The 144,179-nt window shown below is 43.6% G+C and overlaps 2 protein-coding genes across 2 annotated transcripts in view; one reads left to right on the plus strand and one right to left on the minus strand.

Annotated features, from left to right (window-relative positions):
- Window positions 1–4,938: 4,938 nt before the first annotated feature.
- Window positions 4,939–105,201, plus strand: CHGB (chromogranin B). The gene is made up of 5 exons (XM_089665305.1): window positions 4,939–5,325; window positions 50,652–50,695; window positions 67,079–67,172; window positions 86,548–88,232; window positions 104,776–105,201. Exons 1-5 carry the CDS (start codon window positions 4,968–4,970, stop codon window positions 104,857–104,859), a joined length of 2,265 nt encoding a protein of 754 aa, XP_089521431.1. The 5' UTR covers window positions 4,939–4,967; the 3' UTR covers window positions 104,860–105,201.
- Window positions 105,202–116,891: 11,690 nt separating this feature from the next.
- Window positions 116,892–144,179, minus strand: part of TRMT6 (tRNA methyltransferase 6 non-catalytic subunit) — a 52,572-nt gene continuing 25,284 nt past the window's right edge. The window contains exons 4-8 of the mRNA XM_089665306.1: window positions 140,282–140,658; window positions 129,991–130,076; window positions 127,462–127,564; window positions 120,106–120,192; window positions 116,892–117,247 (exon numbers count right to left, since the gene is read on the minus strand). Coding sequence (XP_089521432.1) covers window positions 117,080–117,247; window positions 120,106–120,192; window positions 127,462–127,564; window positions 129,991–130,076; window positions 140,282–140,658 — 821 coding nt within the window. The 3' untranslated portion in view covers window positions 116,892–117,079. The remainder of the gene's footprint in view (window positions 117,248–120,105; window positions 120,193–127,461; window positions 127,565–129,990; window positions 130,077–140,281; window positions 140,659–144,179) is intronic.

The raw sequence follows: 144,179 nt of genomic DNA on the forward strand, positions 1-144,179 counted from the left end.
AAATCAAATTCAGTCATAAATTTCTGCCAAAATGCATTCTGCGACATGTCTTTGCTAAAAAAAAAAAACCCAATACGTGTAAATTAATTGGTTTACATGAAAGTTATAGCGTTTACAAATGGCGGGAAAGATACTGGGATTTTTAGGGTTTTTTTATACTAATAATGGCGGCGATCAGCGAATTATGGCGGCGATCAGAGACTTATGGCAGCGACCAGCGACTTATGGCGGGACTGCGGGACTGCGGCGGACATTTTGACATTGGGGGGTACTGACTTGGGGTCACTGACATCCCCAAAAACACTAATACAGTGATCAGTGCACAAAAAAAAAACCTGACACTGTACTAATGGCACTGGGGAGGAAGGGGTTAACTTTATTTAGCAGGGAAGGGTTATAGGAGTGAGGGGAGTGTTTTACTAGGGGGCGGGGGTGTGTACTGGGCGGGACAAGGCTGATCGAGAAAGAGAAACTGTTCTTTCTCGATCAGCTCATCCTCGAGCTGAGAAGGAAGTGACAGACAGCACAGCTACTGCAGCTGTGCTCTCTGTCACTGTTTGCCTCCGATCGCCGGGACATAGCCGCTAAGGAGCGGCTGTGACCCGGCGACTGACATCTGCGGCAGAGAACTGCGGGACAAATAGGACGGCGTTGCGCCTCCTATTCGTTTACAAAACACACGTCTTAAAACGTGGTTTTGCCTGTGAGTGCTGCCCTGCCACCGTATATGTACAGTGACTGGGCGGCATGCGGTTAATTAAACTCACCTGTATCAGTTAACAGTTCTGAATGTTCCTGTGTCCACTGTGTGCACCATTGCCAAGAGGTTTAGAGCCCATGGCACTGTAGCTGATCTCCCTGGACGTGAGCGAAAGAGAAAAATTGATCAAAGATTGCAGGAAAAGATTGGTGGAATGGTGGATAAGGAACCTCTATCAACTTCCAGGCAAATTCAAGCTGACCTTCAGGCACAGGGTACAACTGCGTCAGCTCACACTATACGCCGCCATCTGAATGAAAATGGACGCTATGGTAGGAGACCCAGGAGGACCCCACTGCTGACACAGAAACATAAAAAAAGCCAGACTGGAGTTTGCCTAAACATACCTGAGGAAACCAAAATCCTTTTGGGAGAATGAAATGAAATGAGACTTTTAACCACTTCCTGTCCGGACACTTTCACCCCCTTCCTGTCCAGGCCAATTTTCAGCTTTTAGTGCTGTCACACTTTGAATGACAATTGCGCGGTCATGCAACACTGTACCCATATGAATTTTTTAGCATTTTTTTGAGACAGATGAAGCTTTATTTTGGTGGTATTTATTCACCACTGGGATTTTTTTTTTTTTTTGCTATATAAATGAAAATGTCCCAAAAGTTTGAAAAAAGGTGTTTTTCTTATAATATTTTGCAAATAAATAATATTTCATCATAAATCTTGGCCAACATTTATTCTGTTATCTTTTAATAAAAAAAAATAACCCAAATTAGTTTATAACCAAAAATTATAATTTGTAAACATTTTTTTACATTTATATTTTATTTTTTTATATTATTATTTATGGTTTTTTTTTTTACATACTGTCACCCTAGCAGTACAATGTCACCATGGTGACACTGTACTACTTGTTGGGGGTGATGAAGTTTTTTTTTACACTGATTGCTTTTACACCCATAAAGGCTGTAAAAGCAATAATTTCTCCTTCTCTCTGGCTGCATTCTTGCAGCCATTGAGAACTACTGTGTGAGCTGTGATTGGTCACAGCTTGTCACATGGTACAAGGCTGTTGTGAATAGCCTTGTACCATGTGACCTTTGTGATCATTCACAGATTTCACACGTAGTAAGCAATGATGTCAGAAGTGACATCTTGCTTACTACTCTTCATGTGATCACTGATTGGCCAACATAACAATTATCCAACACACACATCTAAGGCCACTGTTGCATTTCTGAAGAAGAACAGGGTGACAGTGATTCAGTGGAAAAGTATGTCTCCTGATCTGAACCCAATCCAACACCTATGGGGAATTCTTAAGAGACGAGTTAAGCATCACTCTCCATCCAACACCCAGGCTCTAACAGAGGTCGTTCTTGAAGAATGAAAAAAGATCGATGTTGCAATATGTTGCCAACTTGTTCATTCCATGCCTAGAAAACTTGGTGCCGTCCTTACAAATCATGGAGGTCATACAAAATGCTAGATAGAGGAGTTTGTGTTGTGGAGGGGGGGGATTCATTGCTGTATCAACTAATTTGAGTAAAACTGAAGATTTTCTAATCCAAGTTCTATTAATTTTTTACCCAATCATTATTACTTCCCCAAGGTTTAAAATGAAGACATGTCCACATGCTCTCCCCATCTCTGCTCCATAGACAACAGAGGAATTTATACGATGTTATGATCCAGCAGCTGGGTCATGTCAGATCTGGTGGACAAACAATCATTCCAATGGATAAGCACTGTAGAAATGGATTTGGGTTTCTATGCCAGAGATGAAGCTCTCTCGATGGTCCCAGCACTGGCATTTCTTGGGATCCAGTAGTCTTTAGTAAATGCCCATTATGTAGTACATAATTCTATTTGTAAAAGTGTAAAATCTAAAAATAAAATGTATGATTTCAATGACTTATAAACTACTTTAGCTCCCAGATAGAAGAAAAACTTTTTTAATCCGACTGGAACTGTGGTCTACGCGGGGACGTCTTACACATTTGGTGGTCGTGCCTGCAATGGACAGGCTTCTGGTCTAGGGTTTTTGGTCTGCTACAAACGCTATTTCACATTACGGTCCGTAGGGATGCAAGGGTGGCCCTTCTGCACTGCCCGATTTTGGGTCTGTCTAGATCTCAGCAGAAATTGGCATCCTATTTTTTTTGGCCAAACGTGCCATAGCTCAAGCTTGGAGAACCCCTTCGGTTGTCTTCCAAGGGGTGAAGACCCGGATGAATGATATGTTGATCAATGAACAGATGTCTAGCATTCTTCATGATTCTCATCCGAGATTCCTTAAGGTTTGGGAACCTTGGATCAAGGGGGGAATGACAACTCATGGGGCACCTCGGGCAATAGGGGGTCTTGGGGCCCCTGTGTCCTTGCCCAAACTCAAAAAAGCCTATGAAAAAGGTACCAGGGGCATCTCATGGGGCCCCCTACTGACCCCGGGCCCTTAGGCAGGGCCCGAGTTTCCAAATGGTCAGTCCGCCCCTGCCTTGGATAAGATATTCCTTGCCATCCCTGCCCCATACTAGTTATGGCCTCTTGTAGTTGCTGCCTGTGCTAGCCCTGGATCTGTGATTCTCCTAGTCTCCCTTTCCTCTGTTTTCTTTCTGATTCCTTTTTTTTTTTTTCCCCTTTCTTCTAACCTTTTATTTTTCCTCTTCTCTTTACGGTATTATGTTGGACTACTGCTGATCATATTTGGTTCGGCTTTTCGCCGTCCTTCCTTGCTGTCATTGGACATTTTGTTATTTGGCTAATACAAGTCAGCAGGATGTATCTGTTCTGTGTTATTGTTATGCTCGGCCCCTGCGTGGGCGTATATTGAGCTTGTTATGTTCCTAAAACTTTCTTAATAAAAATATTGAAACAGAAGAAACACTTTTTGTTACGATAAATATGTTTTAATTAGCGGATACTGACTAAATCACACTGGTTTAAATACATCAGAAGCACCCCCTTCCCTTTCTTTGCCTTTGAACCAAAAGATGGTAACCCCAGGCCTTTGGACAGTGGCTCTCCTTTTTGTATTTAGCACTCACCTGGACAATGTGTGTGCAGATGAGCAAGTTCTGTCTCAGTTTGGAAGGGTAAGTGTATACTTTGGCATTTTTGCCTTGGGTGGCATAGGACCTTGGCCATGCATCAAGTCCATCAGTGGGATTAACATACCATGATACCCAACTCTAACTGTTCACCTGGAAATATTTGGTGTTTCCATCCACCTATGTGTGCTCCAGGCCATTCTGTTGCATTCTCTATGTATAAAAAAAAAATACAATAAGGAGTTCAGGACCACCACATAATGAGCACCGGAAAAATGCATGGTGCCTACTGTGAAACATGGTGGTGGCAGTGTCCTTCTGTGGGGCTTGATAAATGCTGCTGGTGTCAGGAAGCTGCATTTCATTGATGTCATGAATTCACAGATGTACTGCTCTATATTGAAAGAGAAGATGCTCCCATCACTCTGTTCCTTCGGTCATTGTGCACTTTTCCAACATGACAATCATCCAAACAGGGGCGGACTGACAACTCATGGGGCTTCCGGGCAATAGGGGATCATGGGCCCCCTGTGTCCTTGCCCAAACTCAAAAAAGCCTATGAAAAAGGTACCAGGGGCATCTCATGGGGCCCCCTACTGATCCCGGGCCCTCGGGCAGAGCTCGAGTTTCCAAATGGTCAGTCCGCCCCTGGATCCAAAACATATATCTAAGGCCACTGTTGCATTTCTGAAGAAGAACCGGGTGACAGTGATTCAGTGGCCAAGTATCTCTCCCAGGGACGAACTGATAACTCATGGGGCCCCCGGGCAATAGGGGATCATGGGGCCCCTGTGTCTTTGCCCAAACTCAAAAAAGCCTATGAAAAAGGTACCAGGGGAATCTCATGGGGCCCCCTACTGACCCCAGGCCCTCAGGCAGTGCCCAAGTTTCCAAATGGTCAGTCCACCCCTGCTAAGTTCGATTAATAACCTTCCTTTCATGTAATGAGCCAAACAAGTTTTGTCCAGATTTGGGAGATTCTTCTCGTGTTCACTGAGATATGGAATAAAATCACTTTTCCGAAGGGGCGGACTCCTTTATGCTGAGCTCTGTGTTTTTTATGCATGTATTTAGTAACAAGTGTATAAACTATACATCGGATGTCAGTGCTTGTGGCGGCACTGAGTGGCGGCACTGAGTGGAGGCACTGCCTGTTTGTGTCCTATGAATAGGTTTGTCAGACATCCCCGGATCAATAATTCATGGCAGTGGAGATGGGAGAGAAGTGGGCTCTTTGGGGGGATCTGGTGACGCAGGTTCCTGGAAGGAGAGAGGGGATCCAGCGACTAGCCCGGCCTCCCACGCCCGCACCTCGCCCCTATATAGAGCCGGGCGCAGCAGCCGCTGTACACAGAGCGCCGACGATCTCCAGCCGTCAGCAGCACCGACAGGGCGGATCTGTACACACCGGGAGCCGGGGAGGGGGGGGAACACTCGCCGGGGGTTGTGGGACTGAAAACCTCATTGTTGCTGCTGAACACAGACGAGGAGTGCCGGGAATTGTCGGGAAGATGCTGCCGGTGCTGCTGCTGATGAGCCTGTTGCTGGGCTCTGTGGAAGGTAAGTGACAGCGGAGGGTGGGTCGGGGATCGCACAGAGCGGACACATTCAGTACCATGGACGGAGCTGTCAGTGCTACATATACATTCACTTCCATGGACAGAGCTGTCAGTGCTACATATACATTCACTTCCATGGATGGAGCTGTCAGTGCTACATATACATTCAGTACCATGGACGGAGCTGTCAGTGCTGCATATACATTCACTTCATGGACGGAGCTGTCAGTGCTACATATACATTCACTTCCATGGACGGAGCTGTCAGTGCTACATATACATTCACTTCCATGGACGGAGCTGTCAGTGCTACATATACATTCACTTCCATGGACGGAGCTGTCAGTGCTACATATACATTCACTTCCATGGACGGAGCTGTCAGTGCTACATATACATTCAGTATCATGGACGGAGCTGTCAGTGTTACATATACATTCAGTATCATGGACGGAGCTGTCAGTGCTACATATACATTCACTTCCATGGACGGAGCTGTCAGTGCTACATATACATTCAGTACCATGGACGGAGCTGTCAGTGCTACATATACATTCAGTATCATGGACGGAGCTGTCAGTGTTACATATACATTCACTTCCATGGACGGAGCTGTCAGTGCTGCATATACATTCACTTCCATGGACGGAGCTGTCAGTGCTACATACACATTCACTTCCATGGACGGAGCTGTCAGTGTTACATATACATTCACTTCCATGGACGGAGCTGTCAGTGCTACATATACATTCACTTCATGGACGGAGCTGTCAGTGCTACATATACATTCAGTACCATGGACGGAGCTGTCAGTGCTACATATACATTCACTTCCATGGACGGAGCTGTCAGTGCTACATATACATTCACTTCATGGACGGAGCTGTCAGTGCTGCATATGCATTCAGTACCATGGACGGAGCTGTCAGTGCTGCATATACATTCACTTCCATGGACGGAGCTGTCAGTGCTGCATATACTTTCAGTACCATGGACGGAGCTGTCAGTGCTGCATATACATTCACTTCCATGGACGGAGCTGTCAGTGCTACATATACATTCACTTCATGGACAGAGCTGTCAGTGCTACATATACATTCAGTACCATGGACGGAGCTGTCAGTGCTTCCTATACATTCACTTCCATGGACGGAGCTGTCAGTGCTGCATATACATTTACTTCCATGGACGGAGCTGTCAGTTCTACATGTACATTCAGCACCATGGACAGAGCTGTCAGTGTTACATATACATTCAGCACCATGGACAGAGCGGTCAGTGCTACAGAACATTCATTTCCATGGACGGAGCTGTCAGTGCTTCATATACATTCACTTCCATGGACGGAGCTGTCAGTGCTACATATGCATTCACTTCCATGGACGGAGCTGTCAGTGCTACGTATACATTCACTTCCATGGACAGAGCTGTCAGTGCTTCATATAAATTCAGCACCATGGACAGAGCTGTCAGTGCTACATATACATTCAGTACCATGAACAGTGTTGTCAGTGCTACAGAACATTCAGCACCATGGACAGGCTGTCAGTGCTACACATACATTCAGCACCATGGACAGAGCTGTCAGTGCTACAAATACATTCAGTACCATGGACAGAGCTGTCAGTGCAAGAGTTGCATTCAGCACCATGGTCAGAGATGTCAGTGCTGCAGCTGTATTCAGCACCATGGTCAGAGATGTCAGTGTTGCAGCTACATTCAGCACCATGGTCAGAGATGTCAGTGTTGCAGCTGTATTCAGCACCATGGTCAGAGATGTCAGTGTTGCAGCTGTATTCAGCACCATGGTCAGAGATGTCAGTGTTGCAGCTACATTCAGCACCATGATCAGAGATGTCAGTGTTGCAGCTACATTCAGCACCATGGTCAGAGATGTCAGTGTTGCAGCTACATTCAGCACCATGGTCAGAGCTGTCAGTGTTGCAGCTACATTCAGCACCATGGTCAGAGCTGTCAGTGTTGCAGCTACATTCAGCACCATGGTCAGAGCTGTCAGTGTTGCAGCTACATTCAGCACCATGGTCAGAGCTGTCAGTGTTGCAGCTATATTCAGCACCGTGGACTGTCACTGCTCTATGGAATTATCTTCTGCTCTCATCTGGGACAGTTTCCCTTCGCCGGTCTGTCAGGAGATACACTGGGCTGATTTCTATCAGTGTATACACAGAAGGAAGTGGGAGTGATATCAGAACTGATGACAGGTGTCACCTTTACATACAAACCATCACATGTGAGACATGTGTGACACCTGCCATAGCCCACCCTTCTGTTCCAGGATACATCAGCTGGTAACCAGTGACACCTCAGCCTCCAGTCAGTGCTGTGATGTGATGATATGGATCTCATAGGGATGAAGCGGGGAGAGGTCAGTCAGTGGTGTCACTTGTGTAAACCATAATGGTATCTGGGTTGTCAGCTTACAGTCATACAATTAGTGCCGATGTCAGTGATGCTGCAAAATAAACAGCACCTCTCAGTATCAGTGACTTGAAGTACAGTGATGTATTCCTATTAGCTGCTGTGAAGCATTGAAGGATGTATTCCTATTAGCTGCTGTGAAGCATTGAAGGATGTATTCCTATTAGCTGCTATGAAGCAGTGAATGATGTATTCCTATTAGCGGCAATGAAGCAGTGAAGGATGTATTCCTATTAGCTGCTATGAAGCAGTGAAGGATGTATTCCTATTAGCTGCTATGAAGCATTGAAGGATATATTCCTATTAGCGGCAATTAAGCATTGAAGGATGTATTCCTATTAGCTGCTATGAAGCATTGAAGGATGTATTCCTATTAGCTGCAATGAAGCATTGAAGGATGTATTCCTATTAGCTGCAATGAAGCATTGAATGATGTATTCCTATGAGCTGCTATGAAGCATTGAAGGATGTATTCCTATTAGCTGCATTGAAGCAGTGAAGGATGTATTCCTATTAGCTGCTATGAAGCAGTGAAGGATGTATTCCAATTAGCTGCTATGAAACAGTGAAGGATGTATTCCTATTAGCTGCTATGAAGCAGTGAAGGATGTATTCCTATTAGCTGCTATGAAACAGTGAAGGATGTATTCCTATGAGCTGCTAAGAAGCAGTGAAGGATGTATTCCTATTAGCTGCTATGAAGCAGTGAAGGATGTATTCCAATTAGCTGCTATGAAACAGTGAAGGATGCATTCCTATTAGCTGCTGTGAAGCAGAGAAGGATGCATTCCTATTAGCTGCTATGAAGCATTGAAGGATGCATTCCTATTAGCTGCTATGAAGCAGTGAATGATGTATTCCTATTAGCGGCAATGAAGCAGTGAAGGATATATTCCTATTAGCTGCTATGAAGCAGTGAAGGATGTATTCCTATTAGCTGCTATGAAGCATTGAAGGATATATTCCTATTAGCTGCAATTAAGCATTGAAGGATGTATTCCTATTAGCTGCTATGAAGCATTGAAGGATGTATTCCTATTAGCTGCAATGAAGCATTGAAGGATGTATTCCTATTAGCGGCAATGAAGCAGTGAAGGATGTATTCCTATTAGCTGCTATGAAGCAGTGAAGGATGTATTCCTATTAGCGGCAATGAAGCAGTGAAGGATGTATTCCTATTAGCTGCTATGAAGCAGTGAAGGATGTATTCCTATTAGCTGCTATGAAGCATTGAAGGATATATTCCTATTAGCTGCAATTAAGCATTGAAGGATGTATTCCTATTAGCTGCTATGAAGCATTGAAGGATGTATTCCTATTAGCTGCAATGAAGCATTGAAGGATGTATTCCTATTAGCTGCAATGAAGCATTGAATGATATATTCCTATGAGCTGCTATGAAGCATCGAAGGATGTATTCCTATTAGCTGCATTGAAGCAGTGAAGGATGTATTCCTATTAGCTGCTATGAAGCAGTGAAGGATGTATTCCAATTAGCTGCTATGAAACAGTGAAGGATGTATTCCTATTAGCTGCTATGAATCAGTGAAGGATGTATTCCTATTAGCTGCTATGAAGCAGTGAAGGATGTATATTTTCTTATTAGCTGCTATGAAACAGTGAAGGATGTATTCCTATGAGCTGCTATGAAACAGTGAAGGATGCATTCCTATTAGCTGCTGTGAAGCAGAGAAGGATGCATTCCTATTAGCTGCTATGGCTTGCTTTTTGTTTCCCTGAACTGGTCTGTAAGGAGATACACTATGCTGAGTTATTTCAATACAGATAAGGGAAGCGGAGGAATATTGGAGCGGTTCTGTCTATAAGAAGCAGAGCATTTGTTCCATATGTAAGGGTGACAGCGGGTTCCTATGGGCCACCACTTCTCCTGCTCTGCTGTACATCATCTGGTAACAAAGGTCTGATATCCAACCATTGACTCCTGAGCCAGCAATTAGTGCCGTGACTTGTGGCTTTATAATGATAGAGATCTCATGGGCAATAAATCGAAGAGCGGCCCGTATGTGTATGTCCATTACATGGAAGCTCGATAGTATCTGGGGGGGGGGGCTACTTACATTCATTAAATCAATGCAAATGTCCATGATGTTGCAAAACAGAAGCCAATAGCAACTCTCATGTGTTCCTTAATTATTATTATTATAATAATTATTATTATTATTATTATTATTATACAGGATTTATATATTATTATTATTATTATTATTATTTTTTTTTATTATACAGGATTTATATATTATTATTATTATTATACAGGATTTATATATTATTATTATACAGGATTTATATATTATTATTATTACTATTATTATACAGGATTTATATATTATTATTATTATTATTATTATTATTATTATTATTATTATTAAACAGGATTTATATAGTATTATTATTAGTATTACAATTATTACTATTATTATTATTATGCCGGATTTATATATTATTAATATTATTATAATACAGGATTTATTTATTATTATTATTATTATTATTATTACTATTATTATTATAATACAGGATTTATATATTATTATTATTATTATTATTACTATAATTATTATTATACATTATTTATATATTATTATTATTATTATTATTATTATTAATAATAATAATCAAGATTTATATATTATTATTATACAGGATTTATATATTATTATTATTATTATACAGGATTTATATATTATTATTATATAGGATATATATATTATTATTATAATACAGGATTTATATATTATTATACAGGATTTATATATTATTATTATTATTATTATACAGGATTTATATAGCGCCAACAGTTTCTGCAGCGCTCTGCAATATAAAGGGAGACAATACAACTACAATACAGTTCCAATTAGCTGCCATGGCTCACTGTTTGTGCTGTGAAAGTACCCTGTAGTGGGCACCACTGCTGAGCTCTCCTTCTGTAACATGCTGAGCCGTTAGCTTTAGCCCTTTACCCAAAGCAAGAATTTTTTTCTTTTACTGTATTATAGCTATTTATATATCACTGACAATTCACATTCACATCAGCTCCCCCCCCCGGGTCCTCAAGGAGCTTACAATCTAATGTCCCTATCTCACATGCTGGGCCAATTTATACAAGAACCAATGAACCCACCAGTATGGAATGGGGGTGGCATCCCCCACAAGTACAGCGAGAACATACAAACTCCATCCAGATAGTGTGACTTGGATTCAAACTTAAGGCGGAGCTCCACCCAAAAGGGGAAGTTCCGCTTTAAGGCTTTGTCCCCTGCTCCCCCTTAAGGATTGGCACCTTTAGGGAGCAGGTACCCGAATTGGACAGGTACTTGCTCCCACTTCCACTGTAATCACCTAGGCGATCAGAAGTGGAAGTTGTCCTTCCCCTCCCTCCCCGTAGTCTTCTTGGACACGTGACAGGTCCCAGAAGACGACGGGGCCATTCACACAGCGCAGCACTTCTCACACATGCGCAGTGGGCACCCAAGCCGTCACAGCCGGGTGACCACACTGAAGATGCCGGTGCCAGGGCAGCCGGTGACACCAGCGGTGGTGAGGACACCGCTGGACCGAGGGACAGGTGAGTGTCTGTATTTTAAAAGTCAGCAGCTACAGGTTTTGTAGCTAGTGACTTTTATTTTTTAGGTGGAACTCCGCTTTAAGTGTTGCAGAGCAGAAGTGCTAACCATTGAGCCACTGTGCTGCTCTGTCTGCCCTATTGGCTACTATGGCTTACTTTTTTTGTGCTTTAAGGGCTGGTTCACACTATAGAAATGCAGTCCAGATGCGTTCTGGATGCGTTTCCGCATGCACGTTTTTGACGTGTTCTGGTGCATTTTTGCTGCATTTTGGACATGTTCCAGTGTGTATTTGACGCTTTCTGGATCATTTTTTCCCCTCTCTTTTTCTTCAATATAAATAGGGACATGTGCATTTCAGTGTATTTTTTTGTGAATTCCGGTGCATTTTGTATGCCTTTTACCGCGCTCCAGTACAGTTCTGTGCAGGAAAAATGCAGCTTGTTCTACTTTTTTTTTTCCTGCATCCGAAACGCACTGGAACTGCAAGCACTGATGTGAACTATGACATTGACAACCATATCACCTACTTTCTGCACGTTTTGGATGCAGAAAAAAAGCAACTGAAATGCATGGAGTGTGAACCGGCCCTAAAGGTATCCTGTACTGGGCTGCCACTGCTGAGCTCTGTTTCTGCTGATCCATTCACTGTAAGTCCCTCACCCAAAACAAGGATTAGTTATTACAGATATTTATATCACATCAGCAATTTACATTCCAGTCCCTGTCCTCGAGGAGCTTGCAATCTAAAGGTCCCTATCTCACATACATGGGCCAATGTGAGTGGAAGCACAGGGAGAATATACAAACTCCAAGCAGACAGAGTGACTGGGATTCAAACTTAAGAGCACAGTATTGCAAGGCAGAAGTGCTAACCACTGAGCCACTGTGCTGCTCTGTCTGCCCTATTGGCTGCTATGGCTTACTTTTTTGTGCTTTAAGGGACGGTTCACACTATGGAAATGCAGTCCAGATCAGGGGCGGACTGACAACTCATGGGGCCCCCGGGCAATAGGGGATGATGGGGCCCCTCTGTCCTTGTTCAAACTAAAAAAAGCCTATGAAAAAGGTACCAGGGGCATCTCATGGGGCCCCCTACTGACCCCGGGCCCTCGGGCGGTGCCCGAGTTTCCAAATGGTCAGTCCACCCCTGGTCCAGATGCATTTCCGCATCTATATTTTTGACGCGCTCTTGTGCGTTATTATGCGTTTTTGACACATTCCAGTGCGTTTTTGATGCTTCTGGTTCATTTTGTTCCCTCTCTTTTTCTTCAATTTAAATAGGGACATGTGCGTTTTAGTGAGTTTTTGGTGCGTTTTGGTGCGTTCTGGTGCATTTTTTAAACTGAGGACCCCAGTGCTGCAAGGCATAAGTGCTAACCACTGAGTCACTGTGCTGCCCTATTGGCTGCTATGGCTTACTTTTTTGTACTTTAAGGGGCAGTTCACACTATAGAAATGCAGTTCAGATGCATGTTTTTGACGCGTTACGGTGCGTTTTTGATGCATTCTAGTGCGTTTTTGATGCTTCCTGGTACTTTTGTTTCCCTCTCTTCAATTGAAATAGGGACATGTGTGTTTCAGTGAGTTTTTGGTGCGTTTTGGTGCGTTTTTGATGCATTTTACCGCGTTCCGGTGCAGTTCTATGCAGGAAAAATGCAGCCTGCTCTACTTCTACAGAGGGCGCAGGGAGAATATACAAACTCCAAGCAGATAGCGATAGTAAACTGAGGATCCCAGTGCTGCAAGGCATAGGTGCTAACCACTGAGTCACTGTGCTGCCCTATTGGCTGCTATGGCTTACTTTTTTGTGCTTTAAGGGACAGTTCACACTATAGATATGCAGTCCAGAACAGGGGCGGACTGACCATTTAGAAACTCGGGCACTGCCCGAGGGCCCAGGGTCAGTAGGGGGCCCCATGAGATGTCCCTGGTACCTTTTTCATAGGCTTTTTTGAGTTTGGGCAAGGACACAGGGGCCCCATGATCCCCTATTGCCCGGGGGGCCCCATGAGTTGTCAGTCCGCCCCTGGTCCAGATGCATTCCAGATGCATGTTTTTGACATGTTACGGTGCATTTTTGACACATTCCAGTGCATTTTTGATGCTTTTTAGTACATTTTTTCCCCTCTCTTTTTCTTCAATTGACATAGGGCATGTGCATTTCAGTGAGCTTTTGGTGCGTTTTGGTGCGTTCTGGTGCGTTTTTGATGCATTTTACCGTGTTCCGGTACAGTTCTGTGCAGGAAAAGTGCAGCCTGCTCTACTTCTACAGAGGGCTCAGGGAGAATATACAAACTGAGGACCCCAGTGCTGCAAGGCAGAAGTGCTGACCACTGAGCCACCAGGCAGACCTGTATGCTTTGTAAGTATGCTGCATGCTTTTTCAAGGTCAAAAAAAGCACTGAAGCCAGGAAAAAAAAGCCATGCAAAGCACATCTTCCAAAGCATGTCAGCAATAGCAGCTTACACCATTCTGCCAGCACAGGCTTCCTTTCATCTTGGCTGGAAGTGTGACTCACCAATGTGTTAAATCGCACCTCTGCATGGTGAGAACTGGAAGTCCCATAGTTCAGGGACAGATATCATAGGCATGGCACCGCCTGTACAGCGCTTTAAGTGCCGCTCCTGACAGCCCTGCTAGTTGTTGTCTTCCAGTCTCAGGGTTTCCACATTCCTGCTGCTGCAAAAAAACAAGTCATAAAATATTCAACAGGAGGCAATTTTCTGACACTTTTGCGGAGTGTTTTGTGCGTAGATGAGAAGGGAGAAAACTGTTGCTCATCTCAGGACATGGAAATTACTGGCTGTCCTAGTTGCAGATCATAAAAGCTGACATATTGGCTTTGACTTGCATTAGATTTATTATTAAATTGCATGAGCTCGGGACCGCTGATGATGAGCAGCCGGGGTTGTGCAGGGCAGGAGATCCGAGTGACAACTGGAACATTTCATGCATGCAGGGTGCTGTTTGTGCCTGTTTGTGGTTCTTAGATTGTAAGCTCCCAGGATCAGGCCCTCCTACCCCTCTTGTATTGAATAATATTGTTGCTGTATTGTCTCCCGTTATATTGTAACGCGCTGAGCAAACTGTTTGCGCTATATAAATCCTGTATAATATAATAATAATATATAAATCCTGTATAATATAATAATAATATATAAATCCTGTATAATATAATAATAATATATACATCCTGTATTATAATAATAATATATACATCCTGTATAATAATAATAATAATAATATATAAATCCTGTATTATAATAATAATATATAAATCCTGTATTATAATAATAATATATACATCCTGTATAATAATAATAATAATAATAATATATAAATCCTGTATTATAATAATAATATATAAATCCTGTATTATAATAATAATATATACATCCTGTATAATAATAATAATAATAATATATAAATCCTGTATTATAATAATAATATATACATCCTGTATAATAATAATAATATATAAATCCTGTATTATAATAATAATAATAATAATATAAATCCTGTATTATAATAATAATATATAAATCCTGTATTATAATAATAATATATACATCCTGTATAATAATAATAATAATAATATATAAATCCTGTATAATAATAATAATATATAAATCCTGTATTATAATAATAATAATAATCATAATAATATATAAATCCTGTATAATAATAATTATAGTATAGTGCCAACAGTTTGCGCAGCGCTTTACAATATAAGGGAGACAGTACAATTACAATACATACACTGACCCGAACAACCTCAGACCCATCTCCCTGCTGTTGTTTACATCCAAACTCCTTGAGTGCTTAGTCTATAATCGCCTAAGCTCCCACCTCAATGACAACAACCTCCTCGATCCCCTACAGTCTGGCTTCTGTCCCCTACACTCCACCGAAACTGCCTTACTTAAACTCTCCAACGACCTGCTAACCGCCAAAGCTAATGGCCACTATTCAGTGCTCCTACTCCTTGACCTCTCTGCGGCTTTTGACACAGTCGACCACCCCCTCCTCTTCAAAAAACTACACTCCCTCGGCCTCAGAGATTCTGCTCTCTCCTGGCTCTCGCCCTACCTATCACAACGCTCTTTCAGCGTTACCTATAACGCTACCACCTCCCCCTCACTCCCCCTCTCTGTTGGGGTTTCTCAAGGCTCTGTCCTCGGGCCCCTTCTCATCTCCATCTACACCTCCTCCCTTGGCCAACTGATACACTCTCACGGCTTCAACTACCACCTCTATGCCGACGACACGTAAATCTATCTCTCGACCCCTTGCCTCACTCCCTCAGTCTCAGCCCGAATCACACACCTACTGAACGACATATCAGATTGGATGTCACTCCACTTCCTTAAACTGAACCTCTCCAAAACTGAGCTCCTGGTTTTCCCCCCAGCCCGCGCCCCCCCACTGACTTCTCCATCACGTCCAACAATGCCACCATCAGGCCCGCCCCACAGGTCAGAGTACTTGGGGTCATTCTTGACTCCAATCTATCCTTCCAGCCCCAAGTCCAATCATTAACAAACTCGTGCAGACTCCACCTCCGCAACATCGCCAAAATCTGCACGTTCCTAACCCCAGAAACCACTAAGCAGCTCATCCACTCCCTCATCATATCACACCTGGACTACTGCAACTCCCTCCTCACTGGCCTGCCTCGCCACAGGCTATCCCCGCATCAATCCATCCTGAATACGGCCGCCAGACTCATTCACCTTTCCAACCACTCCGTTTCCGCCACCCCCCTCTGCCAATCCCTCCACTGGCTTCCGATTGGCCAACGGATGAAAATCCAAACTGCTAACACTGACAAACAAAGCCGTCCACCATACTGCCCCGAACTACATCACTGACCTAATATCCAAGTACCACCCAAAACGCACTCTCCGCTCCTCACAAGACCTCCTTCTCTCTTGTTCCCTGGTCTCCTCCTCCCATGCCCGTCTCCAGGACTTCTCCAGGGTGTCACCCATCCTCTGGAACTCCCTACCCCAATCCATCAGACTATCACCTACTCTCCTCTCCTTTAGGCGCACCCTGAAAACCCACCTCTTCAGGGAAGCCTACCCCGCCCCCTGCTAATTGCCGATCTCCTCCACTCTTCCTACCACTGCATCCCCCACAGCTTTTCCTCCCCGACCCCTATAATCCTCCCTCCTAGATTGTAAGCTCCAAGGAGCAGGGCCCTCGTACCCCTCGTGTATCGCACTGTATTGTTATTGTACTATCTCCCATTGTAATGTACAGCGCTGAACTATTGGCGCTATATAAATACTGTATAATAATAATTTCAGTGCAGAAGGAATAGGAGGGCCCGGGTCATGGAGCTTACAATCTAAAGGAAGGGGGAGGTGATACAAAAGGTGATAGCTGCAGGGGATGATCTGGCAGAGATGATTCAAGTACAGTTCTTAGGTGGAGGTGGGGTAGGCTTCCCTGAAGAAGTGAGTTTTCAAAGGTCGCCTAAAGGCAGACAGGGTGGGGGCTGACCGGACATGCTGTGGTAGGGATTTCCAGAGGATGGGAGTGGCTCTAGAGAAGTCCTGGAGGCGAGCGTGGGAGGAAGTGATGAGGGAGCTAGAGAGGAGGATATCATGGGAGAAGCGGAGCGGGCGATTTGGGTGGTATCTGTGGATGAGGTTGGTGATGTAGCTAGGGGCAGTGTTGTGGATGGCTTTGTAAGCTGTGGTTTGTATTTTGAATTTTATAATATTCCCTAAGCTGACCCCGTCTTCATAACATGCACTGGGGGGGGATTTACTAAAGCTGGAGCACTCAGAATCTGGGGCACCTGCGCACGGGAGCCAATCAGCTTTAAACTTCAGCTTGATCAGTTAAGCTTTGGCAATAAAACCTGGAAGCTGATTGGCAGAGCTGAACCAGATTTCGCACTCTCCAGTTGTAGTAAAGACGTCACTACTAAAACGCTATAAAAAAAAGAACCGACAATTTTGAGAAAAAAAAAACTATATTTTTAACTTTTTGCTATTAAACACATCCAGTAAAAAAATGTTAAAAAATCTAATTTTATTATAAATTTAGGTCAAAATGTATTCTGCTGCATGAATTTGCTAAATAAAATCCCAATATGTGTAAATTAACTGGTTTACGTGAAAGTTATAGTGTTTTTTAAAAATAAAATTTCATCATAAATTTAGGCCTAAATGTATTCTGCTCCGTGTCTTTGCTAAAAACAAATTACGTGAAAGTTATAGCGTTTACAAATGGCGGTATACAGAGATTCTTTTTTTATTTTTTACCAGTAATGGCGGCGATCGGCGACTTATAGCGGGACTGCGGCGGACATTCTGACAATGGGGGGAAGTGACTTGGTGTCACAGACATCCCCAGTGACACCAATACAGTGATCAGTGCTAAAAACAAAAACAAAGCACTGACACTGTACTAGTGGCACTAGGCAGGAAGGGGCGATCAAAGGGTTAACTGTGTGCAGGGAGCAGGGGCGGACTGTCCATTTGGAAACTTGGGCACTGCCTGAGGGCCCGGGGTCAGTAGGGGGCCCCATGAGATGCCCCTGGTACCTTTTTCATAGGCTTTTTTGAGTTTGTGCAAGGACACAGAGGCCCCATGATCCCCTATTGAGGGCCTGGGGTCAGTAGGGGGCCCCATGAGATGCCCCCGGTACCTTTTTCATAGGCTTTTTTGAGTTTGGGCAAGGACACAGGGGCCCCATGATCCCCTATTGAGGGCCTGGGGTCAGTAGGGGGCCCCATGAGATGCCCCTGGTACCTTTTTCATAGGCTTTTTTGAGGTTGGGCAAGGACACAGGGGCCCCATGATCCGCTATTGCCCGGGGGCCCCATGAGTTGTCAGTTTGCCCCTGGCAGGGAGTGTTTTACTAGGGGGCGGGGGACATGTGCTTCACTGTAATCACACTGCTCTGGATGGCTGTGCTGCGCCTCCACATCTAAATACTGATATGTCACAATATATGACATTTTTGTTTTTGGGAGTTGAATGCTTTAACTATAGGATAAGTTTACTCGCCTTTTAGTTGTTTCTTCTACACAGAAATGTCAGGTCGCTGAATGAGCGAATGAAGCAAATACATTCAGTCACTATCTAGTCATCTGGATTGGCTGATAATATAGCAATCATCTCAATGCCCAAATTAATCACATTATTTACTTTAATTGTATTGTTAGGGCAATATTAAAGCATATCTAAACCAGAGGCTTTCAGTAAAGAGACCCCCATCCATCTGTTTTCAGCGTACAGGATGGGATCAGATGCCGGTGGGTGTCAGCGGACTATCGTCCACTGACACCCTCCGGTCCGTTGAAGTCTATGGATGGACCAATCGGGTCTGCCTGAAAAACTGACAGGCGGATCCCATCTGTCTGCTTGTGTGAAAAGGGGCCTTAGGGCTACCCTGGCAAACAGGTGATTTTTGTTTCCAAACTATTTCACATGAAATGCAACTTTTTTTTTTTTTCTTTTTCACTTTTTACTTTTTGCTTTTCTTATAACAGGCCAGTGTCTGTTGGTGTTCATCTCAAATGTGACTGCAAAAGAGGAAACATGCTTTAAGGAAAGGGAGCATAAAGAGCCAGATACAGGCGCACCTCGGTTTACGAATGAAAATCCATTGAACATAATGCCTCAGTTTACGAATTTTTTTCGCAATACGAACGGATTAATTGGATTAATTGCATTTACGATTTTTTTTTAATCATGTCCCTGTTCAGTATTTATGCCTTTAACCTCCCTGGCGGTATGATTATGTCAGGAATTTTGTACCAAAAGCGGTACCATTTTTTTGCATGGAAATTTGGTGTTATGTATTGTAGGCCTGCAATTCTTAGTAATTACTTACTTAATAAATACTCATAAAAAATAATAATATAATAATAATAAATTTAATTCAATAATATAATCAAACCAAAAACAGTGAAATGTGAAATATAGCGCCAAGTTCGCACATCACTGAGCTCAGTCGCAGAATCGTTTTCAGTGTCTGATGAGGAATTTCCCCCACGAATCATTATCACTCAATTCTGCAAGTGGTTCTGATTTCCTATCGCTGTTCTCTAGCCGGTCTAAAACCGCTTTTGACCTAAAGGGACGCTTTTTGGACGCCATGGACGTTTCTCAGTTTCCAGGCAGAAAGAACAGTAAAAATGCAGGCAGGGCGCCGGACAAAGCACTCGGGACAAAATGTATGTGAAATGGTTTGATACAGGAATGTTTTGCTATGAAATAATTGTTTAAAAAAAAAATTAATTTTTTTTAAATATTCAAATTTGCCGCTGGTTCCGGCGCCCGTACGTCCCGACGTCACAGGGACCGGAACACGGAAGCCAGATTCCGGCATCGGCCGGAAGAGATGGCCGGGGACGCTGCAGGGGACGCATCGCGGGAGCGAAGGACAAGGTAAGTGCTGCAGGGAATCCCTATGCAACGCTGCATGGTAAGCCCGAGTGTAGCTCGGGGTTACCGCTTTTGGTACATAAACTTTACCCCGAGCTACACTCGGGAATACCGCCAGGGAGGTTAAAATGCACTTTATAAAGAGTTTTGAACAGATAAGACTTGTTTTGACTTTTTCCTGACCTCTGGAACGGATTAATTGGTTTTCAGTGCATTTACAATTTCTTTTTTTTAATCATGTCCCTCTATGCCTTTAAAGTGCACTTTATAAAGAGTTTTGAATAGATAAAAAACTCATTTTGACTTTTTTCTGACCTCCGGAACGGACTAATTGGTTTTCAGTGCATTTACGAATTAATTGTTAATCATGTCCTTGTACAGTATTTATGCCTTTAAAGCTCACTTTATAAAGAGTCTTGAACGCATAAAATATTTTGTTTTTACTTTTTTCTGACCTCCAGAACGGATTAATTGGTTTTCAATGCATTCCTATGGGAAACCGCCTTTCAGTTTACAAATTTTTCGCAATACGAAACGACCCGCAGAACACATTAAATTCATAAACCGAAGTACGCCTGTATTGTAGAAAGGTTAAAGTTACCATGAGTGACATCTAGTGGCTGTTGTCATTTACTACACTCCTATATAAAGCATCATCCACACCCCAAAACAAACAAACAAACAAAAAAAGAAAAGAAATGCAGCTACCACATCTAAATACTGATATGTCACAATATATAACTTTTTGGGTTTTGGGCATTCAATGCTTTAACTATAGGATAAGTTTCATTTTAGTTTTTTCTTCTACACAGAAATGTCAGGTCGCTGAATGAGCGAATAATGCAAATACATTCAGTCAATATCTAGTCATCTGGATTGGCTGATATAGCAATCATCTGAATGCCCAAATTAATGACATCATTATTTTCTTTAATTGTGTTGTTAGGGCAATATTAAAGCATATCTAAGCCAGGGGCTTCCAAACTTTATAAATGTCCTTCAGACTTTAGAAGGGCCGGACTGTGGCCAGTGGAAGAAGAAAATGTCCTAGCGTCAGCGGGAGCAAACAATGCCTCATCATTGGTATTAACCGGAGATATAGCGCCCCACCACTGGCATCAATGGGAGGAATACTTTCCCATTGTTGGTATCATTGGGAGGAATAGTGCCCTATCATTGGTGTCAGTGGGAGGAAAAGTGCCCCATCATTGGTGTCAGTAGGAGAAATAGTGCCCCATCATTGGTATCAGTGGGAGGAATAGTGTCCCATCATTGGTATCAGTGGGAGGAATAGTACCCCATCATTGGTATCAGTGGGAGGAATGGTGCCCCATCATTGGTATCAGTGGGAGGAATAGTACCCCATCATTGGTATCAGTGGGAGGAATAGTACCCCATCATTGGTATCAGTGGGAGGAATAGTACCCCATCATTGGTATCAGTGGGAGGAATGGTGCCCCATCATTGGTATCAGTGGGAGGAATAGTGCCCCATCATTGGTGTCAGTAGGAGGAATAGTGCCCCATCATTGGTATCAGTGGGAGGAATAGTACCCCATCATTGGTATCAGTGGGAGGAATAGTACCCCATCATTGGTATCAGTGGGAGGAATGGTGCCCCATCATTGGTATCAGTGGGAGGAATAGTACCCCATCATTGGTATCAGTGGGAGGAATAGTGCTCCATCATTGGTATCAGTGGGAGGAATAGTACCCCATCATTGGTATCAGTGGAAGGAATAGTGCCCCATCATTGGTATCAGTGGGAGGAAAAGTACCCCATCATTGGTATCAGTGGGAGGAATAGTGCCCCATCATTGGTGTAAGTGAAAGGAATAGTGCCCCATCATTGGTATCAGTGGGAGGAATAGTACCCCATCATTGGTATCAGTGGGAGGAATAGTGCCCCATCATTGGTATCAGTGGGAGGAATAGTGTCCCATCATTGGTATCAGTGGGAGGAATAGTGTCCCATCATTGGTATCAGTGGGAGGAATAGTGCCCCATCATTGGTATCAGTGGGAGGAATAGTGCCCCATCATTGGTATCAGTGGAAGGAATAGTGTCCCATCATTGGTATCAGTGGAAGGAATAGTGCCCCATCATTGGTATCAGTGGGAGGAATAGTGCCCCATCATTGGTATCAGTGGGAGGAATAGTGCCCCATCATTGGTATCAGTGGGAGGAATAGTGCCCCATCATTGGTATCAGTGGGAGGAATAGTGCCCCATCATTGGTATCAGTGGGAGGAATAGTGCCCCATCATTGGTATCCGTGGGGGGAATAGTGTCCCATCATTGGTATCAGTGGGAGGAATAGTGTCCCATCATTGGTATCAGTGGGAGGAATAGTGCCTATCATTGGTATCAGTGGGAGGAATAGTGTCCCATCATTGGTATCAGTGGGAGGAATAGTGTCCCATCATTGGTATCAGTGGGAGGAATAGTGTCCCATCATTGGTATCAGTGGGAGGAATAGTGCCCCATCATTGGTATCAGTGGGAGGAATAGTGCCCCATCATTGGTGTCAGTGGGAGGAATAGTGCCCCATCATTGGTATCAGTGGGAGGAATAGTGCCCCATCATTGGTGTCAGTGGGAGGAATAGTGCCCCATCATTGGTATCAGTGGGGGGAATAGTGCCCCATCATTGGTATCAGTGGGAGGAATAGTGCCCCATCATTGGTATCAGGGAAAGTAACGCAACGCCGTAACGCAAAAAATTGCCTGGTCAGGAAAGGGGGGGGGGGAATTCTCAGGAGGGCAAGTGGAAGATAACATTGTTTTATGCATATAGGGGAGCTCACATGACAAGGACACTGCATTGTGGAAAGATCTACAGGTATTTCCCGTCCTTCTTGAATATGTGTTTATTGAGATAGAAAAGCTTTATACTCAGCAAGCGAATAAATCACAACTGAGAGTTTAATATCACTTTAGGTGCAGCAAATCCACTCCAGACGAGCAACACAGCGAGTGCACACAGAATGCAGGCTACACACTCTTATGCCAGCCATGCAAATGACAATATGATTGTTTAAAATACCAGTAAAAAACAAAAAACAAAGATAAAAACAACACATAAAACAATCTCATAAACCGATTGTACTAAGACGGGGTGTGAAAAGAAAACAGTATGTCATCATTTTCTTCCACAAGAAAGAAGTGGAGCTGATAGAAAATTCAACCAATACAACCAAATTGATCTTTTTCTTTGTTGTATTGAACATTTGCTTTGAGCAAAAGACCGCTTGAAACGATCAAATTTGGGATTGATTGTTAATTTATCAATGCGTATATGGCCAGCATTAGAGGGGTTCGATCTGAGGGTGGAGAGAAAGGCAGATGGAAAGAGAGAGAGAAAAAAAATGGAGAGGTAGAGGGAGAATAATGCTCAACAATACAAGGTGGTATTTAAAAGTTTCAAGATTAGGTTTGTAACACACCAACAGATGGCAGCACAAGGCTGCATGCACAGTCACAGGGAGCACTGACCTTCATAAGTCAGCATGCCAAAAGATGTCTTCCTGTGTACATCGGGAGCTGTGCAACTGGTGCTATTCTGACCACGTGCGTTACCGCGTCTGCTGTTTCATCATGGACCGCAAGTTAGAACAAAGAGCAAATGTGAAATTCTGCATGAAACCTGGCAAATCTGCCACAGTGACGTTTGACATGATTCGGCAAGTTTACGGCAATTCTGCAATGAGTCCTTCGAGATGTTTTGAGGGGCACACACACTTCAGAAGTGGAAGAAGATCACTGGAAGATGAGAGATCAGGAAGACCCCCAATGGGCTCAACCACCGAAAAATGTCGAAACCATTTGGCAACTTGTGCATAATGATTGTTGGGGAACAATCCACAACATTGCTGCCAGTGTCGGTGTGCCATATGGAACAGTCCAGGCGATCCTCACGTGTGATTTGAACATGAGCCATGTTGCTGCCAAGTTTGTCTCCAGACTACTAACCCAGGAGCAGAAGGAACACCACATCAAAGTCTGCCAGGAACTCCATCAGTGTGCCAAAGATGACGAGGATCCTTCATGTCGAGGATCATTACTGGTGATGAAATTTGAGTGTACAGGTTTTACGCAGAATTTCATGTTTGCTCTTTATTCTAACTTACTGTCCTTGATGAATTAGCAGCTGTGATAACACACGTGCAGGGGCGGACTGACCATTCAAGCACTCGGGCACTGCCCGAGGGCCCAGGGTCAGTAGGGGGCCACATGAAGTGCCTCTTGTACCTTTTATAGGCTTTTGAGTGTGGGCAAGGCCCCATGAGTTGTCAGTCCGCCCCTGCGCACGTGGTCAGAATAGCACCAGTTGCACAGCTCCTGATGTACACAGGACAATGTCTTTTGGCCCACTGACTTGTGAAGGTTGGTGCTCCCTGTGACTGTGCATGCAGCCTTGTGGTTGGCGTGTTACAAAACTAGTCTTGCAACCTTTTGATACCACCTTGTACACAAAGTAATGTAAAGCTGAACTCCAGGTATGGATGCTTTTTTTATGGTACTGTTGACAAGCACCATCCACTTTCCACCCGGGACAACCTCTCTACAGGTGGAGAGTGGATGGTGTTTGTCAACAGCACCATAAGCGTATTCTGACTTGCCTGTAGTGGGTGGTCAGACATATCTGGTGAGTTCTCTATGTTGGTGGTGGAGGAGCACTGGACTACATTATCAAGAGCACACTGGTTTTGTTGAATGAAAGAGCACAAAATTCTTTGTATGAAAACAATTGCATGGACACTGTATTCAAGCACTTTATTGCTGCACAAGATGTGGACATTTTAATATATGGACATTGGAAACACATTTTATTTGGATTTTTGATGTATATTTTTTTCTAAGGGTGTTGTAATGCAATGCTGCATACAATAACTAAAAGCAAGTCATATACACACACAATAGACAGGTAGTCACACAGGTACTTATAACCAGCATTTACACCATTAATTATTCTAAGCATGTGAAAGACCCTCTACCAAATGAGCACACTTGCCCTGGCTCATCATCGCATTCACCCGGCACTCCATGAACAGAATCCAACTGCAATATTCTTGCACTGTGAAAACCTCCACTTTTATTATCACATGACACACAGGAGGATATATCTTATAGTCATCACAATCTGCATAATAACACACACCAATAATAATGTGAGCATTACAGCATGAAATAAACACATCATTTGACAGCGTCACAGTATAGAATTAATACATTACCAAAGCAATGGGAAGACGGGAAGAAAAAGACCCCATTAGACCCATACTGAACAGGGGGTCATGGGGAAACTGTAAACATGACCAATCGAAGAGCCCATATAGCCTTGGCAAGAGTCCCAGTATCAGAGCGTCCCCTGCTGCTAGGAAGGCTCCCATCGATCCCGGTTTTTAACCCCTTTTTCCTGGCTGCTTTTCCGAAGTAGCGGGCACCACACCCACTCTAGGAGGAGCTAGCAGAAAGATTCTGTGAGGATAACTGAGTCATGCCCAGCCACTATTTTGAATAAACAACGACATACAAAATATATTTTTAAAAATACATTTTCAAATATACTGTATGTCTTTAAAAATACATTTTTGGAATGCATTTACAAATATATGTAAAAATATATGTTAAAATAACTTTTCTATATCTTAAAAAGAATCTGAAGAATATTTAAAAAAATATATATTTAAAAAATATTTTCATATAATATATACAAAAATGCATTTCAACATACAATATATATATATATATATATATATATATATTAAAATATATTGACTACGGCCAAAGTTGTAGTATTTCAAATATATGTCAATATATGTGGGAAGAATATTTTTAAAACATATTTAAAATATATTTTTCTTCCATATGGGCAGTGTCAGCCAATACAAGTGAAGGGATGGACGCTGCTCAACCAACCCCAAGAGTCCAATGTTAAGTAATGGCCTCAGTCGCCGTTCTTGCCATGTCCACTGATGTGTTTTGCCCCGCCCGAGATCTCTGTGGCCAAGCCCGGTGGGCGAGGTGAAAGGTGTCAGAGGGCATAGCCAGAATTCCGGCTGAGGCCCAGGGTCGGATCTAGGGGGGTTCTGGGGTGGGCTGTGCCCCCCTAGATTTTGGTTTTGCCCTCCCAAGACCAATGGCCTCAGCAGGGCGGTCCCTATAATGAGGCACTGAAGCCCAGCCCAACCATTACAGTGCTGTTAGCCAGAAGTTTAAAATAAAAGTGTTTTCACCCCCAGATCAGACAGGCTGGATCCGGCCCTGCTGAGGCCATTCCTCAACATTGGACTCCTATAAACGGTTGAGCAGCGTCCATCCCTTTACATAGGAAGTTGGCCACTGTGCACAGGCGTCATTCACAGAACATTTCGCATTTTTTTTAATGTTTGCAAAATGTTCTCTGACTGGATGAGGTGGAGATCATGATGTTACCACCTTGCCTCTCCACCTCGTCCAATGTCACCACCTTGCGTCTCCACCTCGTGCAATCAGATAACTTTTTGCATCCACTGAGAAAACACAAAGTGTTCTGTAAATGGTGTCCGTGCTGATTGAGCAAGCTCCTGTGTTCACAATGCAGCAGGCCGGCTGCTCGGCACAGGACCCAGAAGCCAGTGACCATTACAGTAATTTCCAGCTTCCACAGGGATCTCCCAGTATATGCATAGTTATATTGATCCAAGGTGGACCAATGTAATATATGTATGTAAAAATATCAATACCTGGAATTCTTCTTTAGATACATTACAGTTTTTTTTGTCTGTTGCTGCGTCTTGATAGCCCATTCTACCTCAACACATATGACCAGACGAACATGTGGCTGTAAAGGGGCCCTTAGTCTTCATGGAAAACTTGAGAGCCTAACCCTTGTCTACATAGATGTGCATGTTGTATTAAAAAGCTCATCTTTATGACCAAATTTAGGGTGTAACATGAAAAATGGTCACAGTCTGCAGTCCCGCATCCCCAAATCACTGCCCTTCCCTACCCACAGAATCTGGGGGTCTTTTCCCTGCTGGCTCCCATCATTATTTGAATGTAGCATGACCAGGGGTGGACTGACAACTCATGGGGCCCCGGGCAATAGGGGATCATGGGGCCCCTGTGTCCTTGCCCAAACTCAAAAAAGACTATGAAAAAGGTACCAGGGGCATCTCATGGGGCCCCCTACTGACCCCGAGCCCTCGGGCAGTGCCCGAGTTTCCAAATGGTCAGTCCGCCCCTGAGCATGGCCCATCTTCCCATCTGCCATTGTGTCATGGGGAACATCCCTGCACTTGTAGTCCATTGGTACTTCCTCCAGCTGTGTAACTGAAGGTCTGTGCTGCAGTACAGACCTGCAGCTGGAGGAACAGTCTACAGGAGCCTGAACATTGCACCCGCCATCCACTGATCACAATTGCAATGCTTTGCAGGTTTAAAGTGCTATAAAACCCAAATGCAAACATTTATTGTATTATAGTTTAGCAATACTTAGATGTGATGGCTGCATTAGTTTACTTTTTCACATCTGTACATCCGTGTGGGCCATGTTTTGCACGGGCACGAGAGCCCATTCATTTGAATGGACTCCCGTGCCCGTGACACACAGAGAAGTCCCTGCACTTCTTAGGAAAACGCAGCCCTCACGGGAACCTCGGTTCCCAGTACGGTTGCATTTTCCAGTGCTGGCGGCGTGCCATTAGAACTAATGGTCTCCACCCAAGGATCCGCATTTCTCTGTGCGGGTGGTGCGGCTGCACAGATTTTCGTGCGGATCCGCAGCAGCACCACCCGCACAGATGTGAACCAAGGGTGAGGCTTTCCTTCTTCTATTTTCATCTGGTGATCAAGCCAGTATGTCTGTTGTTTTTCAACCGAAAAGCTCTCTTGCAGGTACATGGATGAGACAAACCAAAAAAAAAGGGAATAAAAACTGCTGTAACTGATTATAAAGTATGGCTTCACTTCTCCGCATTTTCACCCGGTTAGAAAGGGTCAGGGACTTTTTTGAACGCAAAAAGTTGCATTTTTGTTTCTACAGACTTCAATGGAAATGCTGAAGAAAAACATGTATTGCATTTTTGCTGCATTTTTTCTGCGTTTTAAATCTGCCTAGCAACAAGAAAAAAAAAGAAAAGGCAGGAAAAATGCAAGTGCAAAAACGCAATTCAGAAACATCTCAAATGCAACCTGCATAGGTGTGAACCTAGCCTTAATCCAGAGTGGGGGCGCTTTAATACAGGAGGTGTGCTACTGGCCAGGTTACCAGGTGAAAACAGAGGGAAAAAAGCCTAAAATAAGAAAACGAATACAGCCCCCACATCTAACGATTGGTAAGCTGCAATATATAAAATTTTTGGTTTTGGGTTCACTATCGTTTTAAATGAAAAAAAAAAAATCAATGCCTAATATTATATTAATTATTATGTTTTTTGGAAAAAGTGGAGTTAGCTTTTTGTTAGTAATAGTTTCCATTTTCTACATACCGACGGTGCTGCTGCATGCACTCGAAGACTGCTGCCATGTGTATTTTAGTATAATTATATGAACAATCTGCTGTGACATTATGAATCTATTCTATTCTTTTATAACATACAATGTGTATATAATACAGCTTGATACAATGTCATTATTATGTAAGCAGCCCCCGAATCTGTAATTGCACTCTGCAACATTCTTACATCAAAGCTGAAAGCCAGCGAATGATTCAATGCAACGCCGCTAAACCCCAGACCGCTCATTAATTGCGTGTGTTGGTCGGAAACAGAAGTCATTATTACCAGAGTATTCAAAGTCACAATGGAATTCTCATTTATTTTTAATCCGACTGAACTGAAATAGGCGCATTATCGTCTTTTGGAGTGTGTTGGCTATATCGTAATTTGTGAATCAGGACTGCGGAAATGTTGGTGTAGCCGAGATACCATTAGCTAAGCTATCTTTTTACAAATGTTATAAAATTGTCACTAAAGGCGTAATATAATGTGTATCTTCATACGCTTCAACCTCGGTGCTAGCATTTATTTATGTTTTTACGAAAAAGGAAAAAAAAAAGGTCATCTTAATTTCAACATATCCTATACATTTTTATTTCATTTCACTGTATTGTAGTTTAATGATACAGCAAAAAAAAAATCACCTTCCTGCAGCTTGGATGCCCATCCATGGCCTGGTCTTTGTTAGTGAGCTTTCTAGACTGCGTGGATGGGGCTGTGTAGAGGTTCCCTAGGCAGGGGCGTATCTACCGCGAGGCAAACAAGGCGTTTTCCTAGGGCGGCAATTTTTAGAGGGATGGAAGAAGGGACCTTTTGAGCAGCAGCGAACAGCAGGAAGATCGATGTGGTGGGGTATGGGGGAAGGCAGTTGCAGAGCGATGGTCGTGTATCTCTCCCTCCAGCAGCTGACGAGCCAGGACCAGGGGACAGCATGGAGCAGGGAGAGGAGAAGTGTCGGAGATGAAAGAGCCCGGAGGAGGTGAGCTGTGTTGTGTTCTGTGGGCTTTCCCTCCTGTCATCCATCCAGTACATTGCACACTGACAGATTGTATGGGACTGCACACACCTCCCCTCCCCCTTCCTGCTGCCCAGAGATCAGCAGCCTTAGGAGAGGGGAGGGGGGGGGTGTGGGTGTGCATGTGGTCCCATAAGATCTGAGGAAGAGGGGGGGGAGAGGGAGGGAAGAGAAAGAAAGGGAAGAGAGAGAGGGGGGGAAGAGAGAGGGGGGAAAGAGAGAGGGGGGGGAGAGAGAGGGAGAAAGAGAGAGGGGAAGAGAGATAAAGAGAGGGAGGGAAAGGGGGGAGAGAGAGAGAGAGAGAGAGGGGGGAGAAAGAGAGAGAGGGAGGAAGAGAGAGAGAGAAAGGGAGAAAGAGAGAGAGAGGGAGGGAAAGGGAGAGAGAGAGGGGGAGAAAGAGAGGGAGAAAGCGAGAGAGAAGGGAGGAAGAAAGGAAGAGAGGGAGGAAGAAAGAGGGAGGAAGAAAGAGAGAGAGACGGATTGGGGAAAAGAGAGAGGGATAAAGAGAGAGAGGGGGAAGGGGGGAGAGAGAGAGAGGGAAGAGAGAGAGAAGAGAAAGAAAGGGAGAGAGAATCATATATACAGTACATACCAGGGGCAGACTGACAACTCATGGGGCCCCTGGACAATAGGGGATCATGGGGCCCCTGTGTCCTTGCCCAAACTCAAAAAGCCTATGAAAAAGGTACCAGGGGCATCTCATGGGGCCCCCTACTGACCCCAGGCCCTCGGGCAGTGCCCAAGTTTCCAAATGGTCAGTCCGCCCCTGGTACATACACACACTTATTGAACTCTCTCGCTCTCACAATGGGGGGGGGGGCGCAAAACTTTTGTGTTTCCTGGGGCAGCACAAAATCTAAATACACTACTGTCCCTAGGGAATGATAAAGAGTGCATCTACCATCATATGCACTTGCTATTGAAAACAGAGGGATTTCCAATGTGCTGGAGAGTTCCCGTGTGACCCGGGGCTGCTTCATTAAAAATGGGAAAATAAATAAACAAATAAAAACCTTAAGTGCCTAGAGCCGGGCTACAGGCTCCCCACCACCACCAGGCCTTCAGCCAGCTGTAATTCCCTTAACCCAGGGGTGTCAAACTGGATGCCCTCCAGTTGTTGCGAAACTACAAGTCCCATCATGCCTCTGCCTTTGGGACTCATGCTTGTACTGTAGTTGTCAATCTTGCAATGACTCATAGGACTTGTAGTTTGGTAACAGCTGGAGGACTGCCAGTCTGACTCCCGCGCCCTAACCTGTCACAATGACTCCTATCTCCCATAGTGCACCCCAACCTTCCATAATGGATCACAGTGCTCATCAGCTCCCATAGTGCTCTCCAACCTCCCACAGTACCACTGAGCCTCCCACAGTGTCCCTCAACCTTCCAGAGTGGACCCAGGGCCATGGATAAGGAGGTACCAACAGTCTTTCTGTATAGGGCCCGAAACCAGCAGGGGGGCCCAGGTAGCTGGGTGAATTGGATATTGCCAGGGTCGGTGATGGGGGAAGGTGGGGGAGCAATTACTGAAACCGATCCCCTGTATGGCTGTCTCTGCAGCAGCTGAAAGCTGGTTTCTTCTCCTCTTCCTCCCACTGACTTTCAACTGCTGCAGAGAGAGCCATACAGGGGATCGACTAAATTAATTGCCCACCTGCCGCACCCATTACACTCCCTATGCATCATACATTTCCCCCCCTGCTTCCCAGGACCCCCTGTGTGCCCCCACAGTGCTGCTGGCTTCCCTCCTCTCCTTTCCACCAGCAGCTGCAAGCACATAATAGGATCCTTCAGGATGGAGAGTGGGGGAAGAGTCCGGTAAATATGTTACATTTCATTCCTGAATAAGTAATCTGTACTAATTACTCACTGTGTTCATTCATAACTGAAGCATAGCAAACTGTTTTTTTGGAGGGAGTAGGGGGTGGCCTGCCAGGTTGCTTGCATGGGGCCTATGGTTTCTAACAGCAGACCTGCCTACAATACAGAAAAATACCTGTTGATCCACAAGGAAAGCACTCCTGTTTTGATTTTTAAAAAAGATGTGTTCTCTGGAGTGAAGAATCACTCTTCTCTGTCTGGAAATCCGATGGATGTGTCTGGGTTTGGCGGTTGCCAGGAAAATGGTACTTGCCTGACTGCATTGTGCCAAGTGTAAAGTTTGGTGGAGGTGGATTATGGTGTGGGGTTGTTTTTCAGGGGTTGGGCTTGGCCCCCTAGTTCCATTTGAAGGGAACTCTTAAGGCGTCAGCATACCAAGACATTTTGGACAATTTCATGCTCCCAACTTTGTGGGAACAGTTTGGGGATGGTCCCTTCCTGTCCTAACATGACTGCGCACCAGTGCACAAAGCGAGGTCCATAAAGACATGGATGAGCAACTTTGGGGTGGAGAAACATGACTGGCCTGCACAGAATCCTGACCTCAACCCCATAGGACACTCTTAGGATCGATTAAAGCGGAGACTGTGAGCCAGGCCTTCTCGTCTGACATCAGTGCCTGACCTCACAAATGTGCTTCTGGAAGAACGGTCCAACCTTCCCATAGACACCCTCCTAAACCTTGTGGACGGCCTTCCCAGAAGAGTTGAAGCTGTTTTAGCTGCAAAGGGCGGGGCCAACTCAACATTGCACCCTACAGACTAAGAATGGGGGCCATTAAAGTTCATGTGCGTGGAAAGGCAGGCCGACCAATACTTTTGGTAATATAGGGTATTTACCAGACCCTTCCATCTTCTGCCGGTGGAAAGGAGAGGAAGGAAGCTGGAAGCACTGTGGGGGCGGGGGCACACAGGGGGGCCTGGGCAGCAGGGGGAAACATAAGGTGCTGTCACGTACCTAGTGTAGATTGAGCTGGAGAGGGGGCTTCTCTTGCACCTGGTAGTGATGACAGGGAGTTTGAGTGGCACTAGGGCTGGTGTAGCAGGTAGCGCCAGCTGGGGTTTGGAGAAGCAGATGACTGTAGATCACCAGGCAGGAACCGGGAACTGAAACACGGTGACACTTGCTTGGCAGGCAGGAGTGTAGCCAGGACACATCCCAAAAGGTCATCAAGCGAGGTACAGGAACATCAGGCAGAAACAGAGTGGGAATACAAGCCGGGATCAGTACACAGCCGGGCTGAGAGGTACAAGAATGCAAGACAGGAGCAGAGTCAGATTACCAGCCAAGGTCACAGTAGACAGGCAGGAATCCAAGGACAGGTCATGGGCAAGCCGAGTTGCACATAAATAAACAGGTATGGCAGGTCAAGGCGCAGGTAAAGCAGGAATTGGCTGAAGACCACTCAACAATCCATCCATGTCAGAGTCCAGCTTAAGGAGGCCATTTGGCGCCAGTGCCCATACGCCTACACGTGCAGATGCTTGTGTGTATGTGGTTTCTGCACACGCTAATACGTTTGCATGGGTGTGTCAATGCTCATTTTGCATTGGGATTTTGCTCAGAATTATGAGAATGCACATAAGTATGAACATGTTCCGGCCCTCTTGTTCTAACATGTACTGAGCTTCTCTTACAGGTGCACCGGCAGGGTGATGGGTGCGGTGGGGGGCAATTACTGGAACCAATCTCCTGAATGGCTCTCTCTGCAGCAGCTGAAATCCAGTGGGAGGGAGAGGAGAAGAAGCCAGCTTTCAGCTGCTGTAGAGAGAGCCGTACAGGAATTGCCCCCCCCCCCCCCCCGCCGTGCCGATCACCCTCCCTGCTCACATCCAATTCACCCAGCTGCCTGGGCCCCTGTACAGGAGGACTGTTGGTACCCCCTTATCCACGGCCCTGACTGTAGGGTCTTTAAAAGGATAAATATAGGGAAATGTGACTGTATGGCAGAGATGTACTGTGTAATTTTTTAATTATTTTGCATTTTAGGTATGCAGTAGGTTGAGGTAGGTTACTCAGCAGAGGATTCACTGTCTGCCATCTTTTATGTAGGTGGTTGTTGGGAATTTCACATCATCCCTGCCATTGCCTGTCCCTCCGTATTTGTTCACATATGTCTCCATGTGTGCCCACATTCCATCACCACCGCTGTTACTATGGTGGCTGCTGTCCAGAAACCTGCCATCTCCTCTGTACAGAGATATATCACATTTTCATTATTCATCTTTTTCTGCAAAACATAATTCCTCGAATTACAAATTCCAGAATTATGGTCTAGCTGTTCGCTTTCTTTACTTAGTCAACGTAGTTGCTGTCTTAAAGTGATTGTACTGTAAATGCAAAATGTTTAATAAATAAAATAACAAACATGTCATACTTATCTGCGCTGTGTAATGGTTTTGCAGAAAGCAGTCCTGTTCCTCCTCTTCTTGGGTCCCTGCCGGCACTCCTGGCTTCTCCCCCCACAAGTGCCCCCATAGCAAGCCACTTGCTATGGGGGCACTCATGCAGGCTCGCTCCCGTGTGTGTCCATTGACACAAAGAGCGCTCCTTGGTCCCGCCCCCATTCCCTCCTCATTGACTGTGGTTGACAGAAGCACTGTTGCTGTTAATAAGCCAATGAGGAGAGAGACATCACTGCATCAAGATCAGGCACAGGTAAGTATAAGGAGGGATTGGGAAGGGGAACTGCGTGCAGAAGGTTACTTTTATGCAGAGGATGCATTAAGGTAAAAAAAATTCTACTTTTAGAACCACTTTCAATTTTACCATAAAATTGCTATATTTAAAAAAAATAAGCTCTGCATGGTTACATAGTCTGGCTGAAAAAAAGTCAAAAGTCCATCCAGTTCAACCATTACAAAAAAAAAAGTTATTTTCCTATACCCACAATTGATCCAGTGGAAGGCAAAAAGACCCAGCAAAGCACGATCCAATTTTCTCCTGCAGGGAAAAAATTTCTTCCTGATCCCCCGAGAGGCAATCGGATATTCCCTGGATCAACTTTACCTATAAATGTTATATCCAGTTATATTCTGTGTATCCAAGAAAGAATCCAGGACTTTTTTTTAAAGCAATCCACTGAGCTGGCCACACCCAACTCTTGAGGGAGTCTATTCCACATTTTCACAACTCTCACTGTGAAGAAACCTTTCCATGTTTGTAGATTAAATTTCTTTTCCTCCAGACGTAAAGAGTGCCTCCTTGTCCTCTGTGATGAACTCAGGGTGAATAACTCTACACCGAGTTCACTATATGAACCACTGATGTATTTATACATGGAGATCATATCCCCCCTTATGTATTATACATGGAGATCATATCCCCCTTATGTATTATACATGGAGATCATATCCCCCCTTATGTATTATACATGGAGATCATATCCCCCTTATGTATTATACATGGAGATCATATCCCCCCTTATGTATTATACATGGAGATCATATCCCCCTTATGTATTATACATGGAGATCATATCCCCCCTTATGTATTATACATGGAGATCATATCCCCCTTATGTATTATACATGGAGATCATATCCCCCCTTATATATTATACATGGAGATCATATCCCCCCTTATGTATTATACATGGAGATCATATCCCCCTTATGTATTATACATGGAGATCATATCCCCCCTTATGTATTATACATGGAGATCATATCCCCCTTATGTATTATACATGGAGATCATATCCCCCCTTATGTATTATACATGGAGATCATACCCCCCCTTATGTATTACACATGGCAATCATATCCCCCCTTATGTATTATACATGGAGATCATATCCCCCCTTATGTATTATACATGGAGATCATACCCCCCTTTATGTATTATACATGGCGATCATGTCCCCCCCTTATGTGTTATACATGGTGATCATATCCCCCCTTATGTATTATACATGGCGATCATGTCCCCCCCTTATGTGTTATACATGGTGATCATATCCCTCCTTATGTATTATACATGGAGATCATATCCCCCCCTTATGTAATATACATGGAGATCATATCCCCCCTTATGTATTATACATGGAGATCATATCCCCCCTTATGTATTATACATGGAGATCATATCCCCCCTTATGTATTATACATGGAGATCATACCCCCCCTTATGTATTATACATGGTGACCATATCCCTCCTTATGTATTACACATGGAGATCATATCCCCCCTTATGTATTATACATGGAGATCATATCCCCCCTTATGTATTATACATGGAGATCATACGCCCCCTTATGTATTATACATGGTGACCATATCCCTTCTTATGTATTACACATGGAGATCATATCCCCCCTTATGTATTATACATGGTGACCATATCCCCCCTTATGTATTATACATGGAGATCATATCCCCCCCTGTGTGCTACACATGATGATCATATCCCCCCTTATGTATTATACATGGCGATCATGTCCCCCCCTTATGTGTTATACATGCTGATCATATCCCTCCTTATGTATTATACATGGAGATCATATCCCCCCTTATGTATTATACATGGAGATCATATCCCCCCTTATGTGTTATACATGGTGATCATATCCCTCCTTATGTGTTATACATGGAGATCATATCCCCCCCTTATGTAATATACATGGAGATCATATCCCCCCTTATGTATTATACATGGAGATCATATCCCCCCTTATGTATTATACATGGAGATCATATCCCCCCTTATGTATTATACATGGAGATCATACCCCCCCTTATGTATTATACATGGTGACCATATCCCCCCTTATGTATTACACATGGAGATCATATCCCCCCTTATGTATTATACATGGTGATCATATCCCCCCCTTATGTATTATACATGGAGATCATATCCCCCCTTATGTATTATACATGGTGATCATATCCCCCCTTATGTATTATACATGGTGATCGTGTCCCTCCCCTTATGTATTATACATGGCGATCATACCCCCCTTAATGTATTATACATGGAGATCATATCCCCCCTTATGTATTATACATGGAGATCATATCCCCCCTTATGTATTATACATTGGTACCATATCCCCCCTTATGTATTACACATGGAGATCATATCCCCCCTTGTGTGTTACACATGGCGATCATATCCCCCCTTATGTATTATACATGGCGATCATATCCCCCTTATGTATTATACAGGTAGATCATATCCCCCTTATGTATTATACATGGAGATCATATCCCCCCTTATGTATTATACATGGCGATCATATCCCCCCTTATGTATTATACATGGAGATCATATCCCCCCTTATGTATTATACATGGAGATCATACCCCCCCTTATGTATTATACATGGTGACCATATCCCCCCTTATGTATTACACATGGAGATCATATCCCCCCTTATGTATTATACATGGAGATCATATCCCCCCTTATGTATTATACATGGTGATCATATCCCCCCCTTATGTATTATACATGGAGATCATATCCCTCCTTATGTATTATACATGGTGATTATATCCCCCCTTATGTATTATACATGGAGATCATATCCCCCCTTATGTATTATACATGGTGATCATACCCCCCCTAATGTATTATACATGGAGATCATATCCCCCCTTATGTATTATACATGGAGATCATATCCCCCCTAATATATTATACATGGAGATCATATCCCCCCCTTATGTATTATACATGGTGATCGTGTCCCCCCTTATGTATTATACATGGTGATCATATCCCCCCTAATGTATTATACATGGAGATCATATCCCCCCCTTATGTATTATACATGGTGTTCATATCCCCCCTTAATCTCCTCTTCTCAAGAGAGAATACATTCAGTTCCTCTAATCTTTCCTCATAGCTGATCTCCTCCATGCCTCTTATCAGTTTGGTTGCCCTTCTCTGTACTTTCTCCAGTTCCCCAATGTTCTTTTTGTGAATTGGTACCCAAAACTGAACTGCATATTCCAGATGAGGTATAACTAATGATTTGTACCGGGGGAATGATATCTCTCTCTCTGGAGTATATACCTCTCCTAATACAAGAGAGGATTTTGCTCGCTTTAGAACCCACAGCTTGGAATTGCATGCCATTATTAAGCTTGTGATCTACCAGAACCCCCAGATCCTTCTCCGCCATTGATTCCCCCAGTTGTACCCCCCCTAGTATGTATGATGCATATTCTTAGCCCCCAAGTGCAGAACCTTACATTTATCAACATTAAACCTCATTTGCCACATAGTTGCCCAATTACACAGAGCACTGAGGTCGGCTTGTAAATTGGAGACATCCTGTAAGGACATTATTTCCCGGCACAGCTTGGTGTCATCTGCAAAGACTGAAATGGGATTTTTAATCCCAGACCCGATATCGTTTATAAATATATTAAAAAGTAAGGGTCCCAACACTGAACCTTGGGGTCCCCCACTGATAAACACTGAACCTTGGGGTACCCCACTAATAACACTGAACCTTGGGGTACACCACTGACACCCCTAGACCATTCAGACAATGAATCATTAACCACTACTCTCTCAATACGGTCTTTTAGCCAGTTTTCTAACCATTTACATACGGATTTTTCCAAGCCTGTAGACTTTACCTTACACATGGCATTCATTTGTATTTTTCTCCAGCCTTTTATTAAGTGTATCTATGGTCAATATCCCATATTCATTTCCACATTGTATTTCAGTTATTTCTAGTCTACTCCTATTAAGCTGAACTATCTTGAAGTTTGTAAACTTGTGAAGATCCCACATATGTATTTCCTTGAAATAAGTGACCCTTAGTTACTATGCCCTGTGAGTAGCACTGCTGTGTCACACATTTCACAGAGCCCGCCTTCTGAACTAAAGAGGTGCTGAGATGAGTGGTCATCTCATTAACTACAATGGGCAAACAATCCAAGCTATGCTCAAAGCTTCCTTCACTCCCAGCTAAGGGACAGCTGGTAGCCAAACTAAAGAATTCCACCATGCCCTACCCTTCAGAGCTACACCCAATCACTATAATGTCACATGAGTGGTAACACGGTAATGCAATTTCAAATCCTTTTAAATCTTTAGTTTTCAATGCAAGTGTACTTGGTGATCCTGTTATGAAATGGTAACAGTTGTCTACCAAATTTTCTTCACCCTGTCACAACATCCTCTGTTTGAAAGACTACATTCGGTCATGGCATGGTCCATGGACTATAAGGAAGCCAGTCTTGAGCGATGATGTGCAACTGATACTGGAGTCAGAGGAAATAGGCAAGAAATGGTGAAAAGAGACTAAAAATGATATTATTATTATACAGTATTTATATAGCGCCAAAAAGTTTGCTCAGAGCTGTACATTATAGTGGGGGACATTACATGAGACAGTACAGTAACAATACAATACACGATGGGTTCGAGGGCCCTGCTCCTTGGAGCTTACAATCTAGGAGGGAGGGGATAGTGGTACAGGAGGAAATGGCTGTGGGGGATGGAGTGGTAGGAGGAGATTGGCTGTTAGGTGAGGACGGGGTAGGCATCCCTGAAGAGATGGGTTTTCAGGGTGCGCCTAAAGGTGAGGAGGGTAGATGACAGTCTGATGGATTGGGGTAGTGAGTTCTAGAGGATGGGGGAAGACCTGGAGAAATCCTGGAGTCAGGATATGAACAGCACTTGACTGGTCCTTATTTGCAGGGACTGTTAATGTTTTGGCAGCAGGTCTATCTCTTCTCCCCAGTTGTCCCTGTTGCTTCCATATAGAGAGCTCAATAAAAAAAAAGTGTTAGGTAACTACCAAAATTAAAATAATATACGTTTCCTCCCGATACTGGTTTCCTCCAACACTCAAAAGACATGCTGTGTCATGGTCAGAGGTCAGGCTCGGAGACCAGTAGCTATAGCAGTAGAGAGACTCCCACCGATCAGCAGGATATGTACAGAAACAGTTCACCCTGGCGGATGACGTGGGCTCACCCAAGGTGCGGAGTCTAAGCACTAACCGGTATTCACCAGAGCTCCTGATGGTGGAGATGGGTTTTGTTGCGTGTTAGTACCAGGTCGTGGTCCTCAGGATGGCCCCACTAGGAGGTCAGTAAGTCCGAGTCCAGTAGCAGATATAGCGGGTAGGGATCAAGCAGAAGCATAGTCAATAAACAAGCCAAAGGTCAAGAACAAGTGGTTGCAGGTTGGGATCAAGTGGAAGCATAGTCAAGGAACAAGCCAAAGGTCAATAACAAGTGGTTGCAGGTTGGGATCAAGTGGAAGCATAGTCAAGGAACAAGCTAAAGGTCGGTAGTGGAGATAAGGACAGCTGTAGGTACACAAAGGAGCAAGTTGTTGGCTGGAGGGAGTCTGGCAAACAGGAAGTACAAAGGCATGGCTTAAATAAGAAGTTCATGGTAGGAGCAAAGGGTTCAAGGTTCAGGAGAAACAAGACCCAAGTGAAGGTTGTCTACGGAGTCAGGCAGGGTGCTCTCAAGCATCCCCGGTTGGTTGCACAGCTAGAAGAGCTGGGCTTGGCTGAGGTTATGGGTTCAGATCCCAGTCCTGACTTGTTGGTAGGTTATTTGGCTCCCATCTAAATTGGCCATAGTAAGTGAGATAGAGACCGATGTGAATGTCCCATTTGGAAGGCGTTGCATAATTTGTCGGCACTACATAAATACCTGTAATAAAATAAATAAATAACATACACTAGAGCACACTTGTCAAACAAAAAGCCTGCAGGCCAAGTCCATCCTGGCAGGCCATTTCATGTAGCCCTTGCACTTCTGCAGGAGCTACAGCAGTGTGCACGCTTCCTGTCAGCCTGTCATTGATGTGTACATGCTTCCTGTCAGCCTGTCATTGATGTGTACACACTTCCTGTCATTGATGTGTACACACTTTCTGTCAGCCTGTCATTGATGTGTGCACACTTCCTGTAAGCCTGTCATTGACGTGCGCACGCTTCCTGTCAGCCTGTCCTTGACGTGCGCACGCTTCCTGTCAGCCTGTCATTGACGTGCGCACGCTTCCTGTCAGCCTGTCATTGACGTGCGCACGCTTCCTGTCAGCCTGTCATTGACGTGCGCACGCTTCCTGTCAGCCTGTCATTGACGTGTGCCCACTTCCTGTCAGGCTGTCATTGACGTGTGCACACTTCCTGTCAGCCTGTCATTGACGTGTGCACACTTCCTGTCAGCCTGTCATTGACGTTTGCCCACTTCCTGTCAGCCTGTCATTGACGTGTGCCCACTTCCTGTCAGCCTGTCATTGACGTGTGCCCACTTCCTGTCAGCCTGTCATTGACGTGTGCACACTTCCTGTCAGCCTGTCATTGACGTGTACACACTTCCTGTCAGCCTGTCATCGGAAACATCCACCACAGATCTACGCCAATCCTGGTAGTGTACGACCTTAAATGCTCGTGTACATAAAAATAGAAATCTTTTGTACAACCTCAAAATTATTGAATTTTTTGTAGACAGCCAATAAGACAAAAAGTAGTGGTGGAATAAAAGAAGTTTTGGGCTTTACTAATCTTTTTGTGTATTATTTCTTTATGGTCCATCTAAGTGGGGGATGTAGGCATGGTGTGCTCTTTACTTTTATGCTATCTACAAAATGAACCTTAGATGGTAAGCTCTGTAAAGTATTGATGGGCCGGATCCCCCCCCCCTGTTCAATTCACGGTTGAACATTCGAACCTAACAAAAGTTTGACCACGAACTTCGAACAGAGGGGACAACTCACTATGCAGTATCTCTGAGTATGCAGTAAGACCGCACAGCTACTAAAATACTGCATGAGTTATATTATTAAGTCATGCGGTATTATAGTAGCGAAACATTCTTTCATGTTTCAGCTGTCAGTGGGCTTCCACACTGACAGCGGAATGTAAAATGAATTGCCGGCATTGCCTGGCAATTAAATTTAAAAAAAAAAATGTATGGGATCCCCCATTCATACCAAACCCTTCAGGACTGGTATGGATTTTGAGGGGAACCCCCATGCCAAAACTTTCTAAAAAAATGGTGTGGGGGGTCCACTCCAAAATCCGTACCAGACCCTTATCCAAGCATGCAGCCTGGCAGGTAAGGAAAGGGAGGGGCAAGTCCCCCCCCCCCAAACCATACCGGGCCACATGTCTTCATCATGGGGAGGGGTGCTTTGGGGCAGGGCAGCAGGGGCGGACTGACCATTTGGAAGCTCGGACACTGCCCGAGGGCCCGGGGTCAGTAGGGGGCCTCATGAGATGCCCCTGGTACCTTTTTCATAGGCTTTTTTGAGTTTGGGCAAGGACACAGGGGCCCCATGATCCCCTATTGCTCGGGGCCCCATGAGTTGTCAGTCTGCCCCTGCAGGAGAGCACCTCCTCTCAAAGCACCTTGTTCCATGTTGATAGGGACAAGGGCCTCTTCCCCGCTGGTGGTTGTGGGGGTCTGCGGGCAAGGGGCTTATCGGAATCTGGAAGCCAGGGGCCCCCAGATCCCCCCCTTGTAAATGAGTATGGGGTACATGGTGTTGCTACTCATTCACAAAAAAAAAATTGTAGTGTAAAAATGACAAAACAGACTTTGACAAGTCCTTTATTAAAAACAAAAAAAGAAAATGTCCCCCAAAGTAGATCCAACATTAATCGTGATGTCCCCCACCACCGCCGACCCGAAAAAAAAAAAAAAGAAAAACGCTCCACTCTTGACGCTGGCTCCCACCATCTGACAGCTGCGCCCGGATGACAGTTCTTAAATACTTTGACGAGGTCACAAGAGGGCGGGGTCACCCCGCCCCCTTTTGATGTCAGCATGCGCTGTGATTGGTTGAAGCATTGCACCTGACCTGTGGACAGGTGCATTGCTTTGGCCAATCACAATGCACTGCCAGGATGCAGTGTATTGTGGGGTGCGGGGGAAGGACAGCCGACCAAACTCCCTTACCATTCGTGTGTTTGCCAAACATGAATGGGCGATGTTCGATTCGAAATTATGTTCGACTCCAACATCATGCCCAACACTACTGTAGAGGCAGGGACTGAGGTGATAAATCCACAAGTATGTACAGGGGCATAGCTAAGGAGAAGATACAGGAGTCCAAACTCCCCCCAGGGCGCCTGAGGCACCGTAGCTAGCTCTAATAGTCACTCTTCACCTGAAGTACTGCAACTGCCACTTCTTCTACCTGCCAGAATTCAAAGACATGGACAGAGCATCTCCTTCTCTCCTGCTCAGCTCCAGCCACATGAAAAAGCCCAGGGAGAGCTTGCCTTCACTCTTAAATGCCTGGAGGGGTGAGTGGATTTCATGGAGAGGGTAAAGTTGTACTGTGGAGGGAAGGGGGGCTGTACTGGGGGGAGGGGAAACTGTACTTGGAGGCGAATCTGTACTGGGGGAAATCTATACTGGGGGAGATCTGTACTTTGTGGGGGGATCTGTAATGGAGGGGGTATCTTTATTAGTGGGAGGGGGGAGATCTGTACTGTGGGGAGGATCTGTACTGGGAGGGATATTTGTACTGGGGGAGATCTGTACAAGGGGGTAGCTCTATACAGGGGGAGATCTGTACTGGGAGGAGGATATCTTTACTAGTTGGTGGTGGAAGAGCTGTACTGTGGGGAGAATCTGTACAGAGGAAGATCTGTGCTAGAGTGAGTTCCATACAAGGGGAGATCAGGGGCGGACTGACCATTTGGAAACTCGGGCACTGCCCTAGGGCCCGGGGTCAGTAGGGGGCCCATGAGATGCCCCTGGTACCTTTTTCATAGGTACTTTTTTGAGTTTGGGCAAGGACACAGGGGCCTCATGATCCCCTATTGCCCGGGGGCCCCATGAGTTGTCAGTCCGCCCCTGGGGGAGATATATACGGGGGGGATCTGTGCCGGGGGAGCTGTAATGGGGGGGGGGATCTGTGCTGGAGGATTTTAGATTTGGGAGCTTTCCTTCACTATTAAATGCCTGGACTGGTGGGTTGATTTCATGGAGAGGCGAGAGCTGTACTGTGGGGAGGATCTGTACAGGGGCAGATCTGTACTAGAGTGAGTCCCATACAGGGGGAGATACATACGGGGGGGGGGGAGATCTGTGCTGGGGGAGCTGTAATGGGGGGAGATCTGTGCTGGGGGATTTTGGATTTGGGAGCTTTCCTCCACTATTAAATGCCTGGACTGGTGAGTTGATTTCATGGAGATGCGAGAGCTGTACTGTGGGGGGGGGGATCTGTACTGGGGGAAATCTGTATGGGGTGAAGATCTGTACTGGAGGGAGGGTATCTTTACTAGTGGGAGGGAGGAGATCTGGGGAGGGTCTGTACTGGGGGAAAATTGTACTGGAAGGAGATCTGTACTGGGAGGATGGTATCATACTAGTGGAAGGGGGGAAATCTGTACTGTGTGGAGGATCTGTACTGGGAGGCAGATCTGTACTGGGAGAATGGTATCATACTAGTGGAAGGGGGGAAATCTGTACTGTGGGGAGGATCTGTACTGGGAGGATGGTATCATACTAGTGGAAGGGGGGAAATCTGTACTGTGGGGAGGATCTGTACTGGGAGGATGGTATCATACTAGTGGAAGGGGGGAAATCTGTACTGTGGGGAGGATCTGTACTGGGAGGATGGTATCATACTAGTGGAAGGGGGGAAATCTGTACTGTGGGGAGGATCTGTACTGGGAGGATGGTATCATACTAGTAGAAGGGGGGAAATCTGTACTGTGGGGAGGATCTGTACTGGGAGGCAGATCTGTACGGGGGGAGATCTGTACTAAGGGGAGCGCTATGCAGGGGGAGATCTGTACTGGGGTGCGTTCTATATAGGGAGAGATCCATACTGGAGGGCCGGGGGGGAGATCTGTGCTGGGTGGAAATCTGTACTGGGGGAATTTCAGCTTGGGGATCTTCCCTTCACTCTTAAATACATGATGCCGTGACTGGTGAGTGGATATCATGGAGAGGGGAGAGCTGTACTGTGGGGGAAGGGGGAAGCAGATTTTGCATTATATTTGTGTGGCTATACACTATGGGTTCAATGCTTTCATTAGACTTCACAGATATACTGCAGTTTGATGTAAAAAATGTTTTATAATGAGTTTCTGAATCTGTAATGGCAGTTTTCAGAGTTCCTTATATCAAAGCTGGAAAGTAGCAGATAATTTAATGTGTTGCAGCTAGATCCTACACCACGCATTAATTGTATGTTCTGGAAACTGCAATCATTATCGGAGCGCTCAGCCTCAGAATGGAATGCTCATTTATTTTTAATCCAGATGAAATAACCACATCAGAAACACTAAAAAGATATATTTCATAATGAGGAATCTCAGAATGTAAAGCAGGACATCTCTGCTTGGCTTCTCAGTAGCCGCAAACAGATCAAATTTTTTTTATCCTTCCTCACGCAGCCACAGGTTTAATAATTGGTCGGCCTCTATTATAAAGAGGAAGCATGATGATATCTGATCAATTTTTATGTTTTAATTTTCATAACCGTAACTTGGTAATCCTCTACTAGCAAGAGTGGCTGTGTAAAAGTTTATAAAACAGATGTTCCATTTTTCATTACTGTATCAAAGTTTTATTTTACAAAAAACATGTAAATGCTAAAGAGAAAGCCTAGCACTTATTATTTTTTTAAAAGTATTTTTTTATTATTATTTTTTTTAATCACTGCATAAAATATAAATTTTAGAAATAAACATTTCAATGTTTTTGTGAGATTGCTTCTGCAGACTGAAAATCAACATGTTCCGCTCTCTGCAGCAGGAAAATGTGTGTGTGTGTGTGTGTGTGAGGGGGGGGGGCAAAATTTAAAAAATCAAACTTCGTCATAAATTTAGGCCAAAATGTATTCTGCTCCGTGTCTTTGCTAGAAAAAAATCCCAATGCGTGTAAATGAATTGGTTTACATGAAAGTTATAGAGTTTACAAATGTATATCCACTGGAATTTTTGTTTTTACTAGTTGTGGCGGTGATCAGCAACTTATACTGGGACTGCGGCGGGCATTCTGACACTGGGGGGGAACTGACTTGGTGTCACTTAACATGTGTGGCGATCAAAGGGTTAATTGTGTGTTGTGTGTGTTTTACTATGTGGGCTGTGCTTTCCACTGTAAGCACACTGCTTTGTATGGCTGTGCTATGCAGAGCCATACAAAGCAGTGTGCAGGAGCTAACAGGAGAGAGATCTGTATTGTTTACATACAGGTCAGTAATACTCAGCAATCACTGATGGTGACTGACAGACAAAGCCATGAATGGCGGTGCGGGTAGGGCTAGTGTGCGCCCCCTACCCGAAAAAGCAAAACCACATATATATATACGTGATTTTGCGCACCCCTGCTGCCCGGTAGCAGTATTTCTGCCATAGGGCGGCGGGAAAGCGGTGATTTGATAACATGGAGACATGGCAACACTTATTGAATGCAGTGAAGTCTGATTTCCAGTGATAGATCCTTAAAGCCTCCATGGATTAGTAATGTACAGCCGGTGGAACTCATACTGTATACCCTCACGTCAGTCAGATCCAAGGAGCGTAGAATACAGGGCTGCCTTTGTGCTTATTGCCACATCTTTAATCTCTCCCTCTCTTCCGGTGCATTCCCCTCCCTTCTGAAGCATGCACACATCACCCCCCATACTTAAAAAGCCCTCTCTGGACCCCAATGACCCGAACAACCTCAGACCCATCTCCCTGCTCCCATTCACATCCAAACTCCTCGAACGCTTAGTCTACACTCGCCTAAGCTCTCAGCTCAACGACAACAACCTCCTCGATCCCCTACAGTCCGGCTTCCGTCCCCTACATTCCAGCAAAAGCGCCTTACTCAAACTGTCCAACGACCAGAGCTAATGGCCACTATTCAGTGCTCCTACTCCTTGACCTCTCCGCAGCCTTCGACACAGTCGACCACCCCCTTCTCTTCAAAAAACTACACTCCCTCGGCCTCCGAGACTCCGCTCTCTCCTGGCTCTCATCCTACCTGTCACAACGCTCTTTCAGCGTTACCTATAACGCTACCACCTCCCCCTCACTCACCCTCTCTGTTGGGGTCCCTCAAGGCTTCATCCTCGGGCCCCTTCTCCCATCAACACCTCCTCCCTTGGCCAGCTCATACACTCTCATGGCTTCAACTATCACCTCTATGCCGATGACACACAAATCTATCTCTCAACCGCCCACCTCACCCCCTCGGTCTCTGCCCGAATCACAGACCTACTGAGCGACATATCAGACTGGATGTCGCTCCACTTCCTTAAACTGAACCTCTCCAAAACCGAGCTCCTAGTCTTCCCCCCAGCCCGGACACCACCCCCCATTGACTTCTCCATCCCATCCAACAATGCCACCATCAAACCCGCCCTGCAGGCCAGAGTACTTGGTGTCATTCTAGACTCCAACCTATCCTTCCAGCCCCAAGTCCAATCATTAACAAACTCATGCAGACTCCACCTCCGCAACATCGCCAAAATCCGCATGTTCCTAACCCCAGAAACCACTAAACAGCTCATCCACTCCCTCATCATATCACGACTCGACTACTGCAACTCCCTCCTCACTGGCCTGCCTCGCCACAGGCTATCCCCGCTTCAGTCTATCCTGAACTCTGCGGCCAGACTCATCCACCTTACCAACCGCTCCGTTTCCGCCACCCCCCTCTTCCAGTCCCTCCACTGGCTTCCGATTGCATAATGGATCAAATTCAAAATCCTAACACTGACGTACAAAGCTGTCCACCATACTGCCCCGAACTACATCACCAACCTAATATCCAAGTACCACCCAACACGCACTCTCCACTCCTCACAGGTTCCCTGGTCTCCTCCTCCCATGCCAACCTCCAGGATTTCTCCAGGGCGTCACCCATCCTCTGGAACTCCCTACCCCAATCCATCAGACTATCACCTACTCTCCTCTCCTTCAGGTGCACCCTGAAAACCTACCTCTTCAGGGAAGCCTACCCCACCCCCTGCTAATTTCCGACCTCCCCCACTCGTCCTACCACTCCATCCCCCACAGCTATCTCCTCCTGTACCACTATCCCCTCCCTCCTAGATTGTAAGCTCCAAGGAGCAAGGCCCTCGAAGCCCTCGTGTATCTCATTGTATTGTACTGTTATTGTTCTGTCGCATGTTCTGTCTCCCTTTACAATGTACAGCGCTGAGCGAACTGTTGGCGCTTTATAAATACTGTATAATAATGATAATAATAATTAAATAACTAGTCCCTGGAACATGTACAGATGTTGTTTGATGGGCTGTAAATAATTGCCGGCCAGTTGCTGTGTGTACACATGAGCAGATGAAGTAAACCGTAGGGGATAGTTCACATCCTTATACTGCTGTGATTGCATCCTCTACACGGCACAACATTTATTTTACCAAAACATCAAAGCTTTCTGAAATATTCATAAACATTTATTGTTTTTATGCATTTTCTTTATTTATGTATTTTTATTTTATTATAAAATTTGAAACAGCGCTGATACAAACCCCTTGCTATCCGGGGCAATCTTTAAAAAAATTTTCATACACTCGATAAAATCAGTATTTTTTTCCCTTGAAGGATTACCTACAACCCCCAAACATGGATATATTTTCTGAAAGCAGAGAGCCTGGCTGTTGCAATTTTTTTATGTCACGTAATATTTGCGCAGTTGTTTATCAAACTCAAAGTTTTAGCTAAAGAGAAAACACTAAAATGCATTTTAATATAAAAGATGATGTTGCAACAAGTAAATAGATACCAAACGTGAAGATTTAAAATGATGCAGATTTCAGTACCTAAAACTGTCCATAGGTGACATTTTCAAAGGTTACAGGTTGTCAGTTTAGAGTAAATAGTGAATTATGACCCTAGATGTATTGCTTCTATTCTGACGTTTGCAGCAATACCTCCAGTGCTGCCCTAGGCAACACAAAAATCAGCGCCCCCCCCCCCAGAGAGGGCCTTCCACTACTACTGCCCCCCATACACCAGCCACCATCTGCCACGGCAAGACAGAAAAAGACGCTCGCCTTCACAGCTCTGCACATCCCCTGGGAACAAGAGTCAGGTTCTGGATACACCATCATGAAACCCACAGCCTCTCTCGGAACCCACCAGGTCCCCATGCCGCGTGTGTCCCTTCTTCTGTTCCTTCTTCCGAGAGGCAGGGCTGCCCCCCCCAAAAAAATGCCGTCCTAGGCAAATGCCTTGCTTACCTTATGGTAAATACACCCCTGAATATCTCACATGTGTGGTGCAATCACTGTACATACGCACACAGCTGCATTTGCATGTATGTAAGGGGGGGATGGGGTTCCTGTTATTTAAATGCTTCTTAACGATATTTAAAATATTTTTTGTACACTTTTTTATTTCACAAGGGGTCTAACAAGTGTTGGTCAGCAGACCAGTACTCTTTATGGAAACACCAGGGGTCTATTCGATTGGTTGATTCCTTACAATGGGAATTTTTTGGCCAGGCTTTGGCTATGTCATTTATAGCCTACAGTTGCAAGAAAAAGTATGTGAACCCCTTGGGATTACGTGGAGTTTTGCATGAATTGGGCATAAAATGTGCTCTGAATGTCATCTAAGTCACAACAATAGAAGAACACAGTCTGCTGAACATAATACTACACAAACATTAGCTGTTGTCATGGTTTAATTGCACATAACATGTAAACATTCACAGTGCAGGGAGGAAAAAGTATGTGAACCTTTGGACTTAATAACTGGTTGACCCTCCTTTGGCAGCAATAACCTCAACCAAACATTTCCTGTAGTTGCAGATCAGACCTGCACAACGATCTGGAGTCATTTTGGACCACTCCTCTTCACAAAACTGTTTCAGTGTAGCAATATTCTTGGGATGTCTGGTGTGAATCGCTCTCTTAAGGTCATGCCACAGCATTTCAATGGGGTTGAGGTCAGGACTCTGACTGGGCCACTCCAGAAGGCGTATTCTGTGCTGTTGCAGCCATTGTTTTGTTGAATTACTTGTATGCTTTGGGTCATTGTCCTGTTGCATCACCCATCCTCTGCGGAGCTTCAGTTGGCGGACAGATGGTCATATGTCTTCCTGCAAAATGTCTAGATAAACTCTGGAATTCATTTTCCCATCAATGACAACAATCCGTCCAGGCCCTGACGCAGCAAAGCAGCCCCAAACCATGATCCTCCCTCCGCCATGTTTTACAGTGGGGATGAGGTTTTGATGTTGGTGTGCTGTGCCTTTTTTTCTCCACACATAGTGTTGTGTGTTCTTCCCAAACAACTCAATCTTGGTTTCATCTGTCCACAGTATATTTTGCCAGTAGTGCTGTGGAACATCCAGGTGCTCTTTTGCAAACTTCAAACGTGCCGCAATATTCTTTTTGGACAGCAATGGCTTCCTCCGTGGTGTCCTCCCATGTACTCCATTCTTGTTTAATGTTTTCCTTATTGTAGATGTGTCAACAAAAATGTTATCATGTGCCAGAGATTTCTGTAGGTCTTTAGCTGACACTCTGGGATTCTTCTTTACCTCATGCAGCATTCTGCACTGTGCTCTTGCAGTCATTTTTACAGGACGACCACGCCTAGGGAGAGTAGCAACAGTGCTAAACTTTCTCCATTTGTAGACAGTCTGTCTTACCGTGGACACATGAACATCAAGGCTTTTGGAGATACTTTTGTAACCCTTTCCAGCTTCATGCAAGTCAACAATTCTTGATCGTAGGTCTTCAGAGAGCTCTTTTCTGCGAGGCATGGTTCACATCAGACAGTGCTTCTTGAAACCAGTAAACCCAAAACAGGTGTGTGTTTTTTAAGGGCAGGACAGCTGTCAGCAACACATCCAATATCATCACACTGGTTGGAGTCAAGGTTGGCTCACTCCTGGCTCCAATTAGCTCTGGGAGAAGTCATTAAGCTAGGGCCTCACATACTTTTTCCTCCCTGCGCTGTGAATGTTTACATGTTATGTGCAATTAAACCATGGCAACATCTAATGTTTGTGTAGTATTATGTTCAGCAGACTGTGTTCTTCTATTGTTGTGACTTAGATGACGTTCAGAGCACATTTTATGCCCAATTCATGCAAAACTCCACGTAATCCCAAGGGGTTCACATACTTTTTCTTGCAACTGTATATGTATGGCAAAGTAAACTTGTTCTAATGTGCGTGGTGTTTTTTACCCTTCTGGAGCATCTTGACTGCTTAATTAATATGTAATTAACATGTAATAATGTAAGGCTCAGTTGGGTTTTCAGGAAAAATAAAAAAAAAACAGCTGAACATTGGCCTAGCATTTTATTTCATGACATCCTTTCTGTAAGAACACCAAAGCAGCAAAATTTGTGAAAATTAATATTTGTGTCATTCCCAAAACTTTTCGCCATGGCTGTAAGCCGGTTATTATAGGCACCATAGATAGCATCATACACATTACTTCTATGGACTGCATGATTCCAATTGTAATGGGCTAGTAAAACAAAACTTTTGCCCAAATACTGGACCAGATTAAGAAAACAACATGTTGATATCATTTCATTTGTATACTATAACATATCCTGTGTAACAATTTATTTTTTTTTCTCATTTCAGTTAATGCTGCCCCGTTTTTTAAAGGAATCAGTCAGGAAGACATGGTATGTAATCAGATTTTCCTATTTGTGTGTCCTGCTGATATTGTAATGTTACACTTTGGGGGAGATGTCTAAATACTAGAGGGGGAAAATATGATAAAACGGCTGATATATGAGATATAAAGAGAGACATTCTGGGAAGTAGAGGTTCCTAATTATTGTTTATCTTATTCATTTATAAATTTTATATGATACCATTGCACTGTGTTTTAACCCCTTGCCCTCCAGAGGATTCCCCCCCCCCCCTTCCTGACCAGGACATTTTTTGCTTTATGGCACTGCGTTACTTTAACTGACAATTGCGTGGTTATGCAACGCTGCACCCAATGATGATTTCTACAGGCTGCTTTATAGAATAGAAGAGAAAAGAGAATAGAACAGAATAAGATAGAATATATAAGGACAGGATAGAATAGAATAAAACGTAAAAGAGTAGAACAGAATAGAAAATAAAAGAATAGAATAAAATAGAATGAATATAGCCATCTTGTGAAATTCGAAATCGTTTTCAAAATCCATTTGAAAATAACAAATATACAAAACGAATTCTGAGAACTAACCATTTTAACATAACGAATAGGATGAAACAAATTCACTTAACGAACTAATCTGAATAGCAAAAAAAAAATGTTTTCCATATTGCACATCTCTACATGCCTCTTGCTGAATGTAGCGACTCTGAGTGCCTCTTGCTGAATGTAGTGACTCTGCTTGCCTCTTGCTGAATGTAGCGACTCTGCGTGCCTCTTGCTGAATGTAGTGACTCTGCTTGCCTCTTGCCGAATGTAGTGACTCTGCATGCCTCTTGCTGAATGTAGTGACTCTGCGTGCCTCTTGCCGAATGTAGCGACTCTGAGTGCCTCTTGCTGAATGTAGTGACTCTGCTTGCCTCTTGCTGAATGTAGTGACTCTGCTTGCCTCTTGCTGAATGTAGTGACTCTGCTTGCCTCTTGCTGAATGTAGTGACTCTGCATGCCTCTTGCTGAATGTAGCAACTCTGCTTGCCTCTTGCTGAATGTAGTGACTCTGCATGCCTCTTGCTGAATGTAGTGACTCTGCATGCCTCTTGCTGAATGTAGTGACTCTGCTTGCCTCTTGCTGAATGTAGTGACTCTGCTTGCCTCTTGCCGAATGTAGTGACTCTGCATGCCTCTTGCTGAATGTAGTGACTCTGCTTGCCTCTTGCCGAATGTAGCAACTCTGCGTGCCTCTTGCCGAATGTAGCAACTCTGCGTGCCTCTTGCCGAATGTAGCAACTCTGCATGCCTCTTGCTGAATGTAGTGACTCTGCTTGCCTCTTGCTGAATGTAGTGACTCTGCTTGCCTCTTGCTGAATGTAGTGACTCTGCTTGCCTCTTGCTGAATGTAGTGACTCTGCATGCCTCTTGCTGAATGTAGCAACTCTGCTTGCCTCTTGCTGAATGTAGTGACTCTGCATGCCTCTTGCTGAATGTAGTGACTCTGCATGCCTCTTGCTGAATGTAGTGACTCTGCTTGCCTCTTGCTGAATGTAGTGACTCTGCTTGCCTCTTGCCGAATGTAGTGACTCTGCATGCCTCTTGCTGAATGTAGTGACTCTGCGTGCCTCTTGCCGAATGTAGCAACTCTGCATGCCTCTTGCTGAATGTAGCGACTCTGCTTTGCCTGTTGCTGAATGTAGCGACTCTGCTTGCCTCTTGCTGAATGTAATGACTCTGCTTGCCTCTTGCCGAATGTAGCGACTCTGCTTGCCTCTTGCTGAATGTAGCAACTCTGCTTGCCTCTTGCTGAATGTAGTGACTCTGCTTGCCTCTTGCTGAATGTAGTGACTCTGCGTGCCTCTTGCCGAATGTAGCAACTCTGCATGCCTCTTGCCAAACCTAGCAGCTTTGCATGCCTCTTGCCAACTGTAATGACTCTGCATGCCTTTTGTCGAATGTAGCGATTCTGCATGCCTCTTGCTGAATGTAGAGATTCTACATGCCTCTTGCTGAATGTAGTGACTCTGCTTGCTTCTTGCCGAATGTAGCGACTCTGCTTGCCTCTTGCTGAATGTAGCGACTCTGCGTGCCTCTTGCTGAATGTAGTGACTCTGCTTGCCTCTTGCTGAATGTAGTGACTCTGCTTGCCTCTTGCTGAATGTAGTGACTCTGCTTGCCTCTTGCTGAATGTAGTGACTCTGCATGCCTCTTGCTGAATGTAGCAACTCTGCTTGCCTCTTGCTGAATGTAGTGACTCTGCATGCCTCTTGCTGAATGTAGTGACTCTGCATGCCTCTTGCTGAATGTAGTGACTCTGCATGCCTCTTGCTGAATGTAGTGACTCTGCTTGCCTCTTGCTGAATGTAGTGACTCTGCTTGCCTCTTGCCGAATGTAGTGACTCTGCATGCCTCTTGCTGAATGTAGTGACTCTGCGTGCCTCTTGCCGAATGTAGCAACTCTGCATGCCTCTTGCTGAATGTAGCGACTCTGCTTTGCCTGTTGCTGAATGTAGCGACTCTGCTTGCCTCTTGCTGAATGTAATGACTCTGCTTGCCTCTTGCCGAATGTAGCGACTCTGCTTGCCTCTTGCTGAATGTAGCAACTCTGCTTGCCTCTTGCTGAATGTAGTGACTCTGCTTGCCTCTTGCTGAATGTAGTGACTCTGCTTGCCTCTTGCTGAATGTAGTGACTCTGCGTGCCTCTTGCCGAATGTAGCAACTCTGCATGCCTCTTGCCAAACCTAGCAGCTTTGCATGCCTCTTGCCAACTGTAATGACTCTGCATGCCTTTTGTCGAATGTAGCGATTCTGCATGCCTCTTGCTGAATGTAGAGATTCTACATGCCTCTTGCTGAATGTAACGACTCTGCGTGCCTCTAGCAGAATGTAGCAACTCTGCATGCCTCTTGCCAAACCTAGCGGCTTTGCATGCCTCTTGCCAACTGTAATGACTCTGCATGCCTTTTGTCAAATGTAGCGACTCTGCTTGCCTCTTGCTGAATGTAGAGATTCTACATGCCTCTTGCTGAATGTAGTGACTCTGCTTGCTTCTTGCCGAATGTAGCGACTCTGCTTGCCTCTTGCTGAATGTAGCGACTCTGCGTGCCTCTTGCTGAATGTAGTGACTCTGCTTGCATCTTGCTGAATGTAGCGACTCTGCTTGCCTCTTGCTGAATGTAGCGACTTTGCTTGCCTCTTGCTGAATGTAGCGACTCTGCGTGTCTCTTGCCAAACGTAGCGACTCTGCATACCTCTTGCTAAATGTAGCAACTCTACATGCCTCTTGCTGAATGTAGCGACTCTGCTTGCCTCTTACCAAACGTAGGGACTCTGCATACCTCTTGCTAAATGTAGCGACTCTGCATGCCTCTTGCTGAATGTAGCTAATCTAGTGGATTGAAGAGGGGAGCGGCTGCAGGGTATGGAGGGGCACTGCCTGCCCTCACCCTGCTGCTCTAGACACTGGACCACAACTGCCCTATGATAAATACAGCTCTGATATTGGGAACGCAGGGATATTCATTTCCTCCCGTGGAAGTCGATGTTTCCCTATCTGCCAAGTCAGAGCGATTTCCTAGTCAGACGTCTTGTCAGATGTCATTATGTGGACAGCTCGGTAATATATTTGGGCTCCCTGACAATATATTGCCTGCTATTACCTGCATCATCTCCTCAATGAGGTCTTAGGCTGTCAGATGAATGAGTGTGCTGTGCAGCTCAGTCAATGCGGTCCAATATACGTCAGAGTGAAATATTGTCCATTCTCGTCTCCCTCGTGGAACCTTAAATAGACTTCTAATGTGATCGTTTATTGCTTGTTTGCTTTGTGCCATTACTGCGTCTTACAGAAAGGATGTCATGAAATAAATGCTAGGCCAATGATCAGCTGGTTTTTTTTTTATTTTTCCTCTGACCCTGTCACTGAAAACCCAACTGAGCCTTACATACACTATATTGCCAAAAGTATTGGCCCCGCCCTCCGAATCATGTTATTCAGGAGTTCCAATCCCCTCCATGGACACAGGTGTATACAATCCATCCCCTAGGCATGCAGACTGCTTCTACAAACATTTGTGAAAGAATGGGTCGCTCTCAGGAGCTCAGTGACTCCAAGCGTGGTCCCGTGATAGGTGGTCACCTGTGCAATAAGTCCATCCGTGACATTTCCTGGCTACTAAATATTCCACGCTCAACTGTTAGTGGGATTATAACAAAGTGGAAGCAAACTGGGAACAACAGCAAGTCAGCCACCAAGTGGTAGGCCACGTAAAATGACAGAGCGGGGTCAGGGCATGCTGAAGCGCACAGTGCGCAGAAGTCGCCAACTGTCTGCAGAGTCAATAGCTAAAGATCTCCAAACTTGGTGTGGCCTTCAGATGAGCCCAACAACAGTGTGTAGAGAGCTTCATGGAATGGGTTTCCATGGCCAAGCAGCTGAATCCAAGCCTTACATCACCAAGTGCAATGCCGCGGTGTAAAGCACGCCGCAACTGGACTCTAGAGCATGGAGACGTGTTCTCTGGAGTGACGACTCACACTTCTCTGTCTGGCAATCCGATGGATGTGTCTGGGTTTGGTGGTTGTCAAGAGAACGGTACTTGCCTGACTGCATTGTGCCAAGTGTGAAGTTTGGTGGAGGGGGATTATGGTGTGGGGTTGTTTTTCAGGGGTTGGGCTTGGCCCCCTAGTTCCAGTGAAGGGAACTCTTAAGATGTCAGCATACCAAGACATTTTGGACAATTTCATGTTCCCAACTTTGTGGGAAGAGTTTGGGGATGGCCCCTTCCTGTTCCAACATGACTGCGCACCAGTGCACAAAGCAAGGTCCATAAAGACATGGAGGAGCCAGTTTGGGGTGGAGGAACTTGACTGTCCTGCACAGAGTCCTGACCTCAACCCCATAGAACAGCTTTGGGATGAATTAGAGCAGAGACTTTGAGCCAGGCCTCCTCCCCCGACACCAGTGCCTAACCTCACAAATGTGCTTCTGGAAGAATGGTCAAACCTTCCCATAGACACCCTCCTAAGTCACATCACATAACCCCCCCAATCATACATCCCCCACTATCATAGAGCCCCCACGACCACACAGTCCCCCCATCACAGAGCCCCCCCCCCCCAGTCACACAGTCCCCCCATCACAGATCCATCCATCGCACATGCCCCCCTATCACAGAGCCCCCCCGATCACACAGTCCCCCATCACAGAGCCACCTCCAATCACACAGTCCCCCCATTACAGAGCCCCCCGATCACAAAGTCCCCCCATCACAGAGCCCCCTCCAATCACACAGTCCCCCCATTACAGAGCCCCCCAGTCACACAGTCTCCCCATCACACATGCCCCCCCTATCACAGAGCCCCCCAATCACACAGTCCCCCATCACAAAGCCCCCCCAATCACAAAGTCCCCTCATTACAGAGACCCCCCAATCACAGAACTATTCATCACACAGTCCCCTCATCACATTGGCCCCCCAATCACACAGTCCCCCCATTACAGAGCCCCCTCAGTCACACAGTCCCCCCATCACAGAACCATCCATCACACATCACTGGTCTAGGCCCCGTACAGGAGGACCAGTGGTACCCCCTTATCCACGGCCCTGCTTGGACCTACCGATGATTCAAATCTACAGCATAATCAGATTTATTCATTCAGGCAAACAGCCAGTGTGACCTCCTAGCAATTCATTAGAATCATTTTAGTAATGTGAACTGGAGGCGTCTGCACACTGCACACCATCATTGCTCCTCATTTTAGATACATTTTTTTCACACGTTTTTTAAAAGTCTCCGAGATTCTCTTGAGTTTCACAAGTCTTTTGTTTCAAATTAATGGAGGAAAATGTATCACTGGGAAGGAAAATTAAATATTTGAGAAAACAATTGATAATTGTACAAGACAGCATGGTTGCTGCCCGTGCTGTGCACCGATTTTCTTTACACATCTGATGCTGAAAGTAATTAAAATGTTGATGACAAATAAACCCAATTACTGTAAATAGACAAATAGACCCAATTATTGTATTCTGTCTGCTAAAGGCTCACAAGTCACTGGGGCTGGATGAGTCGCCGGAGAGAGAGAGAAAAGGAGAGAGAGAAGGAAGGGGAGAGAGAAGGAGAGAGAGAAGGAGAGAGAGAGGGGGGGGGAGGGGGGGAGAAGGAAAGAGAGGGAGGGAGAGAGGGGGGGAGAGAAGGAGAGAGAGAGAAAATGAGAGAGAGAAGGAGAGAGAGAAAAGGAGAGAGAGAAGGAGAGAGAGGGGGAGGGGGGGGGGAGAAGGAGAGAGAGAGGGAGGGAGAGGGAGGGGGGAGAAGGAGAGAGAGAAAAGGAGAGAGATAAGGAGAGAGGGGGAGGGAGAGAGAGGGGGGAGGAGAGAGAGAGAAAGAGAGAGGGGGGAGAGAAGGAGGCAGAGAGAGAGAGAGAAAAGGAGAGAGCGAAGGAAGGGGGAGAGAGGGAGAGAGAGGGGGGAGAAGGAGAGAGAGAAGGGGGAGAGAGAGGGAGAGAGATATGGATGGAGAGAGAGGGGGGAGAGAAGGAGATAGAGAAAAAGAGAGAGTGAGAGAGAAAGAGAGAGAACATAGAGAAGGATAGAGAGAAGGAGAGAGAAGGGGGCAGGAAGCGAAGGAGAGAGTGAGGAGGAGAGAGAGCGAGGAGGAGAGAGAGAGAAGGAGAGAGAGTGGGAGAGAGAGAATGAGAGAGCGAAGGAAGGGGAATGAGAGAGAGAAGGAGAGAGGGGGGAGAAGGAGAGGGGGGGGGAGAGAAGGAGAGAGAGAAAAAGAGAGAGGAGAGAGAACATAGAGGAGAGAGAGAAGGAGAGAGAGGGGGGAGAAGGAGAGAGAGAGAAAGAGAGAGAGAACATAGAGAAGGAGAGAGTGAAGGAGAGAGAGAGAAAGGAGAGAAGGTGAGGAGGAGAGAGAGCGAAGGAGAAAGAGAGCAAAGGAGAGAGAGAGAAGGAGAGAGCGAGAAAGAGAGAGAAGGAGAAAGAGAAGGAGAGACAGTGAAGGATAGAGAGAATGAGTGAGAGCGAGAAACAGAGAGAGAAAGAGAGAGAGAGCAAGAAAGAGAAAGAGGAGAGAGAGACAGAGAGAGAGAAGGAGAGAAAGGAGAGATAGCGAAGGAGAGAGAGAGAGAAGGAGAGAGAGGAGAGAAAGAAGGAGAGAGTGAGAATGAGAGAGAGAAGGAGAGAGAGAGCGAGAAAGAGAGAGAGAAGGAGAGAGTGAAGCAGAGACAGCAAAGGAGAGAGAGAAGGAGAGAGAGGAGAGACAGCAAAGGGGAGAGAGAAGAAGAAGAATAGAATGAAGAGAGAGAGGGAAAGGAAAAGGGGGAAGAGAAAAAAGAGTACATAGAGTAAGAAAGACAAAGAAAGATAGGGGAGAAAGACAGAATAGGGAACAGAGAGAGAGACAGAGAGGGAAGGAAGGAAGGAAGGAAGGAAGGAAGGAAGGAAGGAAGGAAGGAAGGGAGGAAGGAAGGAAGGGAGGAAGGAAGGAAGGGAGGGAGGAAGGAAGGAAGGGAGGAAGTAAGGGAAGGAGGGAAGGGAGGAAGGAAGGAGGGAGGGAAGGAAGGAAGGAAGGAAGGGAGGAAGTAAGGGAAGGAGGGAAGGGAGGAAGGAAGGAAGGGAGGAAGTAAGGGAAGGAGGGAAGGGAGGAAGGAAGGAGGGAAGGAAGGAAGGAAGGAAGGAAGGAAGGGAGGAAGGAAGGAAGGAAGGGAGGAAGTAAGGGAAGGAGGGAAGGGAGGAAGGGAGGAAGGAGGGAAGGAAGGGAGGGAGGAAGGGAGGAAGGAAGGAAGGAAGCACATGCAGGTCTATGTAGATCCAATATTTCTCACAGCTAGGCAGGAGGCTGAATATTATGGATGTATATAGGACTGTGTTGACACAGCAAATAAATCTCATGTTTGTATCTTTGTGTATGATACAACACTGATGAATAAACAAAGGTAAGATGCACTTAGTCCTGGTTCACACTGAAGCGATTTCTGACGCCTTCCAGAACGCATAAAATCGCATGACTAGTGAAATACCACGAGTTTCTGTGGCAGCTGTTCACATGTATGCAGTGCGATTCCAATATGATTTGTAAAAGGGTCCTGTGTGAGTTCAGAGCAGTGCGGTGTGATTTGTAGTTACACAGACTTGAATGGAAATGGAAAAATCGCACTGCAAAACAGATTCAACTCGCACTGCATCAATGTGAACCTAGGCTGGAATCTGATCTACCTCTCTGCAAGTTGATTCCTCCACTTGCTAAGGTAAGACACCTGCTAATCTCAGTGGAGTAATGTATGTGTGCCAATAGTAGAGGACAATGCAAGTGATGCCATGAATATTTTCATTGAACTAGATTTAGGCTGTGCAGACCAGTGATGCACATGCTAGCACACATGATTTCAAACACAGGGCTGCTGTTAGAAACCATGGGGGTCCATACAGCCAACCTGACAGCCCCCCCCCCCCCGGAAAAAAAAGTTTACTATGCTTCAGTTATGGTTAACACAGCGAGTGACTGGTACCAATCACTCATTGTGTTCATTCAGGAATGAAAGAGGCTAGTAAATGTGACCCTTTCCCCACTCTCCATCCTGAAGGATCCTATTGTGTGCTTGCAGCTGCCGGTGGCAAGAAGAGAAGGGAGGCCGGATGCACTGCTGGAGTGGAGGCACACAGGGGGGCCCTTGGTAGCAGGGGGGGGGGCAATTACTGGAACAGATCCCCTGTATGGCTCTCTCTGCAGCAGCTGAAAGCCAGGGGGAGGGAGAGCTGAAGAAGTCAACTTTCAGCTGCTGCAGAGAGAGCCATACAGGGGATCGGTTCCAGTAATTGCCCCAACCACCCCACGCTGATCACCCTCCCTGCCCACATTGAATCACTCAGCTGCCTTGGCCCCTCAGCTGGCTTGGGCCCCATACAGGAGGACCAGTGGTACCCCCTTATCCACAGCTCTGTTCAAACATACCATCCCTTGCGTGCTGCTTGTTAAAGTCCATGGTAATAAAAAAAAAATAAAAACACCGGATTAGTTGTTATAGGCAGCGCCAGGATAAGGTCATCCAGCGACAAGGGCAAAGATGCCAAACTGTGCCCCCCCTTTATGATGTGCAAACTTAGGGGATCCAATGCCCAGCGGTCACTCACTAGTCATAATCACTGCAGCTGTCAATACTGCAGTCAGCCATTTAACAGAAGGAAGGCTCCCCCATCCCTATAGTAAACCATTGCACCCAAGGCAGCTGCCCCTCATGCCCACCCCTTTGCCCCGACCCTGGTTATAGGGTAGGCAGTGCCAAAATGCTCCATTGTAAGTATAAAAATGTCAAGCTGATCCGCATGTAAACAAAGTACTTATCTGTATCCCCAGCCATTTGTTTTGTATTAAATAGGTGATGACTTTTCAACCTGTCACAATAGAAACTCTCACTAGGCATTCAATATGCTCGTCCATCTGCTGGCTGGCATGTTTGACCATGCAAATGATCCAATTTACATGTCCAATAATAAATCAATTGCTCTTGACAGGAACATAATTCTATCTGTACAGATCCTGTAGAAGGAAAAAAAAAGGGAATTGGAGTTCTTTTAGCAGCAGATCCTCACCGTGTATGACTGGACAGCCTGTGGCAACAAGTGCACAATAAAATCAATTGAACCCTCACCTTAACCTTGGATTGATTTTTAGATGGGGTGTAGCGAAAATTATCAAGGGACATAGCTGAGTAAAAAGTAATTTGCCTTTTCAGTGCAATATGGTGCATATTAACAGACTGTGTAGAAATGTGAAATCTTTATTTGTAATAGAATGCTAAAAGGCAATAGAAGATCTGTTATGACTTCTCATTACCGAGAAACCATTTCTAAATTCCAGCAATAAACCATGACCAGTTCAGCAGTCAATCACGCCACAGGGCCCTGGAGCCAGTCATCGGCCACTTATTGGTTTTACAGCTGTGATGACGGAAATTCTTTAATATTGATCTCCTGTTGTAGCAATGGTCTGGTGGTTGCTTAGCCTACGTTGTAATTCTGACAATGGCTTCAATGCCTTACGTGAAGGGTTGGACGCTGCTCAACCGACCACAGGAGTCCAATATTGAGGAGGAATGGCCCCAGCCACCGTTCTGGCCAAGCCCTCTGACACATTTTTGCCCTGCCCACCAGGGCTTGGTCACAGCCTCTGTGACCAAGCCCTGGTGGGTGGGGTGAAATGTGGTAGAGAGTGTGGCCAGAATGGTGACTGAGGCCATTCCTCTTCAACATTGGACTCCTGGGGTCGGTTGAGCAGCGTCCAACCCTTCACTTGTATTTCTGATACTGGAATCCTTTAGCAGCAGAGCCCTGGTGGGTGGGGTGAAATGTGGTAGAGAGTGTGGCCAGAATGGCGGCTGAGGCCATTCCTCTTCAACATTGGACTCCTGGGGTCAGTTGAGCAGCGTCCAACCATTCACTTGTATTTCTGATACTGGAATCTTTTAGCATCAGAGCCCTGGTGGGTGGGGTGAAATGTGGTAGAGAGTGTGGCCAGAATGGCGGCTGAGGCCATTCCTCTTCAACATTGGACTCCTGGGGTCAGTTGAGTAGCGTCCAACCCTTCACTTGTATTTCTGATACTGGAATCGCCCAGACCCATGCTTCCTTCTTCTCATTTTCCCGGTGGGGTGATCCTTTTCCTTCCATCCATAGCTTGGAATGGCGCCAAAAGGTATACTTTTCAATGCCTCATGCACAAAGGGCATTTTTGAAGAAAAGCAAAAACAGCGTGCACTCTCTTCGTGCATTACATGAGCTTATTAAAATGCATAAAAGTGCATACTCACAAACCAAAGGAGATTAAAACTGAGACAAAGAGTCAGTGGTGATGGTCCTAAATGACGGGAGACCCTTGATGAGGTAGGCTGCACGTTTCGGGAGACGTTCTCCCTTCTTCCGACCTCAAGGGCATTTTGGCAGCCACTTTAAGAGGTATCAGGCATTTTTTTTACATCTTCTAAACGCCCATCCATATTCTCCTATGTGTCCATGCACACATAGACTTTTGGAAGCTTTTAGTGGCAGGGGCTTTTTAGTAGCTGTATAAAAAAACCTATTGTCAGTGCGTCCAGGAGCAGCAACATTTTGGCAGAAAAAAACATTTGACGCGTCTAAACGCGCATTAATGTACCCAACGCTAGGTGCCTTTAGCTCTTAAGCGTTAATTCTTTTCAATGGCTAGAATAAATTATTACTCTGGTCAATTAAATTAATTAACACGCAATTGTTTGACGCCTGTAAACATGCCTAAACGCTTGTAAAAGCTTTAGACACTTTTACAAGCGTCAAGCGTTTTTTCTACCTAAATGCTGCTGCCAAGAGGAGGGGCATCTTTAAACTGTCCTGTGTGCATGAGGCCCAAAAAGCAATGATGATCAGGTAACAGCCGCTGCCTAGGGTAGATTGCATCTAGAACAATATCTGAAAGTCAGGAAACCATCAGCCAGAGCAGGTGGAGAAAGGGAATTGTTGTGCAGGAAAACTACCATTCTCAACAATTTGAAATGAACAAGCCTGCCTTTTAGTTACACAAAGCCACAGGTTTTCATTGTGCACCATTACGGACTTAGCCGCCGTCGTGCAGACAACCAATGACATCATCAGATCAGAGGATGTCAGTTGCACAGCATCCTAGTTTGACCCTCCTCCGCCCCTCTCCATCAGTGCTGGGGTCACATTAGCTCAGTGATGGAGAAAACTGAGAGAAAAGAGAAACATGGGAATGCTACTCAGTACCAACGTGCAAAGGTGTATTTGCTTTGGAAGAATACATCACCTCTAAAATTGGGTGTCCTACGTGTGTGGATGTTTCTGTGTTATATAAAACTATTAGAATAGTTTTTCACATTTTAGAATGGGGTGACCTTTTAAAATTATGGACAGTCTTGAGGCACCCCATTTTAGAATGGGGTGCTTCAAGACTGTCCATAATTTTAAAGGGTGCCTCGGGACTGTTCATAATTTTACAGGGTGCCTTGACTGAAAAAAGGTTGAGAAACACTGCTCTAGGTACATCCTATCTAGGAAAAGGAGAATGGAAATAGTCACAAACATGACTATACTGCAGGAGAATGAGGATTCATGTGTTACAAGTCCATGAACAGTTCACAGTGATGGCTTAGGACAGTGGTTCTCAACCTGTGGGTCGCGACCCCTTTGGGGGTCGAATGACCCTTTCACAGGGGTACCCTAAGACCATCAGAAAACACATATTTCCGATGTGTAAAGAGCAGCTGCTGTGTTGAAAGCAGCTACTCTGTTAAAAGCAGCTACTGTGTTGAAAGCAGCAGTATTGGAGGTAAAAGGACACTCATGAATTATGATTACTGGGTAAATAATTTTATGGTTGGGGGTCACCACAACATGAGGAACTGTATTAAAGGGTCACAGCATTAGGAAGGTTGAGAACCACTGGCTTAGGACATAAAGTATACTTCTCTCCGGACTCCATTAGTGTCCAAGTGTTGATTAATAATTGGTGAACTTTTTGCAAAAAATGACAGGTGCTCCTCTGTGCTCAATCAGTGCCCCACATTAGCTGTGGACTACCTATCTCTAGGGTGGTCTTAAGCGCTTGGTTTGGGACTAGCCCAATGCGTGATGGCAAGAATGGCACCAATCTTCATTCCTGAGAATCATGCGATCTGGCTGATTGTAACCAATAGGATGATGACCAGCGTGGATATAAATGACAGTGTAGATTCAAAAGAGCCTTTTTAAACTTTCTCCTCTCCTCCCAGGCAGTAAACCAAGTTTCAGCATGTGAACAGAAACAAAAGCAAACATCCCATAGTGTAAAACCATAAAAAAAACCTTAATGATGGGGAGAAATTATAAGAATAAAACTCACAAGCAAAGTGCCCATAACTTGGCACTCCGAGTATTCAGCCTTGCTGCCTGTGAATAGGAACCAAGATGGCCGCAGTGTTCCAACATGCATACCAAAGGGCGGAAATGACGTCAGCAGAAGTTGTGTCTTCAAACTTTGACCGGTTTCGATCAATGGATCGTCATCAGGAAGTGCGTAAATGTTCTATTCTTTCAGCAGTCCACCAGGTGAACACTGTGTAGCTGTCCTTCTATTCTTTCCATAGATCACCAAGGACACCCAATGGGTAGATGCCCTCCTGCTCTGTCCATAGTTTAAAAGCCAGTAGGATCTCTAATTGAACTGTGTCCCATGGACACTCCATATGGCAACCCATTTCTGTTGAGTCCCCCCATCATCCCTTCCCCTTTGGCCTCTTGGTTGCTAGGATGCTGGCAGCTAGTTGGTGATAAAACCAGTGGTGCTAAGCGGTTGTGTGTCGTTTGTCACTAGAACATAGATGTCTGGAACGTACAGCATTGTTGGTCATTTGGGTGCATAAATAAATCTGTCTGCAGCTTCCTGTATGGGGCAAAATAGTCCAGCCGCCAACATCCTAGCAACGCTGCTCTGTGTATATAGGCAACATTACTGAGCCGCACTGAGAACAGAGTATCTAGTGCTGACACTTCTCCCTCAGTATCAGCCAACACTGAGGATCACCTGTGTATCCAGAGCCAGGCATACTATGCAGCTGTATTTTATGTTGGGGAGTACTGGACGGTGGGTGGTGCTTATTCCTGCTAGATCCCAACTTTCATGGCTACACATATCCTAAATGACCTTTTATAACCAATCAAAGATCTGTCTCCCTCTGCCAGTACCAGGACAGGGTCACTCAGGGCCCAGGGCAAGGATCCAGAATTGCACCCCGCTCCTCTACTGTTAATACATGCCATAGAATGGGTGCACCACTCTGCATCTATTCTTTGCCCCCATTTTTCACTGCGCCCAGGGCAGCTGCCCCTCCTGTCCATGACTTGGCCCTGCTTTGCCCTCTGCTTTCTCACAGTGCTTGCACTTGCTTATGCTAGTATTATTGAGTGTACCAAGGCCTTTGGGGGAAAGCGTCAAACAACGGTTGCAAGGTTGCAGCTAACAATACAAATTGTTCCCTGGTGTTATTTATCTTTTATCCCATTTTAACTTCATTTAGATAGTAACATAAATTACAATATCGACTCTTGAATTGTTTAAAATTACTACCGTATGACACAGAATACGTGTTTGTTGTGTAGGGAAGTCCAATGGCTTAGTGGTTAGCTCTCTTTGAAGCACTGAGGTTCTTAGTTTGAATTCCAATCAGGACACTACCTGCATGGAGTTTGCATGTTCTCTCTGGACTTGTATGAGTTTCCTCCCATGCTCCAAAGACATGCTGGCAGGTTACACGGCTCCTGTGTAATCCTAGGTTCTCACTATTGCAGTTTTCCTGCAGATGCGTTCCCTGCAGTTCATTCATTTGAATTGGCTGCTGTACCTATGGAAAATGCAGGGAAAAGGTCCCTGTACCTTTTTCAAAATTGCAGCCGCAGGGAAACCTCCTGGTCAGGGGCGGACTGACCATTCCAACACTCAGGTACTCAGTAGGGAGCCCCATGAAATGCCCCTGGTACCTTTTATAGGCTTTTTTGGGTGTGCTTTGAGTGTGGGAAAGGACACAGGGGCCACATGATCCCTTATTGCCTGGGGGCCCCTTGAGTTGTCAGTCCGCCCCTGCTCCTGGTGCTATGTGATTCCAGTTTCCATTGCATGGTGGTGTCATTAGAAATGAATGGCACTCCTGTACATCTGATAACAGCAGCTTGATTTTTGCTGCAGGTGCAGGAAAGCGTGGGATTTACATGCAATCCCACACCCGTCGAAGAATGTATTGGCCCAAGCATGTATGATCAGGACCTTAGATTGTAAGCATTTTGATGGTAGGAACTGATGTGAATGTACAATATGTAAAGCACTGTAAAAATTGTTGGTGTTATATAAATACTTGTAATAATAGTACAAAGTGCAATGATATGCCTGCATACAACAAACTAATGAGACTCGAAGCAGATTGCCTTGGCTAAACGCTGGGGATGCATTGGTTAAGTTCCAGTGATGCCGAATTCATTTGGTGTAAATAGGTCCTTAGCCTTACATGGGAACCCATATGGAAGAAAAATATATTTGAAATATATTTTAAAAATATTCTTCCCAAATATATTGACATATATTTTAAATGCTACAGTCTTGGCCATATTCAATTTATTTAAATATATATATAAATACACACACACACATATATATATATATATATATATACACACTGCATGTTGAAATGCATTTTTATATATATATATATTTATTGAAATATATTTTGAAATATATTGAATATGGCCAAAATTGAGAATATTTTTAAAATATATTTCAAATAGACTGTATGTCTTTAAAAATACAAATCTACATTTTTGGAGTTCATTTACAAATATGCGTAAAAATATATGTTAAAATGACTGTTTTATATGTTAAAAAAAAAAATCGGAAGAATATATTTTAAAAAAAATATATTTTTAAAAATATCTTTTTTTCAAATATATTCTTCATATATTTTGTAATAAAAAAGCTTTCAACATGCAGTATATATATCTATATATATATATATATATATATAGATATATATATCTATATCTATATATATATATATAGATATAGATATAGATAGATAGATAGATAGATAGATAGATAGATAGATAGATAGATAGATAGATCTATATATATATAGATATATATATATACTGCATGTTGAAATTCATTTTTATATATATATATATTTATTGAAATATATTTTGAAATATATTGAATATGGCCAAAATTGTAGCATTTTAAATATATGTCAATATATTTGAAAAGAATATTTTTAAAATATATTTCAAATATATTTTTCTTCCATGTGGGAAGGCATCCTCTGGAACTCACTACCCCAATTCATCAGACTGTCACCTACCCTGCTCACCTTTAGGCGCACCCTGAAAACCCATTTCTTCAGGGAAGCCTACCCCACCCTCACCTAACAGCCGATCTCCTCCACTCCTCCCACCACTCCATCCCCCACAGCCACTTCCTCCTGTACCACTATCCCCTCCCTCCTAGATTGTAAGCTCTAAAGAGCAGGGCCCTCGAACCCCTCGTGTATTGTATTGTTACTGTATTGTCTCATGTTCTGTCCCCCACTATAATGTACAGCGCTGAGCAAACCTTTTGGCGCTATATAAATACTGTATAATAATAATAATAATAATAATAATAAGTGATGCTGAAAGTGGGGGTCACCCATTATTTACCTTCTAACCAATCTCACATTAGACTACAATTGGGTAGACTAATGAATATGAATTGTTATTGGCTGTTAAGAACTACTGCATTTTGCCCTTTGTTTTTGTTTTTTTGCCATTGGCACAGATGTCATTTAAAGAAAAATTATGTGCAGATTCTTTGTTTATGAAACATACAATTCTACTCATTTTTTCCTCTTGAATTGTTATTTTCTCACTAGATGACACGATGTATCATAGAAGTCTTGTCCAATGCTTTGGCTAAACCCAATGAAGCACCCATTGACCCAAAATGTAAGGAATTCCTCATGAAAAGTAAGTATCAAACCTGACATTGATAAAAATAAATTGGTCTATTTTAGATAGGACTGGCCTACTTACCACATGTTGTCTTCAGAACCAAACTTGGATACTGCTGTGTGTATTTAAAGGTCCTAAAGGATCACCGTTATTCAAATAGAAATACAGTATATAATGCATATAGCTAAGGTCAATTTATCATTTTCGAATGTTTGATTTCTGAAAGATTTGGAATATTTTACAAATCTAAACATATACTAGAACTCAAGGCCTGCCTAGTGCTCACTGTTTCCGAATCCAGTACGCTTCTGGGCAGTTATAAAGCAAAAAGAATAAAAATATAATGATGTTTTCTTCATTGAAATAATTGAGAATTGGCCATTGTTGTATTAAAGGAGTCAAAAACTACCCATGGGTCTTGCAGAGCTACAGACGGGGGTGCATAAGTGCTACGTTATCAGCTACCACTTGGAAGATCAGTGATGGATAGACCCGGGTAAATTCTTCCAAATCCTTCCGTGGCCCAACAGTAAAAAGAAAGTTTATGCTTACACAAAAAAGTATGAGAATGCAAAATATGTATTAAAATGCTAGAAGGCTCTGAATGGGGCTGGGTGTCACTGTGGGGGAAGATGGTGGATCTGGAGGGAGTTAGGGGACTCTGCAGTAGACTTTGTGGCCCTGTAGCAGATGAGGTTTCTCCAGGAGACCAGGGGCACTGCCAGAGACTGTAGGGCACTGTGGGTCTATGAGGAACTGTGGGAGGCACTCTGGGACACTGTTTGAGGTTGGACGCACTATGAACGGGGGACCTGGAGACTCTGCAGCAGGCCGAGGGGCACTGTGGGAGGTTGGGAACCACTGTGGGGGCTGAGGGCTCTTGGGGGGCCTAGGGGCACTGGATTAGGTTGTAGGGCACGTTTAGCAATTATGGGAAGTTTGGGGCACTGTGGGAGCTAAAAAGGCACTGCTGTAGGTTAGGGGATCTGCACCTGGATGGAGTCCCTGGTGGAGGAAGGTCATGGCCTGCCAGTGAGTCACAGACAAGTGGTTAAGAACCACTGGGACAGGGCCACTAAGGTGCCCTGGTGCAAGACCTATTACTACTGGTAAGAACACTACTTGTATTGAATGACAACTAGATAAATGTTATCTCTGTTCAAGCGTAGATGACAGTGGGAGGGGTTCTAACACCAATTTGACCAACATCCAGTGAATTTGGACCCCCTTGGATCCTGAGGGAGCATACAGGCCTCTGGATGATTAGTAGGAAGATCAGTATAATTTACTTTATTTTCTATTTCCAGCAAACACTATACACCCAGTTGCAACCCAAATTTAAAATGAACTGCTTACAACTACTGCTGACTGGAGACTGAGGAAGACAGAAAATCTGATTTATAGGAGTACCATACTATTGAGAACATTGACCTTCAGTTTACATGTCCATCTCAACTTTCCACAGAGAACAATATTTCATCTTCCCCATTTGATGTAGCCACTGCTGCTTGGCAAGTGATATTTGCAATGCTATACTTCCCACTAACCACAGATAAAACAATGTGGTAGGAATTTTGATCAGGCAGTCAGTGATGCAACTGCATCTGCTTATTCCTGCTTCCAGAAGGTAGGATCACATTATAGAGCAGCCTTTCTCAACCTTTATTACCTCAGAGGAACACCTAAAATAATTTTCAGGTCTTGAGGAACCCTTACAGAAATCAATGCGTCTGGGGGGCAACGGCTTATACATTGTTAGTCAATAGGAAGAATAAAACCCTTACAGTAGTGGTCAGAATGCTAGCCTTACAGACAAAAAGGTCATTGGTGTCATGCTGCTAGCTCTGCCAAGTGCCATTGGTCCTGGGACTATTCAGGCTCCATCAAATCAGAGATCAATAAGCCATAGCTTAAGGAACCCCTAGGAACCTCTAGAGGAACCCCAATGTTCCATGGTAACCTAGAGGAACACTGGTGTTTCATGGTAACCTGGAGGAACAGTGGTGTTCCATGGTAACCTGGAGGGACACTAATGTTTCATGGTAACCTGGAGGAACTCTGGTGTTCCATGGTAACCTGGAGGAACCCTGGTGTTCCATGGTAACCTGGAGGAACCCTGGTGTTTCATGGTAACCTGGAGGAACACTGGTGTTTCATGGTAACCTGGAGGAACACTGGTGTTCCATGGTAACCTGGAGGAACACTGGTGTTCCACGGTAACCTGGAGGAACACTGGTGTTCCACGTTAACCTGGAGGAACACTAGTGTTCCACGGTAACCTGGAGGAATACTAGTGTTCCACGGTAACCTGGAGGAACTATAGTGTTCCACGGTAACCTGGAGGAACCCTAGTGTTCCAAGGTAACCTGGAGGAATACTAGTGTTCCATGGTAACCTGGAGGAACTCCAATGTTCTACGGTAACCTGGAGGAACACTAGTGTTCCATGGAAACCTGGAGGAACCCTAGTGTTCCACGGTAACCTGGAGGAACCCCAATGTTCCATGGTAACCTGGAGGAACCCCAATGTTCCATGGTAACCTGGAGGAACACTAGTGTTCCATGGTAACCTGGAGGAACTCCAATGTTCCATGGTAACCTGGAGGAACACTAGTGTTCCATGGTAACCTGGAGAAACCCTAATGTTCCATGGTAACCTGGAGGAATACTAGTGTTCCATGGTAACCTGTTCGAGAATGGCTATTATATAGTATGTGGTGGCAGTATTACATACCTCCCAACTTTTTCAGATGGGAACGAGGGACACCTATTACCAAAAGTATGTAGGCATAGGACACACACCCCTACCACACCCCTTTAAGGCTACGTTCACATTAGCATTGTGTGCAGGCGGCAGAGAGGCATTTGGGAAGCGTTTTTACCGCTTCCCAAACGCCTCTGCCAATTCTGCACATTACAGCACATGGTGCTGTGCAAACTGGAGCGCTTGCGTCGCATCGCGGCAAAACAGATGCCTCTGGTCGAGTCAGGAGGCGTTGAAGCCTCCTATTCTAGTCTATGGTGCGGTTGCGTCGCGGTTGCGGGGCGTTTGTGGAGCGGTAACACCATTCAAACTGCATTATAGGCGTTTGTGGGGCGTTTTTAACGCTTGGCAAACGCCTAGCAAACGCAGCTAAACCGCGCATGCGGCGTTTGCCGAGCTTTAAAAAACACTTCGCAAACGTTGGGCCAACGCTTGCCAAACGCTATAGGGGCGTTTGGCAAGCGTTGGTAAAACAGCCAAGTGTGAACGAGCCCTAAAGAAGAAGAATATACAAAATTGATTAGTTAAACCCACAAGTGCTTACCACTACTATTCCTTTATGCTGCCTTTTGAAATTTACAAATGCAACAATTTAGAAATTGAATGAAAGGTTTAGCGCTGGGAAACGCTTATTGAAAGATAAAAAGTGCATTTTATATACAACTATATGGATCAGACCAAAATGAGGGACAAATGAGGAGCAAAGAGGGACACAGTGACTTTGTTTCAAATCTGAGACAGTCCCTCGCAATCAGGGACATTTGGGAGCTATGGTATTATCTACAGTATATCTGAAGTTCTCTTCAAGAGCAATGCAACTAAAACAGTCACAAGGCCATAATAAGAATTTATATTCTGTTTGTAATTGTATGTTGCTTAGAGACTTTAAAGTATTAGCAGGAGCTACCAGACTGGTTGGTGATAGAGAAAGCCATTAGCCCATCAGTGTAGCCTTGGAATGGGCGCCTGAGGAACTAGGATTAGCATAGAAGACTGAAAAGTCCTTCTGCATGGGTTTTGGCAGCAATCTGTAAGAAGTCCGTGTCCTTTGATGACAGAGCCCAGCATTATATTTTCCCAACCATCAAAGCTTGGCATTATACATTAACTGACAATAAGGATTGATATTATCCTTTTTGCTGAAGCCAGGGGCCACAGACAGCACAAGAATCTCATTTAGGACCACATTCTATGATCGATGTTTGGATGGTTTCAGACGTAACAAATGATGGCTGGCAATCGCATTACAGAGGGGCTTAATGTGGAATTTTTTCATGTACATCTCCGTGTGGTGGACTGCTTATCAGTCCTATGAAATGCACCGAGAAAACATTGATAATCTTAGCCAACAGGAGTCTAATAACATTTAAATACAATCATTTAAAAGTTAGTTAAAGCCCAAATCAGCTAAATACATTTGAGTTGCAGAGGGTATGCAAAGTCTTACAGTACTATAGAAAGCAGCCACATTCTAACTAGAAAAGCCTGTCCCCTGCCAGCTTGCTGTAGAGCATCATCCTTGCTCCCTGTGTAGAGACAGTAGTCTCTCTGCCGAGGGCCAGCGCATGTTTCATGATTGCAGAGCTATAGGATTGACTCTACAGGGGTTGTGTTGGACCCTTACAACTGAACTTTCACTTTAAGGCCTTACACAGGGCTTAAAATTTCAAATCCTGAGCTACTAGCCAGGCCTTAGAGTTACTCGCCACCAACAAACACACACAGAGACACCTGTACACACACACAGACATGTACACACACACATGCACAGAAACATGTACACACACGCACAGAGACACGTGTACACACACACATACAGACACATGTATACACACACAGGCACGTACAGACACGCATACACACAGATACATGTACATACACAGAAATACACAGACACATGTACATACATACACAGACACATGTACACACAGACACATGTACGTACCAGGGGCGGATTGACAACTCATGGGGCCCCCGGGCAATAGGGGATCATGGGGCCCCTGTGTCCTTGCCCAAACTCAAAAAAGCCTATGAAAAAGGTACCAGGGGCATCTCATGGGGCCCCCTACTGACCCCGGGCCCTCGGGCAGTGCCCGAGTTTCCAAATGGTCAGTCCGCCCCTGGTACGTACATACACACAAACACACACACACACACAGACACATGTACACACACACATACATGTACATACACATGTACAGATACACACATGTACATACACACAGACACATGTACAATTGTACATGCATACACAGACACACACAAACACACACACATGTACACGTACACACACACACACACCATAAAAAGTTGCAGTACTTCGTTGTTCACGCACAGAGCCGGGTACTGCACTCTAGGGGGAAGCAGAGAGCACAGCACACATTCCTTGCTTTGCTTTCACTGCGCTCAGCTATTGAGCAGTCTGACGGCTCCCAGTGCCAATGACAGATCCGGCCTGAGCTCCGAGCCTGCTCAGCAAGATGGCCCTGGGGGACACACTCGCCCCCACCATAATTTCCACTCACCATTGGCGAGCAGGCGAGTGGAAATTTCAAGCCCTGCCTCACACACTCTGGACATTTTTGTTAGCTGCTTTATATTTTAGCTGCTTTTAGGGGTGTTTGGCATTTTTTTATCTCCCTGCTTTTAAATGCCCCTACATGTTAGCTGATGTGTCCATGCATATATGGGGCTTTTAGAGGGAGAAAAAAAAACCCACAGCAAGCTCATCCAGAAGAAGCGGTGTATTGGCAGAAAAATGCTTGATGCGTTCAAACGCTTCTAAACACGCATTAATGCTAAGCCCATTTAGCGCTTGATCACAAATTATTTCAATGGCCAGAATAAATTGTTAAATAAATTATTTCCCCCCCCCCAAAAAAAAAAACAATCACGCACTAATCTTCACACTCAACCCCTAAGCACAAATTCCCCCTAAACAAAAAATGTACCCTCTTCCAGTACAAATCCCCCCTCCCAGCCCAAATCCACTCTCTCCCCAAATTTCCCCTCCTAGCACAAATTCTCTATCCCTCAGATTTCCCCTCTGAGCATAAATACTGTCCCCCCCTTCAAATCCCCCTATCCCAGCACAATTCACCCCAAATCCCCTCCCCTAGCACTAATCCTCCTCCCCCAATTTCCCATCCCAGCACAAATCCCCCGCACAACTTCCTCCCCCCAATCCCTCTTCCTAACACAAATCCCTCCTCCCAGCCCAAATACACTCCCTCCCCAAATTTCCCCTCCTAGCAAAAATTCCCCCTAAACAAAAAAGTTACCCTCTTCCAGTACAAATCCTCCCTCCCAGCCCAAATCCACTCCCTCCCCAAATTTCCCCTCCTAGGACAAATTCCCCCTAAACAAAAAATGTACCCTCTTCCAGTACAAATCCCTCCTCCCAGCCCAAATCCACTCCCTCCCCAAATTTCTCCTCCTAGCACAAATTCTCTATCCCTCAGATTTCCCCGCTGAGCATAAAAACTGTTCCCCCTTCAAATCCCCCTATTCCAGCACAAATCACCCCAAGTCCCCTCTCCTAGCACTAATCCTCACCCCAATTTCCCATCCCAGCGCAAATCCCCCACAATCATCCCTACCAGCACAAATCCCCCCCCCCCCAATTCCTCTTCCTAACACAAATCCCTTCTCCCAGCCCAAATACACTCCCTCCCCAAATTTCCCCTCCTAGCAAAAATTCCCCCTAAACAAAAAAGTTACCCTCTTCCAGTACAAATCCCCCTCCCAGCCCAAATCCACTCCCTCCCCAAATTTCCCCTCTTAGCACAAATTCTCTATCCCTCAGATTTCCCCTCTGAGCATAAATACTGTCCCCCCTTCGAATCCCCCTATCTCAGCACAAATCCCCCCAAATCCCCTCTCCTAGCACTAATCCTCACCCCAATTTCCCATCCCAGCACAAATCCCCCGCAATCATCCCTACCAGCACAAATCCCCTCCCCCCAATCCCTCTTCCTAACACAAATTCACCCTCCTAGTACAAATCCCCCTCCAAATCACCTCTGCTTGCACACCCATCCAAATCCCTAACCGTTCCCAGGGCAGCCGCCCCTCCTGCCCACTCCTTGTCCCTGCTTACCTCTAATGTACAGTTGCAAGAAAAAGTATGTGAACCCCTTGGGATTACGTGGAGTTTTGCATGAATTGGGCATAAAATGTGCTCTGAACGTCATCTAAGTCACAACAATAGAAGAACACAGTCTGCTGAACATAATACTACACAAACATTAGATTATCAATACCATAGCATTTCATAATTGAGCACAAGTTCATGTTGCTGAATATCAGGCATCATCTTTACTTCTAATAAGATGTTTCCACTGTGTAGCTATGTAAAATGATGAGCTGAATATTACCCCGTATCCAGGTTACATTGCTGCCTTCATAATCAAACAAGCAGACTCACCGTGAAATTTATTTGGCGTGCGGTAATCAACTTTGTTCAAGTGACTTTTCAAATGCTCAAATAATTGGCTGCGATGAAATGCGTAGAAAGAATAACTGAGTCATTAGCAGACTTGTTAATAAAGAAGCGAGCTGAAATAATTAAAGAGCTGGAAAAAACGAAGAACTGTAGAATTAGTGCCACCATTTAACAAACTGATTTTATAGATGTTTAAAGCCGAACTCTGGGATAAGAAAATGTTGTCTACATTAAATTGCCATGTGTATTCTTGATGAATCTCGGTGCGCTTTGTGTATTTCTTCCAGATCTGTGCAGTAATCCAGTGTGAAACATTTCCTCTGTGCAGGAGCTTCCTGTAGTAAAGACCGCTCACTGCTGCTCATTCTCCTTGTGCAGGGTGACTGGTCTTGACTCCACCCCCTCCTGTAGTTTTTTGCAGCCTGAGGTGGGGGGAGCCTGATGGGCCCCTCCCACAGCTTTGCTCTCTGCACAAGCTATGAACAGCGCAGTGATGGTATCATTGCTACTTTTACAAGGTAATATTTGGGTTTGTAAAGGCATTTGGTGCACACAGAGTGGATTTATATCCTTCTTGGCTACTGAGGAATATATTTATATGAATGTTTTCAGCTTTCCACATTAGTTTTATAAAAAGCCACAGAAAGCAGTTCATCAATTGTTTTTCATTGTAACTCTCTACTCATGTAAAAATAGGATTGTTTGTGTTCACCCTATAATACGTTTCTTCTGTTTGTTGAGGGATAGTAGATTCGGAAGTCTGTTAGTATATTTCCACCTGCAAGAGGATTAAGTCATCAGTAAAACAAAAAAGAGCCAGCTGCTTCTAGAGCCCTAGTGCCCAACCTGTGGTCAGGGCCACATGTGGCCCTTTGGCAATTTTTGGGCTGCTCTTGTGGCTTCTGCAGCCATTGCTTGGTGTCTCCAGTCTATGACTCCTGATGCATGTCCCTAGTCTTTAACAACTCCTATAGCATGTTTGCAGTCTTTGACTCTGATCACGTGTAGGATGCCTGTAGTCTCTGACCATGACCTTTGGCATTTCTGCAGTATCTGACCTTTCCTGTAGCATGTCTATAGACTCTGACCATGTCCTGTAGCATGCCCATAGTCTGTGACCATGTCCTGTAGCATGCCCGTAGTGTCTGGCCATATCCTGTAGCATGCCTGGAGTCACTAGCTATGTCCTGTAGCATGCCTGTAGTCTCTGGACATGTCCTGTAGCATGACCGTAGTCTCTGGCCATATCCTGTAGGAAGCCCGTAGTCTCTGGCCATATCTTGTAGCAAGCCTGTAGTCTCTGACCATGTCCTGTAGCAACCCATAGTCTCTGGCCATGTTCTGTAGCAAGCCCAGTCTCTGACCATGTCCTGTAGCATGCCCATAGTGTCTGACTATATCCTGTAGCATGCCTGGAGTCACTGACTTTATCCTGTAGCATGCCTGTAGTCTCTGGCTATATCCTGTAGCAAGCCTGTAGTCTCTGGCCATATCCTGTAGCAAGCCTATAGTCTCTGACCATGTCCTGTAGCAAGCCCGTAGTCTCTGCCCATGTCCTGTAGCAACCCATAGTCTCTAATCATATCCTGTAGCATGTCCGTAATCTTTGGACATGGCCTGTAGCATGCCCATAGTCTCTGGCCATGTCCTGTAGCATGCCCGTAGTCTCTAACCATATCCTGTAGCATGCCCGTAGTCTCTGGCCATATCATGTAGCATACCCATAGTCTCTGCCCATGTCCTGTAGCATGCCCATAGTCTCTGGCCATGTCCTGAAGCATGTCCACAGTTTTTGACCATCTCTTGTGTCATCCATATAGCCTTTGGCCATATCCTGAATTTCAATGTGCAGCCCCTTGTTTGCATCAGGGGCCACATGTGAGGCCTCCCTATACTAAGAAAGTTAACTACCACTGCTCTAGAGGCTGTACAGCTATTCTTTCTGTATAGCTCAGTTGTAGCAAAACAGTAAGAAGAGTGGAAGAAGGAAACAACCATTTTTTAACATGCAACTGTGACCAGCCAAAAATGAGCACCTAAAAGGGCGAAAAAAAATGGGTGAGTACAATAAAAATTCTATCTTCTGTGTCCAATGATGGATACAAAACTATCGATAATATGACCTGTGTGTAGGGCCATGCCATCAGTGAGTCCAATTGTGTTGCTTGTAGGGGTGGCTCTGAGGCCACCAGCATGGTCCTTCCTGTTGGACAGCCTTAAAGCAGTCTTAAAAACTAAGGGGCTGGGAATGGACACTAAGCTAAAGCTAAGTTAGGGTACTTTAACATGAGCTTTCTGTTTTTTTCATCAGTTCAGTCATGTTTTTTCAAAGAAACAATGGGTGAGTTTACATCTGTTTTTTCATCCGTTTACTTCCATTTTTTTAATCGTTTTTAGTCATCAGCTGTCAGCAGGGTTCCCCACTGACAGCTGAATGTACAATAAAAAAAAATTGCCAGCAATTAAATAATTAAAAAAATGGCGTGGGGTCCCCCCTCCATCCATACCAAGCCCTTCAAATCTGGTTTGGATTTTGAGGGGAACCCTCATGCCAAAATTTAAAAAAAATGGCGTGGGCCCCCAAAATCCATACCAAACCCTTATCTGAGCATGCAGCAAAGCAGGCCACGAAAGGGGGGGGGGGGCGAGTGAGCGCCCCCCCTCCTGCACCATATCAGGCCACATGCCCTCAACATAGGGGGGTGCTTTGGACATAATTGACCCAGCATGCCCCTGGTTGATGATGTCACATGTAGATGGGGTCACACTGGTGATGTCACAAGGTGCTTTGGGGGTGCCCCCCACCCCAGAGCACCCCCCCATGTTGAGGACATGTGGCCTGGTATGGTTCAGGCTGAGGGGGGCGCTTGCTTGTCCCCCCTCTTTACTGACCTGCCGGGCTGTATACAATCCGTTGACATCCGTTTTTTGTCCATTCCGAGTTTTTTTGTGGAAGCAAAATAGGGTTTTCTGCCGTTCAAAAAAACGGATTTTAACAGATGCGGACATTAACGGATGTAAAAAGATGTTCATTCGTTTACACCCACAAGTCCATAGAAATAGATGGGGGTCCGTGTTTTGGAAACAGATGAAAAACAGACCAACGGAACGCCCGTGTGAAAGGACCCTTATACAGCAGGTATGGTGGGATACCCACTAGTGCAAATCGAAACAAAAACGAGAAGCGCACCAACCTTGCGCATTACCTCAGCAACCAAAGTTTATTAATTATAAAATAATACTCACAAACAGCGAATAAAATCAGGCATGTAAGTCCTCAAAGGGACCTGAAAGATAAAAGAGCCAGCGCGGATCCCATCATGGGGGTAGATACTCAGTACAGCTGACGCGTTTCGAAGGGCATCCCTTCTTCATCAGATCTACAGCTGAAGAAGGGATGCCCTTCGAAACGCGTCAGCTGTACTGAGTCTCTACCCCCATGATGGGATCCGCGCTGGCTCTTTATCTCGCTTATGATCTGTTGTTGGGATACCCACTAGACCAGCCTTTCTCAACCTTTTCAACACAGAGGAACCCTTGAAATAACTTTCTGGTCTCAGAAATTACTATATCTTCAACTCATAATACATTAGTGTGATGGTCAATGGGAAGAATCACTTGTGGTCATTGGGAAGAATTACCTCCTTACAGACAGCTAAAAAAATCATTGGTGTCAGCGGGAACTTATCTGAGAGGCAGAAATTGCTCATTGCTCAAGGAAAACCTAGCAAGCTCAGGAGGAACCCTAGTTGAGGAACACAGCACTAGAGGGAACGGGTCCCTCTTTTTTATTTAGTGTCCAATCCTCCTGTAGGCAATAGTAAATCCACAGGTTGCAGAATCTACAGCACAGGGCCTCGTAATGAATGCTGGAGAAAAGGGTTTATTGCACAGTAACCGTTGCTACATGTTAAATCAAACGTTCCAAATCACAGGTTGTCCATTACAATAGAACAATGCTGAAAAAAAAAACCCCAACAAAATAATTAAACCCTATCGAAAGAATGTCTGTTCTGAGCTATGACCGGAGGTAGGAGACATATTTGTTAATGTTTTTCATTACATTCGACAGTGCTTTTGTCTAGTGGATTGATACAGAGATATTTTTTTCACAATGTGTTTCTATCACAGATGTGCAGAACAGGGCTGAGTCACCAGTCTATTGCATTTTATTGACAGAATGGTTTATTAACTTCCCATAATCCCTTGCAGCTCAGCATGGCTTTATGCGAGGTGGAACACAAAATAAATGCAGAAAATGCCCTTTTACATCTAACGACAGTCACATCTGACGATAGTTCAGGTTTATATGTTCTTTTTTTTTCCATTTTGGCTTTTGAAATGGTTTCAGTCTTAGGAATGTAAGCTCGTTCTATTTGATAAATATATTTTATACTATTTCTGGAACATAAAGAGCACCAAAGTTCACGGAATAAAATGTAGAATTGAAGAGGAGAATCATAATAATCATTAGTAAATCCATGTGTTTTTTACCCCAAGAAAATACATATACTTGTTTTAAAATGAGGGTACCCAGCTATCAAACCAAATATATCAAATGTAATATCTAGATACTAACAAGATCACTTTAAAGGATAAGTTCACCTTTTAGAAAAAAATAATAAATGCACTTTTTTTGCAGGTAAAAAGATGTGCATTTATTATTTTTGTCTACAGGAGCCTGGAATTGCACCATTAGCCAGTAGATCACTGATACCATGCAAGTCTCCTGCAGAACTGTCAGTATATGCTTGCCGTACAGGATGTACGGGATGTACGAGGTGTACGGGATGTACAGGGTGTACGGGATGTACAGGATGTAAGGGGGTTCATGTGATGTACGGGATGTATGAGGTGTACAGGATGTATGGGGTGTATGGTATGTGCAGGATATACAGCATGTACAGGGTGTACGGGGTGTATGGGATTTACGGGGTGTATGGGATGTACGGGATGTATGGTATGTAAGGGATGTATGGGGTGTACGGGATATACAGGATGTACAGGGTGTACGGGATGTACTGGATGTACGGGGTGTACGTGATCTATGGCGTGTATGTGATGTATGGGATGTTCGGGGTGTACGGGATGTATGGGGTGTATGGTATGTACGGGGTGTATGGGATATACAGGATGTACAGGGTGTACAGGATGTATGGAATGTATGGGGTGTACGGGATGCACAGGGTGGACAGGATGAACAGGGTGTACGGGATGTACAGGGTGTATGGGATGTACGGGATGTATGGTATGTGCGGGGTGTACAGGATGTATGGGATGTATGAGGTGTATGGGATGTATGGGGGTGTATGGGATGTACAGGGTGTATGGGATGTACGGGGTGTACAGGATGTATGGGGGTGTATGGGATGTACAGGGTGTATTGGATGTACGGGGTGTACTGGATGTATGGGATGTACGGGATGTATGGGATGTACAGGGTGTACGGGATGTACGGAGTGTACGGGATGTACGGGGTGTATGGGATGTATGGGGGTGTACGGGATGTACGGGATGTATGGGATGTATGGGGTGTATCAGATTTATGGGGGTGTATGGGATGTACAGGGTGTATGGGATGTACAGGGTGTATGGAGTGTACGGGATGTACGGGGTGTATGGGATGTATGGGGTATATGGGATGTATGGGGTGTATGGGATGTATGGGGTGTATGGAGTGTACGGGATGTACGGGGTGTATGGGATGTATGGGAGTCTACGGGATGTATGGGATTTATGGGGTGTATGGGGTTCATAGGGTGTATGGGATGTATGGGGGTGTATGGGATGTACAGGGTGTATGGGATGTATGGGGTGTATGGAGTGTACGGGATGTACGGGGTGTATGGGATGTATGGGGTATATGGGATGTATGGGGTGTATGGGATGTATGGGGTGTATGGAGTGTACGGGATGTATGGGGTGTATAGGACAGGGGCGGACTGACCATTTGGAAATTCGGGCACTGTCCGGGGGGCCGGGGTCAGTAGGGGGCCCCATGAGATGCCCCTGGTACCTTTTTCATAGGCTTTTTTGAGTTTGGGCAAGGACAAAGGGGCCCCATGATCCCCTATTTCCCGGGGGCCCCATGAGTTGTCAGCCGCCCCTGGTATGGGATGTACGGGGTGTATGAAGTGTATGGGATGTACGAGGTGTACGGGATGTACGGGATGTAAGAGATGTACAGCCAAGCAGATATTCTGACAGGAAGCTTCCATGAACTATTACACCGCTCCACAGCGCCGTGGTAGTGAATTGAAAACTACATTCCCACAGCCGCTAAGACTGCCAAGACTTGCAGTACATTCATTTGCGGAAGTCCATGAATGAATGATGCGGCCATGTGGGCGGAGCCCTGCACGGCTGCACTCTTTCCAAATTTGACAGTTAAACGGGGAGACTTCTCCCTGTACTATCTGTCAGAGGGAGGGAGGGCAGACGGGAATGCCCTAAAAATGGGTGGAACATGTAACATGTTCCCAAAGGTGAACCTATCCTTTAAGGGCATGGGGGGGGGGAAAAAACAGTTTATCTGCATTAAGCCCCTTAAGCTGCAAAGTCAGCCGTCACAGCCATGGCACAATTTATTCTCATTTGGACTTAAGCTGCAAAGTCAGGAGACAGAGGTGTTCACACATCTGCCAAATGCGACCCATTCAAGTGAATAGTGTGCTGCTGCAACTGCCCTGGAAACGCATGCGCATGGTTGCGATGTATCAGTGCAGCATTTCTGGAATTAGAATAGCTGCCAGGAGATCACACATCATATGCCTTTGAAAAGTGGTCCATTCACAAAACGCTGTAAAAGGAGGATGCTTTCAAAAATAATGCAATTAAAAGGTTTTTTTTTTCTAATTAAGAACCTACAAACACAAAAAAACAAAATAAATAAAGGAGCATTATTTCCTGTGTCTCCCCTTTGCCTTCAAAACAGCATCCATCCTGCTAGGAACATTTGAGTTTTTTTTAACGCACTTGGCAGGTAGGTCATTCCAAACATATTCTAGGAGGACTAACCACAACAGTTTTTTCGGTGTATTTAGACAGGCTCAGTTGCTTCTATGTCTTGATGTGATCCCAGACAGACTCAATGATGTTGAGACCAGGGCTCAGTGGGAACCATACCATCCCCTCCAGGACTCCTTGTTCTTCTTTTCACTAAAGATATTTCTTTATGAGTTTGGCTGCATGTTTGGGGTCATTGTCCTGCTGCAGAACGACTTTGAAATTGATTGATTGACTTTAGAACTGATCAGACGCTTCCCCAGTGGAACTGTATGATGAATAAGTATCTGTCTGTGAAGACACACTGAGAACCATACCTTCTCCTCCAAGCTCTTGTTATTCTTTTTACTGAAGATAGTTCTTTATGAATTTGGCTGTACATTTGGGAGTCATTGTTCTGCTGAAGAACGACTTTGAAAATGATTGTGTAGCATTACCCCCACAGGAGCCACTTGCTAGATTGGGTTCTCTGTTCCTCTGCATCAATTCTGAGAACAACCTCACTGACACACCAAGTTAAGCAAATAGATAATGCACTTCTACTGGGAGCACAAATACAGTATAGATACCCTGCACACAACTAAGATTCAGTATGAAAAAACAAACATCAGACTGTTGATGGTAAATGAACCCAATATATTGTCACAGGGTAAAGTAAAGGATTCGATCAATCACAGTTCACTAGACAATATGTTCACTAGGCTATAGCAGCATAGAATGGAACTCTGTGCAGCTAAATTAGAGTAAACATGTTAATCCACAAAATCAGCAATAAGTAATGGCCTTACAAAACAGTAAGAGCAATGATAATCAATACTGTGATAACTCCTCTGTAAACAGTAGGCTATATCCACTTTAGAATGCACTCTATATAAATGGCAGCGATGAAATTTAAGACTCCCTAAAGAGGTACCACTTACTATGGACAATAGGCAAAGTTCTTGTGAAGCAGCTGAGTGAGCAGTCTTTAGCCCTAGTTCTTCAGCCGGTTATCGCTGGGGCCCAGTCTTTTAAGCGGAATTCCAATCAGTTTTGTGTTTATTAAAAGTCAGCAGCTACAGTTTTTGTAGATGCTGACTTTTAATAAACACAAAACTGATTGGAACCTCCCTGGCGGTATTCCCGAGTGTAGTTCGGGGTAGAGTTTCAGTACCAAAAGCGGTAACCCCGAGCTGCACTCGGGCTTACCATGCGGTGTTGCTCAGGGAGTCCCTGCAGAGCTTACCTTGTCCTTCGCTCCCGCGATGCGTCCCCTGCAGCGTCGCCGGCCATCTCCTCCTGCCGATGCCGGCATCCGGCTTCCGTGTTCCGGTCCCTGTGACGTTGGGACGTACGGGCACCGGAACCGGCGGCAAATTTGAAATTTTTTTTAAAATGTCATTTTTTAAAAAATGATTACATAGTAAAACATTGCTGTTTCAAAACATTTCACATACATTTTGTCCCTGCTGCTTTGTCCGGAGCCCTGCCTGCATTTTGATTGTTCTTTCTGCCTGGAAACTTAGAAAAGTCCATGGCGTCTAAAAAGCGTCCCTTTATGTCAAAAGCGGTTTTAGACCGGCTAGAGAACAGCGATAGTAAATCAGAACCACTTGCAGAATTGAGTGATAATGATTTGTGGGGGAAATTCGTCATCAGACACTGAAAACGATTCTGGGACTTTGCTCAGCGATGTGCGAACTTGGCACTATATTTTAAATTTAAGTGTTTTTGGTTTGATTATATTATTGAATTAAATTTATTATTATTATATTATTATTTTTTATGATTATTTATTAAATTATAATTTATGATTTTGTGTTTCAAGTTTTATCATATCCGGAATGTTTACTAGACTCTTTTTCAAACAGATTTCAGTGAGTTATTCCTAAATTACAGGCCTACAATAAAAAAAACTACATATTTCCATGAAAAAAAATGGTACCGCTTTCAGCACCAAAAATCGGAAATAAACATACCGCCGAGGAGGTTAATAAACACAATCACCTGTCCCAGGGTCCAGCGATGTGCTCACCCGCATTGTCCCTTCTCTCCCTCTTTTCTCTCCAGCTGACATCACAACTGTGGGCACCAGGCTATGACAGCTTGCGGCTTCACAGCTGGGTACCCACTGCGCATGCACGAGTCGCACTGCATATTCTGATTGGTCCAGCAGTCTTTTGGGACCTGTGAAAGTTCCTAGGAGACTGCGGAAGAAAGGAGGGGGGCTGAATTTCCGGATCACTTCACCACGACAAACTGAGCCGGCAGTGGGAGCGGGTACCTGTACCCCCCCCCAAAAGGTGCCAAATATGGCAGTGGAAGGGGCAAACAAGCAGAGCTTCCACTTTTGAGTGGAATTCCGCTTTAAAGTGGTGCACATGAATACAGCCCAGTAAAGTCTGCCAGCAGTAAATAATGCTGCTAGGTAGATGGCCAGTCCCTTTGTGCTCAGATCCTGCTAGCAGCAACAGGTTAATGGCAGCAGTGTCCTCTCACCAGTCTCATATATTCAGCAACAGGGGTCCCTCTGTTCAGATGTTAGCGACTGGAGCAACTTCAGTCCCCAGCACATGGCTGCAGGCTTGTGTCAGGTTGATGTGCAAACAGGAATAGTGATGTGCATGCCTCAATCTCCTTGTGGCAAAAAGAAAACCCCTCAGTATTCAGCCTGTGAAAATGCAGCTCTCTCTTTCTTTAAGTGCAGCTCACATTGGGAATTGTAGGTCAGTAGTTCATTAACTGCCATAAAATGCTTCTTTCCGGAACTTGATCTCCCATGGTTCAAGCTGCTGCAGAGAAAACCATACAGGGGATCAGTCCCAGTGACTCCCCCCCCCCCACAGCCATGCTGGTCTCCCTCCCTGCCCACATCCAATTCACCCATCTGCCTGGGCTCCTGCTGGCCTGGGCCCCATACAGGAGGACTGGTGGTACCCCCTTATCCACGGCCTTGCAGTAGATGCTTGCACTGTGACACATGAGAAGGAGTCAAGTTTCCATAAGGTAGAATTAGTGTAGGTTTAGGGTTACAGTTCTAGCTAGTCTGGTGGTTAATATTTGGGTTACAGAAAGGATTTGTGTGTCAGGGTTCCAGGGAAGGTTAGTGTGATGGTTAGCATTACCAAGATGGTTAGTTTGAGGGGTCCTTGGGATAGAGTATCCGTCTTTGAGTTGGAAGCTCTCTGCCAAAAATTTCCAGTATTGATTTAAAATTAATGTATTGAGTTCCTGAAAATTCTTGCTCCTCAGTCTTCATTTCTGTTGTAATTTATTATTTAATTGACTAATTAAACTCTAATTACACATGGCCCTGACAGTGCAGTAAAAAAGGCTGCAGAGCTGAATATAACTGTCAAGAAGATTTGCTAAGGCACTGGACTTAATTTGGCTTCAAAGGCTCATAAAAAATTATAAAAAAAAGCTGTTGATTAGTTGGTACAAACTCTGACCAAACACAGTTACAATGTTTCCTGCATAGCAACAGCAGTTCAGTTAGTTACATAGTTGGTAAGGTTGAAAGAATGCACCAATTCAACGTGTATACGTGTGTGTGTGTGTGTGTATGTTTTTATCACCACAACTTTTCATATGCCTGTATATTGTTTTCGTAAAAAAATCTAAAATTTTTTTGAATTTATCTACACTCCTCATTGCCACCACTGACTGTGGAAGGGAGTTCCACATCCTTACCACTCAAACAATAAAGAACCCATTACACAGCTTAAGAATGAACCACCTCTGCTCAGGGACGGACTGACCATTTGGAAACTCGGGCACTGCCCGAGGGCCTGGGGTCAGTAGGGGGCCCCATGAGATGCCCCTGGTACCTTTTTCATAGGCATTTTTGACTTTGGGCAAGGACACAGGGGCCCCATGATCCCCTATTGCTCGGGGCCCCATGAGTTGTCAGTCTGCCCCTGCAGGGGAGCACCTCCTCTCAAAGCACCTTGTTCCATATTGATAGGGACAAGGGCCTCTTCCCCGCTGGTGGTTGTGGGGGTCTGCGGGCAAGGGGCTAATCGGAATCTGGAAGCCTGGGGCCCCCAGCTCCCCCCCTTGTAAATGAGTATGGGGTCTTTTTCATAGGCTTTTTTGAGTTTGGGCAAGGACACAGGGGCCCCATGATACCCTATTGCCCGGGGGCCTCGTGAGATGTCAGTCCGCCCCTGCCTCTGATCCAACCTCATTGTGTGGCCACGATTCTTCTTTAGAGACCTTAGGTTAATGAGTTTCCTCCCAACACTCACCACACATTTGTATATTGCGATCATAGTCCCTGTTAAGCAAGTTTAATGGTTGTAGTCGTTCCTCAAGCCCATTTTTAGTTTTGTTGCCCTTCTCAGAACTCTCTAGTTCAAGCACATGAGGACTGGTAACCAGAACTGTCTGGCATACTCAAAATGTGGTTGAACCAGAGTGGGAGAAAAGTAATATTTTTTCTTGCTGTCTGGAGCAGCTTTTGTACACACTCCTTGGCCACTTTATTATGTCCACCTGTTCAATTGCTTGGGAACACAAATTGCTAATCGGCCAATCACATAGCAGCAGCTCAATGCATTTAGTCATCTAGACTTGATGAAGACTTGCTGCAGTTCAAACCGAGCATTAGAATGGGGAAGAACGGGAATTTAAGTGACTTTGAATGTGGCATGGTTGTCGGTGCCAGATGGGCTGGTCTGAGTATTTCAAAACTGCTGATCTACTGGGATTTTCCTGCACAACCATCTCTAGGGTTTGTTCCGAAACAGAGAAAATATCCAGTGAGCGGCAGTTGTGTGGACGAAAATGCCTTATTGATGTCAGAGGTCAGAGGAGAATAGGCAGACTGATTTGAGATGATAGAAAGGCAACAGTAAATCATGTCAATATGGACCAAAATCTCTGTGGAATGTCTCCAACACCTTGTTGAATCTATGCCACGAAGAGTTAAGACAGTTCTGAAGTCAAAAGGGGGTCCAATCCAACACTGGCAAGGTGTACCTAATAAAGTGGCGGTTGTGTGCAGACAATCATTCAAAGCACACTGGGTAATATACAACCCACACTACTATGGGTACTTCTTTATTTTGTACTACAATTTGTTAGTTGAGTATGGTGCATTGCCTTGTCTGTAGTGGGCTGTGTTATGTTTTTGACTGCATTTCACGGAGGAATGAAATCCCTACTTGTCTCATGATCTGTAATAATGTCTTTTAGGCAACAGACACACCCTGAATGAAGATGAGGATGACATGCAACAGTATGAAACAAGAATTATGAGGAACACTGTAGCCCTAGAAAATCACCAACATGACAGCAGAAAAGAAACTCAACAGAGTCCAGATTTACCAAAAGAAGAATATGAAGAGAAGCGGAATCATGCAGAAACTGAAAGCAGGGAGGAAAAAGAGGAGGAAAAAGTAAAAGAAACAGAACAATTTGATGAAAAAGAGGAAAGCACAGGGCATTCTAAAGAAAGAGCCTTTGCTGAAGGCGAGGATGACAATGAAGAAATAAATAACAAGAAACATGAGAAAGAAGACATAGAAAAAAGAAATAAATACCACGAGGACTCACAAGAGTCTACACATGACATTTCAGACAAAAGAGCTCATCACGCAGCTAAACATACAAAAGAATTACCTGAAGAAGAAAATGAGGATGACGCCAAGAACTTAGAAGAAATCTTAAAGAGACACGCTTTCAGCAAAAACTGGAGAGATCAACTTTTGCAGCCAGAGAAATTCCATTCCATTCACTCCAGTAAAGCGCCAGAGGAAAATGATGAATGGGAAGAAGAAAAAGAAAAAATAAGCTATAAACCAAATCATGAAGAACCTATAAAGAGGTTCTTTGGTTATGAGGAAAGGCAAAGTCATCACGAAGAACCAAGAAATAGTCTTGCAGACCCAAGGGGACAAAAGCCACACTTTGGAGAAACCTCCTTGGAAAACCACTTAATCCAAAATTACTTTGACAAGAGGCCCCATTATGACAAAGAAAGTTCAGAAGAAGTAAGAGAGAAGAAACATCACCATCAAGACATCGAGGAAGAGGCAGAACGCCATGACAGCAGTGAAGAAAGCAATGAGAAAGAAATGACTGGTCACCACTATGAAGAGAAAGGACGACATGAAGAAAGAAAGAGATGGCCAAGTCAACAGAATTCTAGGCTAAACTACGAAGAAAGCAATGAAGATAGCAAAGAGAGCGAGGAAGGTATTGATAAGCGTCAAGAGCATGAACAAGAGAAGGAAAATTTCTTTAGAAAACTAAAACACCATCTCCAAGAGAGTGAAGAGGCTGAACCATTTAGACAAGAAAAGAAACAAGAAGAAAAAAGGTACTACATTGGTGAAGAAATGGTGGATGGGATGAAAAGATACTACCCAAAGCTGGCTCAGGAAAAAGACTTGAGACAAAATGAGCAAAGTAAAAATCGTTATAGAGAAGACAGCGAGGAATCAAATTTCCCAGACAATGAAATGTACAAACGAAATTATGCTGAAGAAGATAGAAGGTCTTTTAAACAACATGGGCTCTCCAATGACCCTCAGAGGTGGCAGAGCAGATACTTTGAGAACGCTGACAACAGTGAAGAAGACAGGAAGAGAAGCTTACAGGTCAAAAACATTTTTCCAGAATATGGTGATTATGATTTATGGGGAAAAAGGCAATTTCTTGAAGATGTGAACCATCGGTATGGTGAGAACAGAAGCCCTGCTAAAATGCACAAATTGGAAGAAAAAAGAGAGTATGACAGGATGGATGAATTGGCTCAGCTTCTAAATTACAAGAAAAAGTCTGTCGAGTTTCCAGATTTCTATGACTCTGAAGAGATAAAAAAGCGTCACTACGATGACAGAGGGAGATTCAGAGAGAGGCCTTTAACTGAAGAAGAGGTACGCTTTTTATTATGATCTGCAATACATACACTCAACAAAAAAATCATCGTGTGAATAAGATGTAACAGGCCAAACATTGAATGTATATACTGTACATACAGTTGTGTCCAAAATTATTCAACCCCCACTGAAATTGAGTGTTTTGGCCAGTTTGACATTGCTTTTGATCATTCAGTCATCTTGCTTACATTTACATTAAAGAGGCACTTGTAGGTCAGACAAATATAACATAACAGTTATAATGAAATAACCACAAATGTCTTTTCTGTGCTCACAGCATTATCAGTTTTATTCAACCCCCAAGTGACATTCAATCTTAGTACTTAGTACAGCATCCTTTTACAGTTATAACAGCTTTTAAACGTGAAGCATAGCTTGACACAAGTGTCTTGCAGCGATCTACGGGTATCTTCGCCCATTCTTCATGGGCAAAGGCCTCCAGTTCAGTCACATTCTTAGGCTTGCGCACTGCAACTGCTTTCTTTAAGTCCCACCAGAGGTTCTCAATCGGATTTAAGTCTGGTGACTGCGATGGCCACTCCAAAATGTTCCAGCCTTTCCTCTGCAACCATGCTCTAGTGGACTTGGAGGTATGCTTGGGATCATTGTCCTGTTGAAAGGTCCAACGTCTCCCAAGCCTCAGGTGTGTGACGGACTGCATCACGTTTCCATCCAATATCTCCTGGTACTGAAGAGAATTCATGGTACCTTGCACACGCTGAAGCTTCCCTGTACCTGCAGAAGCAAAACAGCCCCAAAGCATGATTGACCCTCCACCATGCTTCACAGTAGGCAAGGTGTTCTTTTCATCATAGGCCTTGTTCTTCCTCCTCCAAACATAGCGTTGATCCATGGGCCCAAACAGTTCTAATTTTGTTTCATCAGTCCACAGAACACTATCCCACAACTTTTGTGGTTTGTCCACATGGCTTTTGGCATACTGCAGTCGACTCTTCTTATTCTTTGGAGACAGCAAGGGGGTACGCCTGGGAGTTCTGGCACGGAGGCCTTCATTACGCAGTGTGCGTCTTATTGTCTGGGCTGAAACTTCTGTACCCACATCTGACAAATCTTTTCTCAGTTCCTCAGCAGTCACACGGGGACTTCTCTCCACTCTACGCTTCAGGTAGCGCACAGCAGTCGAAGTCAGCATCTTCTTTCTGCCACGACCAGGTAGCGTTTCAACAGTGCCCTTTGCCTTGAATTTGCGAATGATGCTTCCTAAGGTGTCTCTTGGTATGTTTAACATCTTTGCAATCTTCTTATAGCCATTGCCCTTCCTGTGAAGAGAAATCACCTCTTCTCTTGTCTTCCTGGACCATTCTCTTGCCTTCACCATGTTTGTAACCACACCAGTAAATGTCTAGAAGGAGCTGAGTATCACAGTCATTTTAAAGCTGCCTAATTGGTGCTTATTATGCTTGATTGCTGCTCGGTGACATCCACAGGTGTTTTCAATACCTGATGGAAAGCACCTGTATGAACCTCTGTTCTTCAGAGTGGTAGTCTTTAAGGGGTTGAATAATTGTGGCAATGAAGAAACCACATAAGAACCATTTACTACTGTATTACATAAACAATTGATGTCATTTTAGTTGCATTTGGGTAGTTACAACGTCCTTGTAGGATTTGATTCTGAATACAATTCCAAATGTACACTATAGTCCCTAAACCCCTTTACAGCATTGGGGGTTGAATAATTTTGGACACAACTGTATATATATATATATATATATATACACACACACATTAATACAATTATTTACACACTAGAGGCAAATTGTTATTGTTATCTAAAGTCTCTGAGTAATCCCTATCAGCGCTGCACAGGTCAGCCCTACATGACCCATTTTGTCCAGCACCATGCAATGAAGTCAACTGTCACTTATACGTTTTTGCTACGTGAGATTTGACAGACCAGCAGCAGTAACTAGTTGGTTTATAACAAAGTAGAGTAGAAAATCCTGCAGCTATTAACATGCTCAACCAGTTTAAAAGTAATATATACCGTATTTTTCGCCGTATAAGACGCACCTGACCATAAGACGCACCTAGGTTTTAGAGGCAGAAAACAGGAAAAAAAAATTCTGAACTAATGGACTGCAGACACAGTACAGGAGATGACCAGAGACTGCGGACAGCACAGGGATGACCAGAGACTGCGGACAGCACAGGGATGACCAGAGACTGCGGACAGCACAGGGATGACCAGAGACTGCGGACAGCATAGGGATGACCAGAGACTGCGGACAGCACAGGGATGAACAGAGACTGCGGACAGCACAGGTATGACCAGAGACTGCGGACAGCACAGGGATGACCAGAGACTGCGGACAGTACAGATGACTGCTGACCTTTGGGGAGGTGGGGAGCGGGTACCTGAATTTGACAGGTACCCGCTCTTACTTCCGCAGAGTTTTTGTTTCATCTAACCTGTTCCTCGATCCAGCCGCACGCTGTCTTCCCGGCTTCTGTAATGGCGCTCGGCATGACAGCCGGGTGCCCAGTGCGCATGAGCGAGAAGCACTTTCGCTTTGTGATTGGTCCGGCGGCTTCTGGGATCTGTCATGTATCCCAGGTACCGCCTTACCATTCACAAAAAGCACCGCTTCTTGCGCATGCGCACTTGGCACCCAGCTGTCATGCCCAGTGCCCACACTACAGAAGCCGGAAGACAGCGCGCCGCTGGATAGAGGAACAGGTAAGGTCCCGCTGCAGAGCTGAGCGGCCGGCCCGGTATTCTGACACGGCTGCGGTGGAAATACCGGACCGGCCGCTCCATATTCGCCTTATAAGACACATTGACATTTCCCCCCCAGTTTTGGGGAAGAAAAAATGCGTCTTATACGGCGAAAAATACGGTAGATTCCAGGCACTTCTGCATAACCTCCAATAATTCCTTTATGGAAAAACCATCTGTACACACAGAGCAGTCACTGGCGCATTATTGCCTTATGATTAAGCTCTGAACGAAGTGAAATGTGTTAGAGCTTGTATATACCAGGTGGTATAGTCTGTATGATGGAGGGCTTAATCAAATGGAACTAAGGCTTTTAAATGGCGATGGGCTTCCCTTCTTCTTCAAAAGTTTGTGAGGGAGCGTTTCTGTCTTAGTGTCAGGAGCTTGTAACACTCCTCTTCCATGGCAGCTGCTGTCCTTATTTCAGCCTCCCGGTTTTGGCTGAGCTGCACTCTCCCTGTTTGACTGTCCACCTGCAGGGTGATTGGTGTGGACACAGCTTCTGAGTGGAGTCCAAACCTGTTTTAAGCCTGCCAAGCCCTTAGTGTCATACTTGTGATAGCATTTGCAACACGTGTTTCAAGCTCCCTGCTCACCTGCCTTGTGCATTGACCTTCACCTTTGCCCAAGACTTTGTGCTCCTCCACCTTCTGTTTGAGGATGCCCCACAGATGCTCAATAGGGTTTAGGTCTGGAGACATGCTTGTCCAGTCCTTCGCCTTTACCCTCAGCTTCTTTAGCAAGGCAGTGGTCATCTTGGAGTTGTGTTTGGGGTCGTTATCATGTTGTAATACCGCCCTGCGGCCCAGTCTCCGAAGGGAGGGGATCATGCTCTGCTTCAGTATGTCACAGTACATGTTGGCATTCATGGTTCCCTCAATGAACTGTAGCTCACCAGTGCCGGCAGCACTCATGCAGAACCCCACCCTTCCAGCTAATTAGGATTTCCTTCTTATAGACCTCATATCGAACTATGGACTACTGTCTGAACTCTGCCTGCCTTTTCACCACAGATTTGACTAACGACTCTCTGAACCTTGCCTGCCCTGAACCTGGACTACCATTGGACCACTCTGCCTGTCTGTTAACCACAAGTACCTGTTTGCCGTGCTTAGCTCGCGCCTGACACAGCATGGTTGCCAGGCATTATAACATTTTGTTCAAGACCTGGGGGCAACTGAGCACTGACAGAGCCAGCTATAGTGTTTAAACACCTATGCTAGGGGTAGGCATGACACTTAGTCAGCCTTGGTTATAGCCATATACAATACATATGCTATGACTAAGGCAAACTAAGAAACGCATCAACAATTACTCTGTAAAGGTTGCTTTTTCAGTAAAGGAATTATTGGAGGTTATGTTGAAGTGCTGGGAATCTACTTTATCTACATGATTTCAAGCCCTAGAAGAGAGATGGTTTCCATGCACTGCACATAGGATGGTGGGCATTAAAGCGGAGCTCCACCCAAAAGGGGAGGTTCCGCTTTAAGTCTTTGTCCCCCGCTCCCCTTTAAGGATTGGCACTTTTGGGGAGCCGGTACCTGAATTTGACAGGTACCCGCTCCCACTCGATCTGCGATCGCCTGGGCGATCGGAAGAGGAAGTTGTCCTCCTCCCTCCCTCCCCATAGTCTGCTGGGACACGTGACAGGTCCCAGAAGACTACGGGGCCATTCACAAAGTGCAGCGCTTCTCGCGCATGCGTGGTGAGCACCCGGCTGTGAAGCCACAAGCTGTCACAGCCAGGTGCCCATACTAAATATGACGGCACCAGGTAGAGAAGATGGCTGGTGAAACCAGTGGTGGTGAGGACACCGCTGGACCGGGGGACAGGTAAGTGACTGTATTTTAAAACTCAGCAGCTACAGTTTTTGTAGCTGCTGACTTTTTTTTTTTCAGGGGGTACTCCGCGTTAAGTAGGGGTGAGCTGTGAATATTTGTTTATAAATAATGTAGAAGTATGACCCTAATTCTCAAAAATTCTGTATGTAGGACCTTACAATTTTGAGCACATCTCATTTTTGACATTGCAGATCTGTTTTCTTGCTAGAAAATAAAGTGTACTTAAAATTATATTGGGCCAAAGCAAAGCACCAGAACACAAGCTATTGCCCATGGCTAGCAATCAGTTTCATCTTACCAATGAAACAAAAAATCTGTCTGACGTACAGCAGCTCTATTTGGCTTCAGGGTTATCTGATCCAGTTCTCGCACACTAGCCTGCTTTCTAAACACTTGTGTTAGGTGAATTAATTCTGTTTTTTGCTATGAAATGGAGAAATAAAAAATACATCCGATTGTCCTATATTATTATGTACTGTAAGTGTACAATATTATCGATCATCACTGATACAGAACGATTAGGATGTTTTCCCTTGATACATGTTGATGTGATGATGCTTTATCAAAATTAGAACTGTCTCCTATAGCAGTCATTTAAATTCCTTGATGAATTGCTTCAAATTACATTTTTTAATTTTCCTTTGTTGTTCCCAAAGGAGCTTGAGTTGGACAACACTTTAACCAAATGAAAACAAATGTCCAATGATTTATATTTCAAAGTACAGTGGGGATCGAAAGTTTGGGCACCCCAGCTAAAAATTTGTATTAATGTGCATAAAGAAGCCAAGGAAAAATGGAAAAATCTCCAAAAGGCATCAAATTACAGATTAGACATTCTTCTAATATGTCAACAAAAGTTAGATTTTATTTCCATCACTTACACTTTCAAAATAACAGAAAACAAAAAAATGGCGTCTGCAAAAGTTTGGGCACCCTGCAGAATTTATAGCATGCACTGCCCCCTTTGCAAAGCTGAGACATGCCAGTGTCATGGATTGTTCTCAATCATCGTCTGGGAAGACCAGGTGATGTCAGTCTCAAAGGTTTTAAATGCCCAGACTCATCTGACCTTGCCCCAACAATCAGCACCATGGGTTCTTCTAAGCAGTTGTCTAGAAAACTGAAACTGAAAATAGTTGACGCTCACAAAGCTGGAGAAGGCTATAAGAAGATAGCAAAGCATTTTCAGATGTCAATTTCCTCTGTTCGGAATGTAATTAAGAAATGGCAGTCATCAGGAACAGTGGAAGTTAAAGCAAGATCTGGAAGACCAAGAAAAATATCAGACAGAACAGCTCGCAGGATTGTGAGAAAAACAATTCAAAACCCACGTTTGACTGCACGATCCCTCCAGAAAGATCTGGCAGACACTGGAGTTGTGGTACACTATTCCACTATAAAGAGATACTTGTACAAATGTGGTCTTCATGGAAGAGTCATCAGAAGAAAACCTCTTCTACGTCCTCACCACAAAAATCATCGTTTGAACTTTGCAAATGAACATATAGACAAGCCTGATGCATTTTGGAAACAAGTTCTGTGGACCGATGAGGTTAAAATTGAACTTTTTGGCCTGAATGAGCAAAGGTACGTTTGGAGAAGAAGGGGCACAGAATTTAATGAAAAGAACCTCTGTCCAACTGTTAAGCATGGGGTTGGATCAATCATGCTTTGGGGTTGTGTTGCAGCCAGTGGCACAGGGAACATCTCACGAGTAGAAGGAAAAATGGATTCAATAAAATTTCAGCAAATTTTGGATGGTAATTTGATGCCATCTGTGAAAAAGCTGAAGTTAAAGAGAGGATGGCTTCTACAAATGGATAATGATCCTAAACACACCTCGAAATCCACAGGGGACTACATCAAGAGGCGTAAACTGAAGGTTTTGCCATGGCCTTCACAATCTCCTGACCTCAACATAATTGAAAATCTATGGATAGACCTTAAAAGAGCAGTGCGTGACAGACAGCCCAGAGATCTCAAAGAACTGGAAGACTTTTGTAAGGAAGAATGGGCAAAGATACCTCAAACAAGAATTGAAAGACTCTTGGCTGGCTACAAAAAGCGTTTACAAGCTGTGATACTTGCCAAAGGGGGCAGTACAAGATATTAACTCTGCAGGGGGCCCAAACTTTTGCAGACGCCATTTTTTTTGTTTTCTGTTATTTTGAAAGTGTAAATGATGGAAATAAAATCTAACTTTTGTTGACATAATATAAGAATGTCTAATCTGTAATTTGATGCCTTTTGGAGATTTTTCCATCTTTCCTTGGCTTCTTTATGCACATTAATACAAATTTTTAGCTGGGGTGCCCAAACTTTCGATCCCCACTGTATGTATCAAGCCAACAGTTTTTTAGTTAAAACCTTTTCAGTTTTTTTTGTCTCATTGGGGAGATTTCCTTCACTTCCTTCAACAAACAAATCCATACTTCACATTTTTTGCATGTGTAACCCCAGGAACAAAGGACAGAAAAACGCAGATCCATAGCTCTGCTCAAAACTGGCCTCTCCGGCACATGGACAACCTGGGAGTCGGACATTACAGTCCATCTCCACTCTTCATTGAAAATGGGGAAAAAAGCATCCGCACTCCAATTACCGGTAGCTCTTCTTTCAGTATTTTTAATATATGAATTGACTGCATACAGTAATGTCTCCAACCTCAAAAACAGCCTTCCTTGATGCGTTTCACCTCTCCTGGCTTGCTCACAAGGATAGGGATGGTCAAGGATGGAAGAACGAAGATGAATTAAATGAGATGTTTTAAGTTCCTTCTTCTCCTTCCCTCCTGGACTTCCCCAATACTTGTGAGGATGCCAGGAGTGATGAAACGCGTCAAGGAAGGCTGGTTTGGGGTTGGAGACATTATTGTATGCAGTCAATGCACTGATTATTAAAAATACTGCAAGAAGAGCTTGTTCTGTGTCTCCAATCTAAGCATTGATAGTGTGATCTCTGTAACTTACAGTTGTGATGAGATAGCGATAACTTCAACCTCAGTTGGATACCACAGTCAGTGACTCAATGAGAATGACATCATGTAGATCTTGTGAAGTTTATTCCATAAACTGAGAGAATCTTACAACAATGAAATTGTAAGGGACCACCCGGCGGCACCTCTAGCAATCCACCGGTGGGGTGCTTCCATAGTGCGGAATCTAAGTCCCAGAGCACTTGTTCACCAGGGCCCCTGATGGTGGGGATGGACTTGGAGCGCTCTGAGACCAGGTCGCGATTACTGGGCACACCCACCACTGGTAGAGATATTCGCCGAGGGCTCCCGCAGAGGAAGAGCCTGATGTGAGGAGGTCGGGAGATCCCAACGGGATGGATGGATGGAGGGATGGATGGCTGAGCAGGTGCAGGGTCAAACAAGCCGGGTCGGGAACCGTGGGGTATGCGAGGTACAAAACAGCGGGCAGAGAATAGTCGGGTCACACGCCAGGTCAGCAACAGTATATCAGAACAAATAGGGGGCATTCAGAAGAGAGGTCAGGCAAGCCAGGGATCAGGGCAGGAGAGGGCAGCAAGGTCAGACAGGTAAGTACTCACAGTAACACAGGTATCACAGGAACAGATTAGCTTGAATGGCATTCAATGACAGCTCAGAGCGATTTAAATACCGCGCCCTGCGCTGTCATTGGTGCTCGGCGCGCGCCCTGCGTCACTCACTGCGCATGCGTGAGTTCGCCGCGGCCGGCCCGGACCTAGTGCCCGCATTCCTGTTGGAATTGATCTCTCCCGATCAGGGGCGGACTGACCATTTGGAAACTCGGGCACTGCCTGAGGGCCCAGGGTCAGTAGGGGGCCCCATGAGATGCCCCTGGTACCTTTTTCATAGGCTTTTTTGAGTTTGGGCAAGGACACAGGGGCCCCATGATACCCTATTTCCCGGGGGCCCCATGAGTTGTCAGTCCGACCCTGCTCCCGATGTAACCACTAAAGTCACATTTTTATGATTATAGTTTTTTTAAGCTGCTATGTTAGGGATATGATGTATTTAAATGCTTATATCACCTCTATCAAAAAGCTCACTGGTGCCCCATATAGGTGTAGTAGCACCTTCTTTCCAGCCAAGGTTCCCTTTCAGTTCAAAGAATATATGTCAAAACACATTAACCACTTGAGCTCCCAAAAGTTTTACCCTCTTCATGACCAGGCCATTTTTTGCTGTTAGGCACTGTGCTACTTAACTGGTAATTGCACAGTCATGCAATGCTGTACAAAAATGAAATTGATATAATTTTTTTTTCACACAAATAGAGCTTTCTTTTGGTGATATTTGATCACCACTGGCTTTTTTTTAATTTTGTGATATAACAGGAAAAGACTGAAAATTGTGAAAAAAACAATATTAACTTTCTGCTACAAGAAATATCTAAAAAAAAAAATTTAAAATCTAATTTCTTCATAAACGTTGGCCAAAATGTATCATTTCTGGAAAAAAAAAATCCTAACAAGTGTATATTGATTGGTTTGCAAGAAAGTTATAGCGTCTACAAACAAGAATTAGAATTTTTTCTAATACTTCTAATGGTGGTGATCAGCGACTTATAATGTGATATAATGAGATAGTGCGGCGGGCAATCTAACACTAACTGACGCTGGGGAAAAACTGACTGACTGCCACTGACATCACCAATGACATTAAAACAGGTTTGATTATATTATGGAATTACATTTTTTATTATTATTATATTATTATTTATTAAATTATAATTTATGATTTCGTGTTTCAAATTGTAACATACCCGGGATGTTTACTAGACTCTTGTTCGGACAGATTTCAGTGAGTTATTCCTAAATATTACAGGCCTAAAATAAAAAAACTACATATTTCCGTGCAAAATGTACCGCTTTGAGCACAGAAATACTGACATAAGCAGACCGCTAGGAAGGTTAATGCAGCTTTGGCCCACATTCTTTGAAACTGAAAGGGAGCCCTAGCTGAGCGGTAGGTTTCCAACCAGGGGCGGACTGACAACTCATGGGGCCCCGGGCAATAGGGGATCATGGGGCCCCTGTATCCTTGCCCAAACTAAAACAAGCCTATGAAAAAGGTACCAGGGGCATCTCATGGGGCCCCCTACTGACCCCGGGCCCTCGGGCAGTGCCCGAGTTTCCAAATGGTCAGTCTGCCCCTGTTTCCAACCTATGCTGAGACAGGTTCTGTTATCAAAAAATATTAGTATCACCCCTAATCCAGTGAATACAAGCGGCGCCTACATTTCATAATGCTATCATTAAACATCAGTTATCATTCATAAATTGTGTCCTTCGTTGTCTTCACCATCAGGGCGTGATATATTTTATATATATTTTTAAGTCACGGGAAATGTGGACTGTCATAATTTTGTGTCATATTCACTAAGTTGTTTTATAATGATAATTTTTTTATTATTATTTATTTAATTATAATTTTATTAATTTATGTATTTTTTGTTACAGCAATAATGGTGAAGACAGAGAAGGACACAATTTATGAATGATAATTGATGTTTAATGATAGCATTATGAAATGTATGCGCCGCTTGTATTCATTGGATTAGGGGTGATACTAATATTTTTTGACTTTTGAGGTACAGTATAGTGGCAGCAATATTGTATTTAGAAGATAATAATTATCTGCATCAGGTGCGATATAGTGACTTCTGGATAATAGCTGCAAGGTGGTCACTTATAGGATATATATATTGAGGTTCTGTTATCAGCATGAGGTCAGGTAGGTGGTGGCAGTGGCGTCCCGAGGCAGGTGCGGCGGGTGCGGTCCGCAACGAGTTACACCGACCGCATGGGGTGACACCGGACTCGCTCCACAAAAAGGTAAGTTGTAAAGCAAGCCGACGATCCCCCCAGGATGGATCCGATCCATCCTGCGGGATCGTCGGGTTTCTTTACAACTTACCTTTTCTTGGAGCAGGTCCTGTGTCACCCCGTATAGGTTGCATGCCAACGATCCTGCGGGTTCTGTTATCGGCATGAGGTCAGGTAGGTGGTGGCAGTGGCGTCCCGAGGCAGGTGCGGGGGGTGCGGTCTGCACCGAGTGACACCGGACCCGCTCCACAAAAAGGTAAGTTGTAAAGCAAGCCGACGATCTCCCCAGGATGGATCAGATCTGCAGATTGAGCATAATGGATCGGACTCCAATCCATTATGTTCAATCCGCAGATCCGATCCATCCTGCGGAGATCATCGGCATGCAACGTATATGGGGGCAGGTGCGGGAAGTGCGGTCTGCACTGAGTGACACCGACCGCATGGGGTGACACCGGACCCGCTCCACAAAAAGGTAAGTTGTAAAGCAAGCCGTCGATCCCCCCAGGATGGATCGGATCTGCAGATTGAGCATAATGGATTGGAGTCCGATCCATTTTGCTCAATCTGCAGATCCGATCCATCCTGCGGGGATCATCGGCATGCAACCTATATGGGGTGACATCGGCCCCGCTCCAAGAAAAGGTAAGTTGTAAAGCAAGCCGACGATCCCCGCAGGATGGATCGGATCTGCTGATTGAGCAGAATGGATCGAAGTCTGATCCATTCTGCTCAATCCGCAGATCCGATCCATTCTGCGGGGATTGTCGGAGGGGGTGTCACCAAGTGTTACCGCACTGGGTGACACCAACCCTAGGGACACCTCTGGGTGGTGGAGCAGCTACTGTCACATCCAACGTAACTCCTAACCTTTAGCTCCCAAACCTTCATTCATCTTCAGACACAATACATTAAGCAAAATCAGGGGGTAAATATAAATATTTCATAGGAAAGCTGCATGTTTTATGGTCATTTAAAGCATTCAAAGAAAAAAAAATATCCTTTCGGTGGGGTTTCCCCCACACTAGGGGTTACATGCTTGCAGAGGTGGACTGAGAACTCATGGGGCCCCCAGGCAATAGGAGATCATGGGGCCCCTGTGTCTTTGCCCAAACTCAAAAAAGCCTATGAAAAAGGTACCAGGGGCATCTCATGGGGCCCCCTACTGACCCCGGGCCCTCGGGCAGTGCCCGAGTTTCCAAATGGTCAGTCCACCCCTGCATGCTTGTTTAGGTCTAGGGGACCAGAGAAAGCATTTTTCCTTAGCCAGTCCTTCACTCCTACAGACTCCCTCCACACTGTTAGATCAGTCTTCACAGACTCCATATTCTCCAGCAGCCACGGGCCCACTGACACCATCAATTACAACGCAATATGCATAGCCTTGTTTTGAGCTTGAGGAAGCTGAGGGACAGTCCACCACTGGAGCTTGGGGGAGTAGAGGAGAGTGCCAGCTGCTGGAGGAGCGGAGGATCGGGTAAGTAAAACTGCTTTTTCAGTACAGTAGACGTAAAGCAGTAACTCGTAATTTGTATTTTCCCATGCAGGGGGGCTGTGTCCAGGGGTTTGCAGTGGGGCTCATTTTGTCCAGGGGTTTAGGGAAGAGATATACTTACCCTGTCCTCCGAACCTCCATAAAACCGCACTCCCTCATGTTAAGCAGTGGACTGTTCCTACCGTCCTCACGCGAGGAGCCGCTCTATGGGCATGATGACGCTGGGAACGGTCCATTCACAAGACCACTAGGGTGCATAGGGGCAGAAGCGACGGGCATCGGTCTTGTGCTTTGAGGATCGGCAGATTCGGTAAGTATATCTTCAATTTCATGACCCCTAGAAAAAAACGAACAGATGGCCCATGCAGTGCGGGCACAGATCCAAAAAACATTTTTCACAGATTTCTACTTTAACCACTTGCTGTCCGCCCACTGTATATACACGGCCGGACGGTGGCAGTCCAAGGGCAGGTTGCCGTTCATAAACGGCACCCACCATTTTGGACTGTGCACGCTCACTGGGACACAGTGGAACACCGATCGTTGTACGGGACCTCTGTGCGAGGTCCCGATCATGTGATCACTTATTGGCCAATCAGTGATCACATGCAGAGTAATAAGCAAGATGTCACTTGTGACATCATTGCTTACTACGTGTGAAATCTGTGAATGATCACAGAGGTCACATGGTACAGGGCTATTCACAACAGCCTTGTACCATGTGACAAGCTGTGACCAATCAGAGCTCACACAGTATTTCTCAATGGCTGCAAGAATGCAGCCAGAGAGAAGGAGAAATGATTGCTTTTACAGCCTTTATGGGTGTAAAAGCAATCAGTGTATAAAAAGGAAAAATCTTCATCACCCCCACAAGTAGTACAGTGTCACCATGGTGACACTGTACTGCTAGGGTGACAGTATGTAAAAAAAAAAAACAACATAAATAATAATACAAAAAAAATAAAAATGTAAAAATAATGTTTTTAAAATTATAATTTTTGGTTATAAACTAATTTGGGTTATTTTATTTTACTAAAAAGATAACTGAATACATTTTGGCCAAGATGTATGATGAAATATTATTTATTTGTAAAATTTAATAAGAAAAACACTTTTTTTCAAAATTTTTGGACTTTTTCATTTACATAGCAAAAAACAAACAAACAATGCCAGTGGTGAATAAATACCACCAAAATAAAACTTTGTCTGTCTCAAAAAAATGCAAAAAAATTCATATGGGTACAGTGTTGCATGACTGCGCAATTGTCATTCAAAGTGTGATAGCGCTGAAAGCTGAAAATTGGCCTGGACAGGAAGGGGGTAAAAGTGTCCGGACTGGAAGTGGTTAAAGGAGCGATTAATCCTTGCCGTTCTGAACGCAATCCGACTGCAAGGAAGATTTTTTTTTTCCTTTCCCTGTAGGTAAGCTTTAAGACTGAATGTTCAGGATCTTGGGTAAAAAAAATTGCAACTTTGTATTTTTTAATAAATTGTGAAACGTCTACAAAACTTAAAAAGGAACTTTACTTTCCCCCTCCCATCTCCTTACCTTGTATGCAGGGTTCTCTTACAAAAAACAAAACATACTCACCTGCCCAGGGGATCCATGACGTGCAGCTGTTAATGGGCTCCTGTGGCCTCCTGGGACATGTGACCAGATTATTCCAGGGGGCTGCTGGAACATGCCATGTCATTCTGGCCTGGGCCAGAATGTGGTGGGGGCAAGAGGCCAAGAAAAAAAAAATTGCCTCTTCCCAAAAAAAAAACCCAACCCATGGCCCCCAACATAGGTTCTTTTTTTCTTTATAACTTTTTTAAAAATAAAAGAACAAAAAAAACTAAAATTTTTTAGATGTGATTTTAACAACAGTGTTCTTATTACCTTCCAGGAGAAAGATTTTTTTAATAAATTGTGAAAAGTCTACAGAACTTAAAAACTAACTTTTCTTCTCCCCCTCCCGTCCCCTTAACTTGTATGCAAGGTTCTCTTAAAAAATAAAATAAAAACATACTCACCTGCCCAGGGGATCCAGCCTTGTTCGGCAGCCCCCAAACCATGGCCCCCAACTTAGGTTCATTTATTGTAACATTTTTAAAAATAAGATTACAAAAAAAATAAAAATTTTTAGATGTGATTTAACAACAGTGTTCTTATTACCTTCCAGGAAAAAGATTTTTTAATAAATGATGAAAAGTCTACAAAACTTAAAAAGGAACTTTACTTCTCCCCTCCCGTCCCCTTAACTTGTGTGCAGGGTTCTCTTAAATAAATAAATAAATAACATACTCACCTGCCCAGGGGATCCAGTGTTGTTCGGCAGCCCCCAAACCATGGCCCCCAACTTAGGTTCTTTTTTTGTAACTTTTTAAAAAATAAAATTACAAAAAAACTCAAATTTTAAGAACAGTGTTCTTATTACCTTCCAGGAAAAAGATTTTTTAATAAATTATGAAAAGTCTACACAACTTAAAAAGGAACTTTACTTCTCCCCCTCCCGTCCCCTTAATTTGTGTGCAGGGTTCTCTTACAAAAATAAATAAATAACATACTCACCTGCCCAGGGGATCCAGCCTTGTTCGGCAGCCTCCAAACCATGGCCCCCAACTTAGGTTCTTTTTTTGTAACGTTTTTAAAAATAAAATTACAAAAAAACTCCCCTTTTAACTTGTGTGCAGGGTTCTCATAAAAATAAATAAATAAATAAATAAATAAATAACATACTCACCTGCCCAGGGGATCCAGCCCACAAACCATGGTTCCCAACTTAGGTTCTTTTTTTTGTAATGTCTTTAAAAATAAATTTACAAAAAAATTCAAAAATTTAAACAACAGTGTTCTTATTACCTTCCAGGAAAAATATTTTTTAATAAATCATGAAAAGTCTACAAAACTTAAAAAGGAACTTTGCTTTTCCCCCTCCCGTCCCCTTAACTTGTATGCAAGGTTCTCTTGAAAAAAAAAAAAAAAAAAAAACATACTCACCTGCCCAGGGGATCCAGCCTTGTTCGGCAGCCCCCAAACCATGGCCCCCAACTTAGGTTCATTTATTGTAACATTTTTAAAAATAAGATTACAAAAAAAATAAAAATTTTTAGATGTGATTTAACAACAGTGTTCTTATTACCTTCCAGGAAAAAGATTTTTTAATAAATGATGAAAAGTCTACAAAACTTAAAAAGGAACTTTACTTCTCCCCTCCCGTCCCCTTAACTTGTGTGCAGGGTTCTCTTAAATAAATAAATAAATAACATACTCACCTGCCCAGGGGATCCAGTGTTGTTCGGCAGCCCCCAAACCATGGCCCCCAACTTAGGTTCTTTTTTTGTAACTTTTTAAAAAATAAAATTACAAAAAAACTCAAATTTTAAGAACAGTGTTCTTATTACCTTCCAGGAAAAAGATTTTTTAATAAATTATGAAAAGTCTACACAACTTAAAAAGGAACTTTACTTCTCCCCCTCCCGTCCCCTTAATTTGTGTGCAGGGTTCTCTTACAAAAATAAATAAATAACATACTCACCTGCCCAGGGGATCCAGCCTTGTTTGGCAGCCTCCAAACCATGGCCCCCAACTTAGGTTCTTTTTTTGTAACGTTTTTAAAAATAAAATTACAAAAAAACTCCCCTTTTAACTTGTGTGCAGGGTTCTCATAAAAATAAATAAATAAATAAATAAATAAAAAACATACTCACCTGCCCAGGGGATCCAGCCCACAAACCATGGTTCCCAACTTAGGTTCTTTTTTTTGTAATGTTTTTAAAAATAAATTTACAAAAAAATTCAAAAATTTAAACAACAGTGTTCTTATTACCTTCCAGGAAAAATATTTTTTAATAAATCATGAAAAGTCTACAAAACTTAAAAAGGAACTTTGCTTCTCCCCCTCCCGTCCCCTTAACTTGTATGCAAGGTTCTCTTGAAAAAAACAAAAAGAAAAAAAAACATACTCACCTGCCCAGGGGATCCAGCCTTGTTCGGCAGCCCCCAAACCATGGCCCCCAACTTAGGTTCTTTTTTTTGTAACGTTTTTAAAAATAAAATTACAAAAAAACTCACATTTTTTAGATGTGATTTAACAACAGTGTTCTTATTACCTTCCAGGAAAAAGATTTTTTAATAAATTATGAAAAGTCTACAAAACCTAAAAAGGAACTTTACTTCTCACCCTCCCATCCCCTTAACTTGTGTGCAGGGTTCTCTTAAAAAATAAATAAATAAATAACATACTCACCTGCTCGGGGGATCCAGCCCCCAAACCATGGCCCACAGCTTAGGTTCTTTTTTTGTAATGTTTTTAAAAAATAAAATGACAAAAAAACTCACATTTTTTAGATGTGATTTAACAACGGTGTTCTTATTACCTTCCAGGAAAAATATTTTTTAATAAATTATGAAAAGTCTACAAAACCTAAAAATGAATTTACTTCTCCCCTTCCCATCCCCTTAACTTGTGTGCAGGGTTCTCGTAAAAAAATAAATAAATAAATAAATAAATAAATAAATAAAAAACATACTCACCTGCCCAGGGGATCCAGCCCCCAAACCATGGCCCCCAACTTAGGTTCTTTTTTTGTAATTTTTTTTTTAAATAAAATTACAAATTTTTTAGTTGTGATTTTAACAACAGTGTTCTTATTACCTTCCAGGAGAAAGAATTGGAGAACCTGGCAATTATGGACATGGAGTTGCAGAAGATTGCTGAAAAGCTAAGCAATAACAGACAAGGCTGAGACACGATAGACTGTAATACCTGTAGCTGGAAGCTATACTATATTTAGCTCAAACATTCCTACATTTCTTTCCACTGCCTCTTCAAAAGAGAAAAAAAATGTTGTTTAGCCAAGAAAAAAAAAAAAATGTGTGATTCATCGTTCACAAATAGCATTTTACACTGTCAGAAATGTATAATACGACTTTTGCTGTTGATAGAAAAAAATACAAATGACATATATTCATACACCTAGAAGGGACATTTTATTATGCTTGTGGAGATGTTTTATGTGTAATTGTACTTTATTACATCTATGTTCTAAGATTTGAAATAATAAAAGCAAACTGAATCTTGCATTGGAGACTTTGTTGTTTAGTAATTTCTTGTTTATGTAGTTTGGACCTTTTAAGAGTATTGTTTGTACAAAAATTCAAAGTAATTTCAATAAATGTGCTGAACTACTTATAAATGTACTACATAATAGCATAAAAGAATAAAAAAAAATAAATAAATAAAAAATTTACAAAATTAATTTAAAGGGGCCTGCACGCCGTGATATCTTCTTACACATTTGGTCAGTACTTGTTTTATTTGTTTTGAAAATTAACCTCGTGGATCAATAAAATTTAATTAAAAAAAAAACTACTACACTATGGGCTATTTCTTGGTGGCTCTGCGGTGAGCCTCATATCCGTTCTAGTGCCTGAGCATCACAAGCCCGTGACACCTGAACCGTTTTAAGGATGATGTACGCCCTGATGTAGACTACACGACTTCCTGTCCATTTCTGAGAGGGAAGTAGCAGTCTGGCCGCTCTACATCTAGAGGAAGGGGAGTCCACCAAACGGTCCAGCTCGTCCATCCCATCTCGCGAGGGGAAACCCTGGTTTATATAACACAAGCGTATTGAAAATACGCATCTGGTGAGTGCGCATTTTCACTATTTGTCTCCAGATCACGGGTTTGAAAAGTCACTATCAACTTTTGAACAGACCACGAACTGTCACCATTTTTTATTCATCACTTTTGGAATATATATACTTGTGTGTTCATTTTTAGCGCTGCACCTTTTTTATATAAATAATTGACAATAAAAGAAGAAATTTGGGGTCATTTGTCAGACGTTATTTATGTAATTAAAAAAGTTAGAAACACATTTTAAAATGTTATTTTTTGGCCCTGCCCATTTTAAACAAATAACATATATATAAAACCTCTGTACATTCTGACAGTGGTTTTGTATATATGAGATTTGTTTAAAATGGGCAGGGCCAAAAAAATACAATTTTAAAATATATTTCTAATTTTTTAATTACATAAATTAATAAAAATGACATTTAAACATAGTATTTCTATCATTAGAGAGTAAATATTTATTTGTCACGTTGGATATTTATTGAAATTAATTTTTTATTGGTGAAATATAGTCACTAAATGCTTTAGGTTGGAGGGGTTATAGAGCGAGGTGCAGAAAAGTACAATATTTGAAAATAAAAGGAGAAATTTGGGGTACTTTGTCAGACATTATTTAACAGAATGTACAGTGGTTTTTGCATATATGTTATTTGTTTACAATGGGCAGGGCCAAAAAAGAACATTTTAAAATATATTTCTAATTTTTTAATTACATAAATTAATAAAAATGACATTTAAACATAGTATTTCTATCATTAGAGAGTAAATATTTATTTGTCACGTTGGATATTTATTGAAATTATTTTTTTATTGGTGAAATATAGTCACTAAATGCTTTAGGTTGGAGCTGTTATAGAGCGAGGTGCAGAAAAGTACAATATTTGACAATAAAAGAAGAAATTTGGGGTAATTTGTCAGATGTTATTTATGTAATTAAAAAAAATTTGAAACACATTTTAAAATGTTATTTTTTGGCCCTGCCCATTTTAAACAAATAACATATATATAAAACCTCTGTACATTCTGACAGTGGTTTTGTATATATGAGATTTGTTTAAAATGGGCAGGGCCAAAAAAATACAATTTTAAAATATATTTCAAATTTTTTAATTACATAAATTAATAAAAATGACATTTAAACATAGTATTTCTATCATTAGAGAGTAAATATTTATTTGTCACGTTGGATATTTATTGAAATTATTTTTTTATTGGTGAAATATAGTCACTAAATGCTTTAGGTTGGAGCTGTTATAGAGCGAGGTGCAGAAAAGTACAATATTTGACAATAAAAGAAGAAATTTGGGGTAATTTGTCAGATGTTATTTATGTAATTAAAAAAAATTAGAAACACATTTTAAAATGTTATTTTTTGGCCCTGCCCATTTTAAACAAATAACATATATACAAAACCAGTGTACATTCTGACAGTGGTTTTGTATGTACAGTGGTTTTGTATATATGAGATTTGTTTAAAATGGGCAGGGCCAAAAAATAACATTTTAAAATATATTTCAAATTTTTTAATTACATAAATTCATAAAAATGACATTTAAACATAGTATTTATATCATTAGATAGTAAATATTTATTTGTCACGTTGGATATTTATTGAAATTAATTTTTTATTGGTGAAATATAGTCACTAAATGCTTTAGGTTGGAGGGGTTATAGAGCGAGGTGCAGAAAAGTACAATATTTGACAATAAAAGGGGAAATTTGGGGTAATTTGTCAGATGTTATTTAACAGAATGTACAGTGGTTTTTGCATATATGTTATTTGTTTAAAATGGGCAGGGCCAAAAAATAACATTTTAAAATATGTTTCTAATTTTTTTTAATTACATAAATTAATACAAAATAACATATAAACATAGTATTTATAGTATTAGATAGTAAATATTTATTTGTCACGTTGGACATTTATTGAAATTAATTTTTTATTGGTGAAATATAGTCACTAAGTACTTGCAGCTTTCGGTTTGGGGATCTATGGAGAGATGCATAGAAAACAAAATGTAATTTGGAGTAATATGTCAGAAGTTATTAAAGGGAATAAAAAGTGACTTTGTATATATTTTATTTGCTTAATATGGTCAGGGCTAAAAAAAAATATTTAACATTTTTCTATTTCTGTTTTTATATAAATTAATACAAATTCAAATAAAAAATAGTATTTATAATATTAGGTAGTAGGTATTGATATTAACACTGGAAATTTATTCAAATTTATTGTTATTTCTAATATATAGTCCCTAGGGCAGGGGTGGGCAACTGTGGCCCTCCAGCTGTTGTAGAACTACAAGTCCCATGATGCATTGCAAAACTGACAGTTACAAGCATGACTCCCAAAGGCAGAGGCATGATGGGACTTGTAGTTCACCAACAGCTGGAGGGCCACAGTTGCCCACCCCTGCCCTAGGATTTTTTGTTACCAAAACTGGAGAATGCAAAATCTGGTGCAGCTCTGCATATAAACCAATCAGCTTCCAGGTTTTTTTGTCACAGCTTAATAGACCAAGCTGAAGTTAGAAGCTGATTGGCTCCCATGCACAGCTGCACCAGATTCTGAGCGTTCCAGTTTTAGCACAACAACCCCGAAACCTGGCCATACACGGGTCGCATTCCGAAACAATTTTCTTTCAAAAATCTTTTTAAGAATTTTTGTTAGAATTTCGCACCATTAGGGGGCTGATTTTCGAGTGACCATCGAATTTGAGTGATCGGGCATGTTGGAAATTTGTTGAAAAACTAATGAATTTCTAATCAATGATGTGAAAAATGTAGTTGAAAAAGAAATGAGCGTTAGCTGTGACCTGGAAAGAAAAGAAAATTCTTGGCCACGAAAATTATTTTCTGTAGCAACATGAGGTGAAATTGAAGGCTTGGTTGGTCGAATTGTGAAATCAGTGATTTTGTAAAAAAAATTCGTTCGGAATTCAACCCATGTATGGCCTGCGGTTTACGAACGCCTCGGTTAACGTAATTTTCCGGTTTATGAATGAAAATACATTGAACATAATGTCTCGGTTTACGAATTTTTTTCGAAATACGAACGGATTAATTGGCTTTCAATGCATTTACGATTTAATTTTTAATCATCTCCCTGTACAGTATTTATGCCTTTACAGTGCACTTTATAAAGAGTTTTGAACAGATAAGACTTTTTTTTGACCTCCGGAACGGATTAATTGGTTTTCAATGCATTTATGAATTAATTGTTAACCCCCCTGGAGGTATTCCCGGGTGTAGCTCGGGGTAAAGTTTCAGCACCACAAGCGGTAACCCCGAGCTACACTCGGGAATACACTGCAGCGTTGCTCCGGGATCTCTCCAGCACTTACCTTGTCCTGCGCTCCCGCGATGTCCCCCCTGCAGTGTCCCCTGTAATGTCCTCCGGCCGATGCCGGCATCTGTCTTCCGGGTTCCGTCCCCTGTGACGTCGGGACGTACGGGGGACGGAATGGCAAGAAATTTGAAAATTGTAAAAGTGATATTCAATAAATTCACTAAAATCACATAGTATAACATTCCTGTATCAAACCATTTCACATACATTTTGTCCCGGGTGCTTTGTCCGGCGCCCTGCCTGCATTTTTACTGTTCTTTCTGCCTGGAAACTGAGAAACGTCCATGGCGTCCAAAAAGCGTCCCTTTAGGTCAAAAGCGGTTTTAGACCGGCTAGAGAACAGCGATAGTAAATCAGAACCACTTGCAGAATTGAGTGATAATGATTCGTGGGGGAAATTCCTCATCAGACACTGAAAACGATTCTGCGACTTTGCTCAGCGATGTGCGAACTTGGTGCTATATTTCACATTTCAGTGTTTTTGGTTTGATTATATTATTGAATTAAATTTGTTATTATTATATTATTTTTTTTATGATTATTAAATTATAATTTATGATTTCGTGTTTCAAATTTTATCATCCCCGGGATGTTTACTAGACTCTTGTTCGGACAGATTTCAGTGAGTTATTCCTAAAAATTACAGGCCTACAATAAAAAAACTACATATTTCCATGCAAAAAATGTACCGCTTTGAGCACAGAAATACTGACATAATCAGACCGCTAGGGAGGTTAATCATGTCCCTGTACAGTATTTATGCCTTTCACTATTCACTATAGCTGGTCTCCTCTGACCCTGCATTCACTATATCCGCTCTCCCTTGACCCTGCATTCACTATATCTGGTCTCCCCAGACCCTGAATTCACTGTATCCGGTCTCCCCGGACCCCGCATTCACTATATCCGGTCTCCCCGGACCCTGCATTCACTATACCCGGTCTCCCCAAACCCTGCATTCACTATATCCGGTCTCCCCAAACCCTGCATTCACTATATCTGGTCTCCCCAGACCCTGCATTCACTATATCCGGTCTCCCCGGACCCTGCATTCACTATATCAGGTCTCCCCGGACCCTGCATTCACTATATCCGGTCTCCCCGGACCCTGCATTCACTATATCCGGTCTCCCCGGACCCTGCATTCACTATATCCGGTCTCCCCAGACCCTGCATTCGCTATATCTGGTCTCCCCGGACCCTGCATTCACTATATCTGGTCTCCCTGGACCCTGCATTCACTATAACCGCTCTCCCTAAACCCTGCATTCACTATATCTGGTCTCCCTGGACCCTGCATTCACTATATCTGGTCTCCCCGAACCCTGCATTCGCTATATCTGGTCTCCCCGGACCCCGCATTCACTATATCTGGTCTCCCCAGACCCTGCATTCACTATATCTGGTCTCCCCGGACCCTGCATTCACTATATCTGGTCTCCCCGGACCCTGCATTCACTATATCCCCTTTCCCTAGACCCTGCATTCGCTATATCTGGTCTCCCCGGACCCCGCATTCACTATATCTGGTCTCCCCGGACCCCGCATTCACTATATCTGGTGTCCCCGGACCCTGCATTCACTATATCTGGTCTCCCCGGACCCCGCATTCACTATATCTGGTCTCCCCGGACCCCGCATTCACTATATCTGGTCTCCCCGGACCCCGCATTCACTATATCTGGTCTCCCCAGACCCTGTATTCACTATATCCCCTTTCCCTAGACCCTGCATTCGCTATATCTGGTCTCCCTGGACCCTGCATTCACTATGTGACTGGGGTGTAAACTGAGCAAACACAGCTAAGAAATAAAAACAGCGGAGCACATTAGCAACGTCTTTCCTGCCTCCAGAATTATTGCTTTACTCTGTTTTATTGCCATATTTGTTTTTTATCCACGCTGAAGGTATGAAAAATGGATGAGAGGTTTTTATCCCCAAAACAATCGGTGTGAAAGCAAAAAAAAAAAAATGAAATCAATTAATTTGCATCCTGAAACATCCCCCTGCACAGCCATTCACTGAAATTAGTGTACTGCAGTTTCTCCTCTCCCAGCTCTTATGCAGCTGAGAACAGAGGGGAAAATGTGTTTCTAAAGTTTTTTGTTTTTATACCTATTCTCAAATATTTGCCTTTTGTTTCTATTTTAAACTGAATGAGTTGTTTTACAAGGTGAAAATTTACAAATACTTCAATATTTGTTTAAAAAACAAAATCTATAGTAGTTAAAAAAAAAAAAACCGTCGGAATGATCCACTTCTAAAAATTATCTACAATTTTTAATACGAGGGCTGTACCAAAAGTAGTGCAAAAGTGAGCATAACTTTTTTTTTTGTTCGATCTGTTTATTAAACATGTATAAAAAGAATTACAGTAACTCCATCAAATACAGTAGTGAAGATACAAAAGGTCCTATGGTGGGAGGAGCCAGGTGACACTGACGCCGCAGGAGAGCCGATTTGTGGCTGTACAGTAAGATTTTAAAGGCGTTTTTTATAATTTGATTGTTATAATTGCATTACTGGTCATAAAGGCTTAGAATGAGGTTTACTACACTAGAGAGGCCATTGTATGGTTTCTTGCGTGTATTGGGAGCAGAGAAGGCATAGACCAGCGGTCTCTTAACCAATTCAATACCGGGCAATTTTACCCCTTCCTGCCCAGGCCATTTTTCACGTTTCAGCGCTCTCACACTTTGAATGACAATTGCGCGGTCATACAACATTGTACCCAAACTAAAATGTTATCATTTTCTTCACACAACTAGAGCTTTCTTTTGGTGGTATTTAATCACCACTGGGATTTTTATTTTTTGCTAAATTAACAAAAAAAAACAAATATTTTGAAAAAAAAACACAATTTTTCTTTGTTTCTGTTATAAAAAGTTTGCAAATACATAATTGTTCTTCAAAAATTTAGGCCAAGATGTATTCTGGTACATGTCTCTGGTGAAAATAACCCAAATTAGGATGTATTTTTTAGTTTGTAGGAAGGTTAAACTATGGGATATATCTGAATATTGATCAATCCTGAAGTACTGACATCTAATTTCTTGAGGTCCAAGAATGTCAGAACAGTACAGATATCCCCCAAATGACCCCTTTTTGCAGAGTAGACAGTCCGACGTACTTCATAAGAGGCATGGCGAGTTTTTTTGAAGTTGTATTTTTTTTGTCATAATTTTTCGAAAAATGAAAAAAATTAGTTTCACTATTTTTTTTTTACATATTGTCACCAGTGCAGTACAGCTACATCATATAACTGGCATGGTGGTGAACAGGGACAGTATGAAAAAAAAATATATATATACTTTTTATTATTTTTTATTAAATTTGTTTTCATATTTCACTATGACCAAAGTAGTACAATGTTACCATAGTAACATTGTACTACTTTGGGGAAGTGATCAGTATTTTTTTTTTTTACACAATTTACTCATAGCAAAGAATTACTTTGCTATAAGCAAGCATTTACCTGAATGAAATCGATTCATTCAGGGTTTTTTTTGTACTTAGCTGTGATTTGGCCACAGCTAATCACATGACATGTGCATGTGATTAGCTGTGACCATTCACAGCTAGACACTAGTATACAATGGATGGCATGAATGAAGCCATCCATTGTATACAACTGTCATGTGACCTGCTGTGATTGGTCACAGCAGATCACATGGTACCGGCAACGGGGGCCGATACTCAGATCTGTCATCGGCTGTGTCCGAGGTACATGGCCGGTGACAGATCGCGCCACTGCACAGCTCGGCAGGAGCGCAATCTGCGCATGTGCGGGAGGACGCCATATGGCGTCCACCCGGAACGCTGATGACATTTGCCGGCCGCCATTCGGCCATAGGGCGGCCGGCAAATGGTTAAAGGGACATCCACCGGGATTAATTAAAGGAGAAGATCATCCATAAGGTTAAGCAAGAAGATAGAGGCTATTACATCTATACCTCTTGGAGCAGGGGTGTCAAACTGGTGGCCCTCCAGCTGTTGACAAAATACAAGTCCCATAATGCCTCTGCCTTTTGGAGTCATGCTTGTAACTGTCAATCTTGCAAAGACTCATGGGACTTGTAGTTTGGCAACAGCTGGAGGGCCGCCAGTTTGACACCCGTGTCTTGGAGGATAAAAGGTCCATCTAGGACCTAATACCATATGTTCTTAGGTCCATAACTAGAGGTGATCCCATAAGAGGAAAGGTGCTGGGGCCACTTTGCATGTTGGTGTGGATTTATTGTGCACTGAGTGGAGGAAGATTGGCACATTGGAGATAGAACACAGATTTTGGACAGGGACTATATTGAGTATCATCACTAAGGAACTTTGTCTAGGTCTATTGATTTCTTTGGACATATTGGTTTTCACGTACTTTTATGGAACGTATCATGTGTAATAATTGACTATAATGAAGGGAGCGCCGCATGTTTTATGGATACAGGTCCTATGACAATACCAAACACTACAGTGAGGATAACAGAAATGCATATAAAAGATAGGTGGGCAGAAGATTTTTTTTTTGTTTTTTAAACTTACATAGGTCATTCAAATTGCTCGAGTAATTTTTTCTAGAACGCTTTCTTTTACATTGCAGGCAAACAACGGATTCCAAGCAGAAGCAATGGGCAGCACAGTGGCTAAATGGTTAGCACTTCTCCCTGGCAGTACTAGGGTCATTGGTTCGAATCCCAACCACGGTACCACCTGTCTGGAGTTGTATGTGCTCCCTGTGCCTGTGTGGGTTTCCTCAGGGTACTCCAGTTTCCTCCCACACTCCAAAGACATGCTGGTAGGTTAATTGGCTCCTGTCTAAATTGGTCCTAGTATGTGTATGTATGAATGTGAGTTAGGGACCTTAGATTGTACGCCCCTTGAGGGTCAGGGACTGATATGAATCTACAATATATATGTAAAGCGCTGCGTAAATTGACGGCGCTATATAAGTACCTGAAATAAATGTGCCGTCATTGTATTCATGATGGAGGGGTGCAGGATGTCCGACATCCACAGAAGGCTACCGAATGATTACAGAGATGACACCATTAACAAGAGCAATGTCTTGTCATTGGTGACTCTTGTCAATGGTGTCATATCCAGAAACTTCTGTAGCCTTCTGTGGATGTCAGACATCCTGCACTCCTCCTCCATGAGATCAATGACGGCACATTGCTTCTGCTTAGAATTACTGGAAAGGAAGAGCTACTCTAACTTGCGGAATTCGAACAACTTATGTAAGATAGCAAAGTTATGCCCACTTTTACATTACTTCAGCCCTCATATCGAATTTATAATTACTACAGGATAGGGGATCTGGAATCCCCTTATTTTGCAAAATTGGCAGCAGTTGCCCAATTTTGGCAAATTCATGAAAGATGTAGAAGGTTGAACTTTATGGACTTCAGTCTATTTTTCAACCTTACTAACTCTGCAACTTTAGATCACTATTATCCAGGTTTCTGCTGCCTGTTCCCAGTGAGATGGAGAATGCTATCCATACAGTGGAGGGGATGTCTTAGAGTAGCCTTCACTAAATGGCGGACCACGGTTTGGATCCGGACCTACTGAAGGCTCAGTACGGACCAACAGCCCACTATTCTGCACAGCTGGATCCTTACCAAACTGCAGTCAATGGTTGTTTGGATTGCCGGCGTCATAGCATCCAATGATTTTGTGTGTGCCCCGCCCCCTGCAGCACACTTCTCCTCCCAGCTCCCTTCTGGCTCTAATGGAATCTACTGGTCTATAGTGAGCCTCTGATGGGGTAATCTGATGTATGGGGACACTTGTTGTATGGGGACACTCGGATGGGGGCACCTGATATAAGAGGGTGATCTGATGGGGGATCTGATATAAGAAGGTACTCTGATGGGGACACCCTATGTAAGTTTGTTCTGATGGGGACACCTTATGTAAGGTGGTTCTTGATGGGGACACCTTAGGTAAAGTAGTTCTGATGGGGACACCCGATATAAGGGGGTACTCTGATGGGGACACCCGATATAAAGGGGTACTCTGATGGGGACACCCGATATAAGGGAGTACGCTGATGGGGACACCTTATGTAAGGTGGTTCTTGATGGGGATACCTTATGTAAAGTAGTTCTGATGGGGACACCAGATATAAGGGGGTACTCTGAAGGGGACACCAGATATAAGGGGGTACTCTGAAGGGGACACCAGATATAAGGGGGTACTCTGAAGGGGACACCAGATATAAGGGGGTACTCTGAAGGGGACACCAGATATAAGGGGGTACTCTGATGGGGACACCAGATATAAGGGGGTACTCTGATGGGGACACCAGATATAAGGGGGTACTCTGATGGGGACACCTGATATAAGGGGGTACTCTGATGGGGACACCTGATATAAGGGGGTACTCTGATGGGGACACCTGATATAAGGGGGTACTCTGATGGGGACACCTGATATAAGGGGGTACTCTGATGGGGACACCTGATATAAGGGGGTACTCTGATGGGGACACCTGAACTAAGGGGGTACTCTGATGGGGACACCAGATATAAGGGGGTTCTCTGATGGGGACACCAGATATAAGGGGGTTCTCTGATGGGGACACCAGATATAAGGGGGTTCTCTGATGGGGACACCAGATATAAGGGGGTTCTCTGATGGGGACACCAGATATAAGGGGGTTCTCTGATGGGGACACCTGATATAAGGGGGCACTCTGATGGGGACACCTGATATAAGGGGGTACTCTGATGGGGACACCTGAACTAAGAGGCACTCTGATGGGGACACCTGAACTAAGGGGGTTCTCTGATGGGGACACCAGATATAAGGGGGTTCTCTGATGGGGACACCAGATATAAGGGGGTTCTCTGATGGGGACACCAGATATAAGGGGGTTCTCTGATGGGGACACCAGATATAAGGGGGTTCTCTGATGGGGACACCAGATATAAGGGGGTTCTCTGATGGGGACACCAGATATAAGGGGGTTCTCTGATGGGGACACCAGATATAAGGGGGTTCTCTGATGGGGACACCAGATATAAGGGGGTTCTCTGATGGGGACACCAGATATAAGGGGGTTCTCTGATGGGGACACCTGATATAAGGGGGTACTCTGATGGGGACACCTGATATAAGGGGGTACTCTGATGGGGACACCTGAACTAAGAGGCACTCTGATGGGGACACCTGAACTAAGAGGCACTCTGATGGGGACACCTGAACTAAGAGGCACTCTGATGGGGACACCTGAACTAAGAGGCACTCTGATGGGGACACCTTATGTAAGGTGATTCTTTTTTCTTTTACTTAAAAAGAGAGATTCTGACTTTGGCTAGAAGAAAAATTTTAGCAACAGGACCTCCTTGAATTTTAATTCATTACCCCTGTCTTAGAGCGTTTGCTGAACAGAGAAACCCATGAACAGGCTGTCTTGACAAGAAATAAAGAAAGCAAAAATATTGTAAAGATTTTTTTTTTTTCCTGGTGAAAGGAGGAATGTATTTTCTGTCTACTATAAGGCACCTACTGCATATATTCCATGTACAGTCATTTACTGCAGTGTTATATGCCTTTCCCCCTGAGTCTCGGGCTCAGGGAGAACCATTGAATTTACATATCTCCTTCAAACACCTAATCTGCTCTCCTGAATTTGTATACTGTTCCCAGCCACCCCCACAAAGCTGTTTAAACAACTACTATTCTTTGGATACAATTTAAGAGTTTTAAGGAGGGGTCATTTAATTTTGTCTTGGTCAGCCAAACATAATAACAAAATAAATATCATGGCAAGAAAAGGTCCAGTAAAATTATAAACACGAATTGCAAGCTTGTATTTTGAAATCAAAGGCAAAAAATAAAAACGTTCCTATACAAAACGAGTCTAAAAATGGAAAATGAACAAGTAAGGTAACAATGCTGGTTCTCTGTGGCTAAGCGACATTTGCTGGATCTTGGTCATGTGACAATGCAACATTAACAAGAAAACAAAAAAAGTCTAGCTTTCAAGTTCTGTGAATTTTAATTTTTTTGGTGCTGGTTCTTCGGTTCTCTCTGGGCGGCTGCTGTTGGGCTTTGCCGTTTCTCTAGCTACGGTAATACCATAAAGTAGGTATCCTCCTCCACCGCTCATCACTAGTTTTGGATGGCTTCTGTCTGGCAGGACCTGCAAAAAAGTAAAAAACAGGCAATTAGAAAAATTTCTTTTTTTTTTTTTTATATATTTTCTATTTGCAGACAGTATACACTGTACTGCTATAGCTGGGATTAGTTCATATGGATATTAAAAACATTATGAAAATTGTCCTTAAACAAACTGACCTCTGTAGCTGCAGGCACTCTGGAGAAATTTATTCTTGAAATTTACAAAAAAAAAAAAAAAAAAAAAACAATACAAATTCTTCTCTCAGTAGCTATGTCCCCATCCCAACAGCGAGTTGGCAGACTGCTAGCCTTCTAATGCCTAAAGCAAACACAGAGCAGGAAGAGTAGAGTGCTGAGACCAGATTTAGACCCCATGCACATGGAAATGAAAATAGAGGCAGGCATTCAGGTGCATTTAGAGCCAATATCTAAACTATACCTGGAAGCATATAAATTGATTTGCTGTGGCTAAATGCCCAATCTAGATGTTCAGAAACATATAGGTGCATTCAGCCTAGCTGTATTTACCCAAAATGAAACAATTCTGCATCCAGGGACCATTTAGCACAAAGCGTACCTAAATGCAGCTAAATCCAGGAACATCAAAAATGCAGGAAAAAGTGATCTGGGAAGCATAAAACCCGCATGTGGCCCATGTGCATGAGGCCTTAAAATAACGTCTGCTTCTACTGTAAAACTTTGAGGATGAATTGCTCCACAGTGTCTGTAGGTCAGTGAAGGTTTGTTTTAAAGCTTCTTAGGAACGCTTTAAGGTCTGCATGTCTGGCTATGATTCCGATTGAAAGTGGTTCTAAAGGCAGGTTTTTTACCCTAGCATATTCTAAGGAAAAAAAAACATCTGGGTGTGGCTCCCCCCTCATACTTACCTAAGCCCCATCTTGATCCAATGATGTGCATGAGAGTGGAGGCTCTCCCAGGACTCTCTCATTGGCTCACACAGCAGCGGAAGCTATTGACTCCTGCTGCTGTCAAAGCCAGTGAGCCAATGAGGAGAGAGCATGGGGCTGGGCCGATCAACACTGTGTGTTCATTCACAGTAGCGTGGCTCAGGAGAGAGCCTGCTCGAGTGCCCCCATAGCTAGAGGCTTGCTATTGGTGGCACTCGGCAGGGGGCAGGAGCCAGAACCACTGACGGGGCACCCAAAAAGAAGAGGCTCAGGGTTGCTCTGTGCAAAACCATTGCACAGAGCAGGTAAGTATAACATGTTTGTTATTAGGGCAGCAGAGTGGCTAAATGGTTAGCACTTCCTCCTGGCATCCCTAGGGTTGTTGGTTTGAATCTCAACCACGGCACCACCTGCCTGGAGTTTGCATGTTCTCCCTGTGCGGGTTTTCTCTGGGTACTCAGGTTTCCTACCAAACGTCAAAGACATGCTGGAAGGTTCCTGCCTAAATTGTCCCTAGTATGTGTATGTATGAATGTGAGTTAGGAATAACAAAAGAAGGAAAGTGAGGACGTCGGTGACGAAACGCATAGGGCATGGCCTACTGGATGCCGACCTCTGAGGACATCGTTGGTGACGAAACGCGTAGGACGTGGCCTACTGGATGCCGACGTCTGAGACATTCTTTGGATGTGAGACGAGGGGACCCAGGGTGAGTGAAGATACGTTTGTGCACTGCTGCCTAAACCTATGCTTGTAACACTGGTGTCGGTGGAGACACCTTACTTGGTTCCTATGGTATGGAAGTATATGAAAGAAACGTGAGCTTTATTCCTGGAAAGTACCTACATCCTTGAATGGTGGCTTTTCATCTGAGGAGAATTTGTTTATTTGCACAGCATTGCATCTAGGAATTGGATTGCAGAGCAAAAAGTGCTTGTTGCTAGTTTAATTGTTCGTTCAGCATTGAGCTCTGGTGAGCGATTCAAAAAATTGTTGGTGGTGGTTTCAACACAGTGTGGACATTATTTGAAGATTTTTTGAACATTCAACTATTTATGGACACTTTTTTATAATTTTTTATTAATTCTTTATAATTTTCACATTTATTTTGATTTATTATTTATTTAATTTAGGGTGTGGGGTAGGTTGAGTCTAGGGTTGGTTTTGGGAGGGTTGTGGCAGGTTAGTCCCAGTAGACTATTCCACTCTTGGTCCATTCTTGAGGGTTCCCCTCTTGAATTCCCTGTGGGGGGGCAGTGTCCTCTGTTGCTTATGGTGCATAATAAAATTCATCTGAGGTTAGCCAATTGGCTGTGCAGCCTTTTTTCTTTCCTTCTTTTGTTTGATATTTGATTAGGTAGCACCCTTCCAGATACTCTGGTGGCACCTCAAACTTTAGGCATTTTGGGTGGACTCCCCAGCATTTCCCATTCCCCCTTTCCCTGTTTTTGGTGACTGAATGTGAGTTAGGGACCTTAGATTGTACGCCCCTTGAGGGTCAAGGACTGATGTGAATGTACAATATATATGTAAAGCACTGCGTAAATTGACAGCACTAAAAAAGTACCTGAAATAAATAAATGTGTCTTTTTTTAAATTACAACCTTTAGAATCACTTTAAGTGATTTTATACCCGTCAGCAGGTTTATATTAAAGTGACTAAACGCTGGCGTCATAGTTTTACTGTAGCTATTAGTCCCTCCACTCTGTGCTAGTACCAGCTTTTCGAATCAAACAAAACTTGATGACCTGATGGCATGCACACCCACAAATGCTTCAACATAATAGAAAACATCTCATTCTGGTCAATCCCACTTTAGCCTACAACCCTCTTTACTAAATGGCAATGTGGAGGCCATACAGGCTCCTCTGATTGAACACAATTACAACTCATTAGAGATGTTCCATGGCTTGGTCTGTGAGACAGCAACACTTCACATTGATCAAAATGTTATTAGAAACTGCATATTACCTGGTAATTCCTCAGCCAAGTCTCCGACAGCTTGAGATTAATGACACCGCCTCTTTCTCGGAGCTTCGTATAGCATTCAAGTAGAGGCTGGAAAAAAAGGCACATTGTGTGAAGAGGGAATGACGGCTGACAGCCTAATATAACATTCTGTCTACAATCATCATGATCAGAGGCCATGCCACTTCAATACGTCTGAGAAACACATTTTAAACAAAGGAGTGAAAACATGCCATTAAAAAAGATATAATCTATAAGAAACTAATGGAACATAAAGTGTTACTAAACCCAGGACCCGGCATTCACTATATCCGGTCTCCCCGGACCCCGCATCCACTATATCCGCTCTCCCCGGACCCTGCATTCACTACATCCGCTCTCCCTGGACCCCGCATTCACCAGATCCGCTCTCGCCGGACCCCGCATTCACAAATATCCACTCTCCCTGGACCCCGCATTTACTATATCCGTTCTCCCCGGACCCCACATTTACTATATCCGCTCTCGCCGGACCCCGCATTCACAAATATCCACTCTCCCTGGACCCCGCATTTACTATATCCGTTCTCCCCGGACCCTGCATTCACTATATCCGGTCTCCCCGGACCCTGCATTCACTATATCCGGTCTCCCCGGACCCTGCATTCACTATATCCGGTCTCCCCGGACCCTGCATTCACTATATCCGGTCTCCCCGGACCCTGCATTCACTATATCCGGTCTCCCCGGACCCTGCATTCACTATATCCGGTCTCCCCGGACCCTGCATTCACTATATCCGGTCTCCCCGGACCCTGCATTCACTATATCCGGTCTCCCCGGACCCTGCATTCACTATATCTGGTCTCCCCGGACCCTGCATTCACTATATCTGGTCTCCCCGGACCCTGCATTCACTATATCTGGTCTCCCCGGACCCTGCATTCACTATATCTGGTCTCCCCGGACCCTGCATTCACTATATCTGGTCTCCCCGGACCCTGCATTCACTATATCCGCTCTCCCCGGACCCTGCATTCACTATATCCGCTCTCCCTGGACCCTGCATTCACTATATCTGGTCTCCCCTGGACCCTGCATTCACTATATCTGGTCTCCCCGGACCCTGCATTCACTATATCTGGTCTCCCCGGACCCTGCATTCACTATATCTGGTCTCCCCGGACCCTGCATTCACTATATCTGGTCTCCCCGGACCCTGCATTCACTATATCTGGTCTCCCACAGTACACAGAACATGCAATTATTGTAGAAAATATAAACTGCTAAATAGCTTTTCTTATCAGCAGGATATAGCAGTCTTGTGACTTCTATCAGTGTGCAGCAGAGCACTGGCTATTCTTGCAGGAGGAGTTTTCATTCTCCTCTGACTGTCCTTTGAGGCTCCATGACCCCTGACCCTCTTGTCTGGATAGCACAGATTGGCCCTGTGCTGATCATATGCACCCTCCCAAAGAACAAAAAAAAGGAAAAACTCTCTGCACACACTCAGTTTAGTGAGTATTGCAAGAGTGTCTCCTAGGGCTTTGTACTATCAGCAGATGGATTGGAGACAGAAGAAAGGGAGGATCAGAGAAGACAGGATCAAATAGTCTTTATACACAATGCAGAGGATTAACCCCTTCGGTTCCACAGTGAGTATAACAAGCATACTTTACGGCATATACAGACTGATTGTACTGTTGTGGGTTTAGTAACACTTTAAAAAGGTAATGTCTTTATTGTAGATAATGCAGCACATGAAAATGCATTTGTTGCATTCTGCAACCAATTAGGTTTCATATTTCATAACTTGTGAAATTGGTCCACACAAAATTCCATATTTCAGAGAATTAGAACACTTTGAAAACCCATCAGATCTCAATGGGGAAAAAAATCTCCTGCTGGATCTCTATACTGATATGGACGGGGTAATGTGTTAGGAATGTAAGGACGCCCCATCGTTGGATGGAAATGAAAATTACCAACTTACAGAGAACTGAATTCAAAGACACCAAAAAAAAAATCCAAGTGAAAAAATGATGCAGCAGACGAGTCCATTTTGCTGAAATTTCATTGCAGGAACTCAAAAAAGTACTCAGTGGTTTGTATGGCCCCCATGTGCTTGTATGCATGCCTGACAACGTCGGGGGAGGCTCCTAATGAGACGATGGATGGTGTCCTGGGGGATTTCCTCCCAGATCTGGACCAGGGCATCACTGAGCTCCAGGGCAGTCTGAGGTGCAACCTGGTGGCATCGGATGGAAAAAAAACATGATATCCCAGAGGTGTGGTCAGGCGAGCATGGTACGCCTCCTCCTGTAAAACCATTCCTGTTTTGGGGGTCGTCTCATTGTTGGCCATCTAGTGCACCTGTTAATTTCATTAACACCAAAGCAGCTGAAACTGCTTAACAACCTTCTCTGCTACTTAACTAACCAGATCAATATCCCAGGAATTTAACTTACTTGATGCTATACTCTGAACAAAAAGTGTTTCTTTAACTTTTCGAGCAGTGTATTTCCAGAGGACCCCTGTGGTGCAGTCTCTGACCCATCTGCAATTGTCATAATAAAAGAGCCTAATGTATTCCTTGGATTAATCATTTCTTTCGATTATATAGAATGCAGCTGGATAGGGACTCCAAAAACAAAAAAACGTAGAAACCCTGGGTGTGTATCTTTTGAGGGAAGTGGAAAGATAGCGCTGCACCCATAGGGTTATCTTTACTGGTATTATCTTTAGGTTCCTGGGTAGGCAGTGTGTACCCCCAAGAGGATATCCACAGTATTTGTTGTAGTGTAATAGAACGAGAATTGAAATTGAAGCGCCACACCACTGCTGGAGGTCCAGATTCAACGCTATTCCATTAAAAGTCAGGAGCACAAGCAAAAAAAAGTAACCAATGTGTTTCGGGGTTCCAATCGCCCCCTTTATTAGGGCTTACCTGGCAGGAAAGTGAAAAAACCAAAAGTGAATTGGATCTTCAATGGTATTTGTTCCAGTATGAATTACAAGCACAGGTCTCATCAGCAGCTTGTTTGGCAGCCCGTGTTTGTAATTCATAATGGAAAAAATACCAGTATGGACCCAGTTCTTGTCTGGTTTGTGCACATCGTTGCCAGTTAAGTCCCGATGAAAGGGGTGCTTGGACTTGCAATGCGTTGAATACTTTTTGGCTTGTACTCCTGACTTTTAATGGAATAAACTTTTATCCGAATCTCATAGCAGTGGTGTAGGTGGATATCTCAACAGCTGTGCAATATAAGAAACCGTTGGGACTAATCTGTCTATATGTCTCAACCCAAAAATGGAGTACCGTATTTTCCGGCGTATAAGACGACTTTTTAACCCATGAAAATCTTCTGAAAAGTCGGGGGGCGTCTTATACGCCGGTATACAGCGAGCTGGTGTCAGGGCGGCACTTTTTCAGGGGGTGGCGGGGTGCCCCCCCCCCCTTTCCAACGGAAGACACACTAAGTACAGGGGCGGGCAGGGGGCTGCTGTTTCTTACCTGGCTCCAGTCCCACGACGATTCGGTCCAGGAAGCGCAGCTGCTCCTTCATTCTGTTCGGCCGCTCGATGTCCGCCTCCTCACCGGTGATTGGGCGCCAGAACTGTAGCTCAGGAAAGGCACACAGGCGGCCAATCACCGGCGAGGAAGCGGAGCCGAGCCGCCCCGCGAAAATCGAGTGAGAGCTGCTGGTAAGTGTGCAGCAGCACCATGCTGGAACACTATTGGCACTATTCTCCCCCCCCCCCACTGACACCAACGTTGAGGCACTATTCCTCCTCCCCACTGACACCAACGATGGGGCACTATTCCTCCCCCCCACTGACACCAACGATGGGGCACTATTCCCCCCCCCACTGACACCAATGATGGGGCACTATTTCTCCCCCCACTGACACCAATGATGGGGCACTATTCCTGCCACTGATACCAATGATGGGGCGCAATTCCTGCCACTGATACCAATGATGGGGCGCTATTCCTCCCACTGACACCAATGCTGGGGTGCTATTCCTCCCACTGACACCAATGATGGGGTGCTATTCCTCCCACTGACACCAATGATGGGGCGCTATTCCTCCCACTGACACCAATGATGGGGTACTATTCCTCCCACTGACACCAATGATGGGCCACTATTCCTCCCACTGACACCAATGATGGGACACTATTCCTCACACACTGACACTAATGATGGGGCACCATCATTGGTGTCAGTGGGAAGAATCGTGCCCCATCATTGGTGTCAGTGGGAGGAATAGCACCCCATCATTGGAATACCATATTGAAATCAAATCTGATGTTTTTTAATTTTTATTTGGTGTACGTTGGAAGGGGGGTAGTCTTATACAGCGAGTATAGCCCAAACCCTATATTTTAACAGGAAAAGTAGGGGGGCGTCTTATACGCCGGAAAATACAGTAATCGTTTTGGGTGGACTAATCTTCCATGAAGAACCTGTCAGTTCTGACAAAACCAAGGGACAAAAAACAAAAATGAAGAAGCATAGTGTGGATACCTTAACACTGGAGTTAGCCAAGGAGTACAAGAAACCAGTGGGTGATTCTGCCCACCAGACTCAACTCCATAATGGTTTGTAGTGGACTAGTCTTTTGAAACGGAACCTGCCAGTTCTAACAAAACCAAGAAAGCCCCCTTTCTTTTATCATTGGCTCACTAGCTGTGATTGACGGTAGTGGGACCCAATAGCTCCCACTTCTGTCTCAGCCAATGAGAAGAGGGAGTCCTGGGATAGCTGAGACTCCAGTGCACATCGCTGGATTGAGAGGGGGCTTAGGTGAGTATTGGGGGGGGTGGGGCTTCTGCACACAGAAGGTTTTTTACCCTCGTGCATAGAATGAAGCATGCATGAAGGTGAAAAACTTGAAGCCTTTACAACCACTTTCAGGTGACCTCATTAGTACGGTGTCAGTGAACACACACAGAACAACGGGTACTATGTAGTCCACAGGTTAGTGGTGATCTGTAGGATTCTCCTTGACCTGCTCGTTGTCCAAGACAAAAGCTTTTGTTTCTTCTTCTATAGTTTTTATAATGAAGTTGTTTTCAGCCTTAAAATATTTTAACAGATGAAAGAGCAAACAATGGGAATCTGGAGGAAACCTCTTGCTTTTCTATACCCTCCAACTGCTACACATTGGCATAGGATTGAGAGTGGTCATTACCGTGCGGTGCAAGAAGCAACACATTCCCCAGCAAATGGGACATTCCACATACTATAAATTGACCAGACTACCTAATCTGCAAAGTGGCTGGTGGTTCAGCAAGGATGGCATTATCATGGCAGTCGGCATCATCTCTTAGAAGTTCTACAAAGAGCCAGGCACTGTGGAATGTGTAATGATATAAACACCTTGCTGTGAGGTGTACCTTTAAGGATGGTGCATAACAAAATGAAAAGTAAAAGCACAAGCTTGTGGCTTTACAAAGCCTGGTTCCAGATGGTTGGCCTGTCAACTCAGAGGGGAGCTGTGAAGGAGAGGAGCGCCTGTCAAGCAGGGACCACGTGATCGCGGCGTCCTGGGTGATGTCACTGCGATGTCCGGGAGACGGAGGGGAGGAACCCACGCTATAGCGTGGTAGGCCTGGTAAGCGGCCATTTTATGGAAGACCAGCACAGCAAAAAACGGCAACTTACCAGACCTACCACGGACTTGAGAAAACATGCTGTCCTGGTAACTGGCCTTCACTTCCAGCCTGAGGCTGTAGCGTGGGTTCCTCCCCTCCGTCTCCTGGACATCGCGGTGACGTCACCCAGGATGCCGCGATCATGTGGTCCCTGCTTGACAGGCGCTCCTCTCCTTCACAGCTCCCCTCTGAGTGGACGGGCCAACCATCTGGATCCAGGCTTTTTAAAGTCACAGGCTTCTGCTTTTACTTTTCATTTTGTTATGCACCATCCTTAACCTCCTTAGCGGTATTCCGGAGTGTAGCTCGGGGTAAAATTTGAGTACCAAGAGCGGTAACCCCGAGCTACACTCGGGCTTACCATGCGGCGTTGCTCAGGGATTCCCTGCAGCGCTTACCTTGTCCTTCGCTCCCATGGTGCGTCTCCTGCAGCATCCCCTGCCATCTCCTCCAGCCAATGCCGGCATCCGTGTTCCGTGTTCCGGTCCCTGTGACGTCGGGACGTACCGGCGGCAAATTTAAAATTTTTAAAAAATGTCATTTTTGCTGTCATTGCGGTTTCAATGCATTTCACATACATTTTGTCCCGAGTGCTTTGCCCTGTGCCCTGCCTGCATTTTGACTGTTCTTTCTGCCTGGAAACTTAGAAAAGTCCATGGCGTCCAAAAAGTGTCCCTTTAGGTCAAAAGCGGTTTTAGACCGGCTATAGAACAGCGATAGTAAATCAGAACCACTTGCAGAATTGAGTGATAATGATTCGTGGGGGAAATTCCTCATCAGACACTGAAAACGATTTTGCGACTTTGCTCAGCGATGTGCGAACTTGCCTCTGTATTTCAAATTTCAGTGTTTTTGTTTTGATTATATTATTGAATTAAATTTATTATTATATTATTATTTTTTATGATTATTTATTAAAATTATAATTGATGATTTCGTGTTTCAAGTTTTATCCTACCCGGGATGTTTACTAGACTCTTGTTCAGACAGATTTCAGTGAGTTATTCCTAAAAATTACAGCCTACAATAAAAAACTAAATATTTCCATGCAAAAAAATGGTACCGCTTTCAGCACAAAAAAATCGGAAATAATCAGACTGCTAGGGAGGTTAAAGGTACACCTCACAGCAAGGTGTTTATATCATTACACATTCCACAGTGCCTGGCTCTTTGTAGAACTTCTTTTTTGGCGATATTCTTTTTACATTATCTACCCCCCCCCCCCCTTCTTTTTCCTCTCCTTGTGGTCTCATTGCGAGCAGCAAGGTCAACAAGGTATCAGCACAGTGACTGATAAAGCACCTCTACGCCAATAACATCAACTCTATCTATTGTCCAGAGTGTTTTTATACTTTTCCTACATTATTGAAACTTTATTTTTTTAATATAGCAAAAACAATCCAAACAATCATTGTTGAGTTGCACAGACAAACTAAAGGTCAAGTGGCCACAGTTATGGAAGCACAGATTGTCCAAAGCTTGCTTTCATTACAGAGAACACTGCAGATGACTAATGTATAGCAATATTGTGTAAAGTATGGTATGACTAACTGTACGGCTTGGGAAAATGTGCACATTTGTCAAGCTATAACAGAAGGACACTTTCATAACAAGAAAAAAAAATTAATCAGATTTACAAGATTCTATAAAACAGAAAAAAAACAAAAAAACTTACAAAGCTCTATAATAAATACAAAGAATATGCAAAGTGTACTTACCTCTTTATACTGACAGTAAACAACAAAAGGTCTGGATGGAGATACAAATTCTAGCAATGTGAGGAGTAGGGGTGCAGGGTGGAAGCGCGAGGCTATAATTAACCTAAAAAGAAAGAAAATGGTTGAAAATAAAAAAAGAGGTCAAATATACAGCAGAGGCAAGAGATGTAACAATGTTTGTACAACACAAGCCAGGAACCAACCAGAAGACTGTGCTGACCAAGGAGATGGGTGTACAGCAGGAGAACTAATCAACTGTAGGCTGGAAACTGTACTGTGACCTGCCACCAGCACTTTCCTAGTGCTCCTTTTGACACTTAGCATGGGTGCCATTAAGGCAGTGATTCTCAACCTCCTAATGCCGAGGCCCTTTAATACAGTTCCTCATGTTGTGGTGACCCCCAACCATAAAATTATTTACCCAGTAATTATAATTCATCAAGTGTCGTTTTACCTCCAATACTGCTGCTTTCAACACAGTAGCTGCTTTTAACACAGCAGCTGTTTTCTACACAGTAGCTGCTCTTTACACATTAGAAATATGTGTTTTCTGATGGTCTTAGGCGACCCCTGTGAAAGGGTCGTTCGACCCCCAAAGGGGTCACGACCCACAGGTTGAGAGCCACTGCATTAAGGGAACACTTTGCATTTTCTCAATGAATGCAAAGTTTTCTCTGATTGGATGATGTGGAGATCATGACATCAGCACTCTCTCTCCACCTCATCCAATCAGAGAAAGCTTTGCTTTTACTGAGACAATGCAAACTGTTCTCTGAATGGCACCTGTGTTGGGCAAGCAGCCCATGTAATGTAATATATTAAATATGAAAAAATTCCCGTGCTACTTTCCGAACTATTAATAACTGCCACTCCTAAAGAAGATTTAGTCCCCCAAATATTTAACAAACACGCAAAAAAAACAAAACAAAAAAAAAAAAAACCCGCATGTAGAATTGGCGTCAGTTTGGATCATTGTATTTGGATATTGCATGAGAAGCACCACAGCTCCTGAACGTTTTTACCCTCTTCATGACCAGGCCATTTTTTCCTATTTAACACTGTGCTCATTTAACTGGTGATTGTGCGGTCATGCAACGCTGTACCCAAGAAAAATTTATATCAATTTTTTTCACACAAATAGAGTTTTCTTTTGGCTCTATTTAATCACCACTGGCATTTATATTTTTTTTTATTATATAAACATTTTTTGGTTAGAAAAAAAAAAAAAAAATTTATATATATATATATATATATATATATACATTTTTTTTTTTTTTTTTTTTTTTCTGGGACTGTGATAGTGCGGACAGGCAATTTGACACTAACTGGCACTGGGTGAAAACTGACATATACTGACATCACCAGTGACACTAATACAGAGATCAGTGATTACACTACACTAATAACACTGGCTGGGAAGGGGTTAACATCTTGGGTAATCAAGGTGTCAAGTGGTAACTTAGGTAATGTGTGTGGATTTTTACTAAAAATCTTTTTGTTACAGAGATTGTTCCCTCTGTACAGAGCTCTGTGTTGACTGTCAACACAGAGCTCTGGCCTGTGATTAGACACAGCCGATCAGCAGATCCTGGCCATGAATTATTGGCCAGGACCTGCTGATATACTCCCGCTGTGCCTGCTGACATACTACTGCTGTGCCTGCTGACATACTCCTGCTGTGTTCGCTGACATACTCCTGCTGTGTTCGCTGACATACTCCTGCTGTGTTCAGTCACAGAAGGAGTCGGCGGCGTGCACGTGCATGCCCTGCACACAGAAGAGGCCAGCGACGTTCAGGTAGATTGCTGTGCCTGTACAGGCCCGTCTGTCCATAATACATAGCGGGCGGGCAGTCCACAAGTAATTAATTTAATATATTAAGAATATTATGAAAAACACCTAAACTTCAGCTTTAACCCCTAGATGCCGAGCACACACAAATATGAGGCCTCTCGGTGTCTGGACCTTGATGCTGAGCGGCCACATATTTGCGTACCATTTGAAAATGCATATGTGCTGAGAGTGCGCGCTATGTCCATGCGTAGGTCCGTGACTCACGGAAAGGTCTCAATCTCCCCTTGCGATCGGGACCTTTTCCGATTATGTGACTGCCATGAAAGCAAATCATGGTGGTCACATGACCCTAAACCACCGCCCCGCCTCCCAGCTTCTGAAACCTTTTAAGGGGCCGGGAGGTGCCGGCACAAAGGAGTTAAAGATAGACGGTCAGTTCCTGACAGGAGTATTAGACCCACCCTGGTTGTCATAGGCCACCTCCAGCCCCAACATCTGCCAATCTGCCTGCAGCAGCCTGAACCCGGTGTTGTGGCTGAGAAGAGATTACCATAGTAATGTTTCAATCAGTGAATATGAACCGGTTATAATATTAGCACTCATTGGTCACATTCAAATACATATCTGAAGAAGTCTACAGATCAATTTCCAATGCACCAGTGTCCGCCTGACTATCCAGCCCCAGGCTTTTATGGCTCTCAGTTAATAAAACATATCAATTTGTGTTCAACTCACCCATCAGCATTTCTGTTCTGTAACAAGACCGCGGCTTCGGATTCCCTCCTCCTCCTCTCATCCTGTTTACGCTTCTTCTCCATTGCCTATACAGACATAAAAAGAAGAATCTGATCTGTATTCTTCTGAAGACATACGTGGAAGGAAAACCTAACCAATTATTCAACAAAGCAAACAGCAGTAAAGATATCAATCCAATGGGATTTGCACATTACCATCTGGTTTTTTTTTGTGTCTTTTTTGGTTCTATAAAAAAGGAAGAATATACACACAGGAGGCTGAAGGCAGCACTGTATACAATGTTCATACGTCCCACTGAATAGCCGCCCATTGTAGATGAAAGCTTAAGCTGGCCATACACTGTGCAAATTTCCACTGGCCCCTGATGTACTGGACAAAATGTGATCAGTGGTTGGCCCTGTCGGCATCAGTACACCTAGCATCCTTGGAATAAAAATCAATGAAGCCAGTTCAACTATAAAAAAGAAAAAATGTTATAATCCTACACCCCCACTTGATCCAGAGGAAGGCAAAAAAACCCAGCAAAGCACGATCCAATTTGCTCCTGCAGGGAAAAAAATTCCTTCCTGATCCCCCGAGAGGCAATTGGATATTTCCTGGATCAACTTTACCTATAAATGTTATATCCAGTTATATTCTGTGTATCCAAGAAAGAATCCAGGATTTTTTGAAGCAATCCACTGAGCTGGCCACACCCAACTCTTGAGGGAGTCTATTCCACATTCTCACAGCTCTCACTGTGAAGAAACCTTTCTGTGTTTGGAGATTAAATTTGTATTCCACCAGACATAAAGAGCGCCCCCTTGTCCTCTGTGATGACCTCAGGGGGAATAACTACACCGAGTTCACTATATGAACCACTGATGTATTTATACATGGAGATCATATCCCCCCTTATGTATTATACATGGAGATCATACCCCCCCTTATGTATTATACATGGAGATCATATCCCCCCTTATGTATTATACATGGAGATCATATCCCCCCTTATGTATTATACATGGAGATCATATCCCCCCTTATGTATTATACATGGAGATCATATCCCCCCTTATGTATTATACATGGAGATCATATCCCCCCTTATGTATTATACATGGAGATCATATCCCCCCTTATGTATTATACATGGAGATCATATCCCCCCTTATGTATTATACATGGAGATCATATCCCCCCTTATGTATTATACATGGAGATCATATCCCCCCTTATGTATTATACAGGGAGATCATATCCCCCCCCTTATGTATTATACATAGAGATCATATCCCCCTTATGTATTCTACATGGAGATCATATCCCCCTTATGTATTCTACATGGTGATCATATCCCCCCTTATGTATTATACAGGGAGATCATATCCCCCCTTATGTATTATACAGGGAGATCATATCCCCCCTTATGTATTATACAGGGAGATCATATCCCCCCTTATGTATTATACATGGTGATTATATCCCCCCTTATGTATTCTACATGGAGATCATATCCCCCTTTATGTATTCTACATGGTGATCATATCCCCCTTTATGTATTCTACATGGAGATCATATCCCCCCTTATGTATTATACATGGAGATCATATCCCCCCTTATGTATTATACATGGAGATCATATCCCCCCTTATGTATTATACATGGAGATCATATCCCCCTTATGTATTATACATGGAGATCATATCCCCCTTATGTATTATACATGGAGATCATATCCCCCCTTATGTATTATACATGGAGATCATATCCCCCCCTTATGTATTATACATGGAGATCATATCCCCCTTATATATTATACATGGAGATCATATCCCCCCTTATGTATTATACATGGTGATCATATCCCCCCTTATGTATTATACATGGAGATCATATCCCCCTTATGTATTATACATGGAGATCATATCCCCCCTTATGTATTATACATGGAGATCATATCCCCCCTTATGTATTATACATGGAGATCATATCCCCCCCTTATGTATTATACATGGAGATCATATCCCCCCTTATGTATTATACATGGAGATCATATCCCCCTTATGTATTATACATGGTGATCGTATCCCCCCTTAATCTCCTCTTCTCAAGAGAGAATACATTCAGTTCCTCTAATCTTTCCTCATAGCTGATCTCCTCTCATCAGTTTGGTTGCCCTTCCCTGTACTTTCTCCAGTTCCCCAATGTTCTTTTTGTGAATTGGAGCCCAAAACTGAACTGCATATTCCAGATGAGGTCTCACTAATGATTTGTACCGGGGAAATGATATCTCTCTCTCTGGAGTCTATACCTCTTTTAATACAAGAGAGGATTTTGCTCGCTTTAGAACCCGCAGCTTGGCATTGCATGCCATTATTAAACTTGTGATCTACCAGAACGCCCAGATCCTTCTCCACCATTGACCCCCCCCAGATCCTTCACCATTGACCACCCAGTTGTACCCCCCCCCCCCCAGTATGTATGATGCATGCATACTATTAGTATTATACAGGATTTATATAGTGCCAACAGTTTGCTCAGCGCTTTACATTATAACGGGAGACAATACAGCAACAAGGCAGTTCAATACAAGAGGGATAGGAGGGCCCTGCTCCTTGGAGCTTACAATCTAGGAGGGAGGGGCTAGTGGTACAAAAGGTAATAACTGTGGGGGATGGACTGGATGGCAGATACAGAACGGTTAGTAAGGTGGATGAGTCTGGCAGCAGCATTCATGATAGACTGAAGAGGGGATAGCCTACAGCTATTCTTAGCCCCCAAGTGCAGAACCTTACATTTATCAACATTAAACCTCATTTCCCACATAGTTCCCCAATTACACAGAGCATTGAGGATGGCTTGTAAGTTGGAGACATCCTGTAAGGACGTTATTCCACTGCACAGCTTGGTGTCATCTGCAAAGACTGAAATTGGATTTTTAATCCCAGACCCTATATCTTTTATAAATATATTAAAAAGTAAGGGTCCCAACACTGAAGTTTTTCACTTCATAGTACTGGACTGAAATGGGGTGGAGGTGATGGTGGAAGTACAATGCAAAATTTTGACTTCCTAGTACTGGAATTAAATTGGGGTTGGTAATGATGGTGGAAATACTATGCCAAGTTCTTTACTTTTAAGTACTGGAATGGATTGGGTGGTGGTAGTGTCCCTCTTCTTCTTGACATGATTTTAGGTGCCCCGCAGGAGAGAAGTTCCAGGATAGCCTTAACAGTAGGGTGATGTTACAAATTACATCACCGACCTAATATCCAAGTACCACCCAACACGCACACTCCGCTCCTCACAAGACCTCCTTCTCTCTAGTTCCCTGGTCTCCTCCTCCCATGCCCACCTCCAGGATTTCTCCAGGGTGTCACCCATCCTCTGGAACGCCCTACCCCAACCCATCAGATTATCACCTACTCTCCTCTCCTTTAGGCGCACCCTGAAAACCCACCTCTTCAGGGAAGCCTACCCCACCCCCTGCTAATTGCCGACCTCCTCCACTCCATCCCCCACAGCTATCTCCTCCTGTACCACTATCCCCTCCTTCGTAGATTGTAAGCTCCAAGGAGCAGGGCCCTCGAACCCCTCGTGTATCACATTGTATTGGTATTGTACTGTCGCATGTTCTGTTTCCCTTTGTAATGTACAGTGCTGAGCGAACTGTTGGCGCTTTATAAATACTGTATAATAATAATAATGTTTATTATAGGATGGCAAGAGGTTGACACAGAAACCAATAGCTCATGAATATTGGGGGTGGGAGGGGGGGGGGGGGGGGAGGTCACCCTCCTAGCTATAGAATGTTGCAGAAGTGTGTGAATTCCGAAAAACAAAACAAAAAAGAGCAAAAAAACAAAAACTAACTGCAAATATATTTCAACTGTGGCTGAAAAAAGAAAACCACAGAAACAATCAAACTCACAATAGAGAGAACAGTATTCTTATCCCTGCATGCAAATAACCCTTCTTTTATCTTCCTATTGCTGTCTGAGGCATTCAGCTGAATTCATTCTACAAAATGCTGCCTTCTTATCCTTTGAGAAGACGGATGAAAAAGGCTAAAAAGCATTTTAGAGAAAAGAACCGGAGAATCAAAAATGATTTACAGATGAATGAAATAAGCCTTCAATAGCTCAGCGCTGGACACGTGACTCCGGACTTGTTAGGATGAGAAGGACATACAGATAAGCAGAAATGTAAAACGGCATTAACAATAATGTGAATATTATCACTTAGAACAGGGAGGATTTTATTCAAAGCATCAGGCAATTGGCTAAACTCACAGATGAAATACATACAGTGGGGCAAAAAAGTATTTAGTCACCACCAATTGTGCAAGTTCTCCCACTTAAAAATATGAGAGAGGCCTGTAATTGGCATCATAGGTAGACCTCAACTATGAGAGACAAAATGAGAAAACAAATCCAGACAATCACATTGGCTGATTTGGAAAGAATTTATTTGCAAATTATGGTGGAAAATAAGTATTTGGTCACCTACAAACAAGCAAGATTTCTGGCTCTCACAGACCTGTACCTTCTTCTTTAAGAGGCTCCTCTGTCCTGCACTCATTACCTGTATCAATGGCACCTGTTTGAACTTGTTATCAGTATAAAAGACACCTTTCCACAACCTCAAACAGTCACAATCCAAACTCCACTATGGTGAAGACCAAAGAGCTGTCGAAGGACACCAGAAACAAAATTGTAGACCTGCACCAGGCTGGGAAGACTGAATCTGCAATAGGCAAGCAGCTTGGTGTGAACAAATCAACTGTGGGAGCAATAATTAGAAAATGGAAGACATACAAGACCACTGAAAATCTTCCTCGATCTGGGGCTCCACGCAAGATCTCACCCTGTGGGGTCAAAATGATCACAAGAACGGTGAGCAAAAATCCCAGGACCACACGGGGGGACCTAGTGATTTATCTGCAGAGAGCTGGGACCAACGTAACAAAGGCTACCATCAGTAACACACTACGCCGCCAGGGACTCAGATTCTGCAGTGCCAGACGTGTCCCCCTGTTTAAGCCAGTACATGTCCGGGCCCGTCTGAAGTTTGCTAGAGAGCATTTGGATGATCCAGAAGAGGATTGGGAGAATGTCATATGGTCAGATGAAACCAAAATAGAACTGTTTGGTAGAAACACAACTCGTCATGTTTGGAGCAGAGAGAATGCTGAGTTGCATCCAAAGAACACCATACCTACTGTGAAGCATGGGGGTGGCAACATCATGCTTTGGGGCTGTTTCTCCACAAAGGGACCAGGACGACTGATCCATGTACAGGACAGAATGAATGGGGCCATGTATCGTGAGATTTTGAGTGCAAACCTCCTTCCATCAGCAAGGGCATTGAAGATGAAACGTGGCTGGGTCTTCCAACATGACAATGATCCCAAACATACCACCCAGGCAACGAAGGAGTGGCTTCGTAAGAAGCATTTCAAGGTCCTGGAGTGGCCTAGCCAGTCTCCAGATCTCAACCCCATAGAAAACCTTTGGAGGGAGTTGAAAGTCCATGTTGCCCAGCGACAGCCCCAAAACATCACTGCTCTAGAGGAGATCTGCATGGAGGAATGGGCCAACATACCAGCAACAGTGTGTGCCAACCTTGTGAAGACTTACAGGAAACGTTTGACCTCTGTCATTGACAACAAAGGATATATAACAAAGTATTGAGATGAACTTTTCATATTGACCAAATACTTATTTTCCACCATAATTTGCAAATAAATTCTTTCCAAATCAGCCAATGTGATTGTCTGGATTTTTTTTTCTCATTTTGTCTCTCGTAGTTGAGGTCTACCTATGATGCCAATTACAGGCCTCTCTCATCTTTTTAAGTGGGAGAACTTGTACAATTGGTGGCTGACTAAATACTTTTTTGCCCAGTGTATTTAGGAGTTGTTTTACGTGCCAAAATTTTGTAAATCTGTCCATCCAGTTCTGAGATTTAAACAGATCTGTCACATATGGACTAAAAAATGTAATTATGGCAGTAACTAGGTACAAATGAGCTAACATCTGTAATGATGTCTATCCCCACTCACGGCTGCGGCTTCTTTCTTGAAATTACACGCAGCAGTGATGTCCAACCAACAGTCTTTTCAAAGAATACGAGACATTCTGTGATTGGGCAAGGGGTAAATGAACGTCACGATCTCCCCTTGTCCAATCACAGAGCTCCATCCTTTTTTAAAAAAGAAAACAAGAGGATCTCTGAACGGAGGAGTTACACAGCAAGAAACCCGCTTTGATTCCTGTGCTCCAGCTGATTGTCAGTTTCACTGCCAAAAGATGAGAGGTGACATCACCATCAAAGGCTGTATTTAAAGTGATATTAAAGGCTTTTTTTTATTTTCTATTTTTATAACAAACATGTTATACTTACCTGCTCTGTGCAGTGGTTTTGCACAGATCAGCTCCGATCCTCCTCTTTTCGGGTCCCCCGCCGGCACTCCTGTCCCTGGCACCCAAGCAGGCTTGCTCCCGAGCTGCAGCTTTGTGTGTCCATTCATACACAGAGCCGTGGCTTGGCCCCGGCCTCACCCTCTCCTTATTGGCTCACTGGTTGCGATTGACAGCAGGAGGAGACAATGTATCACGCTGCTGTCTCAGCCAATGAGAAGGGAAAGTCCCTGGAGAGCTGAGGCTCTTGTGCGCATCGCTGGATCGTGATGAGGATCAGGTAAGTATTGGCAAGGCTGCTGCGCACAGAAGGCTTTGGGCATTTACAACCACTTTAAGTAATGTTTAAAATCTTTTTTTAAAGAAAGAAGCAGCAGCCACCAGAGGGATACACATCATTAGAGGTACCTTCTTGATATCTAGTTCATACCCCAATAATGGTTTTGCCCAGACTTCAGCTTTAAGCAACACTTGTAGGTCCTCCATCTCATACTGTGACTGTACAGTAAAAGGAGAAGCAGCAGACTGATGAGTTCAGTTGTTTGTGACTCTGCTCTCTCCTCCTATCAGCATGCCTCTAGCACAGCCTCTCCTCAGCTGCCTCCTTGTGCCGTTTCTCCCCCTTGTAGTTTAAACTGCTGTGCAGGGACTGCAAAAGGCTGATACCAACTCAAATTCAGCTACTTAAACTTAGTACATTTAAGTGCCACATCCCGCACTGCCATTTTCAAAATATCCTCATTGGTGATTGGCTTCCTCCCTATTCTGTGCTGGCCCATTGTTAATGTTTGCGCCTGATCTTGCTCATGCACCATGCAAGATCTAGTGCGGCTTGTTATGGTTCACCAGCATATGAGCCAAATCAGGCAAGATCTTCCTGGAAATCACTGGTGATCTAGCCTTCCCAGGGGGCATCTGTGAAATCCTGGCTACGCCACCAGTGCTTACTGAAAACCAGGAAGAGGGAAAAAAAAAAAAAATAAGGTTACACAAAAAACTTTGATTCTACAAATGAATTCAGGGATGTGCATACACAGCTGATTTTTGTGGCATTAAAGGTCTGCTTTAACCACTTGCCCTCCAGAGGATTTACACCCCTCCTGACCAGGCCATTTTTTGTGTTACTTTAACTGACAATTGCGTGGTCATGTACCGCAGCATCCAGATAAAATGTACGTCCTTTTTTTCCCACGAATTCAGCTTTCTTTCGGTGGTATTCAGGGGCGGACTGACAACTCATGGAGCCCCCGGGCAATAGGGGATCATGGGGCCCCCGTGTCCTTGCCCAAACTCAAAAAAGCCTATGAAAAAGGTACCAGGGGCATCTCATGGGGCCCCCTTCTGACCCTGGGCCCTCGGGCAGTGCCCAAGTTTCCAAATGGTCAGTCCGCCCCTGGTGGTATTTGATTGCCTGTGTGTTTTTCATTTTTTGTGCTATAAGCAGAAAAAAAAAAAAAAGACTGACCATTTTGAGAAAAAAAAATATTTTGGACTTTTTGCTGTTAAATATGTCCAGTAAAGAAAATGTAAAAAAAAAAAAAATCAAATTTCAGCATAAATTTAGGCCAAATGTATTCTGCTCCGTGTCTTTGCTAAAAACAAAATCCCAATACGTATAAATTAATTGGTTTACGTGAAAGTTATAGCGTTTACAAATGGCGGTATAGATACTGGGATTTTTTGCTTTCCCTGCTAGTAATGGAGGCGATCAGCGACTTTTAGCGGGACTGCAGTGGGCATTCTGACACTGGGGGGGAACCAACTTGTTGTCACGGACATCCCCAGTGACACCACTACAGTGATCAGTGCTAAAAAAACAGCACCGACACTGTACTAATGACACTGGGCAGGAAGGGGTTAATGTGAGGGGCGATCTAAGGGTTAACTGTGTGCTGGGAGTGTTTTACTGGGGGGGGGGGGGGGGGGGGGTGCTTCACTGCAAGCACACTGATCGGGATGGTTGTGCTGTGCACAGCCATCCCGAGAGTGTGCCCGAGCTGACAGGGAGGAAGACTGTTTGTAAACAAAGCAGCCCTCCTTCCTGTCAGTGATTGTCAGTAATCACCGGGCGCCGGCAAGTAATTACCGGCTGGGACATGGTGATTGACATCAGTGGCCGCAAATGGTGGCGTGGGTAGGGCGAGCGTGTGACTCATGCGCGCCCCCTACCCAGAAATGCAAAATCACGTAGCAGTATATCTGCTATACAGCGCCTGGTAAGCGGTTAAAGTGACAGTATCACTTTTAGGGTCACTTTATAAAGGAACACTGTAAATTTGGCACGCTGGTGTTAATTTCATTTACAAAAATATTTTATATGATGGCATTAACACTATTTTAGTTGATTAAAATATGACTAAAACTAAAACAATTCAGATGACTAAAATATGACAAAAACTAAATTGGCATTGTAGTCAAAAGACCAGAACTAAAACTAAATTTGAATTTGACGTCAAAATTAACACTGGTTTATATAACGTTATATAACTTATATAATTTTGACCTCAAATTCAAATTTAGTTTTAGTCAGGGTGGATAAAAATCAATGATTTGTTTAAAAAAATAAAAAAAAAAATCAGATTTTTTTAAATTTAAATCGGATTTTTTAAAATAAAATGCTTTTTGAGGAAAATATATTACCATCCAAAGGTTATTCCATCATGAAATAAGGATTAGTTTTTTAATTATGTAGAATAAGGCTGTATATGTTTAATTTTTTTGGTAAATAAATTCCATGAATCCATTCACAATGTCATGCTCTTCCAGAGGTGTTTGTAAGATTATTGGGCAGTTTCTCTGCCTACAAGATATTATCACAGATGTTGGTTTACTTTTGCAGTTCTCAAAACTGAATTTGACTCAGCGGAGATCACATGCCTCTTCTTCACAGCAAAAATGTTATAACATGAACAGAGTTAAGAAAAAGACCTTCATCCTAACTTCTACAAACCTATGAATACAGAATCAACCCCTTCAGTGCTAAGTTTCAAGAAGTTCAGTGAATAGAATAGAAACAATATTTTTCTGATTGTTTGGAGTGGAATAGATCTGCACAAGAAGAAAGTGAAACTAAGTGTGAGGAGGAAGGGGCTGACAGTCTAAGTTTCTTACAATATAGATATTTTGTTTAGCCAAATTAGTTACCAAACATGGATGTTTAAGCAAATAACATATGCTGGAATGTTATTGTTTCAGTTGAATAAATCTATTTAAATTGTTATTAAGGTAATGATTATTTTTCTCCTTCCTAAGTACAACAGAAAAGTTGTCCAAATATGAATGATTAACCTATTAAACTGGGGATAAAAAAACTAATATGAAAAGTTGGTATTCTAAAAATCTTCATCTACTTGCATATTAAAGTTATACCAGCAAGAATTAGTCTTTATGTAGAAAACTAGGATTTACATCAAGCCTTACTGACTAGTGATTTAAATCAGTTTGATTTAAAACAAATCCACCCTGATTTTAGTTATAGTCTTTTGACTAAAATGCCAATTTCATTTTTGTCGCATTTTAGTCATCTGAATTGTTTTAGTTTTAGTCACAATGGCGAAATCTGTATCTGTAGTGCATGTTCAAACCTTAATGCCATAAATAACATGTTATTAGATTTTTACTCCAGAAGTATATAATGGGTTTGAAAATTCTAGAGAAATGCTTAAATATTCATTACAATTTAACTAAATCCATTAGATTTTAGTCGAATTAAAATGTACTGGAGATTTTAATCGACTAAAATATGACAACCACTAAAACAATTTTATTGACTAATATACGACTAAAACTAACATGGCATTTTGGTCAAAAGACTGACAAACACAAAACCAAAATTTGACGTCAGAGTTAACACTGCTGGTACTTACAATCTGTTTCTTTTCGGGATCCTGGCCTCTCTCATTGCTTTCCTCACCAGAGACTTCCATCTCCTCTTGGTTCTCCGGTTGGCTAGAGTCCGCCGAGCCTTCAGGTTCTGTGGCAGGACAAGAGTCTTCATCGACGTCCTGAGCAGGTTCTTGTTTTTCAGCAGCTGACCCATTGCTTTCCTCATCACCACCTTGTACAGAGTTCTGCTGTGCAGAAACACGGCTGTGACCAGAGAAAGTCCCAGAGATCAGACTCTCCACTTTACTGAGCGGAAATTCATACAGGGATTTGTAGAAGGATTTGGGAAAACCAAAGCAATCTGTTGCGGCTCTAACAGGTCCAGTGCCTGGGTACATCTGGATAACAGATCCAAATCCTTGGAGAGAAAATAAATAAATAAATAAATACAGGGAAATTACAATTCTTGAATTTAGGTTCCAAGATTTTTTTTTTTAAGCACAACAAGAATATGGCCCCACAGCATGTGTTTATTTTGGGTGGAGGATAAACAGATCATATTGTGTACAAAAATGGACATACTAAAATAATGTGGACCTCAGTAGCCAAGAATCACATTCTAGGAGCCAAGAAGGAATACACAGTTAAAGAAAGATTGGACAAATGAAAGACTGAATGAAGCAAATCAGATTAGGGAGCAAAGAGGGAATATGCAGAGGAAGAGAATGAAAAGAAAAAAAAAACAGACAAAGAAAAAAAAAGAAAAAAAGAAAAGGAAGAAAAGAAAAGAGAAAAAAAAAGAAAAAAAGAAAGGAAGAAAAAAAAAAAAGAAAAAAAGAAAAAAGGAAAAGAAAAGAAAAAGGAAAAAAAGGAAAAAAAAAGGAAAAGAAAAGAAAAAAGAAAAAAAGAGAAAGAAAAAAAGAAAAAAAGAGAAAGAAAAAAAGAAAAAAAGAGAAAGAAAGAAAAAAAAAAAGGAAGAAAAGGAAAAGAAAAAAGAAAAGAAAAAAAAGAAAAATGAAAAAGAAAGAAAGACAAAAAAGAAAGAAAAAAAGAAAAAAAGAAAAAAAAAAAAAGAAAAAAATAAAGGAAAAAAAAAAGAAAAGAAAAGAGAAAAGAATAGAGAAAAGAGAGAAAAAAAAGAGAAAAGAAAAAAAGGTAAAAGAAAAGAAAAAGGAGAAAATAAAAAAGTAGAGAAAAGAAAGGAAAACAGATTAGGGAGCCAAAAGGGATTACACAGAGTTGCGATTTTTCTGCTATAAATGTATATTTAAAGACCCAAGAAAAAAAATGTAATATATTGCATTGTACCAGTCCTTTGATGCAGTGGCTGCATTCACTTTTTCAGGCCTTTTTCCCTTGGTGATCCTGCCAGTAACACACTTCATGTCCTAGGATAACATTCACTGCACTGTACCCATGAGGTAGCAGCATTGTCATTCATGGGCAAGACTACAAACACCTCCACCCCTCCAACAACTGCACTATTTATCCATGACATAAGGGGAGGTGTTCTCTAGTTCTGAGACAAACAGTGGGTATAGAAAAGAATCTGAATGAAGACAGACACAGTTTTTGTTTTATCTAGCTGTATTTAGTGCATCCTATAACATTCGAAGTGAAAACACCAACATTTCAGGGTAAAAAAATAAATAAAAGAAACAGAATCACTTAATTGGAAAAAGAATCAGACCTGGAGCTCTCCACCCAATGCTTGATCTACTTCAGTTAGAGATTGCATTCGATTGCAAAGACATTGGGGTTCATGGGTCCCTGCTCTAGGTCCCATGCTCTATAAATTTGTTTAGATGTATCTTTGATTATCCCAGAAATTGTTTTCGTAGACCATTATCCACGAAATCTTCCTTTTAACCTGTGCTAGGAAAGCCGTGGGTTTTCTCCACGTTTCGGCGATAGTAAGTCTGGCTGGCAAGAAAATAAAGAATACAAAATCTTTGTGAACATCAGGAAATATCTTGATGGGTTCCTTTAAGTAGAGCTTTTTGGGGTGCCTGTGGAATTTGCAGCGCCGTAATGTACTGGAGCATTGAGAAGTCCCCATTCCAAAATCCCCTGATCTGGGGGCATTCCCACCATATGTGGTACATCAAGCCTCATACATACGGCACGTCCTCAAAAAGTAGGTTCCTAGATACGTACATCTTTGACATTTTGATTTAGTGACCCAATAGGGTCTCTTGAAAAGAAGGCCTCTGTCTCTGAAAACCAACTATCCAAAATTATGAAGGAGTCCCTTTTACAATGCTAGTGATCCTTCAGGTCTGCACATGCTAAAGTACTAACTTTCCATACATAAAACATGCAGACCATGAGATAGACAAGACCAGTAAATCCTGTGTATTACCTACACAATCATTACATAATTTATGACTGTCATAGGAACCTGCCATGGTTGTGTTCTCTACGAATATGAGCAACAAAGGAAAAACACGAACGCTCTTCGTGTCCTATTGTGTTCAACACCTCTGCAACATGACTGATCCTGGCTCCAGGCTGTATGTTTACTTACAGACACAGAGATTTAACTCTGCTCTGAACATTGCCATCAATGAAAAGGGCTGACGCAGTTAACATCAATATTACAAAAGAAGGGGAGCGCCGGACTAAGAGAAGTCATTATACTTCCAAATCCTTTTCGGAATTGTAAATGTTTTCAACACAGGGGCACTTGTAGAAAAGAACATTGTGAGAAGGTTAACAAAAAAATCTTCCATTTGTAATGTGAAAGAAAAATGGTCACCCTATTTCTCTAAAATGCTTTAGCACCTGTACAATATTAGTCAAAACCCCCCCCCCACACACACAAAATGCATGGCGAGTGCCTTCTGACAGCAATGTAGATGTGACACTGAAAGTATATGTAAACCTAGTCACTAAAATCTCATATCAGCTTTAAAGCAGACCTTCACCCTCTTCATCCAACTTTTCATTAGCTGCTCGCCTACAGGGACAAGTTATAATTTTTCACATACATCGTAAAATCTGCATTTTTTGCTAGAAAATTATTATTATTATTATACAGGATTTAAATAGCGCTAACAGGTTACTCAGCGCTTTACAATATAATGGGAGACAATACAGCAACAATACAATTCAATACAAGAGGGTTAGGAGGGCCCTGATCCTTGGGGCTTACAATCTAAGAGGGAGGGGCTAGTGGTACAAAAGGTAGTAACTGTGGGGGATGGACTGGTTGGAAGAGTAGAAGATTCCATTATTAGCTGAGGGCAGGATAGGCTTCCCTGAAGAGATAGGTTTTCAGAGATCGCCTAAAAGTGAGCAGAATAGGAGATAGTCTGATAAATTGGGGTAGAGAGTTCCAGAGGATGGGGAAGCTCTGGAGAAGTCCTGGAGACGAGCATGGGAGGAGGAGATGAGGGAGCTAGAGAGCAGGAGGTCGTGTGAGGAGCGGAGAGGACGGTTTGGGTGATATTTGGAGACAAGATTGGAGACGTAAATGGGGGCAGAGTTATAAATGGCTTTATATGTTATTGTTAATGTTTTGAATTTTATCCGTTGGCAATGGGAAGCCAGTGGAGGGATTGGCAGAGAGGGATGGAGGACACTGAGTGGAGGCCAGTGGAGGGATTGGCAGAGAGGGGTGGCAGATACAGAACGGTTAGTAAGGTGGATGAGTCTGGCAGCAGCATTCATGATAGACTGAAAAGGGGATAGCCTGCGATGAGGTCGGCCAATGAGGAGGGAGTTACAATAGTCAAGGTGAGATATAACAAGGGAGTGAATAAGTTGCTTAGTAGTTTCTGAGGTTAGGAACGGCGTATCTTGGAGATGTTGCGGAGGAGAAGTCTACAAGATTTGGACAGTGATTAGATTTGGGGGTGAAAGGACGGATTACACCTAGTACCCTGGCACGTGGGGAGGGACTGATGGTTGTATTATTGGTCTTGATGGAGAAGTCAG

Source organism: Staurois parvus, unplaced genomic scaffold (assembly GCF_062004578.1).
Source record: "Staurois parvus isolate SC_StPar_1 unplaced genomic scaffold, SC_StPar_1.0 ptg002180l, whole genome shotgun sequence".
NCBI lineage: Eukaryota > Metazoa > Chordata > Amphibia > Anura > Ranidae > Staurois > Staurois parvus.

Excerpts from the sequence above, each read along its gene's own strand:
- CHGB (XM_089665305.1), top strand. The coding sequence starts at position 4,968 with ATGGCAGTGGAGATGGGAGAGAAGTGGGCTCTTTGGGGGGATCTGGTG. Across the intron at positions 50,696-67,078 it reads GAATCAGTCAGGAAGACATG|ATGACACGATGTATCATAGA; the intron begins GTATGTAATCAG and ends TTTTCTCACTAG. Across the intron at positions 88,233-104,775 it reads GGCCTTTAACTGAAGAAGAG|GAGAAAGAATTGGAGAACCT; the intron begins GTACGCTTTTTA and ends ATTACCTTCCAG.